At 34.4% G+C, this 106489-nt stretch overlaps 10 protein-coding genes and 2 long non-coding RNA genes across 17 annotated transcripts; 9 read left to right on the top strand and 3 right to left on the bottom strand.

Annotated features, from left to right (window-relative positions):
* The first annotated feature begins 8794 nt into the window (after nt 1–8794).
* Nucleotides 8795–12528, top strand: LOC114383597 (probable disease resistance protein At4g33300). Its single transcript, XM_028343293.1, has 5 exons — nt 8795–9579; nt 10124–10512; nt 10708–11063; nt 11187–11392; nt 11501–12528. Exons 1-5 carry the CDS (start codon nt 8904–8906, stop codon nt 12322–12324), a joined length of 2451 nt encoding a protein of 816 aa, XP_028199094.1. The 5' UTR covers nt 8795–8903; the 3' UTR covers nt 12325–12528.
* Nucleotides 12529–15476: 2948 nt separating this feature from the next.
* On the top strand, nt 15477–19230 carry LOC114383596 (probable disease resistance protein At4g33300). The gene is made up of 6 exons (XM_028343292.1): nt 15477–15918; nt 16257–16620; nt 17103–17497; nt 17635–17990; nt 18111–18322; nt 18422–19230. Exons 1-6 carry the CDS (start codon nt 15535–15537, stop codon nt 19228–19230), a joined length of 2520 nt encoding a protein of 839 aa, XP_028199093.1. The 5' UTR covers nt 15477–15534.
* Nucleotides 19231–20622: 1392 nt separating this feature from the next.
* Nucleotides 20623–21747, top strand: LOC114383606. Its single transcript, XR_003660550.1, has 2 exons — nt 20623–21313; nt 21391–21747. It is a non-coding gene; the product is annotated as an uncharacterized LOC114383606 (long non-coding RNA).
* A 3968-nt stretch (nt 21748–25715) lies between these two features.
* On the bottom strand, nt 25716–31682 carry LOC114383599 (nucleobase-ascorbate transporter 3-like). The gene is made up of 14 exons (XM_028343296.1): nt 31526–31682; nt 31053–31150; nt 30769–30945; nt 29924–30024; nt 29690–29765; nt 29525–29584; nt 29250–29434; nt 29059–29155; nt 28753–28839; nt 28582–28640; nt 27336–27427; nt 27175–27252; nt 26930–27090; nt 25716–26177 (listed from the first exon to the last, which is right to left on the bottom strand). Exons 1-14 carry the CDS (start codon nt 31680–31682, stop codon nt 25959–25961), a joined length of 1647 nt encoding a protein of 548 aa, XP_028199097.1. The 3' UTR covers nt 25716–25958.
* A 15202-nt stretch (nt 31683–46884) lies between these two features.
* LOC114383598 lies at nt 46885–49526 on the top strand. Of its 2 annotated transcripts, XM_028343295.1 has the most exons (3): nt 46885–49133; nt 49202–49305; nt 49369–49525. In XM_028343295.1, exons 1-3 carry the CDS (start codon nt 47519–47521, stop codon nt 49450–49452), a joined length of 1803 nt encoding a protein of 600 aa, XP_028199096.1. In that variant the 5' UTR covers nt 46885–47518; the 3' UTR covers nt 49453–49525. The 2 variants fall into 2 exon arrangements, with proteins under 2 accessions (XP_028199096.1, XP_028199095.1); XM_028343294.1 differs by having other exon boundaries at nt 49202–49526.
* On the top strand, nt 49489–51117 carry LOC114383600. The gene is made up of 2 exons (XM_028343297.1): nt 49489–49882; nt 49963–51117. The coding sequence occupies exons 1-2, from the start codon at nt 49529–49531 to the stop codon at nt 50989–50991; spliced, it is 1383 nt and encodes a 460-aa protein (XP_028199098.1). The 5' UTR covers nt 49489–49528; the 3' UTR covers nt 50992–51117.
* A 5264-nt stretch (nt 51118–56381) lies between these two features.
* Nucleotides 56382–56852, top strand: LOC114384525. Its single transcript, XR_003660710.1, has 3 exons — nt 56382–56440; nt 56510–56613; nt 56676–56852. It is a non-coding gene; the product is annotated as an uncharacterized LOC114384525 (long non-coding RNA).
* Nucleotides 56853–64095: 7243 nt separating this feature from the next.
* On the top strand, nt 64096–65730 carry LOC114384460. The gene is made up of 2 exons (XM_028344129.1): nt 64096–64495; nt 64576–65730. Exons 1-2 carry the CDS (start codon nt 64142–64144, stop codon nt 65602–65604), a joined length of 1383 nt encoding a protein of 460 aa, XP_028199930.1. The 5' UTR covers nt 64096–64141; the 3' UTR covers nt 65605–65730.
* Nucleotides 65731–70261: 4531 nt separating this feature from the next.
* LOC114385274 lies at nt 70262–72737 on the bottom strand. The gene has a single exon (XM_028345290.1). The coding sequence runs from the start codon at nt 72425–72427 to the stop codon at nt 70262–70264; it is 2166 nt and encodes a 721-aa protein (XP_028201091.1). The 5' UTR covers nt 72428–72737.
* A 4482-nt stretch (nt 72738–77219) lies between these two features.
* On the bottom strand, nt 77220–86235 carry LOC114383410. Of its 3 annotated transcripts, none has more exons than XM_028343086.1 (6): nt 86021–86235; nt 85845–85938; nt 85605–85762; nt 79204–84548; nt 78455–79135; nt 77220–78374 (listed from the first exon to the last, which is right to left on the bottom strand). In XM_028343086.1, exons 4-5 carry the CDS (start codon nt 80816–80818, stop codon nt 78885–78887), a joined length of 1866 nt encoding a protein of 621 aa, XP_028198887.1. In that variant the 5' UTR covers nt 80819–84548; nt 85605–85762; nt 85845–85938; nt 86021–86235; the 3' UTR covers nt 77220–78374; nt 78455–78884. The 3 variants fall into 3 exon arrangements, with proteins under 3 accessions (XP_028198887.1, XP_028198888.1, XP_028198886.1); XM_028343087.1 differs by having other exon boundaries at nt 78455–78968; nt 79032–79135; nt 85605–85938; nt 86021–86234; XM_028343085.1 differs by having other exon boundaries at nt 85605–85938.
* A 3028-nt stretch (nt 86236–89263) lies between these two features.
* On the top strand, nt 89264–93785 carry LOC114382970 (B3 domain-containing protein Os01g0723500-like). 2 transcript variants are annotated; one of them, XM_028342524.1, is made up of 7 exons: nt 89264–89391; nt 89508–89743; nt 90299–90845; nt 91101–91276; nt 91628–92132; nt 92403–92572; nt 93306–93785. In XM_028342524.1, the coding sequence occupies exons 2-7, from the start codon at nt 89657–89659 to the stop codon at nt 93606–93608; spliced, it is 1788 nt and encodes a 595-aa protein (XP_028198325.1). In that variant the 5' UTR covers nt 89264–89391; nt 89508–89656; the 3' UTR covers nt 93609–93785. The 2 variants fall into 2 exon arrangements, with proteins under 2 accessions (XP_028198325.1, XP_028198324.1); XM_028342523.1 differs by having other exon boundaries at nt 93291–93785.
* Nucleotides 93786–101438: 7653 nt separating this feature from the next.
* Nucleotides 101439–105177, top strand: LOC114383591 (B3 domain-containing protein REM16-like). Of its 2 annotated transcripts, none has more exons than XM_028343286.1 (4): nt 101439–101699; nt 102344–103010; nt 103826–104007; nt 104596–105177. In XM_028343286.1, the coding sequence occupies exons 1-4, from the start codon at nt 101586–101588 to the stop codon at nt 104968–104970; spliced, it is 1338 nt and encodes a 445-aa protein (XP_028199087.1). In that variant the 5' UTR covers nt 101439–101585; the 3' UTR covers nt 104971–105177. The 2 variants fall into 2 exon arrangements, with proteins under 2 accessions (XP_028199087.1, XP_028199088.1); XM_028343287.1 differs by lacking the exon at nt 101439–101699 and adding an exon at nt 101899–102167.
* The last annotated feature ends 1312 nt before the right edge of the window (nt 105178–106489 follow it).

The following is a 106489-nucleotide window of genomic DNA, read 5'->3' as shown; positions in this document are numbered from 1 at the left end:
ATAAGAGGTGTGAATTGGAAAGTGTTTCTTTTGAATTTCTGGATGCTGAATCTAATGTAACTTTTTTCATTGTGAATTCTTGGACTTGGCCATGTTAAAGACTTTTTAATTGACTTCAACATTATAGATAGTGGATGTTCCATCTGCCGGGGACAAAATGCGAACCTCCCTCCCTCCCAAGACAAAGTCGTTAATGTTATACACTATTCATTTTCCTTGTAACCTAAGAAAAATAAAGTGGTTGTGCGCTATATGCGTAAGGGCAAGTTTAATGCTATCACAAGCTGAAAAAAACATTGACAAGTTAATGCTGCTGTGGTCCTTTGGAGACTATAAAACCATCATAGAAGAGCACTTCAAATTTCACCTTTATTAGCGTGTTTGATTCTTTGTTAGCAAGAATTTCCAAACATGTAAAGCAAAGAAAGTAATAATTAGTTGCTTCATAAATAACAAATGTACCTTAGTCTCTATTCAACGGAAACAAACCTGAGCATGTTTGGTTTAACTTTTAGCATTTGTCATTTACATCTAACCTAACAACCTCAAGCATGTAAATGTTACTTCGTTGTCTTTTTAATTTTGGATAAATAGTTATTTTCGTCCTTGAATGTGTAGAATGCTAACAAATTCATCCTCGAAAAAATGAAAATTCAAATTTTAATCCTCGAAAGTAAAAAAAGTGCAACAAATCGATCCATCTGTTAATTTTCGTCTGTTACCGTTAATGAAAGAGCATATATAACACATTCAATGACGAATTTGTCAGCGCTTTACACATTTAGGGACGAAAATGACTATTTACCAAAAATATAATTTAATCTTTACATTTCTTTCCTTTTTTAATCGTTGCAAACATAATATTACAATAAATGCTTAAAAAAATAGGAAAATAAACATAAGTTAAAATAAACATAATAATAAGCTTAATATTAATTAATAAGCATAATCTTTGTCTATTATCCTGAAATTTCTAATGTACAGTACATTACTCAAAATATGAGACTCAAACAAAAATGAACAGTCATTAAGTGAGTCTTTAAAAAATTGAGACCCAACTTGATTTTGTCCTTACCTAATATTGTCCCAATAGAAATTTCAGTGTAACAAACAAATTATGCTTATTAATCAATATCTATTATGTTTGTTTTAACTCATGTTTGTTTTCCTATTTTTTTAAATGTTTAATGTAATGTTATATTTACAACGATTAAAAAGGGAGAAAGATGAAAATTAAATTATTTTAGATAAATAGTCATTTTTGTTCCTAAATGTGTAGAGCGTTTACAAATTCATCCCTAGATGTGTCACGTGTGCTCTTTCGTTAACGGTATCCCTAGAGGTGTTAACACACAGACTTATCGAACTTGTGAATTTCATATTATTAGCATAAGACTCTAACCAAGTGAGCTAATAAGCTAATTATGTTATAAAATAAATAATGTTATTATATATAACAGTAAAAATTTTAATGTATATTTAATATGCATGTAAATTTAAATAATAAATTTTATGACAATTAATTTTGATATAACTCATAGGGATTATATGATCTTTATTTTTTTATAAATAAAAAACATTTACTATTCAAAAAAATAATTTATTAATAAATTAAAAAACATAGGAATTAGCTAATCATATAAGTTATATCAAATTAATTATCACAAAACTTATTATTTAAATTTAGGTGTGCAGTAAATATACATTAAAAATTTTACTGTTATATATAATAACATTATTTATTTTATAACATAATTGTCCTATTAACTTAATTGGCTAAAATATTATGCTAATAACTTGAAAGTCATAAATTTGACTCTTGCTTGGATCATTAGTTTTAAATTAATTTATAAAACATATTTTTAAAATTAAAAAAAAATACTTATAGATCACGTGTTCATAGGAAGGATATTTTGATAAATTCGTTTTCTATAGCAACACCCCTATAACTTGGATCCTGTGGCCCAATTTGAAGATGAGATTCAAACAAAAAAATAAAATTGTTTACAATAGTGGGGATTGTCTCAAGACTTTGAAGCATTCTGATTATCCATAGACTGGCGTTTACTCTTCTAATGATGATTACTTTGGAAGGCTATTATGGCAATCCAAACGGGCGCCAATGACATGATTGTATTCGGTTTGAACTTCGGAGTGTTTATTTTAAAATCCTAACTTCCAAGTGATGTTGAACGAACTATATTGATCAATGTTTAGGGAGTTTTGCACTTTCATGAGTGTGATACTGTGGTTTTAGTGTTACTAGTTAATTTTGACTGCTACATTGTAATCTATTTCCATTACTTCATGAATTCTGAAAATATAGGCTTTTTTGATGTAAGGATTAGTTGTGTTTGGATTTTTAATTATTTATTAGATGAAAGAGAAAAATAATCATGGAGTGAGAAGTCTTAGGTAATCATTTAATTATCTCTTATCATGTATGATAAATTTATTAATTTTAAAAATAATTATTTTGAAATAATTTAAATTTTAATTGAATAACAATATAAAATTAATGAATAAACATTAAAATTATTTAAAAAATCTCCATTGGAAACCAATTAGAGGAGTGTGTGATACACATTTCTGTTCTCTATATTTGGTCTGCACATGGGTGGTCCACGAAGGACAATTCAAACAAAACACATCCTCTAGTTACTAGTTAGGTAGTGACAGAGATGGTGATTGGACCTAAATTCCACGGGTATATACAAAAAGGACCAATAAGAAGAAGAAAATGTGGATTTTTTCACGCAAGCAGAAAAATAAAATGTTAATTTTCTCAACTAGCTGCCCTTCTAAATTATACATCCAAGTAGAGACAAGTTTATTATTTTCACACCCCTCCCCCTTACCCTTTCTTTGTTAAGCAAGTTACCAATTCGGGTTTCTCAGACCCAAATTCTGAGCATTTTTATTAAAGTAAAGTATTCAATTATTAAAAATAATAAATTAAATTATTGTATTTAATTTTTTTAAAATAATAATTTAAAAAAAAATTAAATTAATAAAAATAATATAGCTATTTTGTTATAATTAAGTATGAAAATATTTAAATTAATTTGTTTATATTTAGTCTTGTTCTATTTTTTGCAATTATATTTAAAATACAAATTTGTACATTTGAATACAGTTAGTTAATTATGAGTTAATCTATCATTTTAATTAATAAATGTTACTGTAAACTTGAATTAATAAATTGATCTCTTATGTTTTAAAAGTTCTAAAATAATTCCTTAAAGAATTTTTTTAATAACACTTTGTCCAAACGACGTTCAATTTGCATTTACATCAACGGTGAGTTAGTTGTGATTCCTCTATCAATAGTGCTAACAGAGTTCACTCTGGACAACACTACCAAACTAATTTTTTTCACGGTGATATTATTCTGTAATATTATTTATTCGACATCCTAATTATTTTTAAATAATATTATTATGCAATATTATTTCTTTTTTAAATAATATAATTACATATATTTTAAAAAAATATAAAAGGGTTCAGAATTCGGGTTTGAAAAACCCGAATGCCTAACCTACTTAACAAAAAAAGTTGTCTACTTGTGTAAATAATTTAGAATAATTTTGAAGGGTGAGTAGTAGAGGAAATTAATATTTTATTTTGTCTACTTGCGTAAAAAAAAAAACAGAAAATATGAACTAAATAAGAAGAAAAATTATCAACTAAATAGGTTTAGATCTGGTACCAGTGTTTATCTTGGATTTTTTTTGGAAACGAGTGTGAGTATAGATATTCTATTAGAATTTAATTAAAATATATTGATTTTTGTTTATAATTTTAAAATAGCATTTTACAAATCTCATTTTAATGACCTAATATGCTCATGTTAAAATTATAAATTCTAACTCCATATTACTGTTGTGCTGTCAAAAAAACTCCTTATTACTGTTGTTTAATATATTTATTCTAATTTTATGGCTGTATTAATAAAAACTCCATGGATTTTCTCATTTGTCAAATTCAAGGAGTCCTTTTTCATCTACGGACTAATGTACAATAAAATTCTTTACTTTTGTAATATTATTTCTATATTACTACATGTGACATTTAACAATATTTTTTAACCTAAAATACTTATTCATATTTTGTGATATTTTTTAAATGTTATAAAAAAATTTGATAATATTTTTATTAAGTATTAGATAAAAGAAGTATTATTAAAGATTGTGTGTATCCGAAAAATTTGTCTTATAATCCTCTATTAAAAGTCACAAAATTTGTTAATGATCAAGTGATTTGGGATGCAGACGAAGACCATTAAATTCAACAAGTGCAGAGATCTCAAAGGTAGAGAATGAATTCAGTTATATTTTATTTTCGATATCAACAATGTATGGCACTGGTGTGAGTGGGTTAAGGGCATAGTGGTCATTGCAGTAGTCAACGGGTCCTCAATTACCCCCAACAATTATGCCTTCCAATAGTGGTCGTGGTTTTATAATTTATATTATGCAAAAAGAGGCCAAAAAGGGTTTTATAATTTATAAACTATACATATCATTCGTACAGTGAATAATTTTGATTATGCACGCCTCACTGGTCACTATCATAGTCGTTCCTGTTCTATAAGCTTAAGATTAAAGGATGATATCATTTGTTGATTGTTTAGTGGAATATATTTTATTATTTGCAATAACCTCCTTTCACTATACTCCGAGTGGAACTTTACCATATCTTAATGATCATCTTTTTACTTTTCTCTTTATTTTTTTTTCTCAAATACTTACCTTGCAAAATTTTATGTGTGTTCTTGGATTGATGAAAAATTGCAGGCCAGGGCATAAGATTCATCGGTAACATGACCAGATTGGATCTTTGGGTAAAGATCGATCAATACCAATTAGAATGTTTTAGAAGGTATTTAATGGTTTATAAATTCAGTTTCAAATTGCACCTATTATATGAAATTGGCATGCTTATTAACTTTTATCTTATTTAACAAATACATTAGTAGGTGATGGAGTCATATTACTTTAATTTAGTTGGAATGACCAACTACATAAAAACGTTTCATTCTATTTTTTTAGTTTAAAATTTTACTATATATTGGACAATACTCATTTTATATGTAAGGTCACGTATGTATGACAATTTTATATGTAGTGTTTGTTTTTTTATAAAAAAAAATCAAAAATCATAATTTTTTAAATTTTTACGTATATGCAACTTTGACTGTTTGACATATTGAAGCAAATTTACTTAATAATTAAGAAGACTAATTGGCGTTGGAATAATATTATCAACATAGTTAGGAAACCTCACTACATGTATATGTGGAAAAATTATTACCTTAGAAGCCAACAAATTGGAGCCATAAAATTATATATTGTAGTATTCAATTAAGTTTAATTTCCTATTCATATTGTTATTATAATGTAATTTTTTTGTTAATATAAGATTGTAAAATTAAGTGAATTTTGACATCCTCTCTTATAAATTTTGATAAAGGTTTTACCTTATATATAAAAAAAAATAGGCCGGGCAGGAGAGGCATATCCCTCTATAAATATATTAAATAAGAAAGGAGGGCGGGGGTGGGGATTGGAATATTTTTTAAATGTGTTTTGAAAGCTAATTTTATCCAAAATTCAAGATTAATATAATGAGATTACAATTTTTTTGTCCAATCCAACTTATTACACTTTTTTTTACAGGAAACTTATTACATTTAAAAAACTTGTAATTTGTTTCATTGTATCCAAATATTTAATTTATAGATAGGTTATGAAATATATCATATTATTGGCAGTCATATATTAAGTTATCTAAAAGTACCAATATAAGACCTATCTAAAGGTCATCTCTTAAAAAAATAGAGTTAACATATTTCGAGATTATAGATATAAGACATTTCAGATTTTCTGTTTAATGATGAAGAATTAAAATGCCTAACATTTATAGTTTTAAAGATTCAATAATTTTTTATAGATTAAATTGAGCCATCTTGATTGATATCAGAATGATATAACACCTCTCATCAGCCAAACATGTACTTGCCTAAAAGAAAATCATCTTTACTTAGAGAGAAGTGGAATTCAATATGATCAAAAGAAGAAGCAAAAAGAAAGTAAAAAGTTTATGTCAGCTGCTTTATTTTCTAAAAGTCTGTCAGTCAGCTATTTCCATTGATAACTCAAGTGGCGGAGTTAGAAACAAGTATTGAAAAAAGCACGTTTAGAATTTAGATTCTAGATCATGCATCCCTAAATTTCCAACCCCGTACCCACCCTTTCACCAAAAAGTCCCCACTGCTGGACAAGAAAAAATGGGTAAATTTGGAGTAGTAATAATAAGTACTTGAATAGAGATTAAGCAAACATATTAATTATATAAGACAAATTTGGGTTGGGGTAACCTATTTTTCTGTTTATTTACATGATTTTTTGTGTAATATATTTTTTATTGAGTCATGTAAATTTACTTTTGCGGAAATATCTTTGCTTTTGAGAAAATTGTGAATGGTTAGACTTAGGGTATATTTGTTATTTAGTTAATATCTTTTGTCTTTTATTTTTCCACCTTTTGTACCCTCACTTTAATTTGTGTTGATTAAATCATGTTTGTTGGATTTGTGTTATTTCAGACTTTTTATTATGGATATTTAATGTGATGATTAAAGCATTATATTTTTATTAGTAATTATGTGTTTAGGAAATGTAAGTTGTTAAATTGGAGTTCGATGTTATAATTAGTTAATTTAATTTTCTTAAGATTTTTGTAAATATTGTTTTTTAAATGCCCAATTGTTTGTATTAATTGGTTGGTTTTAGTAAAATTAGTGTAAATTTTAACATACTAAAGTTGCTTTTGTGTGTGTGTGTGTGAAATCATGCTGAATTTCTTTTTGGTGTATTACTTTAAATCTTTATATTTTGTTGGTTGAAATAATATGTAAATTAATGTAGTGCAAAATGTTACAAATCACTGGACAATTGATACATGATCATTCTAATTTAATTTATAGTCTTAAATTCGAGCCACTCATGTGTCCTATTTATATCAAGCAAAATTGTCTCTCAAAGAATGTTTATAGAAAGTTGAAATGATCATAAGTTTAAAATCTATTAACATGGTTTAACATTGTTATAAATAAAGGTAAAAATAGGCTAGACTAGGCCAATATTTAGTAGAATTAACGTTTTGCTTCAACTTCATTAAAAAGGTAAAGCCTAAGTCTAGTGTATTTATCTATCATAAATCTTTTTTTTTTCTTTAATATGCTCTAACCTACATAATTTGATTTTACATAAAAATATGTTTAAAAACATGTGTTCTGCTAAGACCTACAAAAAGGCGTATAAGCCTATTGTCCTATTAGGCTAATAAGTTATTTTAAAAATAATTCTAAAATGTTTATTTCTTATTCTCACCATTATTTTATAAAAAATTAATAATTAAGATTAATTATTCAATACAAACATTAGATTTTAAAAAATAAATAAGAAGAATGAAAAATAATTTTTTGAAAGTTAATCTTTAAATAAATTGATCTCTTTTCTTTTCCTGTACGTAAATAATTTTTATATATTGCTTACTATATGTGAATTTTTTTTCTTCTTTCGACTAAAATACACCCCATTTTAGGGTATACCTTTATTATTTTCCCCTACAAAATTCAAAAGAATCCCTTATCATCTCTAACAAATTAGTGGATCAAAATCTTCTACAAAGAATTGCATCAATGTGATCCTTTGAGTAAAATTTTAAGGGTGGGTTCAGAACTGCACATGCAGTTCATTTTCATTTTCATTTTTTGAAATTACAGGAAATGCTATTCCAAAATTAGCATGGCACGTGCCAATACTAATTGTCAAGGTAATAACATAATTACATAAACAGACAGACATCCCAAAACGGACAGCTTCCTCAGTATTTCGCCATTTCGGAAGATGACAGGAAAGAGCATCTATAGGTCAATTCTCGAACGCAGTACAAAGACAATGGAGGAGTGATGACACTGACAATTATATGGTAAACGAGGTTGATTTTTTTAAAAGAAAATATACTTAAAAAATAGAATAAAAACAGTATTGTGTATAATGAATTATAGGTAAAAATTATAAAAGTAGAAAAGAGAAAAAAACTACACTAATAAATAAAAAACAATAATTTTAATATATTATTAGTGTCACTAATCAGAAAATTTTTACATGTGACTTTAAAGCAATTTTTACAAAAATAATATTTTTTTATCATATATAATAAACTTGATCAGTTGTACTATAGAACTTAAAATCAAAATTACTTATTAAACTTAAAAAATCTTGTACAAATTGATTCAAACCTAGCTTAATTGATTAACATGATTGATATATCCATCTTTAAAACAATAACAATATAATACATGAAAATAAAGAGGGAAAAAATATTTCTTTTACATCCTTAATATGGATACATTTTGAGAGTGATAATAAAAAAGGAAAAATAAGTTAATAATAATATTTTTTAAGATTTTGTGAAATTACATAAATATTTTTTATTTTTTCCTATGTATACTGACTTCTTTAATTGGTTAAAAAATATTACATTATATTTTCCTATAAGAAAAATTATTGCAAATATTTAAAAATAAAAAAAATTGTGTAATCTCAAAAAAAAATTAAGAGATATAAGTATAACTTACTATATAATATAACAAAATAAGAGAAAAATCAAACGAGTGAATTAAATTAAATGTTTATAATTTTTGGGTGTCACAAAATAAAAAAATCATGACTCTAGAAATAATACTACAATTTTTGCATAGTAGCCCATAGATAAAAAGTTGGTGCAAGAAGGAAGAGCCAAGTAGCCACTAAAGAAAGTGGGAGAAAACAGAGCCTAAGCAAGAAAAGAAGCTAAGGTGTGAGTGAGCAGAGAGAAACAGGGCTATCAAGAGAATGGCCCTGAACGATTTTTTCGCGGGGGAGATCGCGACGGAGCTTCTGAAAATGCTGATCAGCATCTCCCGCAAGTCCCTCCTCTGCCGCGCCAGCGCCGACCAGCTCATCAGCTACATCCACGACCTCCTCCCCTCCATCGAGGAGATCAAGTACTCCGGCGTCGAGCTTCCTGCACTGCGCCAATCGCAACTCGACCGTCTCTCGGAGATTCTCCGCTCCGGCGTCGAGCTCTCCCACAAGGTCCTCTCCTCCAGCCGCTGGAACGTCTACCGCAACCTCCAGCTCGCCAAGAAAATGGACAAGCTCGAGAAGAACGTCTCCAAGTTCCTGTTGGGTCCCATGCAGGCACACATGTTGGCCGACATACACCACACCCGGTTCGAGATGACCGAGCGGTTCGACCGGGTCGATAACTCGGTTCAAAGATTGGAGAAGTATTTTGGGAATATGAAGATAGGTGTTGGCGGCGGCGGGTGGGTGGAGGAGGCTGTGAGGAGCGTGGACGAGGATGTTGTTGATAGTAGCTCTGCTGTCGGGTTGGGTTTCGGGAAGAATAAGGTTAGGGAGATGGTTGTCGGGAGGGATGATCTTTGGGTTGTCGGGATTTCCGGGATTGGTGGTTCCGGGAAAACCACTCTTGCTAGAGAGCTCTGCAAAGATGACCAAGTTAGATGTAAGTTCATCTCATCAAAGTTCCTTAATTTATGCAAAAAAAGTTTCTCATCACAATTAGAGTTTCATCTTGTAATTTGTGCAATAAAAGTTTATAATATATAAAGGGTAACATATGTTATTGAGCAATCATTACATGGGAATCAACTGGTACAGGATTGTTCCATGCATGGATTAGTAAGTACATAGTCTTTTCTATGCATGGATCAGATGGTACGAGTTGTTTCAGCTTTTCAAATTCGAGTCTTGTACTGATGCGTTGAGTATTTCAAAGGGAGATAGTATTGTAGTGATCCTATCCTATTCAGGCAAGATTGTCTTTTGTAAATAATACTATTTGTGATCGCAAAAAAATATATTATCGAGGTGAAATTTCAATCCTGACTAAAAAAAATACTTGAGAAACTGAGTACTTAATCTAGATGAATGATTGTTTTATAGTAACAAACTGGATGTTGGATGAATAGATGGTGTGTGACTTGGTGTTTGGAAAGCGAATCATGAAGTGGTAGCTTCTTGTTTTAATTATTTGCTTATTTTGACAGGTTATTTCAGGGATAGGATTTTGTTCCTGACCGTGTCGCAGTCACCGAATGTGGAGCAGCTAAGGACGAATATTTGGGAGTATATTATGGGCAACGAGAGGTTGGATGCAAATTACATGGTTCCCCAATGGATGCCACAGTTTGAGTGCAGAAGCGAAGCTCGAACTCTGATTGTTTTGGATGATGTGTGGACACTCTCCGTGGTGGACCAGCTTGTGTGTAGAATACCAGGTTGCAAGTTTCTTGTGGTGTCAAGGCCTAAATTCCAAACGGTGTTGAGTTATGAAGTGGAATTGCTGAGTGAAGAGGATGCCCTGTCTTTGTTCTGTCACCATGCTTTTGGACAGAAATCAATTCCTTTAGCTGCTAATGAGAATTTGGTCAAGCAGGTAATGTATAGTTTGGAATTGTAAACTTTGTCCTTGAAAAGTGATTTACCTAAAGACTAAAAAACTAGAGTGTTGTCTTATTGTAAACTCCCTGACAGTGTCTTTGATTCCCTTGATTAAAAAAAAAGGAAGTAGAGTGCTATATTTGGACTTCACTTACTTTGTTTGTTGTTTCTTGTGTCAAATGGCAAATAGGTTGTGACTGAGTGTGGAAGGCTTCCCTTGGCTCTTAAGGTGATTGGAGCTTCTTTGCGAGATCAAACTGAGATGTTTTGGTTGAGTGTTAAAAACAGGCTATCTCAGGGCCAAAGTATTGGGGAATCCCATGAAATCAATCTGATTGACAGAATGGCAATCAGTATCAATTACCTTCCAGAGAAGATCAAGGAGTGCTACTTGGACCTGTGTTGTTTTCCTGAGGATAAGAAAATCCCCCTTGATGTTCTCATCAATATATGGGTGGAAATCCATGATATTCCTGAAACAGAAGCTTATGCCATTGTGGTAGAGCTCTCCAACAAAAATCTCCTCACCTTAATGAAAGAGGCTCGGTATGTGAATTGAAAAGGCATCATTACTGATTACATTGGTTAATTTTCTTGTTTTACCAATTGCAATAAGCAATAACATTAGTTACTCACTCCAAAACCCTTTTTGATGTTTTAATCTACCAGTGCTGGAGGCATGTATAGCAGTTGCTTTGAGATCTCAGTTACTCAACATGATGTACTGAGAGACCTGGCCCTTAATTTCAGAAACCGTGAGAGCATTGATGAACGCCGGCTATTAGTTATGCCAAAACGGGAGAATGGAATGCCTAAAGAGTGGTTGAGATACAGGCACAAGCCATTTGAGGCTCAGATTGTTTCAATTCACACAGGTATATACCAATCCCTCTTTATATTGCCATTCATATTTATCTTTTTTTTTTATTGTTTTTCTTTTCTTCCTTCTGTTATTCTATTTTGTGATGAATTTCACATTGCAGGTGAAATGAAGGAAGTGGACTGGTGTAATCTAGAATTTCCAAAGGCTGAAGTGCTGATCATTAATTTCACATCCACTGAATACTTCTTGCCCCCTTTCATCAATAGAATGCCAAATTTGAGGGCATTGATAATAATAAACTACAGTGCAACATATGCTTGCCTTCACAATGTTTCAGTTTTCAAGAACTTGTCCAACTTAAGGAGCCTCTGGCTTGAAAAAGTTTCCACCCCCGAGTTATCAAGCATTGTCTTGGAAAACTTGGGAAAATTATTTATTGTCCTGTGCAAGGTTAATGACAGTTTGGTGGAAAAAGAAGTAGACTTGGCTCAAGTCTTCCCTAATCTCTTTGAGCTCACTCTTGATCACTGTGATGATCTAACCCAATTGCCCTCAAGCATTTGTGGGATGAAGTCACTCCAGAACTTGAGTCTCACCAACTGCCACAATTTGACTGAATTACCAGTTGAACTAGGGAAACTAAGATCTCTAGAGATCCTACGTTTATATGCTTGTCCTTATCTGAAAACACTTCCTAATAGCATCTGTGACATGATGAGATTGAAGTATATTGACATTTCTCAATGTGTTAACTTGACATGCTTCCCTGAAAAGATTGGTAGATTGGTAAGCTTGGAGAAGATTGACATGAGGGAATGCTCCATGATTAGAAATGTGCCAAAGTCTGCAGTGTCATTGCAATCTCTGAGGCTTGTAATTTGTGATGAGGAGGTATCTGGGATTTGGAAAGAGGTTGCCAAGCCTGATAATGTGCATATTCAAGTATCAGAGCAATACTTTGATTTGGACTGGCTCAAAGAGTGACATATATGTGTCTATGTTTTTGTGATATTTTACTTTCTAATTTGATGTTTTTTTTTCTTCTAGATCACACGGATCCTCCATTAGAGGTAATACTGTATGACTATTATGAACAGAACTTTCCAATTTGATGTGAATACTTGTACATAACTTCTATTTGAAGTGGAAATTATCTTTTTCCAAAATCAAATTCCTGATGGTGAAAAATCATGGCATGACTTTCGCTAGTCTAAAGTAGCATAACCTGTGCTAAGTCAAGTGCGTCAAGTTCCTTGAATTAGTTCAAATCCAGCGATAAATTCCAATCTATCTAAATATATTTTTATGTTCTTTTTTATTTTTGAACATAAAAATACTTTTTTGAAAACTAAAACTGATTACATTCCAACACCCAATTATATTGTAAATATATTATACTTGCACGTTTTGAGATTTAACAAAATTATTTTTAATATATATTTTTTTCCAATATTTTGATCTTTCTCGATTAAAATTTAATTTTATAAAAAAATTAAGGAAGATAGCACCTATCGAAAAAAGTACATGGTTATATTATTGTATAATTAATTAATTGAAATTTATATAGGATAATAGCAAAGGAAGGACATCTAGATTCTGGAGAGAACTTTCGTGGAACTTCACAAAGTGCGATTATAATTTGTCTTTATATAGATAATATATGATTTTATGAGTCAAGTTTTTCTACAGCAGCTTTTTTGGGTTTTTCTAATTAAAAAGCTTCCTCCGTCATCTGATTGTTACAAAAATTAAAAATGATGACGCAATAAACGATTTATATAATATATCTAGCATGATAGTTAACATCTTAATTGACTTACGAGTGAGTGACTTTATTCAATTTAAATTCCACAATATAAAAAGATTGAATACAAAATTACGTATTTGAATATAATGAAATAATGTACTTCAAATAAATTAAAGTTACAAATTAATTCATCAAGATGACATCCTTAACAAAGTATCATGCCATTGTTAAATAATTGTTCATGTCGCTAATTAATAGTGAGATGATAAACTAAGAGAAAGACTTGTTTTTTTTAATTAAAATTTAAAAAATAAGGGATTTACTTATAAGAAAAAATATGGAAACCTAATCAAAATTAAATGAATTATTATTAGACTCTCTTATAAATAATTGTTCATGTCACTCCTCTTATTATTAACATACATCTACTTTGTTTTAAACCAATTTCTATCATTTTTTTCTTCATCCTCCATCATATTATTTATCACAAGTATGACGCTCTATTTCTTTATTTATTTTATTTCTTTCTCCTTTAGTCCTTTCCATCTATACACAACATTTCTCAGATTAAATATCATAGTATAACAACACCGAAACTGCGGCTAATTAGCAAAATTAAGTATATACATCCACAAATTTATTTATTAAAAATTTAATAATAGTAATTCTATTTTTTAACTATAAAAATTCCTTGGTAATCTTTTTGAATTATAAATAAATAAGGTTATATTAGTCTTTTTTCCGGAATTAATGTATCTTGTGTTTACAGATTTATATAGCTAACTTTTTCAAGTTTTAAGAATAAATTTAATTGTCTATATTATTAGAAACTAACGTGTTTTATCTTAATTTTGTTGATTATTGAAAACAAATTTAAATACTGACTCGAGAATCAAAGGTTAAATCTTAACTGTGGTCGGACACCTATCAAGTTGGCAAAACAATTTGGTACAATAATTAATTTAGTAAACGATGTTGTATCCTCTCTTTCATCCATGATTGCAAATACCAATAAAATACATGAAAAAGAAACAAATTACATATTCGAGCCCCTGGTCTTCTAGTTGAAATGAGATAAAGATAATATATTTTGAATTCGAAGACTTTCTTTACTTTACTTTAGACTGAAGTAACATCCCTTTTCTTAAAAATATTGTGTATGATGAAATAAAGGTGCTGATCACACCTGAACATGGATAATCTGCTTACCCTGCAGCTATACTTTTCCTGTAGCAAAAATCTTATTCATCAATGATATTCTCTCTTAACTATAACAATGACAAATCAAGAGGTTAAATTTTTGCTGCAGAAACAAATGTTTGGTGCGGAGGCAGCAGATGATCTATGTTTGATGATGTTTTTTTATGGGTAAATATTAACTATTATTTTGTTAATTTTTTTTTATTGATAGAGATTTGAATAAATAATTTTTCCTCTCTTATTTTTTAATTACTAAATCAATTTTTTATTTGTATTTGATCACAATGTATATCATATATATACAATACATAATAAAAGATAATAGATAAAAGATATACAAATATATCATGCTATTTTACATTTTAAAATAGGGAAAGAGAAAGAAATCGAATCATAGTAAATGATATATAAATAGGAATCTAGAAGGGATAGTTTGCATGAGGTTTTAGGTTTAAAATTTTATATATAAAAAAAATGTGAGAGCTGACACTTTGTCATGTTAATTGAATATGATCCTTGTTCTGATATCCAACTATCTTCATTAAATCTTCATCCGCACAAAAAAAAATGTCACATGTTCACGTTCACAATACCAGAAAACCATGATAAACATATTTTAAAAAGAATTTAGATCTCAATCTTACAACATAATTTAGGCAAGTGTTTGGTATATATTTTAGACTAATCAATAATCTACTTTGAACAAATTGCGGTCCATTTTAGACATATAATTAGTTAGCTCACTCCAAATTTGTCATCCACGTTCATTTTGGACCAATCAACACTCATAATAAAAGATAGTTTACATTCTCTTATTGGTTTTCATTATGGTCATTGATATATAATAATATCCAAAGGATTAGAAATGTTTCAAGTTGTTAAACATATATAATTTTGTTTAACCTGAGGGATTGACGCTATAAGTTCTCAATGTATTGATATGGAAGAATAATTTATTTAAAAAAAAATTATGTTTTTTTCCTATGTAAAATCTCTTGAATAAGTTATAATCATGTATGATGAATGAATATTAGTCTCTGTCATGAAGGAAGATTAGTCTCGATGTAGTGAAGTAAGAGACATTATTTCTTAGTATCCTATCCCCAAATAAAAAACAAAATTTTATTTATTTTCAACCAACATGACAAATTACAACCAAACCAACCATGATTAGCATAAGCATAGGAAGGGCATAACAATCATTTCCCGAAGGCACCAGCGAGAGTCAGTGCTGACTCTTATAATATATGAAGAAACAAAAAGAAAAGAAAAATAGCACTAGTTGGCGCAAAACCATGGTGCTAACGGAGTTCTTCCACGCCGAGATCTCATCGGAGCTATGGAAAATGCTGGTGTCAATTTCCCGAAAAGCCCTCCGCTGCAAGTCGAGCGCCAAGAGCCTCATCTCCTACGTCCACGAGCTCCTTCCGACGATCGAAGAGATCAAGTACTCCGGCGTGGAGCTGCCGGCGCCGCGCCAGTCGCAGGTCGACCGCCTCTCGGAGATCCTCCGCTCCGGCGTCGAGCTCTCCCACCAGGCCCTCTCCTCCTCGCGCTGGAACGTCTACCGCAACTTCCAGCTCGCCAAAAAAATGGAGAAGCTCGAGAAGCACGTGACAAGGTTCTTGCAGGTAGGGGTGTTCGTGGCTTCGTTATTTAAATAATCATAACCACAACTAGTAAATAACTAGATCAAGGCTCTCGCGCTGCGGTTTCCTCGCGTTTGTTGATATCGGAAAAAATCGCGGGCAAATACTGCCGATGTAGTCACAATTGCGGTTGTGTTGCGAGTCGTGAACGTTTAAAGAGTCTTGATTTTGCGTCCCAAGTCACGGCAACAGACAGTTTTTCAAATCCTTGAACTAGATTATAAGTTGTTATAATAACTATAACCATAACTACTTATAATTTGGTATTACTAGTTATTATTGTTTACAAAACTGGTTTTTTTTAACACCCTACGTTGCAGGTTCCCATGCAGGCGCATATATTGGCGGACGTGAACCACGTGCGGTTCGAGATGGCGGAGCGGTTCGACCGGGTGGAGGCGGCGAACCAGAGGATGGAGAAGTTTATCGGGGAGATGAAGATTGGAGTGAACGGGGGAGGGTGGGTGGAGGAGGCTGTGAGGAGTATGCAGGAGGATGAGACGTGGGTTGAAGGGTGTAATGGGAACAATAACGGTTTTGGGGTTGGGTTGGAGTTCGGGAAGAACAAGGTTATGGAGATGGTTTTTACGAGGAGTGATGTTTCTGTTGTCGGGATTTGGGGGATTGGTGGGTCCGGGAAAACCACTCTTGCTAGAGAAGTCTGCAGAGATGACCAAGTGAGATGTAAGTTCACCAATCCATTTTCTTGATCTAAAAAAAGTTTAACACAAATTGTTATGACAGACCGATTATTCTAATTTAATCTATGGTCTCGAATTTAACACAAATTTATGGTAACAATTACGGTTAAGTGTGTAGATTGACTCACACGTGCTTGTTTCAGCTTAACCAGTATCCTCAAGATTGCAACCAACTTGAGATGGTGAAAAATGCGGTTGTGAACGTTTTTTTTAGAACATTAGGGGAGATTATATTTACTTCATGGGATGATGAATCATGTTAGTTTCATGTTTGATGGTAACTAACAAACATATCCTTTATGTTTTCTTATCTGTGTAATGAAGTTTGGTGTATTAATGGTGAATCATTAATTGATTTAAATGTGACAAGATTGCATGTTGTATCTTGTAATTAGTGGTTGCATTTCTTGTTTAATTTGTAGTTGTGAGAAAGTGTTTCAAGATTGTAACAGTTGGTTTTTGCAGGTTATTTCAAGGAGAGGATCTTGTTTTTGACTGTGTCACAGTCCCCGAATCTGGAGCAGCTGAGAGCGAGGATCTGGGGACACGTCATGGGCAACCAAGGTTTGAATGGCACTTATGCGGTTCCACAATGGATGCCACAGTTTGAGTGTAAAGTGGAAACTCAAGTACTTGTTGTTCTGGATGATGTGTGGTCACTCCCAGTGCTGGAGCAGCTTGTGTGGAAAATTCCTGGCTGCAAATTCCTTGTGGTGTCCAGATTTAATTTCCCAACAATTTTTAATGCCACTTATCGTGTGGAGTTGCTGGGTGAACATGATGCCCTTTCTTTGTTCTGTCACCATGCTTTTGGACAGAAATCAATTCCAATGGGTGCTAATGTGAGTTTGGTGAAGCAGGTAATGGTTTGAATTGAAGTTGTGAAGTTTGTCACTACCCATTGATTGAGTGATCAAACCCAAAATCCTTTGGCCTTTGCTTTATGAACTTTGCTTACCTTCTCACCTGATATTTGTTTGCATCGAATGGTGAACAGGTTGTGGCCGAGTGTGGAAGGCTTCCACTGGCTCTGAAGGTGATTGGAGCTTCTTTGCGAGACCAGAATGAAATGTTTTGGTTGAGTGTTAAAAGCAGGCTCTCTCAAGGCCAAAGCATTGGTGAATCCTATGAAATCCATCTGATTGATAGAATGGCAATTAGTACTAACTACCTGCCAGAAAAGATCAAGGAGTGCTTCTTGGACCTGTGTTCTTTTCCTGAGGATAGAAAAATTCCTCTGGAAGTTTTAATCAATATGTGGGTTGAAATTCATGACATCAATGAAACGGAAGCATATGCCATTGTGGTTGAGCTTTCAAACAAGAATCTTCTCACCTTAGTAAAAGAAGCACGGTATGCAAATTGCAAACTCAAATGCAATTTTAACTTTTTTACTGTGTTGGTTTTTTTTTTTCATTTATCTCTTGGCAAAAGCATTATTCTAACACCCTTTTTGACATTTTAATTTTTCAGTGCCGGGGGCATGTATAGCAGTTGCTTTGAGATTTCTGTCACTCAACATGATATATTGAGGGACCTTGTTCTTCATTTGTGCAACCGTGGCAGCATTCATCAACACCGAAGGCTAGTTATGGCTAAACGAAAAGAAAATGGACTACTTCCCAAAGAATGGTCTAGATACAAGGACCAACCCTTTGAAGCACAGATTGTTTCAATCAACACAGGTAATATATATACACCAATGCCTATCTAAAGGATTTTATTTATTATCATATTTCTCTCCATGGTTATGTGATTCATTTGTGATGAATTTCACATTGCAGGGGCAATGACCAAAATGGACTGGTTTGAGCTGGATTTTCCCAAGGCTGAAGTGTTGATCATTAATTTCACATCCAGTGATTACTTTTTACCTCCCTTCATCAATAAAATGCCAAATTTGAGGGCATTGATAATAATAAACTACAGCACCTCATATGCCCGCCTTCAAAATGTTTCAGTTTTTAGGAATTTGACCAACTTGAGAAGTCTCTGGCTTGAAAAGGTTTCCATCCCTCAGTTATCAGGCAGTGTCTTGCAAAACTTGGGCAAATTATTTGTAGTCCTCTGCAAAATTAACAACAGTTTGGATGGGAAACAATTCCCTAACCTCTCTGAGCTCACTCTTGATCACTGTGATGATCTAACTCAATTGCCCTCAAGCATTTGTGGAATAAAGTCACTACAAAACTTGAGTGTCACCAACTGCCACCATTTGAGTCAACTACCTGTTGAATTTGGCAAACTAAGATCACTAGAGATCCTCCGTTTATATGCTTGTCCAGATCTAGAAACACTTCCTCCTAGCATGTGTGACATGAAGAGATTGAAGTATATTGATATTTCTCAATGTGTTAACCTTTCATGCTTCCCTGAAGAGATTGGTAGATTAGTATGCTTAGAGAAGATTGACATGAGGGAATGCCCCATGATTAGGTATTTACCAAAGTCTGCAGTGGCATTGCAATCTCTGCAGCTTGTAATTTGTGATGAGGAGGTATATGGTATGTGGAGAGATGTTGAGATGGCCAACTCAAATGTCCTTATTAAAGTAGCAGAACAACACTATGATCTAGACTGGCTTCAAGAGTGACCCATGTGTCTACGTTCTTGGGATGTTTTACCTTCCCAATTCGTTGCACTTGTATATACTTATTCATAGCCTCAATTCTGAAAAGGAATTTTTCTTTTTCCAAAAAGCTAATTTCCGTGATGGTGAAAACTGTGGCACAATATTTTCACTATAGTTCCTAGAATTAATGCCAGCAGTAGCCAGTGATAACCCATATTTAGTTATTATTAGGACTTCAACGGTGATGCACGTAAACTAATTTATATTCTCATTTAATTATAAATCATCTTTATTTCAGTGTATAATCTTTCTTCTGAAAGTATCTTGAGGCCACCATCACCATATGTGTACATGCACATTGTACATGTGCGACCGGTTCTTATCACATTCCTCCACCTCCTAATGGGCATGTTCTAGATTAATGAGAAAACGCGTAAAAGAGAATCATAAAAACAAAAACTGAAAGCAACCCTTGGGATTGAACTCACCAGATTCGTACAGGTCACTGTCATGTATCTTCTACCTTGAAGCTTCCTTACTCGATTTCTTATCTCTTCTTCTTTCAATATTGTCTCTTTGGTCAATGTCTTTCTTTGATTATTTATCCCCACTTATTGTTAATCCGTAAATAGTGCAGGTCAAGCATTCCAAGCCAACTTCATCATCAAGAAAACTAACAAATAATTCTTGTATAATCTGTGACGTGGTGTGAAGTGTTAATATGTATAAAAAAAAGTATTATAAGAAGTACGTTTTGTATATAAATAACACGAATACCAACATGTTAATATTCTTATATCCTATATTTAATCATTTATTTAATCCACATTAATTCAACTTATAACTGTTTGTGACCCACTGAAATGGCCCCAAACAGCAGTATTGTCCCGTTCTCCACACACTAGAAATCAAATCTGACATGACACAATTTTTGTTATTGTTTTCAAAATCATATTTTTAAATCTTAAAAGATAAAAGATTAGATTTTTTATTATTTATTCTTCACGCCTCCTCTTCCCGTTGTTTACGCTTCTTATTATTTCTTAAATCTTAAAGATAAAATGTTATATTTTAAATTATAATAACAAATTAAAATTTAGATTAAATCAAATTAGAATAATAACGTTTTTTCTTCACGTCAGTCGGGTCACTCTTTCATTCACGATTTTTGTTGTAGTTCGTTCAGCTTATGATCTTCGAAATGTTTACGGTTGCTAACTCTGACTTACTGATTTTTGGTTCTGATTGACACTACTGCAAAAACAACTTATTACGACGAACTAATAAAGACGGTGGAGAAAAACCATTTTTGAAAATAGTAAAATAATAAATTAATTAAATTCATTAATAACAAAGACGTTTTTTAAATAAACGTCTTAAAATAATAAATTTAAGGACGTTTTATTTAAAAAATTGTCGTTGCTTTTCAATTCCCGCCTTTTCAATTTCCTTTTTTCTCTTTTATCGAGCAGTGTGCACTGACCCTCCCTCTCTCTTATCGAGTAGTGTGCACCCTTCCTCTCTCTTCATAGAACGTCGTGCAGGGCAAAACAAAAGTGGGGAGTTTCTTCTCTCACATGTTCATAGTGAGGAGTTTCTTCCGTGCAGTGTAATTTCCCTTTGCCTTTTCAATTTCCTTTTCCCCCTTTGTTTTCTCTGTTCATAGTGAAACATTTAGAATAGTGGGGAGTGCAGTGCAGACACCAAAACAAAAGCGCAGAAAGTTTCTTCCCTCACATGTTTTCCAAACCATGGCCTCCGTCACCTACATAGAGCGTCGTTACAACTACGACATCTACACCGTCTATCTCGTCAAAAACTACATCACTGTCATCGTCACCGCCAGTGCCTCCGTGGTCAAGCGGTGGATCTCCTCCATGCTCTACTTCAACCGCTACTTCGTCGACTAGGAGTGCCTCGTTGTCAGCCTCAATGTGCAGTGGACTCCCGGCGGCCATGATCCTCTGCCGGACATGCTTCAACTCTGTGTCGGCCGCCGCTTCCTCATTTTCCATCTCGCGCACGCAGACTACGTGTCGGAGAGTGGATCGCCGAACAAACCCACGCCAACCGTCAATGCCACACAGAAGAGGTTTCTCGCAAGGTACTCCTTCTTCTCTCTTCCTTCCTTAACTACAATTCTTCTTCTAATCCCTTTCTCTTTGCGTCTTATAATTGCAGTTCGCTCAGGAGCAAGAGTTCTTTCGCCAAACCGCTCTCATCTCCAAAAAAGAGAAGGAAAAGGTCTGAATCGCATCCTTTCTCTCTGCATCTTTCCTCTCTCCTAGGCCGTCGATGAATGAAGAAAAAAAGAAACCGAGGCCCAAGGTAGACAGTGCATTGCATGATTGACAGCAGGAGTTACTCAGTCATCATAGCGAGAAATCAAACAAAAAGAAGTAGATTCACAGCAAGAGTGAAATGTGTAACTTGGCCTCCCTTTCCATTTTTAATGATTCTATTCTCTTTATCTTTATAAAACAGAATAACTATAATGCTTGTTACACTTATATCTTATTTTAACTGCAGTTTTATCTATATTTGGTGCATTTCATTGACTTGGATTTGAAGCGAACGAGTAAAATGGAAGAATATTATGAATTAGATAAGAAGATAGTGAGCTGCTACAAAGAATATTATTCATTTCATTTCTTAATACTATTTTTATTATTTTAATTTTTTTTTCTTTCAAAATAACATTCTAAGACGATCGTTAGCTTAACAACGTCTTAGAATGTTACCTTTCTAAGACGGTGGTTAGCTAATGATCGTCTTAGAAGGCAACGATTTTAAGACGGGTTTTATAGGACTGTCGTAAAGTTTCGACGACGTCAGATTCAAAGACAGTGCTCCACCATCTTTATATGTTATTTTCCACCATCTTTGTTTGTGTTTTTTGTAGTAGTGTGGGTGCATTGTAACTTTGTAAGGTTTACACCTTCAAAAAAATTTCTTTACTTTCTATGTTTTTTTAATTTTTTCTTCATCTTTCATAGGACCGTAAGTGAATATTCAAATAGAATTCCTCCACATCAAGATGGAGAACTTACTCATGAAAGATTGAAATACTTCAAAAGGTATTTTGATGATGATAATGAAAGAAGGCAAGTGAATGTAGAGTTTGTAAGGGTGTCTTTAGTTTGCATTTTCATTTTTTGTTTTTATTTTCTGAAAACTGTTTTCATTTTCAAAAGATTAAAATTTCGAAAACATGTTTAGTTTGACTTCTTGTTTTTTGTTCTCAGGAAATAAAAACATTAAAAATTTATAATATATTAACTTCTTGTCTTTTTTGTATTTTTAAATTTGCTTAAAATTATATTTCTTGTCATTGTATTTTTATTTTATCCAAAATGAAGTTTATGTTTTCAACTGAAAACACTAAAAACAAGATTTTATTATTTTCATTTTCTGGTTGTTTTCTGTTTTCATTTTCACTGAAAATGTTTTAAAAAATCCAACGAAATACATTTTCATCACCATTTTATGTTTTCAGTGAAAATGAAAACAGAAAACAACCAAACCAAACACTCCCTAAACTTTTCTAGTGGAAGAGAAGGCTTTGATGATATTAACTCTTTAAGAGATAGATGTCTAATGAAGGTAAAATCTTGGTGGCTAATTCATGGTGTTCATGCACCAACACTTCAAAAGATTGCTTGTAAGTTACTAGACAACCTTGTTCATCATCATGCTATGAAAGAAACTGGAATACTTATTCTTTCATGCATTCAATAAAAAAAAAACAAGATAACACCTTATCGGACAAAGAATCTAATATTTATTCATAATAATCTTCATCTTCTTTCAAGAATCTAATATTTATTCATAATAATCTTCGTCTTCTTTCAAGAAATTTTCCACAATATCATTAAGAAGAAACTAAAACGTGAGATACTACACGAGATGAGTTTGGATCACTTGATGAGAATAAAATTTTTGAAGTTACTAATTTATCCCTTGATGAACTAGAATTAAAAGTTGCGCTTTTTAATAATGATGATCAAAAATGAAGAAAAAGAACTTAAATAGATTAAAATTAATAATTTTTTATTTATCTTTTCAATTATGAATTTATCTTGGTATTTTTTATATGTGGATGATGTGGGTGTGGGTGTCATGATCGATGTAGGTGTTGAAATCCATGCTTCATAGATAACTGTTAATCACACAACCTTTTTATTTGTCAAAGACACTTTTACCATTGCTTTCCATGAGTAGGACTAATTTTGATTGGAACATGTATTTATTTTTACCACAATTTATTTTTAAATGAGATATGAACTCCTGCACTATATGTAACCATTTACATGCTAGATGTATTTAATATTTGAAAACACGTTTAAATTAACTCAGTTTAATATTTAATCAATACTTAAATTTCTTCGATCCTAAACAAGTATAATAAGATATTTATAAATTATTGTTAAAATAATGTTTTGTTAATTATTTAATTCTTTACAATATAAAATTCAAATACATTTATTTTGGGCTTTGATTTATTTTTTATTATTGATAAGCTTGCTTGAAAAATTTAAATTTTGTTTGGTTTTCCACTGATAACCTTCATAAGAAATTAAAAGATGTGATTAGATAAATGTTTATCTTAATAAAAATTCAAATAATATTCTTTAGTTTATGAGAAACGTACTAACTTTTTCTATTAGATCTAACTTGATATATTTTTTTTAAAAAAATTATTCATTCATGCATATAAAAATATCCCTGGAATACATGAAATACTTGTTAATTTCATAAAAAAAAAATACTTACTAGTTATTTAAAAATGAATGCTTAACGTTGATTTGAGTAGTTACGTTGACAAATATCTACTTAAGATTTTCCCAAATAATTTTTATTTTCTTCGGGAAGCATTACGCCATGCTTATGTCTAATACATGATGCATCCCAAACGCAAATTATCTACGGATTAACAGCGACATAATTGACATGAAAAAAGAAAACAATAAGCTAAATCAAATGGCCGAAGTTCAATTTCAAAAGTCTAAATGATTTGGAGTGACTTCACAGGATGAAAACTTCCCCAAGAAAAGCTTGTCCACAAAATTCACAAATACAATTTAAATGCATTATTATCTTAACATACTAAAATTTAAGAACAAATGATATCTCACTGGTACACTGTTAAGCTCGATTTAGCTGAGCTTTTTTTTTTTCTCTCACCTTACTTCATTTACTGTTAGTAGACCTTACTTTTCTCATAACTCCTTAATAAGAACAAAATTTATATATAAAAATTTTACTCAAATTTAACATTTTATCTCAATAATTACTACTTTTATCTCAGAAACTAAAATCGGCAGTGACAGCCGAGATATAATATCAACTAGTTGTAAGGTAGAAGAAATGGTTTTTATAGGAATAAATATAGCACTTTTATTTATGGTTACAGGTTGAATGCTTTCAGGGAGAAAGCTCTAGGTAGTAATGAAATTTCAAGTTACAAATCAATAATAATAATAATAATAATAATAATAATAATAATAATAATAATAATAATAATAATAATAATAATAATAATAATAATAATAATAATAATAATAAAGGTGATTTATTTGGTGATCAAGACCTAAAAGATGAACATGGCCTTATTGGCCTTATTTCATATAGCACTCCTCTAGCAACAAACTGAATAATGAACATAATAGGCGTGAAGGTTAAACACTTTGACATAGCAGCATTTTTTAATGATTTTTAAGAATTGGAAGATCAAAGCTAATTTATTTGCAGACTAAGAGCTAAAAGATGGACAAGCTAGATCAAGATGACCAGATTTGACATGTAGCAAACCTTTTTTTGAAAAAGCCAAACTGAATTATAAATCATACAAAACATGTTTAGAATGAAAAGGGATAAGAACAAAAAAGGGCTTACTTATATACATGAGACCCATAAACCAATTGACATGTAGCAAACTTAACGATAAGCATGACTTGAAAGTAGATCGTTTTAACATAGAAACAATTCTTAATGAATTTTAAGTATTGGAATGGAATATAAAGTAATCGTGCAAGAATGGCTATAATACTGGAATGGAATAAATGCATACAACATTAAGTGTGTTTGAATGAGGAAATTGAAAATTGCACACAAATTTAAAATTCTAGGAAACTCAATTCGCTTCGATTGAATACCCTTCATAAAATGATAAAAAAAAAATCATAAAATGATAAAAATAAGTCTTGAAGGATGGGTGGGTAGATCTTAGGAGGTGACACCATTCAATATGACAAAAGTAAATATATGTGGCAAACGAAGAGATAATACGACAATGCATGAGTTCACAAATCACACCTCATAAATTATAAATAGATATAGATTTTGATTTAAAAGAATAAAATATTAACCCTGATGCCTATCTAGAAAAAATTAATAATCCTGATACTGACAATCGTATGCTCTATAGTCTATTCCATGTCTTAAGTAGACCTAAACTGCAACTCATGAATTTATATTCAAAAGGACTAAACCTAAACAGCAACTCATTTATCTCAAAAAAAGGAGTATATTTTAAAATAATCTACCTAAGAGTAATTTCGGCATCTTTAGAGAGCAATTCATCCAAAGAATTACTATGTCAATCCATTTATACAAGGTAAAATTTGGCTGCTGGCTGGCCAATGATGAAAATTTGTCTATCCATATTTTACAGGGTCATTTCATTGTACATGAGAATTTAATTAAGTTCGCAGAAGGGGTTAAGTACAGGTAGCATATATTAGAGTACTTTAGAGAAATCTGGTGGGCATGTACTCATTTATCCGGAGAGGAAGACGGTAAAACTCATCATTTCTAACATCTCCCTTCCTATTCTGGAAAGGACCCCACCATGGAAGTCCTCTGTCCACAGCTGTTTGTTTGCCTTCAAGTGTGTTGTCAACAAGAGTCCCAACAATTATAGCCACAGTTGGGGCAGAAGAGAATATGGTGTTCAAAATGTCATTAAACTGTTGTGACACAAAAACAAGGTGTAAAGACCAATAAGATAAATGCATTTTACATGGGTAGGATATCAGGCATATAAATAGTTGAACAAAAATCTTACTTTAGAAGGAAAATCACTTGATAAAGTTCATAGTTCATAGTTCATAGTTCAAGAATCTTATTTTAGAAGGAATATCACTTATTTTACAAATCAGTTTCAAAATCTCTAAATACATCTTAATTTAAACAAAGTTCATAGTTCAAATTATACTAGAGAAGTATGTTTCCAAATTTCTCCAAAGGAGTAAACCCCTACATCAGTCCTTGAGAATATACCAGTTGGACATTTTAGTCCTTGAGATTTTAAAAACCCTTAGTTAGCCCCTAACTCTGTAAAAAGTTATTCATTTTAGTCTTTTTTTTCATATTATTTTTCACTGTCTTTAAATGGAAAAATGACCAAGTGAATGATATTGGGCAAAACCATCCAGGTGGAGCCATATTCGTTCTTCACATTGGGGACTGGTAAATTGCATCTAAGATATTGCCTGAACTTCTACAATTCATTGACTTCTATTCACTGATCTAACAATATAGTGTTGCTGGAAGAAATTATTTCCTAAATAAAAGGTAGCATCTAATTGTTCCATTTGCCTAATCTTCAACATGTTACAAAGTTACAAACATTTATAACCTTAATTATGGGTTCACGAAAGATTATATGCCAAATTAATCACAGGGAATGTAGAAATAAGATATTCGAAGAGTCACTTACCCATCCACCACCTGTTCTAACTGGACCATGACCATCCGGTGCAGTGTTCATGACAAAATATTGTGGTATTGATATCGCAAGGAACAAGGTTAGGCCCAGAACATAGATATTTCTTATGGAATTGGTATTTGCAAACTGTATAAAAGAAATCCCAGTAGCAGCTGCAAAAAAATTAACAATAAAATAAAAGGCTTGCATTTATTGGTCAAAATTATCATCTATGTAATAATAGCAGCAGCACCTACCCACGATACCAAATAAAACACAGTATATGGCAGCAAATATCGGTAGGGGAATCGATGCAAAAAAGGCTCCAAATTTCCCTGAAAGAAACAGAAATAATTACACCAGGAATGTAAAAACTGGAAGGAAAGTCTACCCACGTGTTTCAGGTGGAATATAGTACCAAAAATAGAGAAGAAGATCATAAAACCACATGATATTTGCACTACTCTTCGGCTCCCTATGTGTGTCAGACCAAGTAGGCCAACATTTTCACTGCAATTATAAAAAAAGATTAGTTTCAGAATTCTTAATCTCAAATCTATACTAATATTCCTCTTGCTATTGGAAGTTAGCAAAGGCTCTAACTCTATAAAACTAAGATTTAATATAAATATACATGCTATCCAATGTAACAAATAAATCAAAAAATGTGTATAATACATATTAACCATACAAAGCTAGGGTGTGCATGTAAGTGGTGGAGGAGTAAGAGTGGATTATATCAGAACACTAGATACATTGTAAATTTTATTTCTCCCCTCTCCCACTTTGTTTCCGTTTTCCACACGTAGGCAAGGTGGGCTTAGAAAGTCCATTCAATAGACCATTCTGATGTAATAGACAAAGGAAAACAGTAACAGGTACAAAATGCTCAAACAAAAAATAAAACTCTCCTTGGCTTCATGATCTAGGAAAAGCATCACATATGGATAAATTAGTTTAAATCTTGTAACAAACACAACAACCAAGCATAAATTTCTGTTGCCCCTAATTTATTTTCACAACTTTTTGTGAATTCCAACAACAGTTCGCTATAGGGTATGTTTTGATTGATAGTGGAATGGAATGACTTAAGTAGCTATTGTTTGCATTGATTAAAATAAGGTGGAATGGAATGGAGCTTGGTGGTATCTATTCCAACAAAAAACCTTGATTGTCTTCCCCACAAATTGGGGTATTGGATGGAAATAACTTATTGTTTACTAATATCCTTACCATTTCATTCAGTTTCCAAAATAATGGAAAGAAAGCTTTTTTCCATTCCACTGTGAATATCAAAATAATGGTATGGTAAATTTATCCATTTCATCACATCCCATTAATCATTAGATATGCAAGCATGACCAAATGCTCAGTTGAAGGTTTAGGGTCTTAAGAAGTTTAGTTGTCTAGAGCAATCATTGATGAAAGATTTAAAAATGGTTCACCTGATATGTGTCAAGTTCTTAATATTAATTAAAATTTTATAAAGCTGAAATTCAACCCCAGTTAACTTTCCATCCATGGACATAATAGCTATTACCCACAAAACCAACAAGAAAAAACTAATAGACAAGCAGATGACACTTTACAGCAAAGAAGCAAAACTTTATGATAAAGATTGCAATTTTGGGACATGAGAAGTTCATAGGACATTGCTTTCTTACACAGATACAGTGGTACCAACAATGGAACCAAATATGCCTTCAAGCAGCATACCAATGCCCTGCATTTAGAAGGGTTAAAAACAGAAGTCGGTGATAAATGTTACATGCATACGAAGATCTTGCAACAGTGTAAAAGAACAAGTAAATCAATTGTTAAGAAGCAGGATTCACCTGCATCCCGATGCTTCGGCTGAGCACATGTGCAGGCGGTGGTGTTGCACCAGAAAGCCTGGCTGCAGCAAAGAAAGCACCAGTTGACTGCATTCAAAATTTCATCAAGAAAAATGCTCCACATTAGATAATCAGTTTGATGACAATGAATGTAAATAATGGTATATAGACCAAAAAACAAAAGGTTAAGATCATTTTCCATTGGGCAATGTTGTCAAATGCCTAAAAATTGAGAAGGAACATATAAATTATTAGTACTATATTTAGAATCCAAAATATTAAGAAATTGTTGATAGAGTGATAGACCTCAGCAGAAGAGACAAGTGCTGCCCCCATCATCCCAAAGACGTGACTAGCTCTGAATATGGGGGTACCCCACTGGAACGGATACGGAACTTTAATCCTGAAATAAAAACAAATTTAATTGTAATTATGAAGTTCCAGAAGGAGAACTCAAACTCAAATAAACTGTTGAATTGATTGTTTTCTGAACATACCAAGGAGCAGAAGACATAAGGTACGAGCGATCTGTGCGACAGCTCACTTGGGTCTGTGATTTAGCAGTATTGTATGCACCAGCCACAGTAAGGATAGCAGCAAATGCCCAGATGACAGCAATGCAGAGAAGTAAAGCAAACCTCTCAAGTACTTGAAGAGCAGCATGATGAAGCCTCTTCAAATACTGTCAGGCCAGAAGAAGAAAAAGGTCACATTAGTATAATAGAAAAAAAAAAAAAAACTCTTGAGAAATTGTTTCAGAAAAGATATAAACCTGTTGTGTTATGACCAGTAGAATGAGCATAGGTAATCCAATCTGCACACAGTTTGCTACCTGCATAGAAGAAGAAGGTTGAGTTCATGAACTCTTACTATTTATATTATGTTTTTTATAATAAATAACCCCTTTATTCAAGGAAGCGGCATTAGGAACATTTACCAATGGAAAGCCCCTGGCAAACAAGCCAAGACCCGCCACACATACCAAAGGTACAATGATTATGGGACTAAACAACCTGATTAAAGAAAGAAAGAAAAATCACCAACAGATTAATTAATAATTTATGATAAAAAAAACTAAAGCAAGAAGCTTGTAACACTGCTTTAAACATAGACCATGAACTTAGAATAAAAAGGGAAAGCAAGTCAACACAGGCAAATGACACAAGTTTACCTTGTCAAATTTCCCCACGTCTTACTAAACCCAAGGAAGATATTGACGAAAGAAGAAACAATAAGGGATCCTTGAATTGTTCTGATTGTGTAGATAAACCTCTACAAGTGCCAGTGTGATAATTCATTAGCAGTTTGATTCACCATTTTCATATTAGAGAAAGCAATTCAGTTAAGAAATAACAAGACAAGCATACACCATCCAAACTGAAGTGAGAACATGTTCAGTTAAAGGGAAAAGCAACAAAATCCCAGAACAACCATTTGAATTAAACCAAGTATAAGATAAATAACGCTTGAACAAAGAGAAGATATCGCATTGAAACAAATAAAAGAAAAAGAAAGAAACTAAGATTCTGCTAACAAGTTTCTTAAGTTCACGGCTTAAAAAAATCAATAAATAGAAAGCTTTTATTGGAAACCATGGTGGGAGTGCATCAGTAACAATAAAAGCCATACATTCCAATAAAAACCTTCCACTGTTTTTCCTTAACCAAGCATCCTTAAGGCACTCCTTAGCATTTATTTTCAAAGAAATAAAGGTATAAAGAAGATCATCTTGAATATCCTAGTAGTAGTACAGCTGAATTCAGCAAAAGTAAGCTCCATCAGCAATTACATGCATGTTTGGATTAAAGTTTACAAACTTAAGTTTGAATGAACTTCATTTTGCAAATTGAGTTTGCAAAAGCAACTCTTCATTTGCTTTCATTTCAAAACCAAATAGGAGGCTTTTTTCGGCTTTACTTTTTGAATGGACATCCTTGTAACAACAAAAAAGTTAAAAATAAATAAAGTATATCATCAAAAGTTGCAAGTTAGAAGCTATTAGCAACATAAACAAACCTCATGCTCAGAAGGGAATGTCCTGTCTGTGTAATCATTGATTATGGACAAAACTGGAAGCAAAAAAGCAAATGATCCACCCATCACCGTTGGAAGCCTCGACCCAAACCAAGTCTGAAGCAGTGTGTTCAACCCAGACATAAACAACAATGACTGAATCACACGAGCCTTGTCACCCTATCCAAAAATAGCAAAGTTTGACATTGTTATACCATAATTTTATACTATAGCAAGGAGAATATATAGTACTATAATCTATATTATAAATTATAAATTTCACTTACATGGTCCCCACCCATTGCAGGAACCAGTGTGGTTGCAATCAGAACCGTTGTTCCAAGCATCACAATGTAGTGCTGAAAACCCAGTAGAATTGCCACCGCTGCCAAAAAAAAATAATCTTGTGCAATCAAAAGTTGAAGCTTTAAGATGCATGCAGCATCATAATCATAAGATTGAATCCGACAATTAAATTAAGTTTTTTTTTCACATAAAAGATTCACAAAGCTGACAAGAGAAAAAAACAAAGGACCTTTTTTTTTTCTTAAGAGAATAAAATCAGAGTGGAATAAAGGTAACAAAAAGCAATCTGCAAACAAACCAAGCTATATAATATATAGATAGAGACACACGAAACTGAGTTTAAAAAAAGAACTTTTTATTACAACACGAGATTCCTAACTGCTTTTCACATCAAAGATAAGTTTTTTTCCATCTTATAACACACAAAAAATATGAAAAAGTGAGAGAGACTAACGCCATGAAGGATTTGAGTGGATGCAATAGTGAAGCTGCGAGAGTTGTTCAGCTGGATGCCAAACGGGGCCTCTAGAAAGTGCTAGATTTGGCGGTGGTGGACCTGCCGGAGGTGCCTGAACCGGTGGCGGTGGATGGTTGTGGTGCTCTTCACCCATCTGATTTTTCTCGAAGAGTGTTTGAAAAAAAAGAGAGCTTTTGTGTTGTGTATTGAAAAGCAGAGAAATCAAAAGGAAGCAAACAAGGCTTTGAAAGAATGGATGGCTAGCTTTGAAACAAAGGAAAGAAAAGTAAAGTAAATTAATTAATTGAAGTGTGAGAAGAGTCTCTTTCTCATTTCGAAAAATAAGGGGGCTTATAATTAATTAAGTAATTAAGTAAAGAGTTGTTTTTCCAGAAAAGTACAAGGAAACAGTGAGGAAGGAGTTATTAAGGTAGCGTTTTATGGTTGTCGTTTTGTGAGCCAAGTATTTTTATTTTTCCCTTCTTTTCTTTATATATTTTATTTTTCATTTTGAATTGATGGACATGGAGTTAATGAGAAAGTATGGGTTTGAACGCGTGGATCTGATCTGCAGTGTTTTTTTAAGTTTAAATTAAATATATCCTCCTTCGTTGGAGATAATTCTATATAAACAGATAAAATTATTATAAATGTTCTTTAAAATATTTAATACAATTTTTATTTTCAAAATTCATATTAATTTTTTTTATTTTACATTAAAATATTTAATTACTTACGATCTTGGAGGTGTTCACACCTCCTCACACACTTTGCATTCTGCTTCTTCCAAATTACCATTATGCCATTCTGTGTTCCAAATTTGCAATGTAGTTACCATACCAAATACTTATTGAACTCTGGTCAAGCATGTGTTTCATGGCTCAACGATTCTGGTCCACGCCACTTCTTCACAATGCCATAAACCAGTCAACAACAGGTAGTGAGCAATGATAACAACTACTCTTGGTCAAATTTCGAAATATCCATACAAGGTTTTGGTCATTTGAAACAGTTGTAACTGATAGTGGTTAGTTTAGAGCCTAATCATGCTTAAAGTATGTTTTTGGTATGTATTTAAGGATGTGTTCTGTAAAAATCAAAGTCAAAGTATGTTACTAACAGTGACAGAGTCGTATTCGTTGAGTTTTCTTCTCTCTTCAAGATATTTTAAATAAATTGCATAAAAATATATATTGTCTTCATTTTTTTACCATTTTTGGCAGCCATGAATTCAAGGGTTAACAGTTCGGTCTAAATTCCCTCAATTTTCCCTCATATTTTATATGTTTGAGCAAATTACAATAACATTTTTTAAAGTTTTGTGTAATTACAAAAGTATGTTCATTTTGTTAATTATTAAATTCACTTCTCCGAAGTGATGTTAGCGTAAAATTTAAGAGGATGATAATATAATATTTTAAAACAAAAGAAAATGTTAAGATAATGTTTTCAAATTTGAAGGAGATTAGTGTAGAAAATAAAAAAAATATACTAAAGGCTAGTCATTTAATTGTTTTTTCTTGTTGTTTAATCTTGAAACAAATAGTTATAATAATAATATAGAATAACTTAACTATTCATTTGATATATACATGACTGAATAAATTATATCGGTATAATTTTATAAGTGTATCATATTTCGTTAATTTTATCATCATCTAATAATCTTAATAAATTGTATAAAAAATCTAATTTTTATTTAATCCAACATTTTATCAATCTTAATTGTTTATTTAATTTACCATTATAATTAACGTTATTCTCAATAACTAGTTGTTGTGATTGATAATAGTGATAATGACAAAAGAAATAATGATCCATTCATGATGATAGTAATAATGAAGATAATGATAACAATGATGATGATTGTGTTATTGATAGTGGTGATAATAATAATAATAATGGATTAAATAAAAAATTAATGATACAAAAATTTAGATTAAATAAAAATATATGAATGAGATTATTTTTTGTTAAAGTTTATTTAAGTCATTAATAAGTGAGATGAGCATAATAACACTCTCAAAGTTATGATGAGATTTAACTTATATATTACGTCTCATGACAATTTTTTTTTGTTGCACATATGATTGTAAAGGAATATGTTTATCGGTTGAACTCCCTCGACTACATTAATAGGTGGATTATCCTATTCCAACAATGGTTTATTCATAATTAAAATCCCTAATCACATGCTTCATTCAAGAGTCCGATCCTCATTCACTTAAACTAACCATTGTTTGATGTGTTAAGATGGTTTCCTAATTGAGTGCAAAAAATATTTAAAAATAAGCAAATAACTAACGAAATTATTAGAAGTTTTCAGAATCTAATACAAATCTTAATTATCTGTTATTAGTTATTACGAACAGCTAAACGTAGCCTTTGAATTAATTAAAGGCTATCTAACAAAGTAATCTATCTTGGTCGGAAAAAAAAACAGTAATTTATCCATTTCCTGGAATATTCAACAATCAATGATTAATCTACCCCATTAAAAAGCAACTTGTCCTAAGGAATAATGATAGTAAACTTTATTCGAAATCTTGATAATATATACATTACATTTCCTTTTGGCATTATACTTTTACAACAAAAAATTTGGTCTAAATTTATAAGTATTTTAAGTTTGAATTTATCAGCTGTTGTTACGAAATCATGATCATTTAGTTTAAAGAATAGTTATAAATAACACAATTTTTAATAATTCAATATCACAAAATTGAATGATACTCATTACTGAGACCAAAAGTTGTTTCACTCTAACTAATAAAATATATAATTGTGTTAAATATTTAGAGAGTTATTATTTATAATAATCTTTAATTTCATAAATATTGTTTCCCATAAAAAATACCTATAATTCATAAAAAAGTTGAATGTATTAATTTATGGTATTTAAAAAAACTTTTTGATACTTAAATTTCATTTTTAAATGTCATTTTATCTTTCAGTGGCATCTGGTACAGGAAAAAATAATTATTAATTTAATCAATTTTCTGAGAATGAAATTCTTAATAACAAAGATTCTTAAAAAAATATGAAATATATTTATTCAATGCCCAATTTTTTTAAAAAAAAATATGATTTTTTCTAATAAAATTTTATTATTGCGAGACAAATTTATTTTTACTTATGAATGCAAAAAGTTTTATTTTCACATATTTTTAAATTAACATTTATAAAAACCTCTACATTCATTTTTTTATAATCTTGAAACTTTTTTATTCTTATGTTACTTTTTTATGTTACTTCTTGAAAAATGTTAAAACATTTTCTATATCAAACGCTATCTTAACCTAGCTAAGTCATATTTTTTTATATTGAATTCTTTAACAAATATATCCTATTTTTTGTATATAATGATTTTGAGTATATTTGAGCATTTTGCCTGTCAACGTCTTAAATACGCCTATAATATGATAGATTTTAACTTTTTTAGCTATACTTTTCTCAAAAGCATTTTTTTTATAGTTTGTCTTATGATAAGTAATTAGACTTTGAACTTGAGATAATGTAGTTAAAAAAAATAAAAGAATTTGAGATAATGAATATGATAACTTTTCATTTGACAATACTTACTATTAATTTATACAATGAAAGATGTTGAGTCCTTGGACAAAAAGTAAAATGGTAAATTGTGGATGAAATTCAGTTTAATTAATTACGTTTTGAAAATTAATCGGTTTACTATTTTTTTTCCATTCATGATGAATTTACTTAGGTATAGGTCCACTTCCTAATATGAGATTTGTCCTATTAATCAACTTATTCAAATCTTAATCAAGGAATGCAATTAATCTCGAACCAAACAAAGTGCACCAGTAATTAATACTACAATAGAAATCAAATAAGAAGGCCAACTTTTTCAAAAGATTTTATCGCAAAAGCTTGGCATATATTTGTTTTGGTAGACAAAACAAACACCAATCAATTAAAGTATGTACCCGTTCACATCCTACCTCACAAACTAACGTTTCATCATACAGCATTCCTACAACTTTAATCATTTCTCTTATCTTATTTCTTTTCTTAGTGAAAATTTTCTTATCTTCTTGTCTCTCCGCAAAAAAATAAATAAATAAATAAAGAATTTTGAGTTTATCAATAAAGGAGTACTTTGCCCATAATCATAATCATAATCATGTATTAGGTGTCCCTCCAAAGGCCGGAATTAATCCATATTATATGATTCAATAATTGTCTTGTTTAACTTAAAGTTGCACCAGGTTTTTTTTTCTTTTTTCCGACTCTTCCATATTGGAATCAAATATTAACTGTTTGTTTGAACCACGAGTTTTGAGAAACCAATTTAATTTTTAAATGGATTTACAATATTTTATACTAAAATAATTCGGTTATATATTAAATTTGAGGTTTTTTCTTACAATGATGATAATTGTGTTTAGTAAAATGAAGAGATTACAGTGACAATGAATTGCTCTATTTTAAATTTTTATAATATACATAATTTTATGATGAAAAATTTAAATTATTTATATAAACTTTTATAAATTACTTACTACATTTTAGTACTATAGGAACAAAATAGTAAAAGTTAAAAGAAAAAATGATAAAATTAATACTAATTTATTATTATCTTTTATCTCTTAGTTATAATTTTCTATATTCATCCAAAAAAATATCTTATAAGAGCAATTAGTCCCATAATGTTAAACCTGCATGCACCTGAATATATTTTCTAAGATACTCTTTTAAACATTCTTTCCTATTCATAGGAAGTCGCATACTTCATGGGTTCTACATCTTATGATTTTCTCCTAATCTTATAATCTATATATAGAGAATGTATTGCTAATAACACTATTTTAATCATTTTATTAGTACTTTACCATACATGCACAATTGCACATGCAGTGGTAATTTGATGGCAAGGTGGAGGACATGCAAGGAAATTGATTGCAGTGTTTATGCTGAGGCAGATACTACGTGTAGGATTTAAAATGTCGAGCCATCACGTGGGAACCATGTGATCCGTGGGGACTTGGAACTACTACGTGCCCAGTTATGTGTGTAGTATAGTACTCGATCTATTTTTCCCTAATTATATATATTAAAATTTGTAATGCCAATGCCATAATTAAGGCACCGACCTTAACCGGCCAATGTGTACCACAACCTACTGTTTATTACTGATTTCTGATCTGAATTGAAAAGTTGAAATCAACCAAACCCCACACAATCTTTGCACCACCACGTTATAATAACTCGAATTTGGTAATACCGTACTGAGATTATCAACATTGTGACTCAGATGGGTCATAACCATTAGGCCATGAATAATATGCAAGAGAATCTTTGTACACTCCAGGTTCCCCTCTCAAAGGTTTTGGAGAAGATTATCAATTTTTTTATAGTCTAAATAAAACAGTAATCATTTGAGTTTAACTTTTTTTAAGCATAGCTTCGAATTTAACTTTTATTCACCACATGAACAGTTGAAAAAGTATATTATTAATCCATTAAAATCATTATTAATATGATAGTAAAAAAATCTTTTATTAAAAATCCAATTTTATCATTTTTTTTTGTCACAAAGATTTTCTTTAGAGATGAACAATCATCTAGTCTCATTGCACATAGATATTTTGAATGAACATTAAGACTTTCAATCTCTCTGCATCCAAGTAAGTCCAATTTCTTCATATGTCCCTGAGATTTCCTTAAAATTTCCTTGAGAGATGAACAATAATTAAGATTAAGTTATCTGAGAGATTTTGAATGAAAGTAAAGTCTTTCAATCTCTTTGCGGTGACTTAAACTTAAACTTAAAGATGTAAGCTTGGGGAGAGATAACATTGATGATGACAATGCGAATATAGCGATGCCAGATACATTCAATGTTGTCATTTCCTCTTATGCCTCTGCGATTTCCTTTAGACATGAACAATATTTGAGATTAAGTTCTTTGAGAGATTTTGAATGAAGGATAAGTCTTTCAATCACATTGTGGTTACTTAAAACACAAACATCTATCGTTAGATACATATAACATAAATGCTAATGATGTAATACTATAGGTGCAAGACAAATCCAATGTTTTCATTTCTTGTGATGTTACTGAGATTTCTTTAAGAGATAAACAACCATTGAGATAAAGTTCTCTTGAGAGATTTTGAATATAATGAAGGTTAAGGCGTTCAATCATACAACATTATATTAAAATAAATGTGTAAGCTTGGGGAGATACAACATTGATGGTGACAATGCACATATAGTGGTGCCAGTTAAATCCAACTTTGTCATCTACTCTAATGCCACTGAGATTTCCTTTAGAGATGAACAACAACTAAGATTAAGTTCTCTTAGAGATTTTGAATGAAGGCCAAGTCTTTCAGTCTCTTTGCAGTCACTTAAACCTAAATATGTAAGCTTGGAGAGAAATAACACTGATGATGGCAATCCACTTATAGGGGTGCCAGATAAATCCAATGTTTTAATTTCCTCTTATGCCACCAAGATTTCCTTGAGAGAAGAACAACCACTAAGATTAAGTTTTCTAAGAGATTTTGAATGAAGGTTAAGGCTTTTAATCATTCTGAATCTTATCAAATACAAATGTGTAAGCTTGAGGAGAGAAAACATTAATTATGACAATGCACATATGGCGGTACCAGTTAAATCCAATTTTGTCATTTCCTCTGATGCCAATGAGATTTTCTTGAGAGATGAACAACTGAGATGAAGTTCTTTGAGAGATTCTGAATGAAGGTCAGGTCTTTCAATCTCTTTGCAGCGACTTAACCCCAAATATGTAAGCTTAGGGAGAGATAACATTGATTACAATAATCCACTTATAGGAATGCCAAATAAATCTAATGTTGTCATTTCCTCTGATGTCACTATGTCACTGAGATTTTCTTGAGAGATGAACAACCACAAAGACTAAGTTCTCTGAGAGATTTTGAATGGAGATTGAGGCTTTCCATCTTTACCCAATCCCTTAGTCCAAACATGTAAGCTTAGGAAGACATAAAGAGGATGGATGGAGATGATGCAAGCTTTCACAACATCTAAGAATTAATGTTTCAAGTTTTTCTGCGGTAGATAAGTCTGGGATCTCAACCAGGTCTCGGGAGTCTTCAAGGTCAATTTTCTTTAAATTCACAAGATTCTGTAACAAGAAAGATGCATACCATTGTTCAAAAATTGTTAAATTTATAATCATGAGCTTTAACTAAAAGAAAAAGCTAAAAATCATACATAAAGCACTTAAGCCAGCACAAAACATTTACCACTTAGTAGTCTGTCGTGTACGTTTAAAAATTGAAAGAAAATGGAGTACGTATTGCCACATTCTTACCTGAACCCCATCCCAAAGCTTTTTAAGCTTGCTGTGATGCATTATAACTCTACAAGATGTTCAACACAAAAGTTAGGTGGCAAAGATTCAAGAGAACATCCAATCCACTCAAGGTACCTCAATTTATTAGACAATGACTCAAGATCATTAGGAAGGTTTAGTTTGCACTGCCAGTCATAGATTCGAAGAAATCTCATGTTAGTTATCTTTCCAAGGGAATCAAAGCCCAAATATAGATCCCCATTTAATTGATGCAAATTGAAAAATATGCCTTCGACAACATCAGTTCCCTGAGAAACATAATTTAGAATAATAATTAGCAAAAGTTTTGGCTGTATTGACGGCATCTTTTGGTGTAACCGGTTATTCCTTACCTTGGGATCAAATTGGTCATTGGGCAGTCAAAATTGTAACAGGCGTTTCGAAGTGTCATACACTTCCTCAACACTACACAATCGAATTCCTCTTTTAGGTTCATCAGATTCTTGATGAACTACTTTTCGACCCATTTCCTGTAGCAAGTCATGCATTTCTATCAAATTGTTATCTGAAATTGTTATGATAGATTTGTCTAAAGGACCTCTATCCCACATTTTGGAAAGAAACCAAAAGCTTCCAGTACGTTTGTTACCCAATCTCTTCTCCTTTGAAGAAGCATGCAATGGCTAAAAATATCTCCTTTTTGAAAGAATCTAAGCTATCATAACTTAATTTTAGTACCTTATGAATTTCCGTTGTTGGAATCAATGGAAATTCATAACAATTTCAGATAACAAAGACTTCCCCATGCCTCTTTACTTCTATTACTAAGACTTCCCCTCATAACTTTTAAAGCCAAAGGGACACTTTTACAATAGGAAACTACTCTTCTTGATAGATCTTCATATCCTTCTTTTGGTTGTTTTTCTCCAAAAGCAGTCAAAACAAAAAAGTTCAAGAGAGTGGTGAGAACTCAACTCCTTGACTGGATATATTTCATCGGTTAGGCCAAGTATTTGCTTATTTCTTGTTTTTACAATGACTTTACTTCCTGGTCCCAAGAAATCATATTCTTTTATCAGTGTTTAGTGTTTCTAATTGCTCTGAGGTAGCCACATCATCCAAGACTATGAAAACTTTTTTACGTTGAAGCCTACTTATGTCAGAAATATCAAAACAATAATTTTTAATTCCTAACAATTTAGAAAAAAGCTCATCACGTAAAGCTTCAAGCTTGTCTGATTTTCCCCTTAATTTTGCGAGGAAGCAACGCCCTTCGAAATCATACGACAGATTGTCATATAAAGCTGCAGCAAGGGTGGTTTTACCTATACCACCCATGCCCCATATTCCAAGAATTTTAACTTCACTTGTCCCATTTTTTAATAATGATTCAATTTGTTGATAATTTTCCTTAATTCCAACCATGATTCAATTTGTTGATAATTTTCCTCAATCCCAACCAGTCCTTTACGTTGGTCAGGGGTTCTTGGAGCCAATTTTCTCAACACATCTTCAACAATGATCTTAGTGTATTTAGAAGAAGAAATTTAAAATTTTGAAAAATTTTAAATTCTAAAAATTTTAAATACTTTAATTAAAATTATTTTATTTTCAAAATTTTGTATTTGAATAAAAAAAATTAAAATTATGACGGTGAAATAAAATTAATGCAAAGAGAAAAGAAGATACGGTTGGTGTGTTTCCAAAGAAAAAAATATTAATGTGATATAAAGAGTCGTAAGAGAACCGGGTCACACGTACACCATCACATCCGACCACAACATTCAGTCAATGGCACAAGGCATGACCCAGACCATCCATGTCGACGAGCACATTTGCCACGTGAGAAGCAACGACGACTGCTCCCCTAATTAGTGGGTGCAGTTCTACGTGTCCCCTACGCCTGCACCCTATCAACGCTCAGTGAGTTCAATTCTTGAAGAAGAGGATCATGTGAGAGGGAAGAGTCACGAATTAAAGAATAAAATTTCAAAAACTTTCAAGTGGAAGAGAGGATAAAAGTTAGAAAGGAAATAAGTGAATGTTTTGAAAGGTTTTTTATCAAAAAAAATAATTCAAATTCTCACTTTTTAAAAGGAAATTAAAATTTCTCATTATTAGTTATTTAAAATTTTATTTTAAAATTTCAAAAATTTATATTTTATAAAAGGATCTAAATAATAAATTTTAGATTAAAAAAAATAAATTATCTGATAAATTACTTTCATGAGTTAAAATTCTGTATCGAATGATACTCAGTCTTGCCATATGAAAAAGACAACCAAGAAACAAATGATTTGTTATACGTAAAAAAAAAATCTAAGAAAAAAATGAACTATACAAATGATTATACATAATCTATGATCAGCATGGTAGTGTAGTAGACAAAGAAACAAAAAATACCATTAGAGAATGAAAATTCAACAACATAGAGAAGACAAACTACCATGAAAGGTGTTGTACTATGAAAGTATGCTCAACTTAGAATCAAATTTGACAAACTCGATTTAAAACAATACAATGTCTTTCTCATTTTTTTTCTTTAAGAAAGGTTAAGCACTCTCAATTCCTTTTATTTACCTAAAATTTTGAGAGTCCCACCCAAAAAAATTGGCTGCTTCAGTCAGAGCATCTTTCCAGTCGTTGCACCTAGAATCTCCCTCATGTTTTGCAAAGGTCTGCTCGTAGCTTCCAGACTGCATGCTTCCTCACATGGGATGAATCTATGTTGTAGAATATTGGTATTACAATCTGTCCTTGGACTTTCTGGTATTCCAGAATCTTGCTGAGTTCACCCAAGCACCACTTTGATGAAGCTTATTTCTCTGAAAAGATGACAATAGATACACGATAATCTTCGATGGCTTTGATGAGATTTCATCTCCCTTCTTAAGCTGGTCGTCTATATAAGTGTTGACTTTCTCATCCTTCAAAGCTTTATAGAGATGGCCCCTGAAGTTCCTGCGATCGAGTGTCTTCTCCTCCAAAGCTTAGAAAAACATCATATTTTTTAGAAGACGCCATAGAAGAAGAGTTGGAGGAAGAAGCAACAGCATTACTGGTCCTTTGCTGCTTATCCATTATGAATTCCTGGTGCTGCGCTTATAATGATCAGAACGCTACATTTGAAGAAATGAAAAAAAAAAAAAAAAAACTCTTTTGTTTTAATGGGTTCATGTCTAATCTAGCATATATGAAGTGAATAACTTCCAACTATGGACAGGTTAATTATTGAATAATCCAATGATCAGAATTGGTGACCAATAACCTGTTGCATGTAAAGGTTTGAAGTAAAAATATGTATAGCTTCAAATAGAGTTTTCATAAATTTAAGTAGATATTGACGGTTAACATTTATCTGTGTTGTTCTGAAACTACTTACTGAAAACTAATGATGATCATCTTGTGGATCTATGAAACAAAGAGGACTGTAAAATAAAGAAAATATGTTATTCTCTACGTGTTTCTATTATTGACTGCGTGTTGAAGCAAGAATACGTGTTTTCACGTTCTTTTTGCCAATTTGACGTTAATATTAAAACGTGGACCAAGGGAAGACTTTTGGCCAATTTTTGACATTATACTCTGTCTATTTATTCTACACTAAATGCTCTTTCTTTCTTCTTTTTTATAAAAAAAAACTATTTTTTTAGTATTAAAAGTAACTATAAAAATGACCAAAAATTAAGTTCAATAAAAAAATTCACTTAACTGTATTTAAAAATATATTCAAATCAAAGATATGTCAAACTTTAGTTATAAAACACATGAGAACAAAACTTAACCCAATTAATGCCTAACATAATAAAGGAATTCACTACAATACACATTGTAATGTTTTAACACCAAAAAAACAATAATATACAAACTATTCATAAACAACATGAATAATATATCTTCGTTGCTGAATGTTTTTATAATTTTGTATAAAAAATATATAAATTTGTTATATTAAATTATATTGTGTCGGTATGGGACAGGTGGATATTAAAGTATCCAAAACCTGCAATGATTCCTATTGTTTTTTCTTTTTCAATAAATTCTTGAACCTAAACTCATCTATGTGGTCTCTTAAAAAAAATAAAAGCTCATCTATGTGGCAAGTAATTTCCTTTTCCGGTGTGAATAGTTTTTTTAAGTACCGATTAAGTCCAAATTCAATTGTCATCTCTAGCTTCCTATGATACTTAGCAACATATTCATTTAGCTCGGTTTCAAACCTCTATAACAAACAAGCACCACCAAGGACTCCAACATCACGGGGTTTAAAGTTGTTGGTCCCTCTCTCCCAATCATCCTTTGATGTTCAAGTTCCTAATCCCTTTGTATGACCTTTTGTTTTTGTCTTCTTCTGCTTGCTCAAAAAATATGGGAATTCCATCTAATTAAATTCGTCACCTTAAGTATATTGAAAGAGATTTGATTCTCTCTGTTCTTTCCAATTTTCCATTAATATTGCAATTGGGATCATAAAAAGGACAATTTAAAAGCAATTTTATAAGTGCTTGTAATACTGTTATTTAATAAGAATTAGAGTTTCATCTATGTAATCTGCGTTGATAATGAAAATCTTTATTATGCAAATTAATAAGGTAAGATTCTAATTTTGATTTTTTTTTTCTTAAGAATCAAAGATAGGGTCTTGAAAATTTATAATAACTCACACACTCTTACTCAACCAATTGAACTATATTCCTTAGACAAATTTTAATTTTGATTGATAAAAAAATATTAAAAATACCTATGAAAATGCATTTAGTTTTATCCTTGTAGAAACTGACTGCGAATTTTTGTCTATCCAACACAATAAGACAGACATTGGAAAGCCTTTGCCAACAATTATGTTTTGGCTGGGTTTCCATTATGGTATGGTTGGTGTGGAGTTTTTTTAAATGCAGAGTTCAGCAAAAATGAAGTCACCACGCACAAAATTCCTTGGCGTTTATTGGCATTGGTTGGTATCAGTGATAAGCATTGTGAACTGTGATTACTTGTTATGTGCCTCTTGGTAAAAGGGGTGGAAGACAAGTGCCAAACGTTTAGAACTTAATATTAATATGCCTCCAAGATGTTCACTGTCATGTAAATTGTTTAAGTTAAAATATGATACAAATTTTAAGAATAGAAAAGAAGTTTTTAGAAGTTCATGATTTATCTAGAATTTAAATATATTAGAAAAGTATAAGAGTATTGTTAAAAATAATTTAGAAAGATTTGAGATCTAAGTATACGGTAATATTCTAGAAACTTGATAAGTTTTGTGAAAATGAAAGCATTGAACAATAACTTACAATCGCATACTCTCCACAACAAAATGATGTGTCTCAAAGGAAGAATAAGACAATCATGGAGATAGCTAGATCAATGCTAAAGAAAAAAAGTTTGCCTAATACATTTTGGGAAGAAGCATTTTACATTTCAGTCTACATACTCAACAGATGTCCGACTAAGACAATTCAAGACAAGACTCTAATTCAAACATGGAGTGGACGAAAGTCATCAGCTAAACATCTAAGAGTATTTGAATTTGTTAGCTACATACATGTTCCAGGTCATAAGATAAGCTACAAGACAAGGCTACAAGAGGAATCTTCTTGGGATACAATACACAATCAAAAGGCTACAAAGTCTACAACTTGCAAATGAAGAAACTCATGGTCAATCGAGATGTTGAGGTTGATGAAAATGCTTCTTGGAATTGGGAAGCAAAAAAAGTCCAAGAAGTGGTAGAAGAAGCAGGTATGCTTAGGTATGCTTCTGTCACCTCTACAACAAGATTCTTCACCAGAGTCTACTCTAAGATGAGTAAAATCCTTGGTGCACATATATGAAATTTGCAACAAAACTATACTTGAGCCTATATACTATGAAGAAACCTCAAAGAAACTAAGCAAAAGCAAATCTAGCTCGAGCACTACAAGACCGAAGAACGAGTATTTACAATGGCACTATCAAAGAACAAAGTTCAAGTTACCAAGGACTAAATTTGGAGTTACTGAAATTTGTATCAAGAAAGAGTGTTAAAATATGATACAAATTTCTAGAATAGGAAAAAAGGTTCTAGAAGCTCATGATTCATTTAAAAGTTAAATGTACTAGAAAAATATAAGATTATAGTTAAAAACAATCTAAAAAGATTTAGGACCTAAGTAGACGGTAGTATTCTAGACTATTGTATAAAGTCTAGAAAAGTCTATGTTTAGAATTATGATGCCTCCAACCTTGTTTGCCTATAAATAGGCTTATAACATCTTAATGTAATGAGTTTAAAAAATAAAGTAAACTCCTTCCATTGTCTAAGAGCTACATAATCACTAAATCATCTACTACTTCTAATTAATATTTCTAACTACACTCCATTCTAAACCCAACTATCAATTATCATCCAATAACTAACTATCTTTCAATTTTCCTAAAATACTAACAGTTTATATTGCATTTGTTTACTTTGTAGTTGCAAAATTTTCCGAAGTATCAAAAGACAGTAGTTTTCTTTAAATGCCAACTTCATATCATTATACATGTGCGGATGTGTCACTTCTTTTTTTTGTTTTAAAAAAAATCCTTCTGCTGTGAAACGACAAATGATCATCATTAACTGAAAAGTACTTGATTAGGACTCAAACCTCATGCAATGCTTGAATTGTATAGATTATAATATGCACATATCAGGGTGCTAAAGTTAAAAAATATAGGTCTACCATATAGAAAATAATCATGCTGAAATTGTTGGTAAATAGTTGCAACTTCCTGTGCCACTGAATTAGCATCTATTACATCGATGTTTTTCATGTTAGCGCAGTATTACATTTAGGATAATAAGTTCTTGAAGAGTGAAGACTGTATTCATAACCAAACATAAAGCACAGCAGCACACCATAGAATTTTTTTAAAAAATAAAGACATGCAATTTTGCTCTTTCCCCCAAACGTTAAAAGATTAACATTGATTAAGACATGAATTAAATAAATTATCTTATGTCACATCACTAAATTTGAGTTATATTAAATTAATTTCTTATTGATCAACGCTTTTTAAATTTGATGGAAGGATCAAAATTATGAATTTCACAAAATTGAAGAACTAAATGTTTCTATTTTAAAATAAGAAGACTAAAATTACAATTTAAAAAATAGAAAGACTAATTTATTTTAAAAAAATAAATTAAGCCTTCAAAATAATCATGCTGAAATTGTTGCAACTTCTGGTGCATTGAATTAGGATCTATTATATCGAGGTCTTTCATGTTAGCACAGTATTACATTTAGGATATGTTTACGCTGAAATTTGGTAAACAATCGCTAGTCTAAGTTAATTGCTTGCGAGACCAACTAGTGAATCTCAGGAGCATGCCATTTGTATGTTCGCTTTAAACGTAAAGCTTTTGATGTTCATCGTTGCAACGAACATTCATTGGTTTTGAGGTTTGCAGAAAGTAAAAATTCTTTGAAAGAATCGAAATGCTGGAAGTAACTTGACAAGGGAAAGGTAAATTACAGAATTTAAAGGACCAACAAGTTCATTCGATCGAATGAGCCATTTAAAAGACAGGAATTATGTAAAATGAAACGTAAATTGCATTGCATTCGAAATGTAAAGTTTACAGGAACTTAAAATGGTTCACAAACATACATTCTCCTTGCGTACTCGTTTCTCTCTACGCTGGGTACTTTGAGTGTATAAGGATTTGTATATATGATTTGCGACCCCGAAATCTGACTAAAAACTGCTATATATAGACATTCGAAAATAAACTGCCCTAACGGTCGAACACTATCCTAATGCCAAGTGTCCTGCTACGTACACCTTACATGCACATAACTGCTCCTTAGAACGGTTATCCTCATTGCTCGAAGTCGAACTGATTTTGTGAAGTTTTGTCAGAAATTGTGCTAAGTCCAGAAATCTTGCTGCCTTGACTTCGACTCGACCATACGCCAACTCGAATCGCCCAATGGTTCGAAGCCCTTTTTCTTGTCTTAGCCTTGTACTTCGTAAATACTTCCTTGAGCCTGGGAATCCCTTTCAAAAACCTCTTCTCTCTTTTCGATTCGAACAAGTCCTGACAAGATTCTTGCTCTTTAATACGCTTCGAAACTCGAGACGACATCTAATGCGTATTTAGAGCATATTTTAGCTCATCAAAAATATGGGCTAACAAATTGCCCCCAAAAAATGTCTGCTTCGATTCGAGATCGAAGGAAGATGAGAAGTTGACATTTTTTTTTCTCTTCTTCTACCAGTTTTCCTGAAACGGCGTCATGATCGCACGTTCACTGTGTAACCGTTGCCTCGATCTCCCACTACCCATCATTAATTCCACTTTTCTAGGCAAAGTGGGACACGTGTCATGCTGGGGAATCGGAAGGGAAATCTGATGTGATTGATTTTTGACCATTGATTATTATATTGTTTTTTCCCCTTTTAAAAATGAAACTCCATAAATAGCGCCAGAAAACTCCAGAAAACCCTTCAGCTTCTCTGCTTCCAAAACCCTTCTTCTTCTTGTTGTATCTCCGGCGAAACCTTTTCATTTTCAGACATCAACTTACTACTCCTTTCATCATCAACCTCACCGTGTCTCTGAGCTTTGCCATTGTTCTCCGTGAGTCCAAGCTTTTACTCACTGATTCCATCAGTTACCAAACCCTTCGTAAGAATCATCCTCTTTCAAATTTCTTACGATGTCGCAAGAACAATCAGTTCCGTTTGCTGGGAAGTGGCACCACTTTACAGTCAGGACTGATGGAGAAAAGGTGGTTCCAGAACCACATGGTGACGCCGAACAAACAGAAGCCTGGGAATCAGAGGTGATGATCCCTTTCGCAGTGGAAAGAACAGTTTACGCTTTCGGTGGACCCCTGCCAGACCAAGAATCACTTTCGAGTGCAATGAACAAGGTATTTCCCTGCTACCCAACTTGCGAACCTAGGATTTTTGATAGTGAGCCTTACAACTTTAATTGTTTAAGCAAACCCCACAAACTCTTTCGATCCGCCCCGTCAATAGCCCATAGGGATTACCTACCTTGGCTTGATCGAGTCGAACAAGCGTATGAGGATTTCTGGAAGACATATGGCATCTTTGATTTGATACAATTCTCTCGATCTGGTCCTGAATATCGACCAGAAATGCTGATAGCAGCTATGCACTTTTTCGAGTCTTCTACCAACACCTTTCAATTTAAATGTGGTATGATGACCCCCACTCTCTTAGATGTAGCCGCCCTCACAGGCCTTAGGCCTAGCGGAGAAACTTATGACCCCACTAATTCTAGTGACAATATCAAGCTAGTATATAAGGAGAATACCTTTTCCAAATATATAGCTGAACACAAAGGACCCGTCGAAGAGGAGGTTTCTGATGAAGAGCACGTAGCCTTCTTAACCCTGTGGCTATCTCACTATGTTTTTTGCACGAAATCCTTGCAAGTAGCCAAAAGATTTATTCCAATGGCATTACAAATTCATGAAGGTCAGAACTTTGGATTTGGACGCCTCTTGTTAGCAGTGCTATACGAATCGCTTGGTGAGGCATGCGATGATCTGAAGAAGTCGAAGGATGGGTCTTCCTTCTTAGTATCTGGGCCTATGTGGCTTCTCCAGTTGTGGCTTAATGCCACCTTCGAACAAGAAATGGGATTAATAATCCCACAAGATTATGCTGAAGAAGTTGCAAATCGCTCGATCGAAGGCCAGAGAGCACTTCGATTAACCCCCAAGACCTTAATTCAAAACTCACAAAAGCTGTTCCTAAAGTACATGAGGATTTTTCTGAGCTTTGACAAGTTTCTTCCCCAACATGCTCCATTCATTAGTCGAGAGGTTGGCCCGGCCTGGTTCACTGACTATTTTCCTGCTGTCGATCCGGACAATGAAGAAGAAGTGAACGAAATATGGTCATTTTACTTGAATCCACAGATCCTGTCTTGTCGTACAGGTGTTCAATCGAACTATTTAGGCCTGGTTGGATACCAGCCTAATTTGGTTTCAAGACAATTTGGCCTCTCGCAAATCCGTCCTAAAAGCTTGTTCGAAGATCCTCGAGACGTCATAAGAGGGGCCAATCTTTCGGAAAAGACTTTCAAGAAGTTTTTGAAGATTTCTCTTGATGAAAACTATAACCTGCATCCTTTTGAGTTCAACCATTCCCACTTCTGCACCATGGGGTTTGTTACCTGGTGGGAGAAATATTATTCGACCCGTTCAGTTGGAGACACTACTATCATGATCTCCAGACTTGAGAGTGGTTTTATACAACCAACGGTCGAGAATATCCGCTCAAACCTTCAGGCTCGAGGTATTAAATTACTTTTGACTTTCTAAATTGATATGTATTTTTGCCTTTTCTAATATTCTTATTTTCAGGCAAAACAATCATGACGAAGAAAAGTGCTGAAACGTCTCGAGCTGATGTGAGACCCAAGAAACCCACCGGGGTGAAGATCCAAGAAGGGAAACAAGAAGAGAAGGTAACTCTTCTGAACTTATCTTTTACTCTTAACGTCTTGCCTCATATTTCTTTATTTTTTCAGAGTCAAAAGAAAGATGATAGCATTGATACTACCACGACTTCAAAACGCTCGAAGCATGCGGTCGTCGAATTAGACGAAGAGTAAGATGCAAGTTTTATTTCTAATGTCAATATTATAGCTTTCTTTCAAGTCTATATTCTGACAATTCTTTACCCTCGTAATGCAGGAAGAAAAGGAAAGACCTCTTATAAGAAAAAGAAAGTTACCTGCGACTTCGACCAAGTCTGCTGAACAAACAGAGGCAGGCAATTCCCAGGCTCAAATGCCTAAAAAGAAAAAGAAAGTAAAGCAGGTCGAGCCTGAACCTTCTGTGGCTGTTGAGGGTGGTGAACCAATCAAGAAGAAAAAGAAAAAGACCAAGCCTTCAAAAGAACAAGGTGACAATCAACCTGTTGACGTCCAACCACCTTCGACCGATATTGACGGCACTGAAGTAGAGGCTACTCCTTCTGTTGCTGAGATGGGCAACCCTGTCGATCAACCGGACTCACCACAAGAACAACCTGCCGTCGAGGTATCATCCTCTTAATGTGTTTTAAATCATAGCTTATACGAAACTATTTGTTAACCTTTTTCCATGATAATTCGAATCAGGTACAACAAAATGTTTCTGTAGAAGAAATACCCTCACATGCTCGAACATCTCCCACTCCTGAGACGGATGCAGTGAATGTTGAAGAACAGGGTGAAGGTCAAGGCATTGGATCCAGCAGTCCTCATGGATCGAGTCAAAAAAGTTCATCCGAAGAAAACTTTTCCGATGAAGAGGCCATAGAAGAGGCTGAAGCTGGAGGTTCGGACATTTACCCGGCGTCTTCGACATCTAAGCTTTCCGCTAGCATAGGGATCGCAGAAGATACATTCATTCAAATGCAAGACGAAGACCCTGCTGCAGCCCTTCGACTCCTGCTGACCACAAGTCAAGCCGACATCTCAAGTGAAAAGATTCCTGGTGCTTCGTCCTCATCTGATGCCGAAATAAACTCTTCAGTACGCCAAGATTCTCTGCTCTTGAAGTTATCCATGGAATACGCACGGGAAGATGTGCTTAAATCCATTGAAGAGAACCCCTCTGCTGCCTTTGGGCACCTGAACTTTTTGAAGAAATTGCACAACCCCCTTACCTCTGATGAGATTCTAGGCAAAGTTATCCAAATCGAGGCCATCATTGACCAATTTGCAAGTACTGTGCAGAAAAAACGCGAAAATGGCGCCAGACTGGATGCCCAGAAACAGGCACATATCCTTCTGCTCGAAAAAGCCCGAGCTGCTCAACATGAAGTCGAACGTCTCACCAAAGAGGCGAAAGAAGGATCTTCTGAGATCAAAGCCTGTGATGATAACATCTCCTCCTGGGAGGCAACTATTACGGATTTGCTGTCTCAGGTCGATGATCTAAGGCAAAAAATTGTGACGGAGCAGGCCAAACGCAAGGAACTCCAGGAGAAGGCCGCTAATTCGATTCAGAAGCTGGTTGCTGAAAAAGGGAGGGAAGGCCTGAAGGCCTTTAGCGCATCTCAAGCTATAGCAGATGAGGCGAGAGTTATGGAGAGTGCTGACCAGGTCTTAACTAAAGAGATGGCCACCTTGAAGAAACTATATGAGGACTTGGTCATGCATTAGTAGAACTTATAATTTCTTTATTTCGAATTCTGTATTTCGATTCTACTTTTTGATGTAATATTGACAAATGCCCTTTTGTGGCAATTTACTGTTATTGCCATTTTTATGTTTCCAGTATTTTTCTTATTCTATGCTTATTTTAACTTCGAGCAGTGTTGGTTTATATTTTTTCAAATACTTACCATTTATGCTCAAAGTACGTTTCTGAGGGGTTAACTCTTCTAACTCATAAGCACCATTCGAATAGATCTGAATTATTTTAAACGGTCCTTCCCAATTTGGGGACCATTTGCCCAAGGCTCGATCCTTACTATCCATGGGCAGGATAACCTTCCAAACTAAATCTCCAATATTAAAAGTTTTTGACTTTACTTTCTTATTATAAGCTTTAGCAACTCTTTCTTTTTGTTTAGTCAAAACTTCTAATGCTCTCAATCTCTCCTCATCTAAATCAACCAACTCATCTGACATCATTTTCCAATAATGGTCGATTGGAATGTCCATTTGTTTTTGTACCCTGGCTGATTGCAAATGTATTTCGACCGGAAGTACAGCATCATGCCCATAAGTCAGTCGAAATGGGGTAGTATTAGTTGATTCCTTAGGAGAATTTCTACATGCCCATAAAACTTGATCTAACGTTTTATTCCAATTTCTTGGCTTTTGGGCAATGTGTTTTTTAATCAAGTTAATTACAATCTTATTGGCTGCTTCGACCTGACCATTTGCTTGCGCGTAATATGGTGTTGAGGTTAATAATCGAAAGCTAGTTTTTTGGGCAAATTCTTTCATTTTTCGTCCAGTAAAAACTGAACCTTGATCAGTGGTAATTGTTTCAGGAATACCATACCTATAAATAATATGATTTTGAATGAAACTAATTACTGCTTCCTGATCAACATTTGGCAAAGGGACTGCTTCGATCCATTTTGTAAAGTAATCGATACCAACTATAATATAACGCTGGTTCTTAGAAGAAGCAGGCTTGATTTCACCAATTAAGTCCAAAGCCCATCCTCTGAAAGGCCAAGGTTTGATTATGGAGTGTAACTCATTAGCAGGTACATGCTGTATCCCTGCATGCTTTTGGCATTCCTGACAGCCTTTAGCAAATTCTATGCAGTCTTTTAACATCGAAGGCCAATACAAACCTTGTCGAAATAAAAGCCATTTCATTTTATGGCCTGCTTGATGTGATCCACAAGCCCCACTGTGAACATGGGAAACTGCCAAGTATGCTTCTGATTCACTTAGACATTTCAGCAACACTCCTTCTGCAGTCTTTTTAAACAAATCATTTCCCACAATCACGTAATTTAAAGCCCTATATTTGATCTTTCGAGCCACGTTGCCTATTGGATTTTCCAAATATTCAATAATGGACTTTCTCCAATCATTATCTAACATATTGTCAATGGCCAAAATTTGAATTTTTTCCTGGAGATCATTCATGCTTTCATCTTCATTATTTTGTGGTATACTTGCCCCCACAAGTTTTGGCATTGGCAATTTAGTGCTTAATGGCTCTGGTAACACCAGTTTATCTTTTATTTCGATCAACTGAGTTAACTTTTCCTTCGACATTTTGTACCCTGAAGCTATTTGGGCTAAATCATTTGCTTCTTGGTTTTCTTGTCGAGGTATATGCTCAATGTTAATATAATCGAAATGATTCAGAAGAGAACTTGCTATAACAAAATATTTCGCTAAGTGTTCATTAACACATTTGTATTCTTGTGTTAATTGCCTCAACACTAATTCTGAATCACCCCTTATGTTAACATTTCTTGCCCCGAGGCTAATTAAAATTTCAAGGCCTGTAATTAGAGCTTCATACTCAGCCTCATTATTAGAACAAAGCCCTTTGATTTTATATTTGAACTTAGTTGGAACTTTATTGGGGGATATTATTAAAACTCCAATTCCAGTTCCATGTTTGTGTTTCGATCCATCGAAATACAAAATCCAAGGCTCTGTATCGACATAGTCTTGCGGCATCTCGATTACTGAGTGATCTACAATAAAATCTGCCACAATTTGACCCTTAATAGATTTCAAAGGCTTGTACGTTAAAGAATATTCTGTTAATGCTAAAGCCCATTTTCCAATTCTACTGTGTAAAATAGGTTTTGACAACATGTGCTTAATAATATCATAATGAGAATACACATAAACATCAACAGGCTTTATATATTGCTTAAGTTTTGCACAAGAGAAATACAAACAAAGACAAAGTTTTTCTATGGCAGTATATCTAGTTTCTGCATCATTTAGTACACGACTAAGATAATAAATTGCATGCTCTACGCCATCATCATCTTCCTGAGCCAACATGCTACCAATGGTCTTGTCAGACGCAGCAATATACAACTTCATAGTCTTGTTTCGACTAGGAGGCATTAACACGGGAGGCTTGATCAGATATTCTTTAATTTCATCGAAAGCCTTTTGATGCTCTTCATTCCATTTGAATGGTTCATCTTTCTTGAGTCGAAGTAATGGCGAAAAAATTTGAGCTTTGCCACTTAGATTCGAAATGAATCGCCTCAAGAAGTTGATTTTTCCTAGCAAAGACTGAAGCTGTTTTTTGGTCGAAGGAGGCTTCGTCTCAAGAATAGCCTTTGTCTTGTTTTGATTTATCTCAATGCCTTTTTTATGCACCACAAAACCAAGGAAATCTCCTGCACGCACACAAAAAGCACACTTTAATGGATTCATTTTTAATCCATATTTCCTCATTCGTTCGAAAGATTGCCTAAGGTAATCCAAATGGCTATCTTCTGAAGAGGATTTGATGATTATATCATCAATATAAACTTGCATAAATGTGTCAATAAAATCATGAAACATGGAATTCATGGCCCTTTGATAAGTGGCCCCAGCATTTTTCAACCCAAAGGGCATAACCACCCATTCATAAGTGCCTAAAGCACCAGGGCATCGAAATGCTGTTTTTGACACATCATCTTCAGCAATAAATATTTGGTTATAACCAGAATAACCATCTAACATGCTTAAAAATTCGAAACCAGCTGCTGAATCTACCAACATTTCTGCTACTGGCATAGCATATTCATCTTTAGGTGTAGCATTGTTTAAATCCCTAAAATCTATGCATACTCTTAGAGTTCCATTCTTTTTAATGACAGGGACTATATTTGCTAACCATTCGACATACCTGGCAGACCTGATGAATTTACACCTCAGCAGCCTTTCGATCTCTTCCTTAATTTTGGACATGATTTCTGGTGCGAATCTTCTTGGTAGTTGTTTTACTGGTCTTTTTCCTTCCTTAATAGGTAATTTCATTTCGACCATTTCTCTGCTTAACCCAGGCATTTCGTGGTAATTCCAAGCAAAACAGTCTTAAATTCTTAAGAAGAGGTACCAGCTTTTCTTTTAGACTTGAGGTGATATTGGCACTGATATAGGTTGGTCTTTTTATCGAGCCATCTCCAATGTCGATCTCCTCCAAAGGATCTTGAGCCTGCATCTTTGGCACCTCACTTATGGGATTTTTCTCAAACCCAGCGGCTCATCGTCATAAATGCAATCCAGTCTTCGATCCTTTGTTTCTTTGTTTTCATGATCTTCGATCCTGGCTTCAACTGCCATAATTTTGTTGAGATTCCAGCCTCAAAGGCCGTATTTAGTTTATTTTCGGCCATATAAGCCGTAATTCTGGCCCATGCAGTGGCCTCAGTCATATTAATCTTCATGTATATTCCACCCAGTTGGTGGAATGACTCCATCTTCAGAGGGAACAGCATCAATTTCCTCCCTCTCCCATATAAACCCATAGGTAGGATGGAGTTTGACAGAGTGGATAACATTGTCACTTGATTCGACAACAGCCTCCTTGTCACCACAAGGTGCTATGTTAGCCAACTTTTTCTGATGGAGAAAAGGTGGTTCCAGAACCACATGGTGACGCCGAACAAACAGAAGCCTGGGAATCAGAGGTGATGATCCCTTTCGCAGTGGAAAGAACAGTTTACGCTTTCGGTGGACCCCTGCCAGACCAAGAATCACTTTCGAGTGCAATGAACAAGGTATTTCCCTGCTACCCAACTTGCGAACCTAGGATTTTTGATAGTGAGCCTTACAACTTTAATTGTTTAAGCAAACCCCACAAACTCTTTCGATCCGCCCCGTCAATAGCCCATAGGGATTACCTACCTTGGCTTGATCGAGTCGAACAAGCGTATGAGGATTTCTGGAAGACATATGGCATCTTTGATTTGATACAATTCTCTCGATCTGGTCCTGAAATATCGACCAGAAATGCTGATAGCAGCTATGCACTTTTTCGAGTCTTTCTACCAACACCTTTCAATTTAAATGTGGTATGATGACCCCCATCTCTTAGATGTAGCCGCCCTCACAGGCCTTAGGCCTAGCGGAGAAACTTATGACCCCACTAATCTAGTGACAATATCAAGGCTAGTATATAAGGAGAATACCTTTTCCAAATATATAGCTGAACACAAAGGACCCGTCGAAGAGGAGGTTTCTGATGAAGAGCACGTAGCCTTCTTAACCCTGTGGCTATCTCACTATGTTTTTTGCACGAAATCCTTGCAAGTAGCCAAAAGATTATTCCAATGGCATTACAAATTCATGAAGGTCAGAACTTTGGATTTGGACGCCTCTTGTTAGCAGTGCTATACGAATCGTTTGGTGAGGCATGCGATGATCTGAAGAAGTCGAAGGATGGGTCTTCCTTCTTAGTATCTGGGCCTATGTGGCTTTCTCCAGTTGTGGCTTAATGCCACCTTCGAACAAGAAAATGGGATTAATAATCCCACAAGATTATGCTGAAGAAGTTTGCAAATCGCTCGATCGAAGGCCAGAGAGCACTTCGATTAACCCCAAGACCTTAATTCAAAACTCACAAAAGCTGTTCCTAAAGTACATGAGGATTTTTCTGAGCTTTGACAAGTTTCTTCCCCAACTGCTCCATTCATTAGTCGAGAGGTTGGCCCGGCCTGGTTCACTGACTATTTTCCTGCTGTCGATCCGGACAATGAAGAAGAAGTGAACGAAATATGGTCATTTTACTTGAATCCACAGATCCTGTTCTTGTCGTACAGGTGTTCAATCGAACTATTTAGGCCTGGTTGGATACCAGCCTAATTTGGTTTCAAGACAATTTGGCCTCTCGCAAATCCGTCCTAAAAGCTTGTTCGAATCCTCGAGACGTCATAAGAGGGGCCAATCTTTCGGAAAAGACTTTCAAGAAGTTTTTGAAGATTTCTCTTGATGAAAACTATAACCTGCACCTTTTGAGTTCAACCATTCCCACTTCTGCACCATGGGGTTTGTTACCTGGTGGGAGAAATATTATTCGACCCGTTCAGTTGGAGACACTACTATCATGATCTCCAGATTGAGAGTGGTTTTATACAACCAACGGTCGAGAATATCCGCTCAAACCTTCAGGCTCGAGGTATTAAATTACTTTTGACTTTCTAAATTGATATGTATTTTTTGCCTTTTCTAATATTCTTATTTTCAGGCAAAACAATCATGACGAAGAAAAGTGCTGAAACGTCTCGAGCTGATGTGAGACCCAAGAAACCCACCGGGGTGAAGATCCAAGAAGGGAAACAAGAAGAGAAGGTAACTCTTCTGAACTTATCTTTTACTCTTAACGTCTTGCCTCATATTTCTTTATTTTTCAGAGTCAAAAGAAAGATGATAGCATTGATACTACCACGACTTCAAAACGCTCGAAGCATGCGGTCGTCGAATTAGACGAAGAGTAAGATGCAAGTTTTATTTCTAATGTCAATATTATAGCTTTCTTTCAAGTCTATATTCTGACAATTCTTTACCCTCGTAATGCAGGAAGAAAAGGAAAGACCTCTTATAAGAAAAGAGAAAGTTACCTGCGACTTCGACCAAGTCTGCTGAACAAACAGAGGCAGGCAATTCCCAGGCTCAAATGCCTAAAAAGAAAAAGAAAGTAAAGCAGTCGAGCCTGAACCTTCTGTGGCTGTTGAGGGTGGTGAACCAATCAAGAAGAAAAAGAAAAAGACCAAGCCTTCAAAAGAACAAGGTGACAATCAACCTGTTGACGTCCAACCACCTTCGACCGATATTGACGGCACTGAAGTAGAGGCTACTCCTTCTGTTGCTGAGATGGGCAACCCTGTCGATCAACCGGACTCACACAAGAACAACCTGCGTCGAGGTATCATCCTCTTAATGTGTTTTAATCATAGCTTATACGAAACTATTTGTTAACCTTTTTCCATGATAAATTCGAATCAGGTACAACAAAATGTTTCTGTAGAAGAAATACCCTCACATGCTCGAACATCTCCCACTCCTGAGACGGATGCAGTGAATGTTGAAGAACAGGGTGAAGGTCAAGGCATTGGATCCAGCAGTCCTCATGGATCGAGTCAAAAAGTTCATCCGAAGAAACTTTTCCGATGAAGAGGCCATAGAAGAGGCTGAAGCTGGAGGTTCGGACATTTACCGGCGTCTTCGACATCTAAGCTTCCGCTAGCATAGGGATCGCAGAAGATACATTCTTCAAATGCAAGACGAAGACCCTGCTGCAGCCCTTCGACTCCTGCTGACCACAAGTCAAGCCGACATCTCAAGTGAAAAGATTCCTGGTGCTTCGTCCTCATCTGATGCCGAAATAAACTCTTCAGTACGCCAAGATTCTCTGCTCTTGAAGTTATCCATGGAATACGCACGGGAAGATGTGCTTAAATCATTGAAGAGAACCCCTCTGCTGCCTTTGGGCACCTGAACTTTTTGAAGAAATTGCACAACCCCCTTACCTCTGATGAGATTCTAGGCAAAGTTATCCAAATCGAGGCCATCATTGACCAATTTGCAAGTACTGCTGTGCAGAAAAAACGCGAAATGGCGCCAGACTGGATGCCAGAAACAGGCACATATCCTTCTGCTCGAAAAAGCCCGAGCTGCTCAACATGAAGTCGAACGTCTCACCAAAGAGGCGAAAGAAGGATCTTCTGAGATCAAGCCTGTGATGATAACATCTCCTCCTGGGAGGCAACTATTACGGATTTGCTGTCTCAGGTCGATGATCTAAGGCAAAAAATTGTGACGGAGCAGGCCAAACGCAAGGAACTCCAGGAGAAGGCCGCTAATTCGATTCAGAAGCTGGTTGCTGAAAAAGGGAGGGAAGGCCTGAAGGCCTTTAGCGCATCTCAAGCTATAGCAGATGAGGCGAGAGTTATGGAGAGTGCTGACCAGGTCTTAACTAAAGAGATGGCCACCTTGAAGAAACTATATGAGGACTTGGTCATGCATTAGTAGAACTTATAATTTTCTTTATTTCGAATTCTGTATTTCGATTCTACTTTTTGATGTAATATTGACAAATGCCCTTTTGTGGCAATTACTGTTTATTGCCATTTTTATGTTTCCAGTATTTTTCTTATTCTATGCTTATTTTAACTTCGAGCAGTGTTGGTTTATTATTTTTTCAAATACTTACCATTATGCTCAAAGTACGTTTCTGAGGGGTTAACTCTTCTAATCATAAGCACCATTCGAATAGATCTGAATTATTTTAAACGGTCCTTCCCAATTTGGGGACCATTTGCCCAAGGCTCGATCCTTACTATCCATGGGCAGGATAACCTTCCAAACTAAATCTCCATATTAAAGTTTTTGACTTTACTTTCTTATTATAAGCTTTAGCAACTCTTTCTTTTTGTTTAGTCAAAACTTCTAATGCTCTCAATCTCTCCTCATCTAAATCAACCAACTCATCTGACATCATTTTCCAATAATGGTCGATTGGAATTCCATTTGTTTTGTACCCTGGCTGATTGCAAATGTATTTCGACCGGAAGTACAGCATCATGCCCATAAGTCAGTCGAAATGGGGTAGTATTAGTTGATTCCTTAGGAGAATTTCTACATGCCCATAAAAACTTGATCTAACGTTTTATTCCAATTTCTTGGCTTTTGGGCAATGTGTTTTTTAATCAGTTAATTACAATCTTATTGGCTGCTTCGACCTGACCATTTGCTTGCGCGTAATATGGTGTTGAGGTTAATAATCGAAAGCTCAGTTTTTTGGGCAAATTCTTTCATTTTTCGTCCAGTAAAAACTGAACCTTGATCAGTGGTAATTGTTTCAGGAATACCATACCTATAAATAATATGATTTTGAATGAAACTAATTACTGCTTCCTGATCAACATTTGGCAAAGGGACTGCTTCGATCCATTTTGAAAAGTAATCGATACCAACTATAATATAACGCTGGTTCTTAGAAGAAAGCAGGCTTGATTTCACCAATTAAGTCCAAAGCCCATCCTCTGAAAGGCCAAGGTTTGATTATGGAGTGTAACTCATTAGCAGGTACATGCTGTATCCCTGCATTGCTTTTGGCATTCCTGACAGCCTTTAGCAAATTCTATGCAGTCTTTTTAACATCGAAGGCCAATACAAACCTTGTCGAAATAAAAGCCATTTCATTTTATGGCCTGCTTGATGTGATCCACAAGCCCCACTGTGAACACATGGGAAACTGCCAAGTATGCTTCTGATTCACTTAGACATTTCAGCAACACTCCTTCTGCAGTCTTTTTAAACAAAATCATTTCCCACAATCACGTAATTTAAAGCCCTATATTTGATCTTTCGAGCCACGTTGCCTATTGGATTTTCCAAATATTCAATAATGGACTTTCTCCAATCATTATCTAAATATAACATCTTAATGTAATGAGTTTAAAAATAAAGTAAACTCCTTCCATTGTCTAAGAGCTACATAATCACTAAATCATCTACTACTTCTAATTAATATTTCTAACTACACTCCATTCTAAACCCAACTATCAATTATCATCCAATAACTAACTATCTTTCAATTTTCCTAAAATACTAACAGTTTATATTGCATTTGTTTACTTTGTAGTTGCAAAATTTTCCGAAGTATCAAAAGACCAGTAGTTTTCTTTAAATGCCAACTTCATATCATTATACATGTGCGGATGTGTCACTTCTTTTTTTGTTTTAAAAAAATCCTTCTGCTGTGAAACGACAAATGATCATCATTAACTGAAAAGTACTTGATTAGGACTCAAACCTCATGCAATGCTTGAATTGTATAGATTATAATATGCACATATCAGGTGCTAAAGTTAAAAAATATAGGTCTACCATATAGAAAATAATCATGCTGAAATTGTTGGTAATAGTTGCAACTTCCTGTGCCACTGAATTAGCATCTATTACATCGATGTTTTTCATGTTAGCGCAGTATTACATTTAGGATAATAAGTTCTTGAAGAGTGAAGACTGTATTCATAACCAAACATAAAGCACAGCAGCACACCATAGAATTTTTTAAAAAATAAAGACATGCAATTTTGCTCTTTCCCCCAAAACGTTAAAGATTAACATTGATTAAGACATGAATTAAATAAATTATCTTATGTCACATCACTAAATTTGAGTTATATTAAATTAATTTCTTATTGATCAACGCTTTTTAAATTTGATGGAAGGATCAAAATTATGAATTTCACAAAATTGAAGAACTAAATGTTTCTATTTTAAAATAAGAAGACTAAAATTACAATTTAAAAAATAGAAAGACTAATTTATTTTAAAAAAATAAATTAAGCCTTCAAAATAATCATGCTGAAATTGTTGCAACTTCTGGTGCATTGATTAGGATCTATTATATCGAGGTCTTTCATGTTAGCACAGTATTACATTTAGGATATGTTTACGCTGAAATTTGGTAAACAATCGCTAGTCTAAGTTAATTGCTTGCGAGACCAACTAGTGAATCTCAGGAGCATGCCATTTGTATGTTCGCTTTAAACGTAAAGCTTTTGATGTTCATCGTTGCAACGAACATTCATTGGTTTTGAGGTTTGCAGAAAGTAAAAATTCTTTGGAAAGAATCGAAATGCTGGAAGTAACTTGACAAGGGAAAGGTAAATTACAGAATTTAAAGGACCAAACAAGTTCATTCGATCGAATGAGCCATTTAAAAGACAGGAATTATGTAAAATGAAACGTAAATTGCATTGCATTCGAAATGTAAAGTTTACAGGAACTTAAAATGGTTTCACAAACATACATTCTCCTTGCGTACTCGTTTCTCTCTAACGCTGGGTACTTTGAGTGTATAAGGATTTGTATATATGATTTGCGACCCCGAAATCTGACTAAAAACTGCTATATATAGACATTCGAAAATAAACTGCCCTAACGGTCGAACACTATCCTAATGCCAAGTGTCCTGCTACGTACACCTTACATGCACATAACTGCTCCTTAGAACGGTTATCCTCATTGCTCGAAGTCGAACTGATTTTGTGAAGTTTTGTCAGAAATTGTGCTAAGTCCAGAAATCTTGCTGCCTTGACTTCGACTCGACCATACGCCAACTCGAATCGCCCAATGGTTCGAAGCCCTTTTTCTTGTCTTAGCCTTGTACTTCGTAATACTTCCTTGAGCCTGGGAATCCCTTTCAAAACCTCTTCTCTCTTTCGATTCGAACAAGTCCTGACAAGATTCTTGCTCTTTAATACGCTTCGAAACTCGAGACGACATCTAATGCGTATTTAGAGCATATTTTAGCTCATCAAAAATATGGGCTAACAAATTGCCCCCAAAAAATGTCTGGCTTCGATTCGAGATCGAAGGAAGATGAGAAGTTGACATTTTTTTTTTCTCTCTTCTACCAGTTTTCCTGAAACGGCGTCATGATCGCACGTTCACTGTGTAACCGTTGCCTCGATCTCCCACTACCCATCATTAATTCCACTTTTCTAGGCAAAGTGGGACACGTGTCATGCTGGGGAATCGGAAGGGAAATCTGATGTGATTGATTTTTGACCATTGATTATTATATTGTTTTTTCCCCTTTTAAAAATGAAACTCCATAAATAGCGCCAGAAAACTCCAGAAAACCCTTCAGCTTCTCTGCTTCCAAAACCCTTCTTCTTCTTGTTGTATCTCCGGCGAAACCTTTTCATTTTCAGACATCAACTTACTACTCCTTTCATCATCAACCTCACCGTGTCTCTGAGCTTTGCCATTGTTCTCCGTGAGTCCAAGCTTTTACTCACTGATTCCATCAGTTACCAAACCCTTCGTAAGAATCATCCTCTTTCAAATTTCTTACGATGTCGCAAGAACAATCAGTTCCGTTGCTGGGAAGTGGCACCACTTTACAGTCAGGACTGATGGAGAAAAGGTGGTTCCAGAACCACATGGTGACGCCGAACAAACAGAAGCCTGGGAATCAGAGGTGATGATCCTTTCGCAGTGGAAAGAACAGTTTACGCTTTCGGTGGACCCCTGCCAGACCAAGAATCACTTTCGAGTGCAATGAACAGGTATTTCCCTGCTACCCAACTTGCGAACCTAGGATTTTTGATAGTGAGCCTTACAACTTTAATTGTTTAAGCAAACCCCACAAACTCTTTCGATCCGCCCCGTCAATAGCCCATAGGGATTACCTACCTTGGCTTGATCGAGTCGAACAAGCGTATGAGGATTTCTGGAAGACATATGGCATCTTTGATTTGATACAATTCTCTCGATCTGGTCCTGAATATCGACCAGAAATGCTGATAGCAGCTATGCACTTTTTCGAGTCTTCTACCAACACCTTTCAATTTAAATGTGGTATGATGACCCCCACTCTCTTAGATGTAGCCGCCCTCACAGGCCTTAGGCCTAGCGGAGAAACTTATGACCCCACTAATTCTAGTGACAATATCAAGCTAGTATATAAGGAGAATACCTTTTCCAAATATATAGCTGAACACAAAGGACCCGTCGAAGAGGAGGTTTCTGATGAAGAGCACGTAGCCTTCTTAACCCTGTGGCTATCTCACTATGTTTTTTGCACGAAATCCTTGCAAGTAGCCAAAAGATTTATTCCAATGGCATTACAAATTCATGAAGGTCAGAACTTTGGATTTGGACGCCTCTTGTTAGCAGTGCTATACGAATCGCTTGGTGAGGCATGCGATGATCTGAAGAAGTCGAAGGATGGGTCTTCCTTCTTAGTATCTGGGCCTATGTGGCTTCTCCAGTTGTGGCTTAATGCCACCTTCGAACAAGAAATGGGATTAATAATCCCACAAGATTATGCTGAAGAAGTTGCAAATCGCTCGATCGAAGGCCAGAGAGCACTTCGATTAACCCCCAAGACCTTAATTCAAAACTCACAAAAGCTGTTCCTAAAGTACATGAGGATTTTTCTGAGCTTTGACAAGTTTCTTCCCCAACATGCTCCATTCATTAGTCGAGAGGTTGGCCCGGCCTGGTTCACTGACTATTTTCCTGCTGTCGATCCGGACAATGAAGAAGAAGTGAACGAAATATGGTCATTTTACTTGAATCCACAGATCCTGTCTTGTCGTACAGGTGTTCAATCGAACTATTTAGGCCTGGTTGGATACCAGCCTAATTTGGTTTCAAGACAATTTGGCCTCTCGCAAATCCGTCCTAAAAGCTTGTTCGAAGATCCTCGAGACGTCATAAGAGGGGCCAATCTTTCGGAAAAGACTTTCAAGAAGTTTTTGAAGATTTCTCTTGATGAAAACTATAACCTGCATCCTTTTGAGTTCAACCATTCCCACTTCTGCACCATGGGGTTTGTTACCTGGTGGGAGAAATATTATTCGACCCGTTCAGTTGGAGACACTACTATCATGATCTCCAGACTTGAGAGTGGTTTTATACAACAACGGTCGAGAATATCCGCTCAAACCTTCAGGCTCGAGGTATTAAATTACTTTTGACTTTCTAAATTGATATGTATTTTTGCCTTTTCTAATATTCTTATTTTCAGGCAAAACAATCATGACGAAGAAAAGTGCTGAAACGTCTCGAGCTGATGTGAGACCCAAGAAACCCACCGGGGTGAAGATCCAAGAAGGGAAACAAGAAGAGAAGGTAACTCTTCTGAACTTATCTTTTACTCTTAACGTCTTGCCTCATATTTCTTTATTTTTTCAGAGTCAAAAGAAAGATGATAGCATTGATACTACCACGACTTCAAAACGCTCGAAGCATGCGGTCGTCGAATTAGACGAAGAGTAAGATGCAAGTTTTATTTCTAATGTCAATATTATAGCTTTCTTTCAAGTCTATATTCTGACAATTCTTTACCCTCGTAATGCAGGAAGAAAAGGAAAGACCTCTTATAAGAAAAAGAAAGTTACCTGCGACTTCGACCAAGTCTGCTGAACAAACAGAGGCAGGCAATTCCCAGGCTCAAATGCCTAAAAAGAAAAAGAAAGTAAAGCAGGTCGAGCCTGAACCTTCTGTGGCTGTTGAGGGTGGTGAACCAATCAAGAAGAAAAAGAAAAAGACCAAGCCTTCAAAAGAACAAGGTGACAATCAACCTGTTGACGTCCAACCACCTTCGACCGATATTGACGGCACTGAAGTAGAGGCTACTCCTTCTGTTGCTGAGATGGGCAACCCTGTCGATCAACCGGACTCACCACAAGAACAACCTGCCGTCGAGGTATCATCCTCTTAATGTGTTTTAAATCATAGCTTATACGAAACTATTTGTTAACCTTTTTCCATGATAATTCGAATCAGGTACAACAAAATGTTTCTGTAGAAGAAATACCCTCACATGCTCGAACATCTCCCACTCCTGAGACGGATGCAGTGAATGTTGAAGAACAGGGTGAAGGTCAAGGCATTGGATCCAGCAGTCCTCATGGATCGAGTCAAAAAAGTTCATCCGAAGAAAACTTTTCCGATGAAGAGGCCATAGAAGAGGCTGAAGCTGGAGGTTCGGACATTTACCCGGCGTCTTCGACATCTAAGCTTTCCGCTAGCATAGGGATCGCAGAAGATACATTCATTCAAATGCAAGACGAAGACCCTGCTGCAGCCCTTCGACTCCTGCTGACCACAAGTCAAGCCGACATCTCAAGTGAAAAGATTCCTGGTGCTTCGTCCTCATCTGATGCCGAAATAAACTCTTCAGTACGCCAAGATTCTCTGCTCTTGAAGTTATCCATGGAATACGCACGGGAAGATGTGCTTAAATCCATTGAAGAGAACCCCTCTGCTGCCTTTGGGCACCTGAACTTTTTGAAGAAATTGCACAACCCCCTTACCTCTGATGAGATTCTAGGCAAAGTTATCCAAATCGAGGCCATCATTGACCAATTTGCAAGTACTGTGCAGAAAAAACGCGAAAATGGCGCCAGACTGGATGCCCAGAAACAGGCACATATCCTTCTGCTCGAAAAAGCCCGAGCTGCTCAACATGAAGTCGAACGTCTCACCAAAGAGGCGAAAGAAGGATCTTCTGAGATCAAAGCCTGTGATGATAACATCTCCTCCTGGGAGGCAACTATTACGGATTTGCTGTCTCAGGTCGATGATCTAAGGCAAAAAATTGTGACGGAGCAGGCCAAACGCAAGGAACTCCAGGAGAAGGCCGCTAATTCGATTCAGAAGCTGGTTGCTGAAAAAGGGAGGGAAGGCCTGAAGGCCTTTAGCGCATCTCAAGCTATAGCAGATGAGGCGAGAGTTATGGAGAGTGCTGACCAGGTCTTAACTAAAGAGATGGCCACCTTGAAGAAACTATATGAGGACTTGGTCATGCATTAGTAGAACTTATAATTTCTTTATTTCGAATTCTGTATTTCGATTCTACTTTTTGATGTAATATTGACAAATGCCCTTTTGTGGCAATTTACTGTTATTGCCATTTTTATGTTTCCAGTATTTTTCTTATTCTATGCTTATTTTAACTTCGAGCAGTGTTGGTTTATATTTTTTCAAATACTTACCATTTATGCTCAAAGTACGTTTCTGAGGGGTTAACTCTTCTAACTCATAAGCACCATTCGAATAGATCTGAATTATTTTAAACGGTCCTTCCCAATTTGGGGACCATTTGCCCAAGGCTCGATCCTTACTATCCATGGGCAGGATAACCTTCCAAACTAAATCTCCAATATTAAAAGTTTTTGACTTTACTTTCTTATTATAAGCTTTAGCAACTCTTTCTTTTTGTTTAGTCAAAACTTCTAATGCTCTCAATCTCTCCTCATCTAAATCAACCAACTCATCTGACATCATTTTCCAATAATGGTCGATTGGAATGTCCATTTGTTTTTGTACCCTGGCTGATTGCAAATGTATTTCGACCGGAAGTACAGCATCATGCCCATAAGTCAGTCGAAATGGGGTAGTATTAGTTGATTCCTTAGGAGAATTTCTACATGCCCATAAAACTTGATCTAACGTTTTATTCCAATTTCTTGGCTTTTGGGCAATGTGTTTTTTAATCAAGTTAATTACAATCTTATTGGCTGCTTCGACCTGACCATTTGCTTGCGCGTAATATGGTGTTGAGGTTAATAATCGAAAGCTAGTTTTTTGGGCAAATTCTTTCATTTTTCGTCCAGTAAAAACTGAACCTTGATCAGTGGTAATTGTTTCAGGAATACCATACCTATAAATAATATGATTTTGAATGAAACTAATTACTGCTTCCTGATCAACATTTGGCAAAGGGACTGCTTCGATCCATTTTGTAAAGTAATCGATACCAACTATAATATAACGCTGGTTCTTAGAAGAAGCAGGCTTGATTTCACCAATTAAGTCCAAAGCCCATCCTCTGAAAGGCCAAGGTTTGATTATGGAGTGTAACTCATTAGCAGGTACATGCTGTATCCCTGCATGCTTTTGGCATTCCTGACAGCCTTTAGCAAATTCTATGCAGTCTTTTAACATCGAAGGCCAATACAAACCTTGTCGAAATAAAAGCCATTTCATTTTATGGCCTGCTTGATGTGATCCACAAGCCCCACTGTGAACATGGGAAACTGCCAAGTATGCTTCTGATTCACTTAGACATTTCAGCAACACTCCTTCTGCAGTCTTTTTAAACAAATCATTTCCCACAATCACGTAATTTAAAGCCCTATATTTGATCTTTCGAGCCACGTTGCCTATTGGATTTTCCAAATATTCAATAATGGACTTTCTCCAATCATTATCTAACATATTGTCAATGGCCAAAATTTGAATTTTTTCCTGGAGATCATTCATGCTTTCATCTTCATTATTTTGTGGTATACTTGCCCCCACAAGTTTTGGCATTGGCAATTTAGTGCTTAATGGCTCTGGTAACACCAGTTTATCTTTTATTTCGATCAACTGAGTTAACTTTTCCTTCGACATTTTGTACCCTGAAGCTATTTGGGCTAAATCATTTGCTTCTTGGTTTTCTTGTCGAGGTATATGCTCAATGTTAATATAATCGAAATGATTCAGAAGAGAACTTGCTATAACAAAATATTTCGCTAAGTGTTCATTAACACATTTGTATTCTTGTGTTAATTGCCTCAACACTAATTCTGAATCACCCCTTATGTTAACATTTCTTGCCCCGAGGCTAATTAAAATTTCAAGGCCTGTAATTAGAGCTTCATACTCAGCCTCATTATTAGAACAAAGCCCTTTGATTTTATATTTGAACTTAGTTGGAACTTTATTGGGGGATATTATTAAAACTCCAATTCCAGTTCCATGTTTGTGTTTCGATCCATCGAAATACAAAATCCAAGGCTCTGTATCGACATAGTCTTGCGGCATCTCGATTACTGAGTGATCTACAATAAAATCTGCCACAATTTGACCCTTAATAGATTTCAAAGGCTTGTACGTTAAAGAATATTCTGTTAATGCTAAAGCCCATTTTCCAATTCTACTGTGTAAAATAGGTTTTGACAACATGTGCTTAATAATATCATAATGAGAATACACATAAACATCAACAGGCTTTATATATTGCTTAAGTTTTGCACAAGAGAAATACAAACAAAGACAAAGTTTTTCTATGGCAGTATATCTAGTTTCTGCATCATTTAGTACACGACTAAGATAATAAATTGCATGCTCTACGCCATCATCATCTTCCTGAGCCAACATGCTACCAATGGTCTTGTCAGACGCAGCAATATACAACTTCATAGTCTTGTTTCGACTAGGAGGCATTAACACGGGAGGCTTGATCAGATATTCTTTAATTTCATCGAAAGCCTTTTGATGCTCTTCATTCCATTTGAATGGTTCATCTTTCTTGAGTCGAAGTAATGGCGAAAAAATTTGAGCTTTGCCACTTAGATTCGAAATGAATCGCCTCAAGAAGTTGATTTTTCCTAGCAAAGACTGAAGCTGTTTTTTGGTCGAAGGAGGCTTCGTCTCAAGAATAGCCTTTGTCTTGTTTTGATTTATCTCAATGCCTTTTTTATGCACCACAAAACCAAGGAAATCTCCTGCACGCACACAAAAAGCACACTTTAATGGATTCATTTTTAATCCATATTTCCTCATTCGTTCGAAAGATTGCCTAAGGTAATCCAAATGGCTATCTTCTGAAGAGGATTTGATGATTATATCATCAATATAAACTTGCATAAATGTGTCAATAAAATCATGAAACATGGAATTCATGGCCCTTTGATAAGTGGCCCCAGCATTTTTCAACCCAAAGGGCATAACCACCCATTCATAAGTGCCTAAAGCACCAGGGCATCGAAATGCTGTTTTTGACACATCATCTTCAGCAATAAATATTTGGTTATAACCAGAATAACCATCTAACATGCTTAAAAATTCGAAACCAGCTGCTGAATCTACCAACATTTCTGCTACTGGCATAGCATATTCATCTTTAGGTGTAGCATTGTTTAAATCCCTAAAATCTATGCATACTCTTAGAGTTCCATTCTTTTTAATGACAGGGACTATATTTGCTAACCATTCGACATACCTGGCAGACCTGATGAATTTACACCTCAGCAGCCTTTCGATCTCTTCCTTAATTTTGGACATGATTTCTGGTGCGAATCTTCTTGGTAGTTGTTTTACTGGTCTTTTTCCTTCCTTAATAGGTAATTTCATTTCGACCATTTCTCTGCTTAACCCAGGCATTTCGTGGTAATTCCAAGCAAAACAGTCTTTAAATTCTTTAAGAAGAGGTACCAGCTTTTCTTTTAGACTTGAGGTGATATTGGCACTGATATAGGTTGGTCTTTTTATCGAGCCATCTCCAATGTCGATCTCCTCCAAAGGATCTTGAGCCTGCATCTTTGGCACCTCACTTATGGGATTTTTCTCAAAACCCAGCGGCTCATCGTCATAAATGCAATCCAGTCTTCGATCCTTTGTTTCTTTGTTTTCATGATCTTCGATCCTGGCTTCAACTGCCATATTTTGTTGAGATTCAGCCTCAAAGGCCGTATTTAGTTTATTTTCGGCCATATAAGCCGTAATTCTGGCCCATGCAGTGGCCTCAGTCATATTAATCTTCATGTATATTCCACCCAGTTGGTGGAATGACTCCATCTTCAGAGGGAACAGCATCAATTTCCTCCCTCTCCCATATAAACCCATAGGTAGGATGGAGTTTGACAGAGTGGATAACATTGTCACTTGATTCGACAACAGCCTCCTTGTCACCACAAGGTGCTATGTTAGCCAACTTTTTGTCAAAGGTTTGTGCAGTAACATTATCGACCTCTGACTTATAGAAGCTTTGATCCGCCTCTATATTTTCAACAATCCCATCCTCCCTCCAGATAATGAGCTTCTGGTGAAGGGTAGATGGCACAGCCCCAACTCCATGAATCCACTCCCTTCCTAATAGCAAGTTAAAATTAGCCTTAGACTGTATCACCAGGAAAAGAGTTGGTCGAACTATACTGCCTACAGCAACATCTACTTGAATGGCTCCCAAAGAATAGCCAGTTTTACCCTCATAATTCGAAAGCACAATGTTGTGGGCAGATAGATCAGTGTCATGTTTCCCGATCTTGTGGAGCATAGATCGAGGCATTAAGTTAACAGCCGCTCCTCCATCTATGAGCACTTTGTTGATTCCAACATTCTCAACTTTTGCTCTGATGAAAAGAGGTTTGAGATGACTTTTCATCTGAAAATCTGACTTTTCGAAATAAGCTAATTGCTCTTCCACACAGCCATTATTCATAACATAGTAACATACTGGCTTTGGGTCAGCCATATCAAAATGATCGAACTCGCTTTCGATCTCAGTAACTTCAGACTGGACATCATATTCAGATGGCAAGATAGATACCACACAAATGACATCAAAGTCTGGTTCAGAATCCAGTAGATCCTCATCCTCCATCTTATCTTCATCCACTGGAGGCAGGAGTCTCTCTTTTACTGGCCTCCTAGATACTTCTTTATACTGGCCCGTTTGCAGATTCTGTTGGGCCAATTTCTTCTAACGTTGGAACCTACGCCATTGGGTCCTCGTCATAGGATTCTTTCCTCTGTAATTGTTCCTATAAGAGTACTTATTAGCCTCTTGTGGGCCAATTTGCTTCGTTCCACTCGAACCACCTACTTCCATGATCCCTTTGTTGAACCTTATGAGTCCCTGGTGCATCCATTTTTCGACCGGAACTGAACCAGGAGGAGCGAAAGTATTCCTTCGACCAGACTTCTGATTAGTGTTCGACTGCACCATAACCCTTTTGCCTTTATCGAAACGTTGGTTCTGCTTTGCCCCCTTGTTAACAACTTGGTATTTCTTGAGGCCCTCAGTAGCCTCCCTATCACATACTGCACTGCAGCGAGGGCAGAGCATCACAATCTTGTTTTCGAGTTTGCATCTGTTCAAGAAATCAATTAAATCCTCCTCAGCCTGAGGATACACCACCTTCATTTGTTCGTTGTAATCCTCTTCAGATATGTCTTGAACTTGCACCTGAGACAACTCCATTGTTTCGACCATCATTATTTCTTGGGGTTCTGCATAGAGAGTTTCAGCAGCTTTGGATGTTTCAGCATTTGCTTGAGCAACCTTTGGTTTCTCACCAAATTTGAGCCTCCCTTCGTCGAGAGCCTTTTGAACCAAATCCCTGAAAAGAACACAACGTGAGGTTTTATGGCCAAGGAAATTATGAAATTTACAATAACCCCTTTTCTTCTGTTGTTTGATTGGGGGTACTCTCAAGCCCTTAGGAACAACAATTTGGCCATCTGTGACTAATAAATCAAATATTTCATCACATTTAGTTATGTCAAATGTATAAGTTTTGGACACAAATTTATCATTTTTAGGTTCAACAGGGTTTTTTCCATTGGAAGGTCTAAGAAGTTTACAAACATAAGGAGGTCCAGGTTTTAATTCTGCTAAATCAACCTCATTGTCTTCGATATCTTCATAAATAATATTGAACTCCTGGTCACTGTCATTGGTTTCGACATATGCAACCTTTTCCTTCTTGTGGAACTTAGAATTTCTAGCCTTTTCAGCCTTCAATCGTTCGAGTTGTCGAACTCTATCAGCCAATTGAGCCATATCCCTTAAATACTGGGTATCTAATTTCTTTCTAATCGAATAGTCTAGGCCACCAGCAGCCATTTCGACTAATTCATGTTCAGGGACTTGGGTGAAACACCTTGCCTTTAAGAGTCTGAATCTGTTCAAATAATCATCAATTGATTCAGGTGCCTTACGTCGAACGCTGGCTAACTCTTTAAGGCTTATCTTAGACTGTCCCATATAGAATTGCTCATGGAAAATCCTCTCCAATTGGTTCCAATTATGTATGGAATGAGGAGGAAGGGTTGTAAACCATGTAAAAGCATTTTTAGTCAAGGAATTAGGGAAAAATTTCATTCTTAAATTTTCATTATTAGCCAAATCCCCTGCCTCGACCAAATATCTAGCAATGTGTTCGACAGTGGACTCATTTGTCTCTCCTGCAAACTTAGTAAACTTAGGGATTTTCACACCCCTTGGTAATTCTGTCTGTAACACATACTCAGATAATGGAGACACAAAATTAGGCCTGTGTAAGCCTAAGTTCAAACCATTCTGCACCAAAATCGTTTCGACCATTTGAGCCAGGTTATTCTGCCTATCGAAACGGTTTTGTTGAATATTCCCTATTACTTCATCAGCATTTTGGTTCCTATTTACCAATACTATACCAGGGTTTGGTTCGACCTGTTGGGCTGGTGGCTCTATGCGTGCCAATGGTTGTGGTGCTTGAGCCATTTGCATCCCTGGATTGTTAGGCATCTGTATCTCTTGGACAGGCGCCTGTATTTGGATCTGTCGAATTGGTGGTTGCTGTATGGGTGGTGCCCCAAAAAAGTCAGCAATTCGACTTATTTGATTTGTTAACATTTGGTAACTGTCGTTTGTATTTTGAATTAAGGGGTTAATAACAGTTCCTATTTGTTGTGTTAACATGTTAACCATATCATGGTTACTTTCATCCATTTGTTGTCTGAGTGACAAAACGGATGTATTAGTTAAATGTTGAGGAATTACCCTACCTTGATTGCCCGCTACAGATCCTGATGGAGAGGACATATTAAGATTCTCTATATTTGGTTGAGAATTTTGCAACCCTGCCATCAAAGATGTAGGCATGCCATATAGAGGGTTTTGAGGCGGTCGAAAGGTAATCAGAAGTTTGGTCGAAGGAATACTTTCGCTCCTCCTGGTTCAGTTCCGGTCGAAAAATGGATGCACCAGGGACTCATAAGGTTTAACAAAGGGGCCATGGAAGTAGGTGGTTCGAGTGGAACGAAGCAAATTGGCCCACAGGAGGCTAATAGGTACTCTTATAGGAACAATTACAAAGGAAAGAATCCTATGACGAGGACCCAATGGCGCAGGTTCCAGCGTCAGAAGAAATTGGCCCAACAGAATCTGCAAACGGGCCAGTATAAAGAAGTGTCTAGGAGGCCAGTAAAGGAGAGACTCCTGCCTCCGATGGATGAAGATAAGATGGAAGATGAGGATCTACTGGATTCTGAACCAGACTTTGATGTCATCTGTGTGGTATCTATCTTGCCATCTGAATACGACGTACAGTCTGAGGTTACTGAGATCGAAAGTGAGTTCGATCATTTTGATATGGCTGACCCAAAGCCAGTGTGCTACTATGTTATGAATAATGGCTGTGTGGAAGAACAATTAGCTTATTTCGAAAAGCCAGATTTTCAGATGAAAAGTCATCTCAAACCTCTTTTCATCAGGGTAAAGGTTGAGAATATTGGAATCAACAAAGTGCTAATAGATGGAGGAGCGGCTGTCAACTTAATGCCTCGATCTATGCTCTACAAGATCGGGAAACATGACACTGATCTATCTGCTCACAACATTGTGCTCTCTAATTATGAGGGCAAAACTGGCTATTCATTGGGAGCCATTCAAGTAGATGTTGCTGTAGGCAGTATAGTTCGACCAACTCTGTTCCTGGTGATACAGTCTAAGGCTAATTTTAACTTGCTATTAGGAAGGGAATGGATTCATGGAGTTGGGGCTGTGCCATCTACCCTCCACCAGAAACTCATTATTTGGAGGGAGGATGGGATTGTTGAAAATATAGAGGCAGATCAAAGCTTCTATAAGTCAGAGGTTGATAGTGTTACTGCACAAACCTTTGACAAAAAGTTGGCTAACATAGCACCTTGTGGTAACAAGGAGGCTGTTGTCGAATCAAGTGACAATGTTATCCACTCTGTCAAACTCCATCCTACCTATGGGTTTATATGGGAGAGGGAGGAAATTGATGCTGTTCCCTCCGAAGATGGAGTCATTCCACCAACTGGGTGGAATATATATGAAGATTAATATGACTGAGGCCACTGCATGGGCCAGAATTACGGCTTATATGGCCGAAAATAGACTAAATACGGCCTTTGAGGCTGAATCTCAACAAAATATGGCAGTTGAAGCCAAGATCGAAGATCATGAAAACAAAGAAACAAAGGATCGAAGACTGGATTGTATTTATGATGATGAGCCGCTGGGTTTTGAGAAAAATCCCATAAGTGAGGTGCCAAAGATGCAGGCTCAAGATCCTTTGGAGGAAATCGACATTGGAGATGGCTCGATAAAAAGGCCAACCTATATCAGTGCCAATATCACCTCAAGTCTGAAAGAAAAGCTGGTGCCTCTTCTTAGAGAATTTAAAGACTGTTTTGCTTGGGATTACCACGAAATGCCTGGGTTAAGCAGAGAAATGGTCGAAATGAAATTACCTATTAAGGAAGGAAAAAGACCAGTAAAACAACTACCAAGAAGATTCGCACCAGAAATCATGTCCAAAATTAAGGAAGAGATCGAAAGGCTGCTGAGGTGTAAATTCATCAGGTCTGCCAGGTATGTCGAATGGTTAGCAAATATAGTCCCTGTCATTAAAAAGAATGGAACTCTAAGAGTATGCATAGATTTTAGGGATTTAAACAATGCTACACCTAAAGATGAATATGCTATGCCAGTAGCAGAAATGTTGGTAGATTCAGCAGCTGGTTTCGAATTTTTAAGTATGTTAGATGGTTATTCTGGTTATAACCAAATATTTATTGTTGAAAATGATGTGTCAAAAACAGCATTTCGATGCCCTGGTGCTTTAGGCACTTATGAATGGGTGGTTATGCCCTTTGGGTTGAAAAATGCTGGGGCCACTTATCAAAGGGCCATGAATTCCATGTTTCATGATTTTATTGACACATTTATGCAAGTTTATATTGATGATATAATCATCAAATCCTCTTCAGAAGATAGCCATTTGGATTACCTTAGGCAATCTTTCGAACGAATGAGGAAACATGGATTAAAAATGAATCCATTAAAGTGTGCTTTTTGTGTGCGTGCAGGAGATTTCCTTGGTTTTGTGGTGCATAAAAAAGGCATTGAGATAAATCAAAACAAGACAAAGGCTATTCTTGAGACGAAGCCTCCTTCGACCAAAAAACAGCTTCAGTCTTTGCTAGGAAAAATCAACTTCTTGAGGCGATTCATTTCGAATCTAAGTGGCAAAGCTCAAATTTTTTCGCCATTACTTCGACTCAAGAAAGATGAACCATTCAAATGGAATGAAGAGCATCAAAAGGCTTTCGATGAAATTAAAGAATATCTGATCAAGCCTCCCGTGTTAATGCCTCCTAGTCGAAACAAGACTATGAAGTTGTATATTGTTGCGTCTGACAAGACCATTGGTAGCATGTTGGCTCAGGAAGATGATGATGACGTAGAGCATGCAATTTATTATCTTAGTCGTGTACTAAATGATGCAGAAACTAGATATACGGCCATAGAAAAACTTTGTCTTTGTTTGTATTTCTCTTGTGCAAAACTTAAGCAATATATAAAGCCTGTTGATGTTTATGTGTATTCTCATTATGATATTATTAAGCACATGTTGTCAAAACCTATTTTACACAGTAGAATTGGAAAATGGGCTTTAGCATTAACAGAATATTCTTTAACGTACAAGCCTTTGAAATCTGTTAAGGGTCAAATTGTGGCTGATTTTATTGTAGATCACTCATTGATCGAAATGCCGCAAGACTATGTGGATACAGAGCCTTGGATTTTGTATTTCGATGGTTCGAAACACAAACATGGAACTGGAATTGGAGTTTTAATAATATCCCCCAATAAAGTTCCAACTAAATTCAAATATAAAATCAAAGGGCTTTGTTCTAATAATGAGGCTGAGTATGAGGCTCTAATTACAGGCCTTGAAATTTTAATTAGCCTGGGGGCAAGAAATGTTAACATAAGAGGTGATTCAGAATTAGTGTTGAGGCAATTAACACAAGAATACAAATGTGTTAATAAACACTTAGCAAAATATTTTGTGATAGCAAGTTCTCTTCTGAATCATTTCGATTACATTAACATTGAGCATATACCTCGACAAGAAAACCAAGAAGCAAATGATTTAGCCCAAATAGCTTCAGGGTACAAAATGTCGAAGGGAAAGTTAACTCAGTTGATCGAAATAAAAGATAAACTGGTGTTACCAGAGCCATTAAGCACTAAATTGCCAATGCCAAAACTTGTGGGGGCAAGTATACCACAAAATAATGAAGATGAAAGCATGGATGATTTCCAGGGAAAAATTCAAATTTTGGCCATTGACAATATGTTAGATAATGATTGGAGAAAGTCCATTGTTGAATATTTGGAAAATCCAATAGGCAATGTGGCTCGAAAGGTCAAATATAGGGCTTTAAATTACGTGGTTATGGGAAATGATTTGTTTAAAAAGACTGCAGAAGGAGTGTTGTTAAAATGTCTAAGTGAATCAGAAGCATACTTAGCAGTTTCCCATGTTCACAGTGGGGCTTGTGGATCACATCAAGCAGGCCATAAAATGAAATGGCTTTTATTTCGACAAGGTTTGTATTGGCCTTCGATGTTAAAAGACTGCATAGAATTTGCTAAAGGCTGTCAGGAATGCCAAAAGCATGCAGGGATACAGCATGTACCTGCTAGTGAGTTACACTCCATAATCAAACCTTGGCCTTTCAGAGGATGGGCTTTGGACCTAATTGGTGAAATCAAGCCTGCCTCTTCTAAGAACCAGCGTTATATTATAGTTGGTATCGATTACTTTACAAAATGGATCGAAGCAGTCCCTTTGCCAAATGTTGATCAGGAAGCAGTAATTAGTTTCATTCAAAATTATATTATTTATAGGTATGGTATCCCTGAAACAATTACCACTGATCAAGGTTCAGTTTTTACTGGACGAAAAATGAAAGAATTTGCCCAAAAAACTGGCTTTCGATTATTAACATCAACACCATATTACGCGCAAGCAAATGGTCAGGTCGAAGCAGCCAATAAGATTGTAATTAACTTGATTAAAAAACACATTGCCCAAAAGCCAAGAAATTGGAATAAAACGTTAGATCAAGTTCTATGGGCATGTAGAAATTCTCCTAAGGAATCAACTAATACTACCCCATTTCGACTGACTTATGGGCATGATGCTGTACTTCCGGTCGAAATACATTTCCAATCAGCCAGGGTACAAAAACAAATGGACATTCCAATCGACCATTATTGGAAAATGATGTCAGATGAGTTGGTTGATTTAGATGAGGAGAGATTGAGAGCATTAGAAGTTTTGACTAAACAAAAAGAAAGAGTTGCTAAAGCTTATAATAAGAAAGTAAAGTCAAAAACTTTTAATATTGGAGATTTAGTTTGGAAGGTTATCCTGCCCATGGATAGTAAGGATCGAGCCTTGGGCAAATGGTCCCCAAATTGGGAAGGACCGTTTAAAATAATTCAGATCTATTCGAATGGTGCTTATGAGTTAGAAGAGTTAACCCCTCAGAAACGTACTTTGAGCATAAATGATAAGTATTTGAAAAAATATAAACCAACACTGCTCGAAGTTAAAATAAGCATAGAATAAGAAAAATACTGGAAACATAAAAATGGCAATAACAGTAAATTGCCACAAAAGGGCATTTGTCAATATTACATCAAAAAGTAGAATCGAAATACAGAATTCGAAATAAAAAATTTATAAGTTCTACTAGTGCATGACCAAGTCCTCATATAGTTTCTTCAAGGTGGCCATCTCTTTAGTTAAGACCTGGTCAGCACTCTCCATAACTCTCGCCTCATCTGCTATAGCTTGAGATGCGCTAAAGGCCTTCAGGCCTTCCCTCCCTTTTTCAGCAACCAACTTCTGAATCGAATTAGCGGCCTTCTCCTGGAGTTCCTTGCGTTTGGCCTGCTCCGTCACAATTTTTTGCCTTAGATCATCGACCTGAGACAGCAAATCCGTAATAGTTGCCTCCCAGGAGGAGATGTTATCATCACAGGCTTTGATCTCAGAAGATCCTTCTTTCGCCTCTTTGGTGAGACGTTCGACTTCATGTTGAGCAGCTCGGGCTTTTTCGAGCAGAAGGATATGTGCCTGTTTCTGGGCATCCAGTCTGGCGCCATTTTCGCGTTTTTTCTGCACAGTACTTGCAAATTGGTCAATGATGGCCTCGATTTGGATAACTTTGCCTAGAATCTCATCAGAGGTAAGGGGGTTGTGCAATTTCTTCAAAAAGTTCAGGTGCCCAAAGGCAGCAGAGGGGTTCTCTTCAATGGATTTAAGCACATCTTCCCGTGCGTATTCCATGGATAACTTCAAGAGCAGAGAATCTTGGCGTACTGAAGAGTTTATTTCGGCATCAGATGAGGACGAAGCACCAGGAATCTTTTCACTTGAGATGTCGGCTTGACTTGTGGTCAGCAGGAGTCGAAGGGCTGCAGCAGGGTCTTCGTCTTGCATTTGAATGAATGTATCTTCTGCGATCCCTATGCTAGCGGAAAGCTTAGATGTCGAAGACGCCGGGTAAATGTCCGAACCTCCAGCTTCAGCCTCTTCTATGGCCTCTTCATCGGAAAAGTTTTCTTCGGATGAACTTTTTTGACTCGATCCATGAGGACTGCTGGATCCAATGCCTTGACCTTCACCCTATTCTTCAACATTCACTGCATCCGTCTCAGGAGTGGGAGATGTTCGAGCATGTGAGGGTATTTCTTCTACAGAAACATTTTGTTGTACCTGATTCGAATTATCATGGAAAAAGGTTAACAAATAGTTTCGTATAAGCTATGATTTAAAACACATTAAGAGGATGATACCTCGACGGCAGGTTGTTCTTGTGGTGAGTCCGGTTGATCGACAGGGTTGCCCATCTCAGCAACAGAAGGAGTAGCCTCTACTTCAGTGTCGTCAATATCGGTCGAAGGTGGTTGGACGTCAACAGGTTGATTGTCACCTTGTTCTTTTGAAGGCTTGGTCTTTTTCTTTTTCTTCTTGATTGGTTCACCACCCTCAACAGCCACAGAAGGTTCAGGCTCGACCTGCTTTACTTTCTTTTTCTTTTTAGGCATTTGAGCCTGGGAATTGCCTGCCTCTGTTTGTTCAGCAGACTTGGTCGAAGTCGCAGGTAACTTTCTTTTTCTTATAAGAGGTCTTTCCTTTTCTTCCTGCATTACGAGGGTAAAGAATTGTCAGAATATAGACTTGAAAGAAAGCTATAATATTGACATTAGAAATAAAACTTGCATCTTACTCTTCGTCTAATTCGACGACCGCATGCTTCGAGCGTTTTGAAGTCGTGGTAGTATCAATGCTATCATCTTTCTTTTGACTCTGAAAAAATAAAGAAATATGAGGCAAGACGTTAAGAGTAAAAGATAAGTTCAGAAGAGTTACCTTCTCTTCTTGTTTCCCTTCTTGGATCTTCACCCCGGTGGGTTTCTTGGGTCTCACATCAGCTCGAGACGTTTCAGCACTTTTCTTCGTCATGATTGTTTTGCCTGAAAATAAGAATATTAGAAAAGGCAAAAATACATATCAATTTAGAAAGTCAAAAGTAATTTAATACCTCGAGCCTGAAGGTTTGAGCGGATATTCTCGACCGTTGGTTGTATAAAACCACTCTCAAGTCTGGAGATCATGATAGTAGTGTCTCCAACTGAACGGGTCGAATAATATTTCTCCCACCAGGTAACAAACCCCATGGTGCAGAAGTGGGAATGGTTGAACTCAAAAGGATGCAGGTTATAGTTTTCATCAAGAGAAATCTTCAAAAACTTCTTGAAAGTCTTTTCCGAAAGATTGGCCCCTCTTATGACGTCTCGAGGATCTTCGAACAAGCTTTTAGGACGGATTTGCGAGAGGCCAAATTGTCTTGAAACCAAATTAGGCTGGTATCCAACCAGGCCTAAATAGTTCGATTGAACACCTGTACGACAAGACAGGATCTGTGGATTCAAGTAAAATGACCATATTTCGTTCACTTCTTCTTCATTGTCCGGATCGACAGCAGGAAAATAGTCAGTGAACCAGGCCGGGCCAACCTCTCGACTAATGAATGGAGCATGTTGGGGAAGAAACTTGTCAAAGCTCAGAAAAATCCTCATGTACTTTAGGAACAGCTTTTGTGAGTTTTGAATTAAGGTCTTGGGGGTTAATCGAAGTGCTCTCTGGCCTTCGATCGAGCGATTTGCAACTTCTTCAGCATAATCTTGTGGGATTATTAATCCCATTTCTTGTTCGAAGGTGGCATTAAGCCACAACTGGAGAAGCCACATAGGCCCAGATACTAAGAAGGAAGACCCATCCTTCGACTTCTTCAGATCATCGCATGCCTCACCAAGCGATTCGTATAGCACTGCTAACAAGAGGCGTCCAAATCCAAAGTTCTGACCTTCATGAATTTGTAATGCCATTGGAATAAATCTTTTGGCTACTTGCAAGGATTTCGTGCAAAAAACATAGTGAGATAGCCACAGGGTTAAGAAGGCTACGTGCTCTTCATCAGAAACCTCCTCTTCGACGGGTCCTTTGTGTTCAGCTATATATTTGGAAAAGGTATTCTCCTTATATACTAGCTTGATATTGTCACTAGAATTAGTGGGGTCATAAGTTTCTCCGCTAGGCCTAAGGCCTGTGAGGGCGGCTACATCTAAGAGAGTGGGGGTCATCATACCACATTTAAATTGAAAGGTGTTGGTAGAAGACTCGAAAAAGTGCATAGCTGCTATCAGCATTTCTGGTCGATATTCAGGACCAGATCGAGAGAATTGTATCAAATCAAAGATGCCATATGTCTTCCAGAAATCCTCATACGCTTGTTCGACTCGATCAAGCCAAGGTAGGTAATCCCTATGGGCTATTGACGGGGCGGATCGAAAGAGTTTGTGGGGTTTGCTTAAACAATTAAAGTTGTAAGGCTCACTATCAAAAATCCTAGGTTCGCAAGTTGGGTAGCAGGGAAATACCTTGTTCATTGCACTCGAAAGTGATTCTTGGTCTGGCAGGGGTCCACCGAAAGCGTAAACTGTTCTTTCCACTGCGAAAGGGATCATCACCTCTGATTCCCAGGCTTCTGTTTGTTCGGCGTCACCATGTGGTTCTGGAACCACCTTTTCTCCATCAGTCCTGACTGTAAAGTGGTGCCACTTCCCAGCAAACGGAACTGATTGTTCTTGCGACATCGTAAGAAATTTGAAAGAGGATGATTCTTACGAAGGGTTTGGTAACTGATGGAATCAGTGAGTAAAAGCTTGGACTCACGGAGAACAATGGCAAAGCTCAGAGACACGGTGAGGTTGATGATGAAAGGAGTAGTAAGTTGATGTCTGAAAATGAAAAGGTTTCGCCGGAGATACAACAAGAAGAAGAAGGGTTTTGGAAGCAGAGAAGCTGAAGGGTTTTCTGGAGTTTTCTGGCGCTATTTATGGAGTTTCATTTTTAAAAGGGGAAAAAACAATATAATAATCAATGGTCAAAAATCAATCACATCAGATTTCCCTTCCGATTCCCCAGCATGACACGTGTCCCACTTTGCCTAGAAAAGTGGAATTAATGATGGGTAGTGGGAGATCGAGGCGACGGTTACACAGTGAACGTGCGATCATGACGCCGTTTCAGGAAAACTGGTAGAAGAAGAGAAAAAAAAATGTCAACTTCTCATCTTCCTTCGATCTCGAATCGAAGCAGACATTTTTTGGGGGCAATTTGTTAGCCCATATTTTTTATGAGCTAAAATATGCTCTAAATACGCATTAGATGTCGTATCGAGTTTCGAAGCGTATTAAAGAGCAAGAATCTTGTCAGGACTTGTTCGAATCGAAAAGAGAGAAGAGGTTTTTGAAAGGGATTCCCAGGCTCAAGGAAGTATTTACGAAGTACAAGGCTAAGACAAGAAAAAGGGCTTCGAACCATTGGGCGATTCGAGTTGGCGTATGGTCGAGTCGAAGTCAAGGCAGCAAGATTTCTGGACTTAGCACAATTTCTGACAAAACTTCACAAAATCAGTTCGACTTCGAGCAATGAGGATAACCGTTCTAAGGAGCAGTTATGTGCATGTAAGGTGTACGTAGCAGGACACTTGGCATTAGGATAGTGTTCGACCGTTAGGGCAGTTTATTTTCGAATGTCTATATATAGCAGTTTTTAGTCAGATTTCGGGGCCGCAAATCATTTCTACAAAATCCTTATATACTCAAAGTACCCAGCGCAGAGAGAAACGAGTACGCAAGGAAAATGTATGATTGTGAACCATTTTTAAGTTTTGTAAACTTTACATTTCGAATGCAATGCAATTTACGTTTCACTTTATAATTCCTGTCTTTTAAATGGTTCATTCGATCGAATGAACTTGTTGAGCCTTTTAATTCTGCAATTTATCTTCCCTTGTCAAGTTACTTTCAGCATTTCGATTCTGTCAAAGAATTTTCCTTTCTGCAAATTTCGAACCAGTGAATGTTCGTTGCAACGATGAACATCAAAAGCTTTACGTTTAATGCAAACACACAAATGGCATGCTCCTGAGATTCACTAGTTGATCTCGCAAGCAATTAACTTAGACTAGCGGTCCCACTGGGCGTGCCAATTTGTTTACGCTGGAATTTATATTGGCATTACTGACAGATGTCTGCGTTGGTTGCCCCTCCATATTTGGAAGGTCATTGTTTCGATTACTTGGGGGTGGTCTAGCCATCCTTGTACGAGTTTTGAATTCTGTTAAGTGTGGAACAGATTTTCCACTTCTTAAATGCATACAAGGTCAAAACAATTAAGAATGCAATAAACTAACTGTTCTAAACAAAACTTTAATAATAATTTTAAAGCCAAAACACACAATTGACCGGTCCCACTGGGCGTGCCAATTTGTTTACGCTGAAATTTGGTAAACAATCGCTAGTCTAAGTTAATTGCTTGCGAGACCAACTAGTGAATCTCAGGAGCATGCCATTTGTATGTTCGCTTTAAACGTAAAGCTTTTGATGTTCATCGTTGCAACGAACATTCATTGGTTTTGAGGTTTGCAGAAAGTAAAAATTCTTTGAAAGAATCGAAATGCTGGAAGTAACTTGACAAGGGAAAGGTAAATTACAGAATTTAAAGGACCAACAAGTTCATTCGATCGAATGAGCCATTTAAAAGACAGGAATTATGTAAAATGAAACGTAAATTGCATTGCATTCGAAATGTAAAGTTTACAGGAACTTAAAATGGTTCACAAACATACATTCTCCTTGCGTACTCGTTTCTCTCTGCGCTGGGTACTTTGAGTGTATAAGGATTTGTATATATGATTTGCGACCCCGAAATCTGACTAAAAACTGCTATATATAGACATTCGAAAATAAACTGCCCTAACGGTCGAACACTATCCTAATGCCAAGTGTCCTGCTACGTACACCTTACATGCACATAACTGCTCCTTAGAACGGTTATCCTCATTGCTCGAAGTCGAACTGATTTTGTGAAGTTTTGTCAGAAATTGTGCTAAGTCCAGAAATCTTGCTGCCTTGACTTCGACTCGACCATACGCCAACTCGAATCGCCCAATGGTTCGAAGCCCTTTTTCTTGTCTTAGCCTTGTACTTCGTAAATACTTCCTTGAGCCTGGGAATCCCTTTCAAAAACCTCTTCTCTCTTTTCGATTCGAACAAGTCCTGACAAGATTCTTGCTCTTTAATACGCTTCGAAACTCGAGACGACATCTAATGCGTATTTAGAGCATATTTTAGCTCATCAAAAATATGGGCTAACAGGATAATAAGTTCTTGAAGACTGTATTCATAACCAAACATAAAGCACAGTAGCACACCGCACATAAAATACCTCCCCCATAGATGTTTTTTTTCATAATCAGCCCAACCACTTAACATAGTAAAAAACACATTACCAAATAGCACACCAGCTTAGTCCAAACTGCTTCATCAGAGGTACCAATTAAAGAATTAGGTTCATATCCTAGAAGACAACGAAATCGTGTAAAAGCAAATTACTTTTCTCTTCTTTCTCCTCTCCTATTTTGGTATTTACATGACCAATCATGAGTGCATGAGTAATATTTTACAAGAATTGGTGAACTCTCGCATATAACAAGATCAACTGAAGAATCTACAAACATAACCTAAAAAAGTGTAAAAAAAATATATATTAGAACTTACAAGAGTTTCTCCTACCATTTCACATCCAGTGTAAGAGGCTCCGGAGGAAGAAAAACGGGTCTCAACTTTGTGTATGACATATTGGACATCAAATGCGCCTAGGAAACTGAAACTGATTCAATAAAAGGTCTTACTTTCTTGATTAAAAGAGGCTTGAGCGTGTTTCCCTCAACTCTGGCCAATATCTCAAACCAGAACCTTTCAAAACTAGGCCTCGTTCTCCAATCAGGAATCGTACGATTAAGAGTGGCATTATTACTTAGGTCTCTTTCTAATTCTAAGGGGAACTTCACAACAGCTGATGCTTTAATATTTGCTTTGAGAAGGCCAAAAAGCTGATCTTTAAGTATCTTACGCTCAAGAAGACTCCTCAAAACTTTCTCCAATATACTTAATCTCAAACTTAAGGAATCAATGGGGCATGCTCGCTTTCTAAACATACGACCATGGTAACATTTTTCTGGAAGCAGCTCAATAGCATCCTCTGAAATCAATGTAGTTGCTATGTGTGCATAAGAGTTTCGAGCTCTATAAGCAACCAAAGATGCAGAGCCTGATATGCGTATGGGAATTAGAGTCATGCAAGTTGAATGCAAAAAGGGCCAAAGGTCACTCTTCCCCTCACTACACATGGCACTTCCATTCATTTGCAAATCAAGATCAGACGAGTAAAAAGAGAGATTTCTTGTGCTCTTCTCACTTCTACTGTAATACCCTCACCAACAAGGATGTGTTTCAAACAAGTGTATGAAACATTCATCTGCCAGATAGAGTCAGAGCTCAGAATTTATCGAAATCGTTATCTACAAGAATTAACTTGGATATATCATAGATTGCTCGGAGGAAAGAAAAAAGAAACTTATTAACAGCAGGACAATCCTCAAATTTTGCCAACTGAACTTAAGAGTAGAACAAATAAACATAAACAACAGCAGGAAAATATCTTCAACTTTTAAGACATCACTAGCTATAGAGGAAAGATGTTTATGTTAGTAATAAAAGTTAAGGCTACAACAAAAAACACGTAAGAAATAACAAATTGTCCATTGTCATCAACGCAACAACTATCGTTAAATAACACTTGATCTTATACATTTAGTGTGTGTTTGGATCAATGTCCTTGATCCAAGTTGCCCTTCAAATTCACTTCAAGACAAGAAAATGACACAGAAGCAAGCCCACAAAGCTTCAGATGGACACGTCGCAGAGCACAATATGTGCAACCAAAGATGTGGATAGTGGATGCATTAGAAGTGAAGGGAGTAAATCTTGATCAGATATCCATACTTGGATGCTAAAGATTGTTGTAATTAGTTTTAATCTTAATTAACCATCCATTTTAAATTATACAGTTGAGATTCTGACTAGGAAAAGTTTATCTTAAAAGTCATATCAAACAATGTTGATTTCTGATTAATTGATTGATAGTATAGAAGTTTTTTTTAAGCTCACCAAAAAAAAGAAGAGAAGTTTTTACACCGGCCATGTATAGCCATTCATTAAACTCTTTCACATAACTACCTTAAATAAAAGCTAGACTACGAAAATTTCCTATTGTTAGTTTTGTTAGCAATGTCAATTGGGAGCATTCGAACTTGCGACCTCAACCACACAGACTCAACCTTATATCTCCGATTGTGCTATGTATATAAACTTATTTTCTTATTTCTTGGATAAGAGTTTCTGCTATCAAATTAGCCTCTACATAAAGTACAATTTTCAAAGGAACAAAGAAGAAGAAAAAAATTCAACAAACTGAATAAGGAAAATAAAACACCATGACAGAATCTTAAGAGGAACGGAAAGAATAGCTTACGGGGAGGGAAAGCGATAGGTTGTGAAGGGCATCGACCCGCAACGCAAAGGGACCTTCTAATTTGAGGGTATGAAGGAGTGGGAAGGAACCGAGCCGGTGAACGAGAGAGGGCAAATCGGGAAATGGTGTTCTGAACTTGTTCCACGTGGTAACTTGGTCTGCGAATTTGAGGGTGAAGTTATCATTATCACTGCCCATTCCGATTCGGAACTCGTAGCTCAGGGAGGTCCCGAACCTAACCTTTCCGACATCCAACTTGGTTACTCTCACGTTGTCGTCGTTGTCGTTGGAAGAAATCCCACTTCTGTTTCGCCGACACCGCTTTCAGAACATCCTTGATTTCCACGAATCGAAAAAGTTAAGTTAGTAATAAACAGATTTAGAATAAACAAATACATGATAGTGTTGATTGATACCTGCAAAATGTGGGTGGAAGAAGAAGAAGAAGCAAAGGCGGTGAATTGAAGGAGAAATATGAAGAATGAGAGAGGGAAGCAATAAGGTGTCATCCTCGAAGCGTCAACGGTGGGTACCGGCGAGAGCAGAGGTATCTGATGGGAACTACACAGCGTTACTCTCGTCTCTCAGATTCGCCAAACTCGTTCGCATTAAGGTGTAAGTTTTTATATTTTATTAAAGAATAGATTCATTATTAACGATATAAAAAATAATTATTCTCTATAACCGTAGATTAATCGGTAAGGAATGATTTTAAGAGTTGAATAGTGATGAATTATCATTCATAAATCAGTATTAAAATAATTATGATCAACAAGTATATTATATATAATAATTGTGATTAGACGACGACATATAAAATAATTTTATATTATTATTTAATTATACCAAAATTACAAAACGGTTCAGCATATGTTATATCATACCTCAGGGCGATTATTACAACCAATACATAAGATATTTACTCCTTCTCAAGTACACTCATCAACTCCTTTTTTTATTTTATTCTAAAGGAAGTACACTCATCAGTCATCAACTCCTAAACCCCACGTTACCAAAGACATATACTCTCCACAAATATGACAACTAAGTCATTTGGCAAACAATTAATCACTAAAAACACAAATACATAATCAATATACTTTATAACTTCTCAATTAACTATTTAGCATGTATAAAATAATATATTTTAATGGATGTAAATCCAACTCTTAAAGTCATTACAATGTTTCAACTTACAAACCATTAGAATAGTAATAGTACAGCAATTCACGTGTGAAACTGCAACATGTATCACCGGTGTTATTGTAGTAGTGACCTGATTTCAAATTTTAACATAACCTTGCATTTTAAATCTTGCATCTATCTCTCTTTTGGTAAACAATAAATCTAATGCTAATATTTATTAAAGGATAAATAAACACAAAACTTAAAGATGATTTATTTTCATCGATATTTTTTTTTTCGAAAAAAATCTTATTTGAGGTATTGTTTAACACTAAATATGATTATCTCTCTTAATAGGGAGAAGTTATTAGTGGGTCTGGGACCATGCCAGCTGTGATCCCGGCCAATCAACCTGCAACATGTGACTTGCTGACAGGTTTTTACTAACTGCTATGTGAAGGTCGTTATGTGTAACAGCATTTACGATTATGTGAAAGATCAAAAATTTTAAAAACAGGGTAATCAATCAATGCAAATCTCGCGCATGGTTACCTCGTTTCAAATTACTAGTTCGACCATACAAAAAAAAATTATAAGTCCAAAATACCCAGTGGTTGCCGCAAAAGGTTTATGCACCGCGTGTCGATATCATTCCTTGGTTTATGCATGGCAGCTGCTGCATGCACTACTCATCTCGGTGTTCCAAAAGCATGTTTACATGTTTCTTGTTTCTTTTATTTATATATATTGATAAATTATCAAAATTTAACTCAATCACAATAGACAGAATGAATTTGAAATATGCTATATGTCTAAATTCATTTATATAAGACAGATATTATATATAATATATCTATCATCTTTAAGAACAATTATCATGTTGACCGAAAATTAATTTCAAGTTATTTAAGAATACTGGCGTTTAGAGTACTGGAATTCGGTTGACTCAAAATTTCAAATCTGATGATCCAATAATCATGCTAACGTTGGATTAAATAATTCCCACACTAGGAAAAGTTATAACTAACAATCACACGAGTACGTGACTTGTTCAACTAAAGTGCATGCAAAATCCACAAAACCGCTAGAGCAGTGACGAGAGTATCACAGAGGTACAACAAATGGCATGCAAAATAGGTTTTTGGTACAGCAATATTGTTTCTGGCGTGGAAGACATGCGTTTGCAGTACTTTTGGGAAGAGTATCTTTTACAATATGATTAAATCGTGATTTACTTTTAACCCCTTACACCAAGTATATATCTCTCCACAAGTCATTGGTCACACGTTCATTGATCAGGACCAAAGTTGACGTGTTCATCCTTGACTAAGTAATAATTTCTTAATCAAGGATTTGAGTTGTGATTCATTGAAAAAAAAATTGTTAAATGATCTGAAATTAATATGATCTCAATTAATATCCACATGATATATAATCAAGTCTCATTAATTTTTTTTCATAAACTGAAAAATTTATGGACACATAAATTGATGAGATCATAAATATATGTTTAAATTACCTAATAATTCTTCATGATTCACCATGTTAAATTAGTCTCTTTTAATAAACTCAATCTCATTAGTAAATTTAAACATGATTTGTTACATTATGGAGATGGCTGGCATGTTTGTTCTCAATTGTAAATGCCGCATGAATTCCAATGAATAAAGGGCATAAGTAACAAACTTGCTCCTTTTTCATTTTGTGTCTTCGAATGATACAAATTTCGTTAGAAACGGCTATGCAAACATGTACCTATATGTTGTAAGATAAATATTAATAATATATTTTTACAAATAAACTCTATTATTAATTAAAATTGATAAAAAAAGAAAAATCACATTTTCTTCATCTCTCATTATAAAACTTTTTTAATTAATTCATTTTTTTAAAAAATAGTTAATCACATCCATTATTTATATTATCATTAAAAAATTATTTTTTTATCTTTTTATCTACTTAATTATTTCTCTGTTTAAAGAAAAAATGATTAAAGATATGTGAAAAAAATTAATATATATAAAAATAAAAAATAATCTTATAACTAGAGAAGAAGGCAATATAAGTTTCACAGCTTCTGAATCAGCGCTGTTTTATAATTTATTTATTTATTTTCTTGTATGTTAATTTTTGTTAAAAACATTTAAAAATGTACTATAGTATTTTCTTTTTTTGAAAAAAAAAAGGATTAGAGTAACTCATCACTTCTTTACTCCCAGCAACACGCTCGAATGAGAATCCAGGTCTCACGCGCTGCTTGCCATAGAACGTTAATAGAGACGACATCGTTTACGGGACGTAAATTAGCACGCGCCCACATTAAATTGTGATTGCACAATGGTAAAAATTTGATGGTGCAGAGGCATAGAAGTTTTTGTCTAGACCACGTATTTCCTAATGAGAAATAATTCTGTGTGAGTCAAATAAAATTAGTATTGATGATAATTATTTTTCAAACATTTAATATAATTAAATTGAAATACTTTCATTTTAATTAGTTGATTCACGTACTTATTACTTATTGGTCAGAGAAATATGAAATAGAATGAGACCGAAAAATGAGAATGAAAGAGAAATGAGCTTTGGCAGTACCAAGGCTAGGCTTCACAGATTTGGCCAAACCAGCTCTACACTCCTCCACGAAACCCAACCCCAACCCAAGGTACGCACGCACGCACCTTCTTCTACCAATTTCTCTCTCTCTCTCTCTCTTTTTCATTTTTTAGTTATTACTTATTTTCCAATTTCCGTAATTTGTTCACATTTCTCCTCCACCAGATGTGCGATTTGGCGACGATCAGAATGAAGCAAATTTCCAGAAATTAAAAAATCAGACGCGGTGTGGTTGTTGATGTTGAGAAGTGGCAACATATTACTTAAAATTCGTCGTTGAAATCAAAACGAAGAGAGAGAAATAGGGCTTGATTATGGGTTGTGACTGTGGGGGAAAGTTAAATGTGAGAAAGCCTCATTTCTATGAGGTTTATTCTTCTGCCTTCAGCTCTCACAGACTGGTAATTCCTCAACTTCTTCTTCTCTCTCTCTCTATGTAGGCCTGGTTGAATGTTCCCTAACTCTAATTTGTAACTTTCTTAATCAATGAAATCCAATCTAAAACTAGCTTGTTGCTACATCTTATGTTGCCCATTTCCCTTTTTAGATACAATGCATTATGACTAAGCATCTGTCTGCAATAATAGCAGCCTAAAGTGTGTTTTTAATGAAAAATAAGTTTTTTTTTTCTTTTAAAGAAACTAAAAGTCCCAAACTTTTTCCTTAAAAGGTATGTCCTTAAAAACATGTGAAGAATAACGGAAACAGTAATTTAGTTTTTTACATTCTTAGTTAGATTATCCTACTTTGGTCAAGCAGATGCGTGAGTTATTATAAATCCCGACATTGTCTTCGATTCCTACAGATCAAAAAGATTATCCTACTCAGTTCTATTATTGTAGGAGATTAATGATGCCAGTTCATGTTCTTATCATAAAATGCTTATTTTGGGTTAAATCTTGTTACAAAATGCTTATTGGAATTTCTCTGTTTGGAATTGAATTCTTTTGATACAGAGACTTCCCGATGGATTTGTCTGTTGTATGGAGGGAAGGGCATATGGATCAGTTTCGTTGACTGGTCCTAGTGGAAACATATGGACTGTGCAATTGATTAAGCAAGACAATGATCTATTTTTCCATCATGGATGGTCGACATTTGTGGTGGATCATCGACTAGAATGTGGTGAACTTTTGGTTTTCAGATATGAGGGTCACTTGCATTTTACCGTGCAAATATTTGATAAGGATGCATGTGAGAAAGAGGCAGCGTTTCATTCTGAATGCAGTCAAAGTTCAAGCGACTTTGATAATATTAAAGGGCAGAAAAGAGATCGAAAGGAGAATTCTTCTTTGCATATTGTTGTTGATGGTGTTCCAAAGAAAATGAGAGGCAGTACCAATGAGAACCAGGAACTTGAACTGGGTGTTGGTAAAGAACTACTGCTGTATGACGTTGTAAGACCAATTAGTATGTTCAGAGAAAATGAAGAAACCTCCAAAACATGTTCAGCTAATGATGTCCCTGTGCCTTTTCACATGGAAAATAGCAATGAAGATGAAGGTACAAGTAATTTTATGTAGTTCTTCTGGTTCTCACAAAAATGATCTATTAAAATTGATCCAATCTTGCCAAGTTAATTGGTACTTGTCTAGAAAAACGTTTTGCATTCAAATCATTATATTAATGCCACAGCTTACATTTCTTTAATACTTGATCCTTGAAGTTTTATATGTGAAATGCTATCCAGAATATATTATATTGACAAAATCATAAACTCATGACTGCTTGAATGGTTCTATCATCTATGCAATGCAGAGGCTGACATCCTGTATAGAAGTGGGAACGACGATCATCATTATATTCTCAGTGGAGTTTCATTATCAAATGTATCAGCACACGATGAGAAAAAAGTTGCCCAGTCATTTATTTCCTCTTTTCCATATTTTGTTAGAATCATGAAAAGCTTCAATGTCAGTGGTTCATATACTCTGGTGGGTTGTTCTCATATGTGGTTCGTATTTTTAATTTCCAAATAATGTTGCTTTATGTCTCTGTATATTCTGTTAAGTCACTTGTGTAGTGTTCCATCAGCTTGAGAAATTTATCTGATTGAGATATATTATCTTTTACCTTGATAGTACTTCTTCCGTCATATACAGAGGATGAAAAGCATTTTAGATGTATATGTCACCATTAAAAGATGCTCTCAATGAAAATTTTGTCATTCAAGTCCTAATTAGTGAATGTTGACCTTGAAGAACTTATTTTTGCTCCTGTGTGTGTGTTCATACACACACACATAAATTTGTTGCTGATGCTGATTTACAAATGTTGTAATGCAGAATATCCCATATCAGTTTTCGATGGCACATCTTCCCAATTGCAAGATAAAGATTATTCTTCATAATTTGAAAGGAGAACATTGGACTGTTAATTCTGTGCCAACAACTAGGGTGCATACTAGTCATACTCTTTGTGGAGGATGGATGGCCTTTATTCGTGGTAATAACATAAAGGTTGGAGATATCTGTATTTTTGAGCTTGTGCGTGAGTGTGAATTACGTGTTCGCATTGCTGAGGTGGGAAAAGATGGGCGAGATTGCCAGGTTGGAAACGTAGCCATGACTAGGCCTAGTGCAGGACATGCTGTAAGTTCCAAATGTATGTCAATGAATCCTAAAGTCAACTCGAAATGCATAAGAAAAGTTGATCTATCAGATAAGAAGTGGTCAAAGATTGGTCAAGAAACTATTTTATCCATTGACTTAAAGAAATCTAGTAGAGCTTCAAATACTTCTAAGAAGATGGGGCTTTGCCCTCAGTCGAAAGCTGCCCATAAAAAGTTGGGTAAGGTTTTTCTCTGCTTGCCCAGTAGGAGACCCACTAAAATTCTAATTCTTTGTTAATGTATATCTTAGGATTTTGCAACAAATTTCTATGAAATTCTTTCATTTTTAGAAAAGGGAAAACAATATAACTCAATTCCTTGAGAATTGGAATTGTATTACTTTGCTAGTGAAAGAAAAAACAAAAAGGATAAATATTGAATGCTTTCCTTCTATTACAGTTTCTACCTTCCAAATTATGACTTCAGTTTTCAACTGTAAACATTGACAGCTGCTCCAAGGAGACATCGTGTTGAAGATGAGCTAAGCTCACAGGCTAAAGCTGGTTTGAGAATGTTGTTTGCACTTGATGAACAAAGAGTAGCTCAAGCTTTTAGTTCCCCTTTTCCTAGTTTTGTGAAAATAATGAAAAAGTTTAATGTCAGTGGATCATACACTTTGGTGAGTAATGCACAACCGTTTAGCATCCACATTTACATTTTATTTATAGATATGTAGATATGTAGAGTACGTTTTGAGAATGACCCTCTTATGTGAGAATGAGACGGTCATTTTCATATGTTAGGTTTAAATAAAAGATCAAGATTAAAACATTTTAAATTCAAATTAAATTCTCGTTTAATCATAATTTTTTTATAAGATTTACTAAATAGAAAATCAAATATTTTAAAGATTTAATTTACGTGAAGATCGTCACCACAACCACCATCATTGCCGGAACCACTACTATCATGATTGTCATCATGACCACCGTTATCGTCACTTACATGACCGTCACTCCTACCATTGCCATCACCGTCATGACCACCGTTGTGTTCGCTGCAGTGATCACCGTCATTGCCACCAACTTGACCGCCACTATTGTTGCCTTCACTGCCGCCAGACAGTGATGGTCATGACGGCAATCATGGTATTGGTGGTTGCAACAATGGTGGTGATTGTGGTGATAATCTTGACATAAATTAAATCTTTAAAATATTTGATTTTCTGTTTGGTAAATCTTATAGAGATTTTATTATTAAATAAAATTTTAATTTGAATTTAAAATATTTTATTCTTGATTTTTCATTTTAATCTAACAAATCATTCTCATATGAAATGTCCTCTCTCTCTATATATAATATCAATGCTAAGTTATGCAATGCCTTTTACATGGTAGAAAATTCCATACCAGTTCTCAGCTGCACATCTCCCAACTTACAAAACTGAAGTTACACTTCGTAATTCAAGAGGTGGATGTTGGACTGTGAACTCGGTCCCAGATGCAAAAGGCCGAACAGTTCACACCTTTTGTGGGGGATGGATGGCCTTTGTTCGTGACAATGACATCAATTTTGGAGACACATGCATTTTTGAACTTGTTGCTCAGTGTGAGATGCAGGTTTACATATCTGGGGTTGGAAAGGAAGGGCTTGACCATCAAAATGGCCATTTAAAACTTACTAATAGATTAGCTAACGTTCCATCTACCTGCTAACGTTCTTGTTTGTTAGAATCAATCTTGAATGAAGATGTTTGTTTTGAGAGTCGCTAAGATCTTTTGCATTTTATGTACATATTTCAGTAATTTCATATTCTCTTGATATATATGTAACATCCCATCTGATCGTTCACATCCCAATTTATCATCTCATCTGGTAAGATCTTTAGAATATATTGCTTATGCCTTTGCTTTTAATTCTTATCATTGTGATTGTCTATCACTGTCAGAAGGCTCATGGAATAATTGTCTCGTATAAACATCTATCACTGATATAGTTTTCTATAGACATTTTCTTCTACGTTTTGTAACCCCATATAAAAGTACATGTTTTTAATTGGGAGTTTGGCCAATTTGTTTTACTGAGGGAGTGGCTTCAAAACTGATAGGTGTCTATGCTGTTCCTGTGTATACCGTGATACTTAGCAGTTGCTTATAACTTTAGACAGAGGGACATAGTATTACATGTGTTTAGTTTTAAAAACTTAACAAACAAGTTTTGCATCAATCCAATTCAATTTAAAGAGATTTGAATTGTATTGATTTTGAGGATTATTTTGGATGTACAATTCCATTTCGATAATAATATTCTAGAGTCAGATGTTTGGGATAGTATAAGTGATCAACGGATAATAAATCATATGACGGGGAAATTTTGCTCTGAGTTTCGTTATCATTAATAAATATTAAATATTTAAATAATAAGATATATGCTAGATATAATAAATTTATAAGTTATTATATAATAGTAGTATAATTCTTCAAAGTTAATAAAAGTTATTTTTTATTTCATATATTTTCATAAAAATTTAAATTATGTAACGATTTTACAGATATATAAAACATAAAAAGGAAAAAATTTGACTCATATCGTAAATATATATATATATATATATATATATATATATATATATATATATAAAGTTTTATTTGGGTAAGATAGGATCGATTTTCAAAATAAATTCTAAAATTTGATCCAATCTAACAATTTTTTTTTAGTTTTTTATTTTTTGAACAAGTTTTTTTCTCTTTCTATTGAATTGAGTCTGTTTATAAACACTACTACAATTTGCCTTACCCCTAAATTCAACAATTTGTTCAATATCTTTAGGTGTCTTCCAATATCTATGAATTTCATTTATTCCGACGATTCATGGAAATAATATAAGATAACAAAAAATTCAATTTTTTGCGATGTTAAGAAAGTTTTTTTTTACTACAACAATACATTTTAAATAAATTAAAAAATGGCATGGATAATAATAGATAAAAATAAATTTTAATTTTTGCATTAATATGAAACTTTTAATCTATTAATATTTTTTATTATAATTTTTAGAGTTTGAAATTAAATTAAAATTAAAAACAAATACAGATAAAAATAGGAAAAGAAACTTTTTCTACTCGCATTGAATGAAACATATTTTTAGTCAATGTTTTATAAAACAGATATGTATATATACGAGAATTTTAAGAGTTAAAAATTGTCACAAAGTAAATTTATGATAATTTTTATAACCAGAAATTCAACCGTCACACGTTACAAAACAATTAGTGCAAATTACAAATGTAGGTTCAGGTATACCAAAAACTATCTTTGGAATTTTCTTAACACATTTTAAATTTTACAAAGAAAAATATTCTAAAATTTTTGCAAGAACAAAATTTAAACATTTTTAATTTTATGAAGGCAAAATTTTAGCCAAATATAAATAAGAAATTGAAGAGGTACTTGGGCCTGCCTACTTTAGTAGGAAGGTCAAAAACTCAGGTATGAAAGAAATTGAAGAGGTGGAAGGAGAAAGCTCCATGAAAGGCAGGTTGGGAAGTTCTGATAAAATCAGTGATCTAATTAATTCCTACTTATGTGATGGGCAGTTTTATGCTTCCAAAAGCTTTGTGTGAGGAGATTGAAAGCCTAATTGCAAGGTTTTATTGGGGGTGATGTTGAAGGGAGAAAGATTCACTGGATGAAGTTGACAAAGAATAAAAGAGTTTTAATGTCTTATTTCTTACTCTTAATTCCCAAATCATGTAACCATCTGTATCTCCACCATACAAAATAAATGCTACTAAAAAAAATACCTTAGGCTTGGTAGGGTACTGTAGTATCTATAGATGCCTAGAAGAAGTCTTCGTAATTCGTTATTCTCTTGTCCTTAAATTATTTCTAAGTATAATTGGACGTTGAATCAATATAGCCAATCACAAAAGCACTTCTTTTTAGGAAAATGATTTTTAACTTTTTATGATAAAGAAACATATATACTACTCCATACGAGGAGGTATACTGATATCAACAGATGTTTATAAATCGTTATGAACAGAATCTTCGTATCGGTAATATTAAAACTTATTAATTTCCAATGAGATAGTATTTTTTTCATTTTTATTACTTGGATATAATTTTATTTATTTATTAGAAAAATATCTTATATAGTTCATTTAAGAATCTTTTTTCTAATTTTGAAAGGATGTTATCATGTTAATATTTATATTCGAAAAGCATAAAAATAAAATAAAATAAAAAACAGTGGCCTTTTTATGACTACACTAATTCTGCCTAGCATTGTAGCGTCAATCACTTATTCACTTCACTGCAATCGTCGTGACTTCAGTTTCTGGCAATTCTAGCCTCAGTTTGGCTATTGCCATTTCAATTCGAAGACAGGGTGTGTGGGGATATGTTACTCCTCAAATATATTTATAATTTTTTGGACAAATAATGAGATATATTTGTTTGACATTGATATGAAAAAAAGGAATTACATTAGAAGTAACCAGTGATTATATTAATAAAAAAGAATAATAAAGATATAGTACCTGACTATTTACTAAATATGTCACACAACTTAAGTTTGCCTAGTAATTCATGTACTTCATTTCATCAGTTCCATCTTATATAACGTTGAAAGTTTTGACAAAGATATAAAAAACTAATTAATATTTTGAATTTCATAAACTATATTATTTTGTTTTTTTATAAGACTTAAGTCATATTTGTTATTTTTATAAGAGTCAATTTATATCATTTATTGTATTAATTATTTTTAGACTAAAATATATGTCCAATTAATTATATGATAATCAATGAGAAGAGAGATAAAAGTTCATACCAAAACAAAGAAGAGAAAGAAAAATATTAATGACAATTGAAAAAAAAAATTAAAATAAAGTTATTATTATAAACTAAATTAATTATTTTTTTAAAAAAATACTGGTGAATTGGATCATTAGATCTTATAAATAGAAATTATGAAGATTATTATGTAACTTCTTAATATATATTTTTATCTCTTAGATACATTAGTTAGATATTTTATGGGGGAAATTAATGTTATGTTATTTTTGTAAAATGTCAGCTATTAGAAACCTTTTTTTTTTTTGCTAAGGGTATTTTATAGATAAAATATTTGATGTTATATAAGTTTTGTAAAATGACAACGGTTAGAAATAATTGTTTTTTTGCTAAAACCTGATACAAAGCGAAATGAAAGGAGTAGTAATCTTGATTTGAATATAATTAATATATAATAGAACTGACCAATGGTTTTTTGTTAATAAAAATTAATTACAATTTTTTTATTATAAGTGTGCATTATTTTAAAAAACAAATGATACAAGAAAAGATAGTATTAGGAGGTTAATATGAAGTAATCAGAGGAGAATATAATTACTTAAACTTAGAAGTGCAACATTTAATATTGTTATTGTATTAGATGTCATGAATTTTACAAGAATAAAGTCTATATTCATTAATTTCTTAACTAATATTCTTATAATATTAATATTAATTAGATAAATAATTTTAGAACAAATTACAATAATTTTTTAAAGTTTCATGTAATTACACACACATCTTTTATTTTTTAAACTATTATATTTATCTTTTTTATAAGAGATGTTAGTGTAAAATTTAAGAAGGTGTTGATAGAATCTTAGTATAATATTTTTAAATATATAAGAAGATGCCAGTGTAATGTTTTTGAACTTAAAAGGAAATTTGGATAAAAAAATCAAAAAGGATTGAAGTTATATGTAATTTGATAAATTTTTAGGAGGTGTTCTGTAATTTGTTTATAACTTTAATAACTTGTAATTATTAATTACTTGCAAAATCAATATATAACTAATTAATTTTATTGAGAAAAACAACATGGTGTGGTATTGGCCTCCGTGACATGCCTGCTATTGTTAGAGCATGGTCGGGTCAAGTTTGATGTAATATTTTATTTTGATTTTATTTCTAGTATTGGATTTTTTTTCAATATATCTGTTCACATCAGCATTTTTTAGAAATATTTTAATATCATTTTAGATTCTTAAAATATTAGAGATAACTCAATCTTAAAAATTAATTTAGAATTTAGAATGAGAGTTATTTCTCACTCTGATTTCTGATTTTATCTATAGTGGATGTGAAATTTACTTTTTTTTTTATACAGGTCCTCATGCCCATGAATGACATGTTTCTGTGGCCCGAACCAGCAATGAGAGTTGCATAAATTCCAAGGCAAGTTGAGTAGTGATGTTGTGTATATGTTGAGGAGGATTGTGTTAGATGGAATAAATTGAGCAGTGGGGAGAGAGTTAGAAGACATATGTCTGATTCAGCTTCTTGCCCTCTTTGCGTAGGAAAGTGAATGGAATTTGGGATTTGTTGTAGGTTTAGTCAGTTTTAATGGCTTCAACACAACCTTCCGGGTCCAAATTCTAGGGACAGTGATCTGGTAAGCAACACCAAGACCATGAATAGAGAGAGGGCACTAAGAGGAAATCATCAATACTCCTAATGACATGTTATTACGCCACTTCCGAATCCGCCACCAACCGGAAGCCATTGTCTGTCATCAGATGATGCCAACGGGTTGATAATGAAGCCAAGACATAAACATTTTGTTTAAGTTTTAAGAAAGGAAGAGTAATTGATTTCTTTTAGGAATTATACCATGCTTTTATTTTACTGCAATATATGATATATTGAACTATAAATATGTGAGATAAATAAATATTAAAGAATTAATAAACATTTTTTTAGGAAGATATAATATTTAACATTATTAGAGCTTAGTTCTCATATACTATTGGAATAAAAAGTTTTATATTAGAAATAACTTATAAGTTATTATAAATATTTAATAAACTTATTAACATAATTCTCAAAAAATAAATGTATTAATATCACTATGATTAGATCATAATATAATGTTATGATTAGATAATAAACTTATTAACATATTTCTCAAAAATATAATCTTTTTTATATTTTCATGCATAGACTTATTTTTCTCATATTATTAATACAATAAATGTTATGATTTTGAATTAAAAATTCAACTAATTTTTTCCTACTTTCCTTAATTAATATTCTTAAACTAATAGAATAAAAATGAATAAGGTCTAGTTAGGAAATTATAATTATATCCGCATTAAAAAAAAATTCTTACTCGTGTATATGATTCAATAATCAATAATAACTTCAATATCTATGTTTTTCTTTGTTGGATATCTAAATACCCATTACCTACACTTTAATTAATTATTAAAAAAATGATAAAAAAATATTGATTAAAAATACTATAGTAATTAAATTAAAATCCCATTTAAAATGTTTTATAAAACATAATCATAAACATCACAAAGTTAAAATCTTATTTAAAGATCTCTTACAAAAATATAACAACGACAATAGAGAAATTTGAGAAAAGAAACATAAAAAGAATGATATTTTTCTTGTAATTAAGGAACATGATTTATTTTTAAAGACCATGATCTATCTTTATAATAAATGTATTTTTTAATTGAAAAACATGATTTATATCTTAGCAAATAATGAGAACATGATCTTTTTTATGTTTGGTGGAGTAAAAAACGTGGTTTATCTCTCACTTATTATTATTATTTTATTATTATTATTATGCGTGGGTATGAGTAGGATTGGATATTAAAATATTTGTATGCATTAAAATTTGCGAGTAATTATCAGTATTTGAGTCTATATACATTGAGTAATTATCCTATTCATCATGGTATTTTTTGTTGGTATCCATTGGTACATACATTACCCATTCTCAATCCTAATACTAGTAATTAACAAAATCATTAGATGTACATGTATTTTTTTGTTTAATTTTGTACATTTATTCTCCTTAAATTTTCTAATTACTAGTATATTAAAGTCTCCAAATTTAAAAATAAAAAAATTATGCAAATAAAAGTAGTACTTGAATAGCATTTTAAATACATGTATCTTTGTAAAATGGTAACGAACAGGCTAATAGCATCTGGGCAGTTCCAATACCCACTTAGAGTGTAGCATTGCCCTCTAGGGAATTGATTCTCCCTTAGTGAATTTGGACGGATTCTAGAGTGCATAAATAAAATGTTTTTTTTTTTTTTTTTGCAGCATGTGATAATTGTTATATATATATATGTATATTTTGTAATTAAGTCATATAAAAATTATTAAAATTATTCTTTTTTATTGTTTCGTTTTGTGTGAATTGTTAGGATATTAACATTATCTGAGTTTATGTCTAGTAAATGTTAAACTGAAAAATTTATATTGTTTTAATAGTATATTTGTGACAGAAATACAAAATAAAATTTGGAAGAGAAGTTGAAGAACCGAAAACTCTAGTTGAGTATGCCATAAATGCTTACCGCAATGGAGTCGCTCAACAGGCAACACTCGCTTAACACACACACAGAAATCACATTTAGAAGTCTCGTATCACGTGAAGACACGCTTAGCGCGATGTCGCATAAAATTTAAGCAAAGTGTGTCTTTACAAGGAAAAGATGGAAGGGAAAAAGGGGAATTTAGATAACAAATTCTCACGAAAAATAGAAAGCATCTCACATAGAACTAAGGATAAGGTTCGTGCATGAATAAGGAGATTCAACCAGTATGAGTCATCCCATTCTTCTTCTCTTCCCATCACTCTCTCCAATTATAAAGTATTTAATGACAACAAGAGACTAAACTCGATTGTTGAGGGTTTAACAACTAAACGTTCTTGATATAATTATTCATACTATCTATTTAATATTATGTTTAATTTCATTGTCTTTTTTCTGTGTTTAATTTCATTGATTGTGATTTAATCACTCCTATTCATTATATGTTTTGAGGTTTAGACATTAAGAAAAGTTTATCTCTTAAGAAATGGAATAGAGCATCTAAATAATTCATCTTTAGGGATAAAATTATTTTATTTAGCCTATTATACATATTTGTTTATAATGCAATTTAACTAGTTTATTTCTTAAGGGATTAGAACAGAAATTAGATAAATTAGACTATTTCATATGAGAGATCATAGTTACACGATAGGAGTAAATGTAGGTAATTATTAAAATAATATTAAATAGAAAAAAATCTTTAACATTACATCGAAAGTAATTTTGGTAGGCTATATTTTGACTCAACCTTTGTCATCACCCCTCTAGAGTGTTTGTTTTAGATAATTAATTTAAATTTATATCAATTTATTTTGTTGTCCTCATCACAATTATTTAAATTAATTCATTAATTGTATGAGAATTTGATATACATCCATATATAAGTATAAGTCGTATGGACTTCATAGTTAGACTTCTATTTTACTTTATTAGTTAAAACAATTTAATGCACTTATGAATGAATTAAAATACAAAAAATTAGAAAATATCTCAACGGTTGGTTTTGAAAATAAACTAATGTAATGATGCAAAAAAAAAAAAGATTTTGTTTACGCACCCTAAAATCCGTCTTGAATTTGGTGAAAACCCTTGAAAACTCCGCACTCAATTTAGTCACGTTAGTTACATTGTAACAAGTGCTTCCAACTATAAGTGGGTTTAGTCTGTGTTTTTGTGTTTCTACTTTATAGTACTCTCTGGTTTGTGTGCTCTGTACTACTCAACTCACATTCCACCCTCTCTCAAACTGTTAAATTTTGCAACTTTTTCTCATCTTTGATTGTTGGTGAAATGGTTGGTCAAAATTGTGATGGTTGCAGATCCTGGGAAGAGGACATTTACTGGTCCCATTTTCAATTCCTGCATTTCGTGCAGTTTCTCCATGCCGATTATGATCAACACCTTGTTAGTAATTATTTTCTCTGACAAAGGAATGGAATTTGGGGTTTGATTTTTGAGTACATGATGTCCACATTTTATTTTACCCCCTTCCATTGTTTCATTTCATCACCTCTTTTATTTAAGTCAATTTTTTTTTTTTTTTGTACTTTCACCTTTTTACATTACGGTTATCTGTGTCCATTATTTTAATATAAAGTTTTGAGCTTTGGATTAGCTGTTGTTCATGGCTCTTTTTTTTTCTCTCCCCGGAATATGACATTCTATAGAATCATAAAGATTTGAGCTTGATATGCAATAGTGGATACATGCGTGTGTTTTGTGAATTCTGCCTATGCATGCACCCGGATATGATCATGGTCATGTGAGGTGTGCCTATGTGTGTATATATTTCTTTAGCTAGGGTGTGTGTGGGACTAAAAGGGGCAGAAAAGAAAGTGAACGAGTTAGTAGATTGTGATGTGGTTGTTCTTGGTTAATTTTTCTGTTCCTTGTTTTGCAATTACTATCTAATTTGTATACTTTTGAGATGGATGTGGCTGGTTATCAAACAAATTGTTATGATTAGTCTTAGATATGTATTCTACCTGCATTTTTTTGCAGCTTATTGTGTCTTTTTCTCAATGATGAAATTTGAAGTCTGATTGCAGGCACTTCCGAAAACATTTTCGGATAATTTAAAGAAGAAGTTGCCGGAAAATGTGACCCTTAAGGGTCCTGGTGGTGTTATGTGGAATATAGGGATGACTACTAGAGATGATACCTTGTACTTCGGGCATGGTTGGGAACAATTTGTGAAAGACCACTGTTTGAAAGAGAACGATTTCCTGGTCTTTAAGTACAATGGTGAATCTCAGTTTGATGTTTTAATATTCAATGGGTGGAGCTTGTGTGAGAAGGCGGGTTCTTATTTTGTTAGAAAATGTGGGCACACTGAAATTGACCATGCAGGTGGAAGTCTCAACAAGAAAAGGGACACAGATAATGATTCTTTGGAAGAAGGCAATATCCCTTCAAATGCTGGTGTGGAATGTGCTTTGCACGAGAAATCTGCACATGTTAATGGAACAAAGGAACCAATAGATGTACCTCCTGAAACTCCTCCTACTGAAAATACTTTCAATGCTGGTGTTGAATCTTCTGGTGTGGAGCAATTCACACCTGATGGAGGAGTCACTCTGGCAGCTGTTCCCTCCGAAACTGCTAATGGGAAAAGGATCAGGAACATTGTTTCTGCTGTTAAGCATGTCCATACCAAGCGGAAGGGAAGACCAGCTAAATGGCATGTTCGTGAGAGAACACTTGACTGGGTGGCTGGTAAAAATTTTACTTGTTAGAAAGGGAAAGAAAATATGACTTCTATTGTTTTTCTTATTTACTGACAAATTTTTTATTCTAAAATGCCGCACCATTTTCAAAGGCTTTCAACTACAAATGCATATAGATAATAGTAAATAGTGGGAGCAGAGTATGCTACTGTGGATATTCAAGCATTACTTTTGGAGCCCCAAACTTAATTTTGGGATTTGGCTCCCCTAAGAAAGCATGTGAAATGACTAATGAGAAAGTATGGTTGCTCCCTCTTTTGATTTAAAAGTGGGTTAAGTTTGTGAATTGTGAGATGTCTTAATTCAAATGGGTAAATACTAAATACAAACTTTCTCGTACTTTAGAGGAGCAAAAGTAATACCCATAATAACATAAGGCACGACTTGCTTGTGTATGGTGATTTATGGATTGAAGTAGTTTGTTGGGATTTGTTATGTGCACTGAACTCTACCTCAGATACTAACTAATTTTAGTTCAATTTCAATGTTGTGTCTGTGTGGGCTTCCTGTGTGTGTTTTAGTTCAATTTCAATGTTGTGTGATTATTTTAAATCAACTAATTGATTGGTTGCCTGTAAAAAGCATGTTTGGTTGTGATTAATTTTGGAGAAGTAATTGTTTTTTTTAAAAAAAACTTAGGGAGTCGGCAAAATTAAGTGATTATTTGTTCAAATTAATTAGTACTCAACACACAGACTTCCTGGTTTGAAAAAATTGATAGACAATAAAAATAGAAACAGCTACCTTCTTTCTTGAGCATTGACTTCTTTCAAATACTGTTGTTTTTGTTTGAATCAATATTAGCACTAGAAGCTGAACCTGTTTCTGCATCTAGAAGTGGGACATATGAGGTATACAAATCAAATAGAAGGCCTGTCACAGATGATGAGACTAGAAAGATTGAGTCATTGGCCAAGGCAGCATGCACCGATGACAGTATATATGTAGTCATGAAACCCACGCATGTGTACAAGAGATTCTTCGTGGTAAGCAATTGTCTCTCAATCTTCACTTTTGAAACTTAGTTTCAATCTTAATATATTCTGCTGAAAAATTCATTGTGAAATTAAAAACTTTGGTGGTTTGGCCCTATTTGGATAAAGTTCTCCACAAGCATTTACAGGAGAAGGAAATAAGAAGGTAAAATGTTTTGAACTTCTCGCACTTAACCTGTGCACTTAACTTTTATAGAAGAGTCTTTCCACATAACTTCTCCAAAATCTAAGGTGCATAAGTTGATTTTAACATATGGAGAAGCTCAATGCATTTTGGGCTAGTTTGTTCAAACTTATCTTTTAAAGTTAAATAAGCAGTTTTATGGTTTTATGATGTGTTTCTTGAAACTGCTTTTACATAAAATACATCATTTTCTGCTTTTTTAAAGAAACAAATCTTGTTTGCTTCTTAAAAAAGCGCTTCTATAAAAAGTTCTTATTTTAAAGTTTAAACAAACTCGCCCTTTATCATCTTGTTGTCTTCTCTTATACTTACGAAGTTGATCTAAATAGGGTCTTACTACTGTTGTGTGTTAGTTTTATTGGTTGTTATTTATTGTAATCCTTTTCTGCGACTAGTCAATAAGGGGTACATGGATAGGAAAACATATCTCTCCATCATCTCAAGATGTGATATTGCGCATGGGTAAGGGTGAATGGATTGCCAGATACAGCTACAATAATATTCGTAACAATGGAGGACTCACTGGTGGGTGGAAACATTTTTCTTTGGATAGCAACCTTGAAGAGGGTGATGCCTGTGTGTTTAAACCAGCTGGCCAAATAAACAACACTTTTGTCATTGATATGAGCATTTTCAGAGTTGTTCCGGAGACTGTTCCTCTCACTCCGATGTCTCGTGGAACTAGAACTGGAACAAGAACTGGAACTGGAAGAAGGGGTAGGAAGCCAGCAACCATGAAGTCTATTCAGACACAACTTAGTTCACCATGATGAGGGCCATGTCTGTGTTGGAATGCATTGCAATGCAAAGTAAGTTGATAGTTGTTTTAGGACCACGTTGAGTCTGGATGTTATGTTGAATTGTTTAGCCTATCAGTTTTCTAAGTGAGTAGTTTAACATGTGTACTTTTTATTGGTGCTGTTAGAACTTTAAGGTTTAAATATGAACTAATTAGCTATTTGCAAGGTGTTCTAAAATGATGAGTTTCAGCACAAACAAATCTAGGAAGATGGAATTTTAATCCATGGCTTAATGAAATTTAATCAAGATCTTGGTTCTGTACGTATGTATAAACTTCTCTATAAATAGGAGATAGTGTTTATTATTTAAGAAAAGCTAAAATCAATTTATTAAGTTTATTTTTTCATTAAGTTAGAAGATAGTGTTTTTATAAACATTAGTGAATAAGATAATTTTGTGTCTTTTGAAAAGATCGGTTACGATTCTTTGATTTACGATCTTCCATTTGCTTTCCGATCTCGTGTAAGATCTTGATTTTTACAAGATTGAATACATCAATTCAAACTTATTATAGAGAATAAGCAACTCATAAATAAGATGAAATGGGTCAAAGTTACAACTCTTGGATAACTCATGACGGATCAAAGCGATTATTTTCTAAGTCTGGCTAGAACAACGAGAAGTAAATCTATACTATTTCTGTTTTAAGTGTGAAGAAGAAAATAACTGTAAAAATACTTCCATTTAAGAGTGAAGACCGGTTCTTAGGAGATAAAACATATATTTAAGTTTATAGTATTAAATAAATAGTATGTATGTATATATATATATATATTAATAATGTAAAATATTTTTACATTGTTATTTAATGACATGTATAAATATGTTTATTTTAAAAATCATATTTATCATAATTTTAATTAGTTGGCCGTATATTTTTTAATACTGATAATGCATATAAATTAAACTATATATCTTTAGTTAGAATAATTTATACTTTAAATCTTCATTATTTGACTTGAAATTTGAAAACACAAGCTTGTTTTATTTCCTATTGCTTTTTCTTGATAGTTACACAAGAAAATTTGTAAAATTACTATTTATTCCCTCATTATTCAGTTTAAAACAATTGTTTAATAATATTTTTAATAAAATGATTTTTTTACAATTCAAATATATTAATAAAGAGTATAATGATACTCCAATCCCTGCATATCTAAACAAGAAAAAGAAAATAACCTGATACATCAAAATTAAAACCATTATTCTTCCACAAATAAATCAAAGAAACCTAAGACAATCTTACAGGATTTGTGAACCAACTAAAGAAATTAAAAGATGACATGTCCAGATTTACAGAATACCACTTCTAAGACCTAGATTTTTATAAGTTTCATCAACTTAATGTAATCAATGACCTCCAACATCAAATTAATTGTGTATGCAACAACCAAAGAAACAAAAAAACCATATGCCATAGCATTAGACCTACTTCTTTTACCTTTTATTTTCCCAGTTAATATCCATGTATGACTAAGATAATGATTA

This window comes from Glycine soja, chromosome 14 (genome assembly GCF_004193775.1).
Source record: "Glycine soja cultivar W05 chromosome 14, ASM419377v2, whole genome shotgun sequence".
NCBI classification, from domain to species: Eukaryota; Viridiplantae; Streptophyta; class Magnoliopsida; order Fabales; family Fabaceae; genus Glycine; species Glycine soja.
The sequence above is the reverse complement of the archived record's forward strand: the minus strand, read 5'-3'. Positions and strand labels throughout refer to the sequence as shown.

Coding starts and splice junctions, on each gene's coding strand:
- LOC114383600 (XM_028343297.1), top strand. CDS start 49,529: ATGCAGGAAGAAAAGGAAAGACCTCTTATAAGAAAAAGAAAGTTACCT. Junction 49,883..49,962: donor AAGAACAACCTGCCGTCGAG/GTATCATCCTCT, acceptor AATTCGAATCAG/GTACAACAAAATGTTTCTGT.
- LOC114385274 (XM_028345290.1), bottom strand. CDS start 72,427: ATGCCTACATCTTTGATGGCAGGGTTGCAAAATTCTCAACCAAATATA.
- LOC114383599 (XM_028343296.1), bottom strand. CDS start 31,682: ATGGGTGAAGAGCACCACAACCATCCACCGCCACCGGTTCAGGCACCT. Junction 30,025..30,768: donor CATTCCCTTCTGAGCATGAG/GTTTGTTTATGT, acceptor TGGCACTTGTAG/AGGTTTATCTACACAATCAG. Junction 28,840..29,058: donor CACTTGTCTCTTCTGCTGAG/GTCTATCACTCT, acceptor TTTTGAATGCAG/TCAACTGGTGCTTTCTTTGC.
- LOC114383598 (XM_028343294.1), top strand. CDS start 47,519: ATGTCGCAAGAACAATCAGTTCCGTTTGCTGGGAAGTGGCACCACTTT. Junction 49,134..49,201: donor CTCAAACCTTCAGGCTCGAG/GTATTAAATTAC, acceptor TCTTATTTTCAG/GCAAAACAATCATGACGAAG.
- LOC114383596 (XM_028343292.1), top strand. CDS start 15,535: ATGAAGAAACAAAAAGAAAAGAAAAATAGCACTAGTTGGCGCAAAACC. Junction 16,621..17,102: donor CAGAGATGACCAAGTGAGAT/GTAAGTTCACCA, acceptor TGGTTTTTGCAG/GTTATTTCAAGGAGAGGATC. Junction 18,323..18,421: donor GATTGTTTCAATCAACACAG/GTAATATATATA, acceptor TTCACATTGCAG/GGGCAATGACCAAAATGGAC.
- LOC114382970 (XM_028342523.1), top strand. CDS start 89,657: ATGGGTTGTGACTGTGGGGGAAAGTTAAATGTGAGAAAGCCTCATTTC. Junction 89,744..90,298: donor CCTTCAGCTCTCACAGACTG/GTAATTCCTCAA, acceptor CTTTTGATACAG/AGACTTCCCGATGGATTTGT. Junction 90,846..91,100: donor AAATAGCAATGAAGATGAAG/GTACAAGTAATT, acceptor TATGCAATGCAG/AGGCTGACATCCTGTATAGA.
- LOC114383410 (XM_028343085.1), bottom strand. CDS start 80,818: ATGTCGCAAGAACAATCAGTTCCGTTTGCTGGGAAGTGGCACCACTTT. Junction 79,136..79,203: donor CTCAAACCTTCAGGCTCGAG/GTATTAAATTAC, acceptor TCTTATTTTCAG/GCAAAACAATCATGACGAAG.
- LOC114384460 (XM_028344129.1), top strand. CDS start 64,142: ATGCAGGAAGAAAAGGAAAGACCTCTTATAAGAAAAAGAAAGTTACCT. Junction 64,496..64,575: donor AAGAACAACCTGCCGTCGAG/GTATCATCCTCT, acceptor AATTCGAATCAG/GTACAACAAAATGTTTCTGT.
- LOC114383597 (XM_028343293.1), top strand. CDS start 8,904: ATGGCCCTGAACGATTTTTTCGCGGGGGAGATCGCGACGGAGCTTCTG. Junction 10,513..10,707: donor ATGAGAATTTGGTCAAGCAG/GTAATGTATAGT, acceptor AATGGCAAATAG/GTTGTGACTGAGTGTGGAAG. Junction 11,393..11,500: donor GATTGTTTCAATTCACACAG/GTATATACCAAT, acceptor TTCACATTGCAG/GTGAAATGAAGGAAGTGGAC.
- LOC114383591 (XM_028343286.1), top strand. CDS start 101,586: ATGGTTGGTCAAAATTGTGATGGTTGCAGATCCTGGGAAGAGGACATT. Junction 103,011..103,825: donor AACACTTGACTGGGTGGCTG/GTAAAAATTTTA, acceptor AATCAATATTAG/CACTAGAAGCTGAACCTGTT. Junction 104,008..104,595: donor TGTACAAGAGATTCTTCGTG/GTAAGCAATTGT, acceptor TTCTGCGACTAG/TCAATAAGGGGTACATGGAT.